The following is a 122987-nucleotide window of genomic DNA, read 5'->3' on the forward strand; positions in this document are numbered from 1 at the left end:
GGGAGCCGCCCCGAAGCCTCCGCCGCGGCCCCGGAAGGAAACAACCGCTCCCGGGCCCGGCCCCCGCCTCCCCCAGCGCAGGCCCGCCCTCGCCCTCGGCTCAACGCTCACCAGGGCTTCGGGGGCTCTAGCCCCGGGAAACGGAGCTTCCGGGGCCGGCACGCGAGGCCCGAGGGATTCCTGAACTAAACTAAGCCGGGGAGGCCCGGAGGGGACCAGCGGGCTCACTCCCGCAGAGCAGGCCCGACCGTCGGCGCCAGCGAGGCCTCCGCCGCCCGCAAGGCGCCTCGTCCTACAACTCCCAGCAAGCAGTGCGCTGAGCTCGGGGCCGACTGACAGCGCCCCCCGCCAATGGGAGGGCCCAGTCTGGGTCCGTGGGCCCAATCCGAGGGCGCTAAGGAGGTCGTCCCCATGGCCTATCAGCGCGGCTTTTTAAGGGGTCCCCTGGCTTCTCCGGTCGCCACAGCGATAGACAGTCCCCGTAAAAGGGTGACGCTGGCTGTACTATGCCGCTCGCCCCCGGCCCCTCTCTCTTCCGCCCCCCGGCCCCCGGCCCGCGTCCCCTGGCTTGGCCCCGCCCCTCGCCGTCGGAGTGGACCGAAGATGTGGGACTTCCAGACGTTATTGGAGGCCGCTGCTGTCACTCTGGCGGGAGGCGGGGCCCCCAGCGGCGAGGGCCGCCCCCGCCGGACGGTGATTGGACTCGCCCGAGCGGGGCCCGGCTGGGGTGGGCGCGGGAGGGGCCCGGGGGCAGGGGCGGCGGCGGCGCCGAGGAGCTGCGCTTGCCGCCGTGGGCCGCCCGCGGAGGGCCGGGTCGAGGGAGGGAGCGGGGGCGGGGGGCTGGTCGCGCGTCGGGCGCGGGGGGCCCGGGGTTGGCGGCGGGACCGGCTCGGGGCTTAGACCTGCGAGCGCTTCCGGGGAGGAGGCCGGGGCGGGGGTGCCGGAGGGCGTGCGCGCGCCTGGTACGGGATGCGGTGGAGAGGCGGCGGCCCTCCTCGGGACAGCCGCGGGTGGGTCCTCCGACGGATCTCCTACCGTTTTGCCCTTTGCATTGCCGGAGCGCGAGCCCCCATGGTCTCTGCTCGCATTCTGGGAGCCTCGTCTGTGGGCGCGCTCGAGCACCTGCTGCTCCCTTATAGGGCTGCCCAGCGCCTTTCCTGATACTGGGCGCGAGCGTGGGGAATATGTCAGAAAACAGGAAGCCGCAGCTGGGCTTCGTGGGCAAACCCCCCGGTGGGACCGCACCCGGGAACTCAGGCAAGACTCACTGCCCTTTGTGCATGGGGCTTTTCAAAGCCCCCAGGCTCTTGCCTTGTTTGCACACAGTGTGCACCACGTGTCTGGAGCAGCTGGAACCCTTCTCAGTGGTGGACATCAGAGGGGGAGACTCTGACACAAGCTCTGAGGGGTCAATATTCCAGGAACTCAAGCCACCCAGTCTGCAGCCCCAGATCGGCATCCTCTGTCCGGTATGTGACGCTCAGGTGGACCTGCCCATGGGTGGAGTGAAGGCTTTAACCATAGATCACCTGGCCATGAATGATGTGATGCTGGAGAGCCTTCGTGGGGAAGGTCAGGGCCTGGTGTGTGACCTGTGCAGCGACAGGAAAGTGGAGAAGAGGTGTCAGACCTGCAAAGCCAATCTCTGCCACTTCTGCTGCCAGGCTCATAGGTAAAGACGGGACACCCCACCTGGTGTAGCTTCAAAGCAGAATACAAAGAGGTGTTGAGCCAGAAATCCCTTGGTGAGCAGATGGGAAGGAAAGCCCTCTCGAATGCCATGTCAGGCCAAAGAGCAGTGAAGGCTCTGAGAAGTACTTGAGAATGGCAGGTAACTCCTGCAGCCTTACCTAACACCCCTAGTAATAATAGAAGCAAAGGCTTGCATAGTTCTTTTCAGTTTGCAAAGCACATTCACAGTTTCCTTGGATCATCAGTCATTTGTGTAGTGAATAATTGTAGTGGGTGCTGGATAAACAGAGAAGAATGAAAATAATAGCGTAGCCCCTGGCCTTGATCTCATTTGTTGCCTTGCAACTCTTATAGAAAAGCAGGCCCTGTTTTCGCTCCCATTTGTTATTTGAGGAAACCGAAGCTCAGCAATACGTGATTTGCCGAGGTCCCACAGCTGGTAGGTCGCATATAACAGAACCCAAGTTTAAATCCAGTTCTTCTGACCTTATTCTGTGCTTTCTACTAATCCATGCTGCCTCCCAGTATAAAGTGGTATTAGGGGCAGGGGGCACCGCAGCCTTTGCCTTGCACCCTAGAGTGGTGACTCTGGAGCTTGGTGAAGTTGGCCCATCGGTGCTTGTTGGGGTGCAGATTTATGTCTTTTATGGCATTCGGTGAATAGTCGGTCACATGAATCACTCTTGGTCCTTTCTCAAGCTCCTCCCCCATTCTAGGACATCAGAATATAAAATAGCCAAGGTTTTAGGATTAGCTTAAAATAGTTCTTAAAATTCTGCCTTCCATTTGTTTTCTGGTCTCACCAACAGAACACGTTAGTAGTCTTCAGTCTTCCTATTTTTAACTTGTAATTACCACTGTCATTCTGCCAGCTAGACAGCTGACCCTGTTTTCTCTACAGCCACTCTTCTGGTGCCAGAATAGGCGTGCAAGCTCCAAGTTGATACCATGCTAACGGGGGGATCTCTCCATAGTCCCTGTGTTTCCTGGGGGATTTCCTTGAGTCTCTAGAGGGCTACAGAAAAGGGAGCCATGGCTCTACCAGCCACTGATTTCACTCTTGCAAATAATGCCGATGACTCCTGGGGCAAGTTCTAGCTTGCTGCTTTGGGTGATGCAGGCGCTGGTCCAAGGAAATGCTTTACCAAAATCTCAAGTGAAAGTTGAAGGAGCCTTTCTGTGGGAGCCACCTAGACACTTTTTAATTGCAGGGGGTTTATTGCTGTGCCATGTGGCATAATTTCTGTCTCTTGGTGACTGGGGTCCCCCCCCCCCCCCCCCCCGCCGTGCTCTCACTTCTAGCTTGCTGAAGGAGTAGGCCGTGGCTCTTGTCTCAACTTGCCAAACTAACTCTTGAGAGAAAGTTCCAGGGCGTAGCCTTAGCATTGCCACCTTTGGCAGAGTCGCATCCCAGGCCAGGGAGCCCTAGTCTACTATCATTTTATTCGATGTGGTAGCCCTTCTGAGTAGGGAGTAGGTGTTACTCTGCCCCTGTCCCCCTTACAGATGAGGAACTGGGTCAGAGCAAGGGATTAAATCCAAGACTGGTTTGGCTTCAGAGCCCATGCTCTGAAGACGGCTGCACTGTTCCCCCACTGAATCGTGCCCCTAATTTCCTGCTCCTGACTCTGTTTGCCTGTAGGCGGCAGAAGAAAACGACTTACCATACGATGGTGGACCTAAAGGACTTGAAAGGCTACAGCAGGCTCGGGAAGCCCATTCTGTGTCCCGCACACCCGGCCGAGGAGCTGAGGCTGTTCTGTGAGCTCTGTGACCGGCCTGTGTGCCGGGACTGCGTGGTGGGGGAGCACCGGGGGCATCCCTATGACTTCACGAGCAATGTCATCCACAAGCACGGGGACTCCGTGCGGGAGCTCCTCAGGGGCACGCAGCCGCACGTGGAGGCGCTGGAGGAGGCCCTAGCGCAGATCAGAGGGACGAACACTGCCCTCCAGAAGCGAGTGGAGGCTGTGGCGGCCGACGTGCGAACGTTCTCCGAGGGCTACATCAAGGCCATCGAGGAGCATCGGGACAAGCTGCTGAAGCAGCTGGAAGACATCCGGGTCCAGAAGGAGAACTCCTTGCAGCTGCAGAAGGCGCAGCTAGAGCAGCTGCTGGCAGACATGCGGACTGGCGTGGAGTTCACGGAGCACCTGCTGACCAGCGGCTCAGACTTGGAGATCCTCATCACCAAGGGGGTGGTAGTAGAACGGCTCACAAAGCTGAACAAAGTCGAATATAGCACCCATCCTGGAGTAAACGATAAGATATGCTTCTCTCCTCAGCAGAAAGCAGGCCGCTGCCACGGCTATGAAGTTTATGGGGCCATCAACACCAAAGAGGTCGATCCGGCCAAGTGCGTCCTTCAAGGAGAAGGTAGGAAGGCATTTCCCACTGGCCTGGAGAGGGCAGTGGCCGGGGACATGCCGTTTAAAGACGTGTGGCATTTTCAGCCGGGGCCTTCATTAAGCTAGAAAGAGTTCCCTGCCGACCAGTTTACCAAGGGAGAGAGCCATACTGATCTAAAGGACAGTGACCCCTCCCTTGCCCTTGCTTTCTGTTTTGTTCTTGGCAGGGTCCAGTTAGTATTCCATACGGGGGTGAGGCCTGACCCTTTTCCAGTTGATCAAAGTCGTAACTAGCAAGGACCTCAAGGAGCATGCTCTTTCGATCAGATGATAGAGCAGAGACAGTGCCCAAAGATGATAACAGGAGAGGCCGGGGTGAAATCCTGGAGAGCAGGAGAGCAGGACCCAGAATGCTTGGGTCAAGTTCCAAAGAGTTTCAGAGGAGTGAGGAAGACAGGGTTAGAGCGTACTTCTGTGTCCTTGGTTTTCGGAAGCCACATCCTGGCATTTAAAAGTTGATGGTAGGCATTTCGTTTATTGGGGGGAAACAGTTTCCTTTGACCCTTCTATTCCTAAGGGAGGCAGTTATTCAACCATATGTATGTGAGAGGTCAGTCCCGATGGGAAGACTGTACCATAGACACAGCCTGACTCTGGCATAGGAATTTCTCATTGTTTGGAGGTCACGGATCTCTTTGAGAATGATCTCTCTCCAAGTAACATCCACTAATTTGGGCACATCACTTCAGGAGATTCTCAGACTCCCCATAAGACTTCCAGAGACCACAGGGCAGTCCATGAGCCCCAAGTCAAGAAGGCCCTTTGCATCTGCTGGACCAGAGGCTGTACCTATCAAATGTTCCCCCAGCAGCTTGGCACAGGTGCTGGAGTCCACGCTGATCAGCTGTACCCCCTTGCCTACTACAGCATGATCTGCAGCTCAGAGAGGGAAGCTTTGGGGGTTACGAGCTTCCCTCATGGGGTCTGGAGGTTTTCTACTCTGAACACGTAGGTCTATCCGGAGTATTTTCAAAGCTCCCTTGGGAGCTGCAGTTAAGGCTCATGATCCTGTGCGATCCAAGAACAGCACCTGGCTGAGAGGCACCAGGCTTGCCAGGAGGGACTCCCAAGGGGTATGCTCTGGGGGACAGAGCGGGAAGAGAAGAGAAAGGGAGCAGGGCGATTACAGTAAACAGGAAGCATGGGCTTTTGTTTTAAAGAGAAGTAGCAAGATGGTGGGTGTCCGTTCTGGGGATGCGGCTGGCCTTTGAGGTGAGGAGTGGGTGTTTATCTTCCGCAGATCTCCACCGAGCCCGGGAGAAACAGACAGCCTCTTTCACCCTGCTTTGTAAGGACTCAGCAGGAGAGAGCATGGGCAGGGGAGGAGACAGCGTGCAAGTCGCAGTAGTCCCTAAAGATAAGAAAGACAGGTGTGTACTACACAGTCAGGTGTCAAGGGTGATAAGCGATGATGAAACTGGACACTCGAGGCCCTTCGCGGTAGTGGAGGTGCACCTGCAGTAGTTACGTCCTACCCACCCCCTCTTCTGCCCTCCAGATGCTATTAAAAAAGGTGATATGGCCAGTCGGAGCAGAGGTGTTTTCCTTGTGCGGGTCTTATGCCACCACCCCATTCGCTCCCAGAGGTCTGCTCCCCCCATCAGATTGTCTGAAACAACACTCCACGTTAGATGGAATGGTCCCCTTTGCAAAATTCAGCCCCACTGCTACTGCGTTGTGCCGGGAGTATATTTAGATGTGTCTGGAATCAGAGGAGGGAGGAGAGAGGGAGGGTACAACAGAAGCCCATCAAAGAGAACAGCAGCATTTTTCAAAGCAATTCATCTGTACAACAGATTAAAATCAGCATTTATGTCACTTCCCTACATTGTAAAATTAATTTCCGAAACCAGTGGAAGAAGCGCTCTGCTTGGGGGACACTTCAAATTAATAATGGGTTGAATGGTGTAGAGTTTGCATCCTAGAGTGGTGGGCAGCTGCAGCCGGCCTGTGAGAGCGAGTGGTTTTTTGAACCCCGTCTATATTCAGTCCGGTCAGAACGCTGGTACAAGATAACAAGGATGGGTCGTACTACATCTCCTACACCCCCAAGGAGCCTGGTGTCTATACCGTGTTGGTCTGCATCAAAGAGCAGCATGTGCAGGTGAGTAGGACCTGTGTGCGCCTCCCTGGCCACCTCTCTCCCTGGTTCCTCTGGCCTCTCCCGTCTCGGGATGCAGAGACATGTCGCCCAGGATCAGCTGTATGGACGGATTGAGTAGGATTCTCTGTCTTCTCTCCATGTTAGAAATGACCCAGATTTTGCCGGTGACCATAAGAACTCTATCCCTGTTTCTCGTTTCTCCTGGCAGTGTCCCAGTTGGGAGCATGCTTCATTTGGGCAAGCACCTTAATCACAGGGGGGCAGTCTGCCAGGGGACAGGCACACACATTCAAGCAATATAATCTAGCTCAGAATTTTCCAGGCTTGGTTCAGAGCGTGAGCAGACGTCCTGGAACACAATTTGGGGGAGTTACACCCTCTCCCTGCAACTGACCAGTCATCTACCCGCCTGACCATCTGCCCTCGTAACCCTTTAGCCTGTTTACATGTGTGCGTTGCTGTTACCAGGGTTACTGCACCACCTCTACAGACAAGGATTACACTTTCTGGTTCAGAGATCACAAATTTTTAAAAACTGGGCAATAGTCAGCATGTCCAATGGAATCTCGAGTCGTCTCAGGTTTTCCTCGACCAGAGAGCAACACCGACAGAGATGATAAAAACACTGTGGTGTGATAGGTTGAGCCTGTGGTGTGGGCACCAGGAAGACTCCTGTTCTATAGCCACTTACTGCTTGTCTAATCACATATGCCGGAGTGGGTTAGGTCCCTTCAAGTACATTCTTACTCCTTTCTTCCAAGCCACTCAGGCATGGGAAGCATCGCCCACAGTACACAGTACCTATAACGCAAAACTAGAATTTCAGCTCCTTTCTTTGAACTCCAAGTTGTTTTTAAGGCGGATCATAAACTCTTGAAAGGAAGAGAGATTGAACATCTGAAAGGCGTCTCATGTGCCAGACTCTCTGTTTGGTGCTTTTGCAGACTGCGTACTTCTCGCTCAGGGATAGACACATAAGCTACGCTCTAATTTTTATTGTCTAACAAGGATGGAAAGTGGAGAACAGAAGTTGTCCTGGAAAGGAAGGGGCAGGGTAGGAGAGTTTCAAATTTGAGAATTATTAAACCACACACTCTTTACCTTTCTCCCTGGCCTCTATCCTCACAGACTGAGAATAATCGGGTGGGAAAATTGATTATGTCCAGGACGGAGGGGTGGAAGGAAGGGAGCGAGGCTCAGTATGTGAGGGGAGGAGGAAGGATCACAGGATGGCCTAGGCTTGTGGTTGCAGCGCTCTACTAGTGACCCCCGAGACTCCTCGAGAACGGAGAAGATAGTGACACTGGGGACACAAAACACAGCCTGGGGTCATTCGTGTATCAGGTGGGCCACATGATAGATGGGCAGCATAGGGTCCTTGACTCTCACTGTGGCTGGGGCCACCCAGCTGAGTACCCAGCTAGTCCCTGTCTCCTCGTCTGTCTCCCTCCTGCTGTCCTTGTCTCCCCGTGGCCAGGCCCTGTGACTTAGGCTGTGTTTAAGCACGGGTGATGCTCAGCACCGTCCCTGTTGACTCATAGGGTCGCCTGTTCTTTGCTCTTGTTCTGAACACTGAAGGGCTCACCGTTCACCGTGACCGTGAGGAAAAGGCATCGCCCACACCCAGGTGTGTTTCACTGCTGCACGTTCTGCTCCAGCGGAGGCCAGAAAACTGCTCGCTGTGCCTGTGGAGGCACCATGCCAGGTGAGGAGGAATGCTCTGGGAAGTCCTTACCCCCCAGCCCCCCGGGCCTGTCTCCCAGCGGTGGGGGTCCACGGCCACATGCCATAGGTTTAGGATACTCAGACTCAGGCTTTCTTTCTATAGCGATATAATCTGTGCATATAAATACACTACAGTTCTAAAAATTTCACTTAAAGCTTCTTTATTCTGAGAAGTCAAATAGTAAACTTAAAAGTTCTGAGTCCTTTTAGTTCGGATACAGTTCATGAATCTCAGGAGAGCCCTGTGCTTCTCCCTGGGTGGCTCGATTTGCTTCCTTACCCTTTCCAGCAACCTGGCCGTGTAAAAAATCCAAACCCGCTCTGTTGCTTTTAAAACCTTAAAGAAAGTCCAAGCACGTCAGGGATGGGGAAGTGGGTGATTAAATCAGTTGACCAGATCTGGCTCTTTTCTTGCAGGGAGGGGAGTTGACTCAAGCAAGAGATCTAAGTTGTTTTTTGTTTTGTTTTGTTTTGTTTTGTTTTTTAAATGGGCTCCATGCTGGACAGAGCTTGAACTCACGACCCTGAGATCAAGATCTGAGCTGAGATCAAGAGCTGGATGCTTGGGATGCCTGGGTGGCTCATCTGCCTTTGGCTCAGGTCCTGATCCCGGAGACACAGAGAGAGGCAGAGACACAGGCAGAGGGGGAAGCAGGCTCCATGCAGGGAGCCCAATGCGGGACTCGATCCTGGACCCTGGGATCACACCCTGAGCCGAAGGCAGACACTCAACCACTGAGCCACCCAGGTGCCCCAAGTTAGCAGAATGTTAAAACAACACTCTTCTCGGAACTTCAGCAAACCTTTGTTGATTTGCAGTCTTCAATCCTTGGCCAGCGTCCTCTTCCCGAGGCATCAAATAGCTTTTTTCTCGCCAGGTTTTTATTGAATATTTTCACATCCACGAGTCAACCTGTTGCCAGAAACTTTAGTTTCCACGGTCAGCCTGATAATGGTTGTCTTTTGTCTCCTCTTTGTACCACACAGGTGGGTACCTAGGCTGTGGCCACGGACACAAAGGCCACCCGGGTCGCCCGCACTGGTCGTGCTGTGGGAAGGTCACGGAGAAGTCGGAATGCACGTGGACAGGTGGGCAGAGCGCACCAAGGAGTCTGCTCAGGACTGTGGCCCTCTGACGCCTTCCTGGACAGGTGGCCAGCCTGCGAGAGCTGCAGCCAGAGCAACTTCATGGTACCGGAGGACCCCAGACCTTGACTAATGCTGAAGAAATGGATAGAATTAAAAACAAATTACCTTATCTTCTACTCTCTGAGTTTCAGTCCTTTTCTGGGAGTTATGTGCTAATTGGATGGATGGATGGTTGGTTGGGCACCAGAGACATCGCATTTCTCTTCGTGACAGGTGGCAGTGTCTGTTCTACACCTGAGGCTCCCTTCTCTCATGTTGGAACGGAGCGATCTGTGCTGTTGGGACTCAAGAGATCACAGGGGTAGTGGAGTTCTGGACTTTTGGGTCTGTAACTCTTGTATTTCTCTCGGTGCCACACGTTTGCTGTTTCCCTTAAAGAATTAAAACTTCCTTTCATCGTGTCTCCTTTTTTCCCTAGCACACTTCAAGTGGATTGTAATGTGATCTTGCTGTTTAGGGGCAGTTCCCCCAGTTTCACCCCTGTACCACTCCATCTCATCCTCGTAAGCCTAGATTACTATTTGGCCAAGGGTGTACAAGTAGTAAGTAAATAAAGGGGAGCAATACATCCCCCCCCCTTTATGGCATGAGTTCTCCTCATGCCAGGCACCTAGCTCCTTTCATCCTCCTCCCTCTCAACCCTTTGTTATTTAGAGAGGAGTCTCCACTTCTGTCTGTAAAGCTGGGAAGGTAGCTAGAAGCCCTAAGTCCTAGAACGTGCCTGCTTGGCTGTGAGAGCCTGAAGAGAATTCTTGGAAGAGGAAGCATGTAGGGCTGGTGCCTCATCTCTGCCAAGGGCTTCGCTGGATATACATGGTGTGTTCTTCTGGGACTCTGGATTTCTCCTATGGCAAAACTTGGCGTGTATTAGATCTGCATTGCAAGATCCGCTTAAGAAGCAGGTGACTCCTGAGCAGTGATGGGTCAGCCCAAGGAAGTGAAGTAAACACAGGTCATCGTGTAATACATTTATTTCCTCCTTAGGGCTGATCGATGGGAGCTACAGCATAGCTGTAAATCCTAAAATATTCACTGTACTCTCATCCTTTTCTGGGAAGAATCCCTTCGGGTGCTCTCTAACCCAAGTCTGCTCTTCTCAGAAGACAGTGATGGTCCTGTGACCCTCTCTTGGGGTCACAGAGTGTTAGCTACTTGCTTTTCCTCACTCCTTATAACCACTGGGCCCCGAGGTCAGGTAGGTGTCCTGTGGGCTCATCACTGCTACTTTAGGATCAATGCTTCTCAGCAAAGAGTGATCTCGCCCCACAGGGACATTTAACCAAGTCTTCGAGACATTTTTTCTTCATATGACTGGGTGCCGGTGCTACTAGCATCTATCGTGTAGAAGTCTGGAACGCCGCTCCGCTCAGGACAGCTTTCCACAACGAGGAATTACCCAATCCAAAATGTTAACTGTGTTGCTGTTGAGAAACCCTGTTCCAGACCATTACCTCTTTAAAAAAAAAAAAAATGGCCAGCCTTGAGGCTCATGCCTTTCTATAATTTGCTGCCCTCCCAGCCAACTCCACAGCCCTGCATCATTTCCCCTCATTCCTTGAAGACTTTAGCACTGTGCTTGCTGCCATGGCAGGAGCATGCCTCATGGTCTCAGAGTAATTCAATATCTGCACACACTTCCTAATTCCCTGGCTGATTCTCTGTTCTTTTTTCCCTACTTTAACCAGTCAGTCATCCCCTAGACCTGGGGGGATTCCAGATGCACCCTCTGCACAGTTTCAACTTCAAGCATCCTACAACCACCAGATTCTGTGTTTCCAGCTCACCCACTATCATAATCCAACTCTCCTCCTGAAACCCACGATGCAGCGATCCCACTACCTCATACCCACATGTGCTTTCCTTCATCTTCTCTCAGCTCAGATTCTACAGATCATTTTTTTAAAAAGATTTTATTTATTTATTCATGAGAGACACAGAGAGAGAGGCAGAGACACAGGCAGAGGGAGAAGCAGGCTCCATGCAGGGAGCCTGACGTGGGACTCGATCCCCAGTCTCCAGGATCACACCCTAGGCTGAAGGCAGCACTAAACCGCTGAGCCACCTGAGCTGCCCTACAGACCATCATTATAACCACTCTCTTGCATGTGGTCTCCCTGTCATTCGTGACAAAACCCCTGGTTGGATCTGAATCTTCATCTAATCCAACCAGATGATCCTGAAGAAAAACACAAGAGCATGAGGACTTAGCTTCACTTAAATCTATGACCACTAATTTCAGTGGGCTCTTGGCATTGCCTGACATCTCTCTCGTGTTTGCTCCCCCACTCTGCTAGACAATTATATCATACTTCTCAAACTCCACTTTCTACCCAACTCTCCCTCCCCACTTATGATCTTGCCTCCCCTATTCCACCAAAAAAATTAAAGGATTAAGAAACGAATTCTCCTACCCTCCCACCACAACTACAAATCCGCCTACATCCCTGTCAAAAGCAAACCTCTGGGGCGCCTGGGTGGCTCAGTTAAGCACCTGCTTTAGGCTCAGGTCATGATCCCAGGGTCCTGTGATGGAGCCCCACATCTGGCCCCTTGCTCTGTGGGGAGTCTGCTTCTCCCTTGGCCTTTCCCTCTGTTCATGCTCTCTCTCTCACTTGCTCTGTCAAAATCTAAAAAACAAAACAAAACAAACCTCTATATTTATATGCTAAACCCATTCCATCTCCATAACCCAGGAACATTGCTCCAGGAAATCCCCCCTCTACTGACTGCTCATTTCAGAAAATAAACATGATACAATATTACCCCCTCTTAAATAAAAATAAAAAAAAAAAGATTTCCCTTGATTTTTCTATTAGCTAGGGCTGCCATGACCAAATATCACAGACGGGGGTGAGGGAGGGAGCTTAAAACAACACAAGATTGTTTCAGTTCTGGAGGCTGGAAGTTCAAGAGGAAGGTTTCTCTCGAGGCTCCCTCTCCTTGGCTTCCAGATGGCCACTGGTTTCTGTATCCTCACGTGGCCTTTCCTTGGTGCAGACACAACATCCTGAATGTCTCTTTATCTCTTTTTTTTTTTTTAAGATTTTATTTATTTATTGGAGAGAGAGAGCACAAGTAGCGGGGAGTGGCAGGCTCCCCACTGAGCAGGGAACCCAACTAGGGACTCTATCCCAGGACTCCAGGATCATGATCTGAGCCAAAGGCAGACACTTAACCAACTGAGCCACCCAGGCACCCCTCTCGTCTTATAAAGATACCAGTCCTACTGCATTAGGGCCTGTATCTGTGACCTCATTTGACCTCAGGTATCTCCCTAAAGGCCCTGTCTCCAAACACTGTCACACTGGGGGTTAGGGCTTCAGCCTATGAATTTGGGGGGAACACATTCAGTCCATAACATTTTTCATCCCCCTCTGACAACAGCCACTCCATTTTTCTGTTTCCCTTTAAAAAAAAAAAATCTCAAAAACAATTCTTTGCTATTTCTACTTCTCCTCGCACCCCCTCTTAGATCTGACCCGATCAGTCTTTCTTCCTCATCTGGAACCGCTGCTCAGAGTCCCCAGTAATGCCCACATTATGGAACCCAATGATCAGTTCCTGATGTTTCTATCAACAGCATTTAACACAGCTGATCACTTTTCTCTCCTTGAAACATTCTCTTCACTTGGTTTGCACGGCATCACTCTCCTTAGTTTTGTCTCACTGATTTTTCCTGATTCCTTGTCTTTGCAGTTCCTTGTCATCTTCCCAGGTCCTACACACTGGATGGCCCTGCGATCCGTTCTTGCATTTCCACATCCTCCCCCTCCCTCGATGATCTTCTCCTCTCCTGACTCTACATACCATTTAGACACAGAAAACTCCTACATTTATCTCCTGCTCCAAATTCCAAAGCAGTATATCCCATGACTTAACACCTCCACTTTTTTTTTTCAGTTTTGCTACATTTTAATAGTAATTTTTATTTATTTATGATAGTCACAGAGAGAGAGAGAGAGAGAGAGAGAGAGAGGCAGAGCCACAGGCAGAGGGAGAAGCAGGCTCCATGCACCGGGAGCCCGACGTGGGATTCGATCCCGGGTCTCCAGGATCAGGCCCTGGGCCAAAGGCAGGCGCCAAACCGCTGCGCCACCCAGGGATCCCTTAACACCTCCACTTGAACGTATCCCAGGCACCTCACGTTTCAGATGTCCACAACAGAACTCCCAATCTCTGGTTCACTTCCCACCTGCCTCCACTACCAAACTGCTTCTCCTGCAGTCTGTTCCACCTCTTTAAAAGGAAAGTCTAGGGGTGCCTGGGTGGCTCCGTTGGTTGGGTGTCTGCCTTTGGCTCAGGTCATGATCCCAGGATCCTGCATCGGGCTCCCTGTTCAGTGGGAGTCTGCTTCTCCCTCTCCCACTCCTGCTAGTGTGCTCTCTCATGCTCTCTCTTTCTCTCTCTCTTGAATAAATTTTTTTTTAAAAAAGGAAAGTCCAAATTCATTCTTACAGGTGACAGAGTCAATGGCTTGGCAAACATGCTTGAGTCCCCCCTCACGTACCACATCCAATCCATGGGTGAGTCCATTCGGCTGTCCCTTCAAAATACACCTGCCGAGCACTGCTCTCTACCTCCACTGCTGCTTCCCTGCTGTAAGACCCCAAGATTTCTCCCCTGCTTCCACCCTTCCCCTCCTGCAGCCTGCTCTCCCCTTGGGAGTCAGAGAGGTCCTTCTGAAATACCTCAGATCATGTCACTCTTCTGCTTGACACCTGCCAATGGCTTCCCATCTTAGAACAAAGCCAGTGTTGACATCAGTGTGCAAGAGCCCGCACCCCAGCTCCCTGCTCTTCTCTCATTTCCTTTTTTTTTTTTAAAGATTTTATTTATTTATTCATGATAGTCACAGAGAGAGAGAGAGAGAGAGAGAGAGAGGCAGAGACACAGGCAGAGGGAGAAGCGGGCTCCATGCAGGGAGCCCGATGTGGGATTCGATCCCGGGTCTCCAGGATCGCGCCCTGGGCCAAAGGCAGGCGCCAAACCGCTGTGCCACTCTTCAGATCGTATAAATCTTTCGCCTTTCTTCTCTCATTTCCTATCCCTGACCCCGAGTCACTCTATTCCAGCCAAACCAGCTGACTTGGCACTCCTCAAACTTGCCACATACTCTCATTAGCAGCCTTTGGAATCACTGCCCTTCCATCTGGAATGCTCTTCTCACAATTATTTAATGATTCTTTCTCTTTCTCCTCAGGTTTCTGCTCCTATGTCAAACATCATCTTATTGAAGAGGTCCCTAACTATCTTGTATAAAATAGCAATGCCCCACCCCCAGGGCTCCATATCACCTTTACCCGGCTTCATCACCACCTCACATACATGTTCTATTTGTTTCATGTTCGTTCTCTCACATGAGACTGTCAGCTCTGTGGACATTTATTGACTACCTTGTCTCCATGTAGGACAGTTCCTGGCACATAGTAGAGGTTCAATCAACATTTTGTGGAATAAAAAAAGATATAATTTGGTACAAGTTTTAGTTTGGATCTCCTTGGTGTCTGTTTCTATAAGCCAGACTTCTTTTCCCCCAAATGCCAATATTTGTCATTTATCCAAATACCACTTGGGGAAAAAAAATAAAATAAAATCCTAGTCCTCTCAAACCTGCTGGATAAACTGTATGCACCTTAGGGACCAGCCTTGAATTTTCCAATTACCTCAGACATCCAGGGAATTGTTTTGCCATGAAGAAGCTTGTTGTATTACATCATTTCCCCCCCAAGTGTCCTTTAATGAATCAGATTTCGGAATAGAGGATATAAAGCTTCTCATTTACTTCAGTTGGAAAAAGGTTTGGGTAATTGTATAACTCTACTGTGGATGAAGTTATATTGCAAAAGAAAAGTTCTGTAAGACAGCCAAGTTCTGGCAAATGTCCTAGTCTTTTGGCAATACTTATAGTAACAATTCGGCTATAAACCTTAAGATAGCTTGTGAGGAGGGGGTTGGCCTGTTCATTGGCTTGCTATCCAATGGAGTCAAAATTCAATTCAACCAGGCAGTTAAGAGTGATCTATCTGCAGAGCCCCAGACTCCCAAGGTGAAGAAAAAGAGATCTGAGGACTTAGAATTGTCCCCAGGGTGACAAAGTGCTTCAGAAATCACCCTTGAGTCGGGAGCACTGAAGCATCAACAAGGTGCAGCATTATGATGTAAGTTTTCTCTCTGGTGTTACAGGCAAGAAAAAAAGAGCCAGATTACAGCCTCTGTCCTCTGGGATGCCGTAACAGGACACACACACACACACACACACACACACACACACACACACGAACATCCCCACCAGCCCACCGGCTCTAATTTCTACAATGCAATCATCACTCAACTTTTACTCTAGAGGATGTGCACCTGCTTAGTCAGCCTCAAGAGGTGGGTAGGTGAAGTGACTCTAACGGAGGCAGAATGCAGATAAAGATGCATTTCAGTCTGCCTTGTTAGCAATCTATGGATTGACTTCAACTCCTTCTATCACTTCCGAGCCTCCCCTAACTTGTTCTTGTTCTAGCTCCTTGTTCTAAGCCCTCCCAGCTACCACACCACTGTCCGCCCACAGCCACCTGTGATTTGTTTAATGTCCAGCTCCTGTAGGAGACTGTAAGCCTCAGGGAAGACAGGGATGGTCTGGGGGTTGGCTTGCCCTTTTGCCTTTAGTGCCCAGCAGTGCCTGACACATTTAATATGTATTATTTATTTATTTATTTATTTATGATAGTCACAGAGAGAGAGAGAGAGAGAGGCAGAGACACAGGCAGAGGGAGAAGCAGGCTCCATGCACCGGGAGCCCGACGTGGGATTCGATCCCGGGTCTCCAGGATCGCGCCCTGGGCCAAAGGCAGGCGCCAAACCGCTGCACCACCCAGGGATCCCTTAATATGTATTTTTGAACTGATGTATGAACAATTGAACAGTGGAAGTATCCACCCCCCCCACCCCATCCTACTTTTCATACACCATCTCTACCAACCCTTAGGTTAGCTAAGGATTCTGGGTTAAAAGGACTCCAGGCAAGAAAAAGGTTGTGTAGCTGCAGGTCAGGCTATTCCTCACTTCCATCTCCATCCCCACCTACTGACTCTCGTGGTACCTGGTGCTGGTACCATTTTTATTTCTGAAAAAGTTTTCATCTAAGTTACGTGCTTAGCAATTCTAAGCTCCTATTATAATTCTCTGTGCCTGCAGCTATGCTTTTTAAATTCTTTCTGCTTTTTCTTAGGACAAGATGCTAGATAACAAAGAGCAGTACAATAGCCCACTTTGTAAACCCAATTCTCTCAAGGCATCATGGTCCGCATCAAGACTCCAGATAATCACAGAGGTCACACTGAGTACTGGGGGGCCCATGATCATTCTACTAGTACAAAAGAACCTGGCTGAACCCTGCTGAAAGCCACTTCATTGGGCAACCAAGACAATCAGAATAAAGCCCAAGGTTCATAGGTAGCCGTTCTAAGTCACATACCCAGCTGATAGAGAACAGGGTCATATTCTACAAAGATGCATTCCTACCCATTGCTGTTCATGGTTGCGTAGCAACAGGGATCCTTGGAGGGATTTCTTTTTAATAAATTTATTTTTTATTGGTGTTCAATTTACCAACATACGGAGTAACACCCAGTGCTCATCCCGTCAAGTGCCCCCCTCAGTGCCCGTCACCCATTCACCCCCACCCCCCACTCTCCTCCCCTTCCACCACCCCTAGTTCGTTTCCCAGAGTTAGGAGTCTTTATGTTCTGTCTCCCTTTCTGATATTCCCCACACATTTCTTCTCCCTTCCCTTATATTCCCTTTCACTATTTATATTCCCCAAATGAATGAGAACATATAATGTTTGTCCTTCTCCGATTGAGTTACTTCACTCAGCATAATACCCTCCAGTTCCATCCACATGGAAGCAAATGGTGGGTATTCATCCTTTGTAATGGCTGAGTAATATTCCATTGTATACATAAACCACATCTTCTTTATCCATTCATCTTTTGATGGATACCGAGGCTCCTTCCACAGTTTGGCTATTGTGGACATTGCTGCTAGAAACATTGGGGTGCAGGTGTCCTGGTGTTTCATTGCATCTGTATCTTTGGGGTAAATCCCCAACAGTGCAATTGCTGGGTCGTAGGGCAGATCTATGTTTAACTCTTTGAGGAACCTCCACACAGTTTTCCAGAGTGGCTGCACCAGTTCACATTCCCACCAACAGTGTAAGAGGGTTCCCTTTTCTCCGCATCCTCTCCAACATTTGTGGTTTCCTGCCTTGTTAATTTTCCCCATTCTCACTGGTGTGAGGTGGGATCTCATTGTGGTTTTGATTTGAATTTCCCTGATGGCAAGTGATGCAGAGCATTTTCTCATGTGCGTGTTGGCCATGTCTATGTCTTCCTCTGTGAGATTTCTCTTCATGTCTTTTGCCCATTTCATGATTGGATTGTTTGTTTCTTTGGTGTTGAGTTTAAGAAGTTCTTTATAGATCTTGGAAACTAGCCCTTTATCTGATACATCATTTGCAAATATCTTCTCCCATTCTGTAGGTTGTCTTTTAGTTTTGTTGACTGTTTCTTTGCTGTGCAAAAGCTTCTTATCTTGATGAAGTCCCAATAGTTCATTTTTGCTTTTGTTTCTCTTGCCTTCGTGGATGTATCTTGCAAGAAGTTACTGTGGCCGAGTTCAAGAAGGGTGTTGCCTGTGTTCTTCTCTAGGATTTTGATGGAATCTTGTCTCACATTTAGATCTTTCATCCATTTTGAGTTTATCTTTGTGTATGGTGAAAGAGAGTGGTCTAGTTGCATTCTTCTGCATGTGGATGTCCAATTCTCCCAGCACCATTTATTGAAGAGACTGTCTTTCTTCCAATGGATAGTCTTTCCTCCTTTATCGAATATTAGTTCACCATAAAGTTCAGGGTCCACTTCTGGGTTCTCTATTCTGTTCCACTGATCTATGTGTCTGTTTTTGTGCCAGTACCACACTGTCTTGATGACCACAGCTTTGTAGTACAACCTGAAATCTGGCATTGTGATGCCCCCAGATATGGTTTTCTTTTTTAAAATTCCCCTGGCTATTCGGGGTCTTTTCTGATTCCACACTAATTTTAAAATAATTTGTTCTAACTCTCTGAAGAAAGTCCATGGTATTTTGATAGGGATTGCATTAAACGTGTAAATTGCCCTGGGTAACATTGACATTTTCACAATATTAATTCTGCCAATCCATGAGCATGGAATATTTTTCCATCTCTTTGTGTCTTTCTCAATTTCTTTCAGAAGTGTTCTATAGTTTTTAGGGTATAGATCTTTTACCTCTTTGGTTAGGTTTATTTCTAGGGATCTTATGCTTTTGGGTGCAATTGTAAATGGGGTTGACTCCTTAATTTCTCTTTCTTCAGTCTCATTGTTAGTATATAGAAATGCCACTGATTTCTGGGCATTGATTTTGTATCCTGCCACACTACCAAATTGCTGTATGAGTTCTAGCAATCTTGGGGTGGAGTCTTTTGGGTTTTCTATGTAGAGTATCATGTCATTGGCAAAGAGGGAGAGTTTGACTTCTTCTTTGCCAATTTGAATGCCTTTAATGTCTTTTTGTTGTCTGATTGCTGAGGCTAGGACTTCCAGTACTATGTTGAATAGCAGTGGTGAGAGTGGACATCCCTGTCTTGTTCCTGATCTTAGGGGAAAGGCTCCCCATTGAGAATGTATTTGCTGTGGGCTTTTCGTAAATGGCTTTTAAGATGTTGAGGAATGTTCCCTCTATCCCTACACTCTGAAGAGTTTTGATCAGGAATGGATGCTGTATTTTGTCAAATGCTTTCTCTGCCTTGGATGGATTTTTAAAGGGTACAGGATCCTGTCCAGCCAGGGCACTCACAGTGCCCTTTTTTGATCAACACTGCTAGAGAAGTCAAACTATAAGCGTGCCATGAAGGCAAATCTGTCATATGAGCAATCGCTTGTAAATTGGGTACTCCGTGGTATTGCGCTTCAGTGACAGATGCTCACCATCTGTCTTTCAGCTGCACCCATGCTGCTGTCTTACTCTCATATTCCCAGATCCAGTCCCACAGCAGTAACACTAACACTTGTACGCCACTTTACAGCTTATAAAAGCACTGATGACATCATTTTGTCCTTGCCCACGTCTGGTAAGGAAGGCAGTCAGCCATAAGAACATCCGGCAGTAGGTGGTTGGAAGGCTGGTTGGCAATGGCAGCACTTCCATTAGATCACTAGTGTGGGATACTGCTTGCTGCTAGCGGGTGCAGGGATGCACCCTGTCATGCCCAGCCTTAAGAAATGGACTAAGATAAATGAATATAAGCCTGAGACGCCAGAGTGCTACTTATATTAGTTCCTGAGAAATTTCCACTCAAGGACTAGGATTTAAGAATGCCATGGTTTGGTACATTCCATCCCATTGAGACAATGGTTCCAACTTTTTCTGTATCCACACCTCAATAGAATCTCACTGGTACAGGAACACTTACCCAAGACATAATCAGGTGGCTCTGCCAGTTTAAAATCCCAACAAGAACACCAGAGAAACTGTTTAAGGGACTAGAAAGAATCTTAGAGCAGATTACAGGTCAATGGGCTCTGAATACCTGAAGATTAGAGGTTATAAATCCCTGCATCCGTCTCCAAACTGAAGCAAAAATGCTTGAACCTCAAAGTTAACAGTGCTTCTCTCCTAAACAATGCTTGGAATGCACGGTGTTCATATAATTTGTCTCCTGACATGACTGACATCCACCTTGTCAAACAGGTTGTAGTGTTTACTGTTACTAGTTACTAAATTCCAGTGGAGCATGAGATATATGCTAATCCATACATCTTACAGATGAAAGAGCTGAGGTGCCCGGGGAATCTATAGCTAGCCTAGTTATTAATCAGCGGAGAACAGGGCCAGGGATTGTACATCCTTGCTGGCCTGGGAGGTACTGCTATTTGGGGACTGTATCTTTGCCCTAGTGTGATGATCTTATAACTTGCAATCTCATTTCCTGATCACATCAGGGACCTTGCTGTAGTTGCTGAGTTCTGCAAACAGTGCCCACTTTATAAATGGGGCAACCAGAGGGCAGAGAAGTTAACGATCTTTTTCAAGTCTATGCCCCCAGCAAAGAAAACCTTGGAACTCAATTGAAGACTGAATTCTACATGAGAACTCTTCTGATGGGGCCATGCTGTCACCTTCGTAGGTCTTTAGACCTTGTCTTGAGAGAGCACCTTTGTTTACCCAGCCTCTAGAGCCTCCACCCATACTGTGACTGGGTTAAAGGTTTCATCTCCCAACCCTGACTCAAGGATGGCATGAATAGTTCCATCTAGGAGAACTACAATGCCTTCTCACAGAAATTAGCAGATGTGTTTTAGAAATGCTTGCTAATGGGAAAAAGGAACTATGAAGTTTCCCAAAGTATGCAAGTCTCAAGAGTTTGTATTAAAGTACCAACTGCTATGTGAACAACCCCAAAATCTCAGTGGCTTAAAAAAAATATTATTTCTTGATCATGTGATAACGCCATGTGGGTGAGCAGGGGTGAGGAGGGCGACACACATGCAGGCTTTGTGCCTGTCATTCAGTAACCGAGGCTTATTAGTCCACCGAAAGGGTCTATGCCCCAAAAGTGGCTAAGAATCCATAATCTAGTGGCTTCTCTAGGGCCTCGTAGGCTTCCATCAGTTCCTTTGCACCCAGTGGGCCAATGAGGGAAGAGACAGTGATGAATCACTCACAGTTTGAGGGGAGGTAAGGAATGACTTACATCACCTCTCTCCTCATTCCATGGACTAGAACTCAGTTATATGGATCCATGTAACTGCAGTAACACTGGGAAATGTAGTCTCTCTGGGGACCCAAGAGAGGAAATGGGTTAGTGAACATACAGCATTCTCTCTGCTACACGGTCAAGCACACATTTGTTGGATTATAAAAACGCTAAATGATACAATACTAAATCAAAGAATGACCCTCTCTCATGCTCTAGGAATGCATCTTTGTAGAATATGACCCTGTTCTCTATCAGCTGGGTGTGTGACTTAGAACAGCTACCTGTGAACCCTGGCTTTATTCTGATGGTCTCAGTTGCCCAATGAAGTGGCTTTCAGCAGGGTTCAAAGGTGAAGCCAGATTCTTCTGTACTAGTAGGATGATCATGGGCCCGCCAATACTCACTGTGACTTCTGTGATGGTCTGGAATCTTGATGTGGACCATGATGCCTTGAGAGAATTTGACCTGAATTTGTATGTGCTACAAATACTGTCAATTTGTAAAGATGCAAACACAGGGCATACCTAAGATATTGCAGGTTTGTTTCCAGACCACATTACAGTGAATATCAAAGGAAAGGGAGTCAAATGAATTTCTTGGTTTCCCAGTGCATATAAAAATTATACTTACACTATACTACAGTCTATTAACTGTACAACACTAGTATGTCTAACAAATAATATATATATCTTAATTTAAAAATTTCCCATTTGCTGGGGCACCTGGGTGGGTCAGTTGGGTGGCCATCCGACTCTTGGTTTTGGCTTGGGTCGTGATCTCAGGTTGTGGGATGGAGCTCTGCATGGGGTCCCTGCTCAGTGCAGTCTGCTTGAGATTCTCTCCCTCTCTCTCTGCCCCTCCTCCGACTCGCCTGACCTCTCTCTAAATAAATAGAATTTTTGAAAAAAACCCTTTTATTGCTAAAAATGCTAACCATCATCTGAACTTTCAGGGGGTCAGTGAAGGCTCTTGCCTCAATGTTGATGGCTGCTGACTGATGAGGGTGGTGGTCACAGCAATTCTTAAAAATGACAGTGAAGGTTGTCACATCGATTGACCCTTCCTTTCATGAGGGATTTCTCTGTAGCACAGAACGCAGTTGGCTAACTTTATCCACAACAGAACTTCTTTCAAAATTACAGTCAATCTTCTCAAACTCTGCAGCTGCTTTATCAACAAAGTTTATATGATATTCTAAATCCTCTGTCATCATTTCAACAATCTTCAAAGTGTCTGCACCAGGAGTAGATTCCATCTCAAGAATCCACTGTCTTGGGACCTCTGGGTGGCTCAGTGGTTGGGCGTCTGCCTTCAGTTCAGGGCGTGATCCCAGGGTCCTGGGATCGAGTCCTGCATCGGGTTCCCCGCAGGGAGCCTGCTTCTCCCTCTGCCTATGTCTCTGCCTCTCTATGTGTTTATCATGAATAAATAAATAAAACCTTAAAAATGTCAGGTAGTAAATTTTATTTTACAAGCAGCACATGATACTCTAGCAACAGGAAACGCTGGAACAACACAAAGTGAAATGATAGCAGATACTGGCGGGTACAACGAAACCCTACCAGACATCTATTTATGGGTGAAGCACTTCCTTGCTATGGCGCTGGGGTGCCACAACGGTCTGGTCAGAGGCAGCGGCAGAGGCCTGGCCTTGGGGCTCACTCTCTGCCCTGCCCCAAGACGTGGCAAAAGGGGCAGCCTCCCTGGCAGCAAATAGGGAGAGACTGCATGGAGCCAGTGTTGGAAAGAGCAGTAACACTGGTTCCCACTGAGCTGACAAGAAAAAGGCAACAGAGGGCTTTGGAGCTTTTACTGAAGTTTTTTTAATGCTCCCCTGGTGTTGTTTTCCAAAATATTTAACTCTAAGCACGTCCCTTTTTCTGAAGTAATTTCTTGGCTTCTCAGTCGCCCTGAAATAAGTTGATTACAATGACTTATGAACCAAGTGATTAATGGGATAACTGGCGCCCAATTCCGGGGAAAGACGGTGCCCCCTTCCCTGGAAGGGCCTAGAGAGCCTGCCAGTGAAATGAGAAGCTGAGGAGGGCTCAGAGGGCCATATGCAGGTCACTATCCCAGACCCTACCACTAACCCTCAAAGCCATTACCCTGAGCCCTAGAAACAGGAAGTTAGATGCCAAAAAGGACTTTGAGGTCAGCCAAAGTGAGCTTCTTGACAGATGTGCCAGATCCTGATAGGACTTGTTTGGCCAAAGTTTTCTTTTTCTCTTGGAGGTGTAAGATCTTCTCTTCCACGGTTCCCTCACAAATAAATCTAAAAAAAAAAAAAAAAGAAACCACACACACACAAAACAAAAACAAAAACAAATAAGCAAATAATCAAAAAAATCAAAACAGCATGTTTAATAACATATTCAAATTTCTATTAATGCTTCAGATTTTACATGAGATTTCTTCCCTGACTTAAGTTTTCTTAGGTTTGGCTAAAAACTCCATGTTCACGAGACGCAAATAACCTTGATCTAAATACATGCCCATTTAAAATGACACAACTAAAATTATCTTTCATTTCTTTCTGAAGCTAAGGTAATTGAAAAATAGCAAAATAAGCAAACAATATCCCTCTCCAAAAAACGGGCAGAGATCCATCCAGTGTTCACCCAAAAATCTCAACCTTGATCAAGTCAGAAGGCCTTAAAGCTTATCAAATTTCTGCCAGGTGTATGTGTGCTGTTCTAAATACAGCATCTTATTTCTTAGCTAATTCACATTGAAAACAGGTTTTGCAACCTGAAGAAATGCCACTGTTTATCATTCACTCATGCAACAAGTATTGACTGAGCATTTATGATATGCCATGTGCTATGCTAGGTGTAGGGATGGAGAGATGCTCTCGAAGAGAACATGGGAAGAGAGGCATGCAAGTAAACAATAACATGAGCTTGAAAGTGCTGTAGAAATATGTCCGGTGTGTGCAGAGAGTAAAAGGAAACATCTACAGTGTGCTGGCAGGGCTCCATTGAAGACTTAACTTCTAATGTGTGACTTGTGGGATGAGCAAGAATTTGCCAGATAAAATGGAGGGTGTCCCAGGGAACGGGGATGTGGTAAAACCATGGCTGAGTTTAGAACATGGTTATGTTGGAGGAAGAGCAGGTTGTCCAGTCTGGCCAGGAAAAAAGTCCAAAGGACTCCACCATGTGGCAGAGCAATGGCAAAAGCTCAAGAGGATGGTGGGAGCCAGATCATGAGTGGCTTTGCATATCGTGCTAAAAAATTTATTATTATTATTTTTTAAGATTTTATTTATTTATTCATGAGAGACACATAGAGAAAGAGAGGCAGAGACACAGGCAGAGGGAGAAGCAGGCTATGCAGGAAGCCTGATGTGGGACTCGATCCCAGGTCTTCAGGATCACACCTCAGGGTGCAGGCGGCGCTAAGCCACTGCACCACCGGGGCCACCCTTGTGCTAAGAAATTTGGATTGAAAAAGGGAAGTGGTAGTGTGGATGGGAAGGAGGAGACGGTTTTAAGAGACACTTAGAAAATAAAAGTAATGGACTTGGTATATGAAAAGTGAGGAAAAGAGAGGAACCTAATCTGTACCTAATCTAGAGGATTAGTTACAGGGATACTATTCACATGTTCAGAAGCATCAAGAGATAGGAGGTGGTATCTCATTTCAGTCTGTGATATTTTGAGTTCCTGGAACATGCCATAGTATTTGCTACATAGTGAATACTCAATAGGTGTTAGTTTTAGGAGCTGGATGAGATGAAAGCATGAGTGAATGAATAATGGGCAAGTATGTGCACACTCAAGATAGCTAGCAGGGATTGGGTATCTAGGTCTGACGTGATGGAATGAAGGTTCAGACTTTGAACTTCCTGGAGTAGACAGGATTATTAAGGGAGCTGCATACAGGGTGAGGGGAGAGCTAACCACCAGGAAACTAGCACGGTTGCTGTATTTGGCAAACTGTGGCATTCACATATGGCCTGTAGTGGAACGACAGCCCTGAAAGGTAGAGGATCTGTAAAGGTTAAGGAACGAAGGAGAGGTAAGCAAGAAAAGACAATCAGTAATTTCTAATTCTTCAGGAAACCTGGCCTGAAAAGGAAGGAGAAAAAGAGGTCCATTGCTGGAACAGATTATAGCATTAAGGCTGATGGTTGCTTGTAAGGGAAGAAGGTCCCAAAGAGGGGGACATCCTACAAAATCACCTGCTTGTGCCTTACAAAAAGGTCAATGTCATAAAACACAAAGACAGACCAAGGTATTGTCCTAGATTAAAGGAGACAGAAGAGTCATGACAATTGAATGCTATGTAGGATCTAGGGTTTTCCTTTGCTGTAAGGGACATCACTGGGACAAGTGGCAAAATAGAATAAAGTCCAGAGCTCAGATGACAGTACTGTATCAGTGTGAACATTCTGATTTCAGGCATTTTCCTGTGCTTATTTAAGAGAATGTCCTTATTTTAAGGAAAGGTACCTTGAACTATTTAAGGGTAAAGGAACACAATGGCTGCAACTGACTCTCAGATGGTCCAGAAAAAAGTTTACATGTACATATATACGTGGTACAGGCACACGAGAATACTTTGGTATTATTTTTACAAACAAGGTTTTTGGGGATTTTATTCTTTTAAGAACTTACATTCTTTTTCTACATATCTGAAGTTACACCAAAATACAAGTTAAAAAGAAAGAAAATTAATAAGTAAAGGATGAGGAAGAGGGTACTTTCTGTAGCCCTAATACACGAGCTTGTTTTTCTCTTGCAGGAACCAACCCCTAGGGCACCCCCAAATTGCTTTGTGCTCTCTCTGGCCTGAGAGTCCCAAGGAGGCTAGGCCTCAGGAACATCATTAGTCAAGCGCTCACCAAATACTTGACATCCTATTAAAACACTACCCAAGAAAGGCTTTCACAAAAGTAAAGCTTGTGAAGGGGCCTAGGTCCCGGCAGGCTTTTACTCACTTGTGCACAACAACATCTTTCTGCTGCCCCACCCGGTAAATTCGGTCACAGGCTTGGTCCTCCAGTGATGGATTCCTGTTAGAAGAGAGGCAAAGCTCAAAGGTGCGGATGCCCTGGACCGGGTAGGCAAGTCCCCTGGGCAGAGTCAGCCTGCAATTGTTTCTGGATGGCTCTGGGGCTACAAATGGCAGTCACGGGTTTTCAAGGGTTGACAATGCAAACAAATGAAAAACCCACAATGGAGAATCCGGGACAGAGACCTTTGTGGCCTGCAAAGTCAGAAAGGTATCATCTGGCCTCAAATATTTAGAGTCTATAAATCCCTGTCTGTGGCTACGCTGACCTTGAAAGTCAGACACCTTCTTGCCCTCAAATGAAAGACACAGGTCAGTCTGCCAATGGAAACTCAGCACCACCATCAGCTGAACAACTCTGGGTAGCACAGGTGAAACAAATGTGCAAATTCACTCCCTAACTAGTTAGATGAATTCGAGCAAGTCACCTCACCTCATCCCTCTGCCAGGGCTGCCTAATGATGACAGGAAACACCCTTCTCAACTTTAATATTCTGAGATTCAACTAAAGAGACTTAATTTCTTTCCTTTTTTCTACATGCTATCAACTCCAAACTAGTTTCTCATCCTACCTCTTTAAGATCTTGGACAGCATTTCACCATTTCAGAAAACAGCACTGATTTATTTTTTTAAGATTTTATTTTTAAGTAATCTCCACACCCAACATGGGGCTCGAACTCACAACCCTGAGATAAAGAGTTGCACGCTCTGGGAGCCTGGGTGGCTCAGTGGTTGAGCATATGCCTTTGGCTCAGGTCCTGATCCCAGGGTCCTGGGATCAAGTCCCGCATCAGGCTCCCTGCAGAGAGCCTGCTTCTTTCCTGCCTGTGTCTCTGCCTCTCTGTGTCTCTCATGAATAAATATATCTTTAAGGAAAAAAAAAAAAAAAAAAAGAGTTGCATGCTCTACTGGCTGAGCCAGCCAGGCGCCCCCAGAAGTCAGCATTTAACTCCCACTCTGCTTTCCTCCCTTAAATCTGTCAGGGAGTCCTAAGACCCAAACACATTCTCCCAGAAGATGGTAACAGGTTGGCCTGTGTGTGTCAATCTGGGCTGCCTGGAGAATCAGACAAATGTGTGGCAATCTCTGCTTGGCATAATTGGAAAACCCCAAACTGAGACTAATTATGACATTCTTGTCCTCCTAACACACAAACTCAGTTATCTTATTTCCAGGAAATTTGCTGTTATGCTCCCAATGTTGATACTCAGTGCGTGGCCAAGGGTCTTGTGTTAAGTGTATTCCTACCATAACTAGAAAATTTCTTCTCCCTTTCCTCTTAGAGTAAAGCTTCTCCTTTTCCAGGGTTGAGATCTCCTTGAACATCCACAAATGGTGTGAAATACGGTATTCTGAAGAGGGAAAAAACTGAGCGATGGAGTTCTTAGCCCTGAGAAAAAGCCTTCTTCCTGGTTTCCATGGAAACAGATGTAAGATTAACAATAAGTGAGTGCTATTTTAAGCAGTCATTTGAAGCCTTGCTTGCTCAGGAATGCAGGCCTCCAACAGCCCCACACCTTGTTTAGACGGCACCTGTACACGTATACACAGCAGAGGCATCTGCCTAACATAAAAAGAGCACCCTCAACACAAGGATTTGGGCCCCACTACCCCATGCCCCCCAACCCCACGCTATGCTAGGACTATGCAACAGAAATCCAGAATCATTACCAGTGCATATCCAGAAGAAAAAGGTGGTTTCCTCCAGTCAGGTTCAGACCAACACCTCCAGCCGAGAGAGAGATTAGCATAACCTTCAAAAAGAAAACAGCATTCACTTATCAAGATTTGACTCATAATACAGCTCTCCCTCTGTCTCGAGTTGGAGCCCAAGACCAATACAGGTAAGTACCATGTTCCTATCCAGTTTCCCTCTGCTGTTAAAATACTCTTGAGATGCAGCGTCCCATGCCTCACCTTTAAGAAAACTCTCACTTCGTATTTTTTTGTGAGTTAACCTCAGAATGTGAATTCTATGCCTGCCAAAATACACAAATGCTACAATTTAGAGTACCTGGGGTGGCTGGCTGGACGAGCACTCCATTAACCAGATTCTATCCATTCCCTTGGTCTCTGCACCCCCACCCACTGCCCTGATTATCCCGCCCACTGTCCACCAGTGTTTTCTGCATTCTTGCCATCCCTCCACCTCTCCCCCCACACTTCCTCTTATCAAAATGCCACCTACCCTTCAAAGGCTGGCCTCCCCTACAAAGATAGCTTGAGCCAACCAGCTCTGCTCTTCCCCTGCTTTTAGCCCTCGTATTTTATTCTCTTTAAAGCATGTGCACACTTTGAATATGTACCCCAATAGATGTCTAATAAATTAAAAGCATGTGGAGGGACCAAGGCAACAAATGTTTTCATGCTGAGCTGCTACCCTAGAATTCTCGCTGTGTAACTGAGAACCATGAGCTCTCAATGACAGAGCTCTGAGGGGACCAGCTCCTACCTGGGGACTCCTGGAGCTGTTAAATGCCTCCACTAAGTCCATTCTCTGTTTGGGGCGGACAGAGCCATTGATGGTGGCATAAGTCAGGCCACGCTTCTTGAGGTGCCACGCTACAATCTGCAGCATGCTGGTCCACTGGGAGACAATGACACTGGAAGTAAGGATAAAACAAAACATCAACCCCCCTGAAGAGATGAAACACATTTCAGGGTCTTAATGCCCTGTCACTCTTAAGATTCGGCTATCAAATGTGGACCAGGAAAGGCCTTCTGTCCCCTGTGGGGCAAAGGCACACACTGAGGTCACATTTTAAGGTCAGAATGCTTCAACTGTTTCCAGATCCAGTGCGTAATTCATCTCATGCTAAATGAGGTCAGAATAAAGTGGTGGCCGGCCTAAAATAAGGACTGCAGCCTCTTGTTATTTGGTGACCTGGTGCTCCTCTAGAGATCTGTGGTCCTGCAGGAAAGGGATACAGGCTGCCCTCCCTTTGCCACCCACAGCAAGCTACTGGGAGGTCTCTACCCACACCCCCATGCCCCATGCTATGTTTTAATTAGGATTTTAAGTTATTAAATCAAAATAATTCACATACACAAATGCAGGTCCATAACACACAAGTAAGGATAACAGATGACAAATGGATCCAACATATCGTACAGGCTCAAGAACACTCCCAGCACTGCGGGGCTCCCTGTCTGATCACACACCTCCCCCTGCCTTTTGCACCTGTTATTCCCTTTTCTTTAGCTGCTTCTCTACTTTTAAACACTTGTCCAGATGCTTAGCTTACTCTAATCCTCTAGGGACTTCCTTCTCAATCGGTGCCACAAATATTTTAACAAATCACAGAGAATTTGTGCTATCACCTCAGTGCTTTCTGCTGAGGATGATTCAAGGTCCTTGATTTATAAAAAGTTGAGATTGAGAATTATCAGCAATATCAAGGTTTCCTGATTAATCACAAGCAATATTTGGATAACAAAGTAACACATTTACCTCTTTTGGGACCCTGAATTTCCTCGGATTGCCTCCAATTCCACCAACAGAGATGAAATCTGGGAAATGTTATTTGGTACACGTAAGTCGTAGCAAATTCGCTTTTCTCCGTCATCCCTCACTTGAACTACAGAAGTGGGCTCTCTGCCTCTGGTCTTGCCTCACTCTAGGCCACCCTCTTCTGTGTGGCCCAAGGGCTATTTCAAAGATGCCCAGGCTGTCACTTCCCTCCTCTGGCTGGAGTTCCTGAACCGCCTTCCCACCAAGGATGGAGCCCAAGCTTCTGACAATGACCTACCAGATCCGTGCTGCTCCGGCCTCAGCTTATGTCTCCAGTCTTGTATCTCACTACTCCCTCCCCAAACAATGCTCTCATTATACCAAAGTCCTTCCTCTGCTAAGCCATACTTTGTCTCATCTTTGTCCACTCTGTCCTCTCTGCCTAGAACACCCTTCCATGTCAGATCAACATCACTTCTTGGAGGTCCCCACAAACCCCAAAGTATGGGTTAGGTGCCCACTGCCCACCTGCTCCTATAGCTTGAGCACTCCTTCTGTTTCTATTGTCATGGTCTTTTTCACACTACACATTGTGTATTGATCATCTCTTGCTATCATGACTTGAGGTGCTCCAAGGAAACAGAGCCAACATATGACTGGTTCATCCCTGGTTCAAACCCCTAGCATCCAGCAGGTAGACAGACCAGAGAAGGTACTATCCAAACTTTTGCAGAAAGACAAAGTGAACGAGCTTTATCCAGTTTAAGGCCTGTCCTAAAGGCTGCTGAAGAAGAGGACCTGTCCAGTCTGAGCAACACTTGCTAAGGCTTCCCAAAAAGCTCTCTGGGTATTTACCAAACACCCTCAGAGCACATCTGAGTCCACATGGGAGCAGGTGGGTGGTAAGAACACATGAGCTGGATACATTCCTCCCAACTGCTAATGCAGATGACCTTTAGAAAGCCTCTAAGGGCCATGGAGTTAACCCCCAAGATGGTGGAGGAGGAAGAAAAATGGACTAGGAATTGAGAGATGACGGGAGCTCTTACGCTCTGCCATCAATCACATGGCTGTATCCCTTCATGACTTCTGGTTAAGAGCTCAGACACCTCATCACTGAAACAAGGAGCTGCCCTGGGTGAACTTTGAGGTGCCCTTGGCACTTATGTCCCCTGCTATCGTAGAGTGGTCACCTCTAGAGGCCTCCACCATCCATGAGGCTGCCACCCAGTCTCAACAGATGTGCTGGACAGAAAGTGAGAACAGTACTGGATCATTCTGAATTTGCAAGCAGAAAGAAAAGCAGGAAATGAAACACCTGGTGTCTTGGCGACTTGAGGTTCTGATAAACGCTCAGACTGCCACAAAAAAGTTGGCAGTAGGTATTTTGAGAAAACTTTAGCAGGAGAGGAGCTGGCCTCACAGTCTATGAGCTGGGGTCAAATTCCAGGAACTTCTACATGAGTTTAGGAGGGTGCTGCCAAAACTTCCTTCCCTGCGAGAAACAACCTTAAATGGTTTGAATCACTATTAACGGGCTGACGTTAAAAAGCCCTGTGAATAAACATTACCCAAGTATTAGGTGAGGCACACAGATTATGAGGACTCTTTTACCCAAGAGCTAACTCTGAAGGTGCTAGGACATCGAGTTTGTCCACGTGAGGTGTTCTTCCTATGTTTTTCTCAGTTCCTAGTGGTGAAGACCTCAGTAAATATTTGTAAAATTTAAACAATTCTTTTTTTTTTTAATTTATTTATTTATGATAGTCACATCACAGAGAGAGAGAGAGAGAGGCAGAGGGAGAAGCAGGCTCCATGCACCGGGAGCCTGACGTGGGATTCGATCCCGGGTCTCCAGGATTGTGCCCTGGGCCAAAGGCAGGCGCTAAACCGCTGCGCCACCCAGGGATCCCCCTTAAATAATTCTTAAGTAACACTGAGCTCTTGACAGTGACCTCATTTCTAGTTGCATTTTTGAAAAAAAAAAAAAAAAAAAAAGGCTTTGAAGAGAGGTTGGGCCTGGGAATGGCAGCTTCAGACAGCAGCTGAGAAAGAGACTAGCCCTCATCTCAGGCTACGTGGACTAATAGTATACACTCCAAGCAGCCAACAAAAAGGTAGGATTCAAATTACAGCACACCTCAGCCTTCCTGCACCACAATGCTTCAGCCTTAAAAAAGCTTTAATGAAAATAGAACGAAATGACTAATGAAGATAGAAGGCTATTTAGGAAATAATACTCACAGATGGATGACTTTCAACAAGTCCAAGCAATTGGTGCTCGGATGTATCAGACAGTCTCTGGGGTCAGCCTTTGTGGTTTTCCTTTAAAGCTTTCCTGAGACAAACTGCTCACTCACTGAGGCCCTGTCGTTGGTGTAAACCCGATCGGCAACTTTCCCAGTGACCCATGACAGAAAATCTGCCTTGCTGCTGGGGCTGGCCCAAATCACACTCTGAAAGCCCACTATGTAGTAAGACTAGTTTTATCTGTGAAATAAAATTAGAATTTAAGACTGGGAGGGGTATTGGACCAGCTCAAATCTAATAGTTCTAGCCCTGTCATGCAATGGCTGTGTGTGCTTGAACCAATGTGCCACTCCCACACATGAAAACGAATCCAAGTTTTTCTATCAGAACAGAGGTGACAAAAGTACCTTGCTGCTTGCTCTTGTGTTGTCAAAAAGCTCTGCCTTGAAACGTTCACCATTAAGGGAAATGATGGGAGACGGCTCCATATCACAGACTTCGGACAATGTCATGGCACTGAGCTGCTCTTCCAGAGAAAGGGCTAGGCCCTCGCTTTTCAGTTCTGCTGGGTCCAGGGCCTGAAAAGAATACAGGAAGGGGACAGAAGAACAGGTGGGCAGTTGAGGCAGCAAGCCATGTTATTTGCCAATGAAGTACTGATTGTTTAACATCTCACAAGGCAAAATGTCTTATAATTCATCAGTATCTCCTCAGAGACAATCTGATTCAAATGTAATCTTGCAAGGTTTTTTTTATATTTTATTTATTTATTCATGAGAGACAGGGAGAGAGAGAGGCAGAGACACAGGCAGAAGGAGAAGCAGGCTCCATGCAGGGAGCCTGACATGGGACTCGATCCCGGGTCTCCAGGATCACACCCTGGGCTGAAGGCAGCACTAAACCGCTAAGCCACCCAGGCTGCCCAATCTTGCAGGTTTTTTTTTTTTTTTTTTTTTTTATGATAGTTACAGAGAGAGAGAGAGAGAGAGAGGCAGAGACACAGGCAGAGGGAGAAGCAGGCTCCATGCGCCAGGAGCCCGATGTGGGATTCGATCCCGGGTCTCCAGGATCGCGCCCTGGGCCAAAGGCAGGCGCTAAACCGCTGCGCCACCCAGGGATCCCAGGTTTTTATAACAGATTAAAGATAAAGCAAACGATGGAATGAAGAGATTTGCCAGATTACATGATCATCCTGTTCTCCCCAGCTAAACAGTACAGTTAATTAAGCTATTGATAATCAAAACACATTACCACAGCTCTTCAAAAAGAGTAACAGATTCATCTTAATTACAGATGGATGTGCCTTTCTCCAATGTAAAGACAACTTTTCCAATTGTATAAATACTTGAGTTTTCATGACTAGCCTTAAAAGCCTCAATATTGCCTGAAGGCAGAAAAAACTAGTACCTAAATTGGCTTTCTGATACCCTAAAATACCAGAGTACTCATGAATGGTTTAACAAAATGACATTTTCCACTCTCAAATAAAGTTTATGTACAAAAGAACCCAACAAGAAGAAAAGCTGTTCTCAACACTATGGGAATTATCTTAAGATCAATAAAAACTAATACACGGGAAAATAAACAAGCTTCCTCTTCTCTGCCTACCAATAAACAGAAAGGCCCCAAGATGCCATTGCCCTTGATCCGGCAGGCTGGACCCCAGTTATGGAAGACTGAAACGATTTCTCTGGCAGCCACTCTGGAGGTGCACCCTGAGGGCTCTTCTTACCGACTTCAGCAGAGACAGGTGGCAGCAACATTGGCGGAGTCTCAGCAAGCGGGTCAACAGTAAGTGGGGGGTGCCGGGTCTCTGGGAGTCTGCTGCCACGCAGGGTCCAGGCCTACTGGACCCAAACTCCTGGGCCACTTCCACGAAGGGACACAAACCACGGCAAACAGTACAGGGTTTAGAACAGAAACACGAGGACAGATCGCAAACCGAAAGAGGCTGTTCTGAACTTCCTAGATCTGAGATTCAATAACATCATTGTAACTGACCTCTCTACCAAGTGAGCCACAAGAAATACTGGCTTTCTTTACAGACCAAGCTGCATTTTAATAATGTAGAGTTCAAAAGTAATCTAAAAGAAGTTTCTATCACCGGGTCTGGGTGAAGGCAGATGGGCTTATGTTACTTTGGTTTGAGGTTCCTAGCTAAGGCCAAATCTCTGATACCAAGAACTCATAATGGCCATATCTGTAATTTTACCTGATCTAAATCCACAGTTTCATAACTTGTATGTACTTAGGAGTGTCCCACTGCTTACCTTTACTGAATGGATTACCAGGGCTTCTTCCAGACAGGTTGCCCCCACCTTCACGCCCTGCTTTTAGATAGGACTGCAGAGCTGACCTATCTCAGATCAAAAGAGAAAATGCACATGTGATGTTTGTTAAGACAAAAGAGGTTTACCAATGGTCACTGCTTAACTGAGCTTGCAGGAGGAACTCGAATAAGACTTGTTAAAGTCAGGCTCATGGCAACCACTGACCAAAGGTAATTAAAATTATTTTAAAAGCCAAATCATTATTTATCTAAAGATTTTATTTATTTATTTGACAAAGAGAGAGCACAAGCAGGGGAGCAGCAGGCAGAAGGAGAGAGAGAAGCAGGCTGCCCACTGAGTAGGGAACTAGATATGGGGCTCCATCCTAGGACCCTGGGATTATGACCCGAGCTGAAGGCAGACGCTCACCCAACTGAGCCATCCAGGTACCTCCCAAATCATTTTTTAAATGTGTTAATAGAACATTAATATTATAAATATTATGTGATAACTTACTATTAATTTATAATATTAATGTAATATCAATATTAGTATTGGTTTATATTTAGTAATAAATATGATACTACATCAGGTTTACAAAGAGAAAAGAAACATATTCACATTGGAAGTGAGAGGTGGTACCAAGCGGGAGACTAAATCCGGAACTTAGGGAAGGATAAGAGTTTTAGAGAAAATACAAAGAACAGGTGACAAGGATCAGAGTTTTGTTTTTTAGGCTCCAAGGAGATGCTGAGTAACAGGTCAAAGGTCAAAGAAATGTTCTTTCCCAATATGGCCCCATAGGACCAGACAGACCTGATGCACTGTGACCACACTGTCTGGCTTCTATGCAAGGAAGCCAATGAAGAACAGGTTCAGTGTGTATACAAGATAGAGGTGAGCCAGAGTGCAGGTGAGGAGAGAGAGACAAAGAGGGAGATTTAAAAGCCAAAACAAACAGAGAAAGGAACATAGATACCCAACTCATCAATAAACACTGTCTGAAGAAACTTGACCCTTAATTCACTTCCAAGCAAGAACAGCAACAACACAACAATAAATGCGAGGTGCTTCCTCATCGCACACACCTTGATTTTGCCAAAAGGACACTGTAAACATTCTCCTCATCTTCAGAAAGCTTTAAGCGGTGCACGTGAAACTGACGCTGAGGCAGCATCACCTGGAGGAAAAGAAGAACTCAGCTTGGCAAAGTCAGACAAATGCCCTGGGCATTACAGAGTAAGTTCCCCACAGGTGACCCTGGAAACCTAGTCAAGCCCCAGACAGCACTTCCACCTGCCCTAAAAACAGGACTGCGGTGACACATGACGACCTGGGGCCCCCTCACAGGCAGATGGGACACTCGGAGGCTCCCCAGCAAAGCAGATGGCTGTTTGAGCCAAGGAGAGGGCATGCCACCCTCCTTCCTCAGCCTCCCTCAGGGACACGTATAAATGAGATGATTACCAAGGGCTTGCCTGTGGAGTCCAGCTGGTCTTTTGTTCTCCTCAGCAAAAGGCTCTTGGTTAAAATACTTAACCGCTCTCCTCCTTTCTTTGAACCATTGTCAACCTGGCTCTTCCATAGTTGGAAATCATCAAATGGAGAACAGCGAAGAAATCTTTTTTTGTTGTTGAGGAAGAGGACAGAGAGCAGGACAGAAGATAGAGAAATAACAGTGCAAGGAGAAAATAAATAAGGGTCCAAAGAAACACACAAGGTGAGAAGCAACTCATATTTTCTGTTACATCTGTCATTCAATCAGTTCTTAACAGTGAATTTCATAGCAAAGCCCTGAGAGACACATCAAAAGAATCTAACTCAATAACAAAACCACATTGTAAAATGTGAATTTTCCCATTAATGATGTCCATATCATCACAACAGGACATATGAACCAATAGCTGTAATTTAATCCTAAAGCTTCAAAGCCCGGCAAAGAAATTCCATTATCCTCTGATGGGCTGACTTGAATAAAAGCAAGGGCTTTAAAATCAGCATTCTTTTCTGTTTGCTTCCAATAAATAGTAGGCCTAACCTTGGGCCATATGCTTTAAAGCAGGAAAAAACCCCAAACATTCACTGGACTGAAGAAAGAGAACTTTTGTTTCCTTTCATTTTAATCCATCCTAAATCTTTCCATATAGTGGGGCTCGATGTGATCATAGTCCTGTATCTACCAATCAACTGATTACTTCCTCATAAACATGAATTCTTTTGCCCTTTAGAGGTTCAGAAGCTTGCCATCCGCTACATGAAATAATCTGGCACACTCTTGGAGCTTTCTCTTGAGATAGGAAATAATGATGAAGGGTTACTGACACGGTTCATATTTCCATGATCCTGAAGGTTTTTACTCACTTCAGCAGTGAATACATATCCAACAAAGTGTTCTGAATGGGGGTTCCAGTGACAGCCCAACGGGCATGGGCTTGTAGCTTGCATACAGCCATGGAAGTCTGTACTCGCGGATTCCTGACACAGTGGGCTTCATCTAATATGATTCGAGCCCAGACTATTCGAAGCAAAGGTGTTTTGGCAATATCCTGGAAGAAACCCAAGTAAAATCATCAACTGTATGGGAAAATGCCATGCCTTCAAAAAGATAAGGAGAAACAATGAACAAGTACTGAGATCCACTCTAACCATCAAGTTTTAGGGCTTAGGTCGGGCACAGTGAAATAAGAATTAAGCTGAAGAATCAAAAAGTGGAGATTCTCAGTGGGTAGAAATAAACAAGTTGACTTGAGAGTCCCAATCTCTGAGTTTAAGATGCTTAAGAGTAAAACATTGTACGTTGAGTCTTCAAGTTAAAACACAAAAGTGAGCAACGGCCATGGGTCAGGATGACACTATGTCTCAAGTCTAGAAATTCACTCGTTTCAATAAAAATATTTACTAAATTTACGAAAATTCACTACAAATTTACTGCAAGTCTACTTTTATTTTTTAAAAATATTTTATTTATTTATTCATGAGAGACACAGAGGGAGAGGCAGAGACATAAGAAGAGGGACTCCAGGATCACAACCTGAGCTGAAGGCAGACGCTAAACCACGGAGCCACCCAGGTGCCCCTAAGTCTACTTTTATACGTAAGATATGAAAGCAGACATGAAGCACAGTTCCCAGCCTCAAGGAGCTCAAAAGGGAGCAAAGAAGAAAAATAAGCAGAAAGATTAATTATGGCACGATGTTGATATATTAAGTACCACTGGATAATTCAACACATGCTGGAGGAGCCTAGCAAGGGTGGCTCACTGCCGTCTAATATCTGAAATAGCATCTGGCACATAGGAGATATTCAAGATGTGCTGAATATGTGGAGTGCTAGGACTTAAGTAAGTACAAGGTATAGGAGAGGCATTTAACCAAAGGATTAAAGGATTCTTAAAGCAGGTAAAACAAACAAACAAAAAACCCAAACTAAACTGGAAAGGGAACAGAGGCAAAGCATTCCACTGAGAGAGAGCAAAGGCACAGCAGTGTGACAGAGCAGGGCAGACATACATCTCTTGGGACTAAGAAGGGGAGAAGCCACAGGGAGGGCCAAGGCGTAGGAGATAAGAGCCCCGTCAAGTAGGACAAGGTCATAAAAAGCCTGATTCATCCTGGAAAGGGACTACGGTTTTATCCCGAAAGCAATGAGGAACCAGTGAGGAATCTGAAAAGTTCATCATCGACAGGAAATCAGAGTTGGTCTGACTGGAAAAGCATTCTAGAGATTTCCCCCAATATGGAGATCTGATGAAAAATAACACGCAAAAGATTAGCTCTTGGAACAGCACCACATTTTCAGGAGAAAAAGCCCCATGATAATGATGCCAGAAAGCCTCTATGCTATTTGATGGAGACGACCCTGGACACCCTAGCAAACAATCAGTCTTCCCTGGTTATCAGTTAGCCTCAGGCCCCTTGGTAGCCTGACTGCAACCTCTTTCCCTAGGAGGTGGAAGACAGGCAGGAGTAACAGCTTGATGCAAAAATGCCAGTATTAAAATGCTGCTCTTCACGTTAAATATAAAAAAATATCCTAAGAGGGGCGCCTGGGTGGCTCAATGGGTTGAGCCTTTGCCTCAGGTCGTGATCCTGGGGTCCCAGGATTGAGTTCTGCATTGGAGCCTGCTTCTTCTGCCTCTGACCCTCCTCCAGCTCATGCTCTCTCGGTCTCACTCTCACTCTCAAATAAATACATAAAATCTTACAAAAAAAAAAAAAAATACCCTAAGAGTATACCCAGAAGGCTCTAAAATAAAAACTGCAGGAAGTGGCACTTCCCATATTCATGTGACAGGCCCCACTACAACTTCTATGCAGTTACTGTTCACTCTACACAACAACTAAATACTGTGCCAGACCTCAACCTTCATCACTGATGATAAAGCTCTGGAATAAATAGGAACGAAGAGAGGAAGGCACTTTCCGTGTCCACAGGTGGAATGTCCAGGCCATTCCTGACCTCACAAGAATGTACCTTTGCTGCATGTGATGCTGTGGGAGGCCTCCAGTTAAATTATGAGGTGCTGCTCCATTTCCCTGGTGGCTCCCAGACTCACCTTCCCCATACTGGGGTTTGCACCGGGGATCGCTCCCTCTTCTTTCTGTGTGGGAATCTCCTTGGCCAGAAGGTTATAGGTAGTGATCACGATGTCATATGTAGAGAGGCTGTGCAGACAGAACAGGAAGCAAACAGTAAACTATCCCTCCACATTGTGACTGACAAGAGAGGGGGAGTTGATCCCTTTATAAAAATGCCTTTGACTAGAAGAAGGACAGTGGGTAGAATTCATTAATTCATGCCCTTAATCCACACATACATGGTAAATTTTACTTACTTGGCTTCCTTATGTCTTTCCTCTGATCATTTTTATAGCCTGTTTACTAGAGCTAAACGGCCTCCCTGTTCCCAGCACATGAGTCAGAAAAGAAAATCTCTGGCTGTAGTCATATTAAGCTGGATTTGATCTGGCAACAACAGAAGTAGGGCAGGGCTGGGAATTAACATGTAGGAATGATTTGAGCTAGATTGATGCTGAAGTCCCAGGGAAGTAAGAAACCCTCAAAGCGTTGTTCATCTAGATCTGATCTTTCGCCTTATCATTCTATAACAGATTTCTGAAAACACATGAACCTGGCCTTGATATTTGAGTATTAATATACACACGTAAGCTTTGAGTTTACCTTGCCTCTACTATTTATATGTAAAGACTCTTAATAAAAAAATCTTTTTTCCAATGAAACTTAATATCGTGCACCTGAGAGAATGCCCATAAATACTTTTGATAAAATGATACGTCTAATTCAGAGGGAACACTGTCTACATGCTGACTTAGCATCATACGAAGAAGAAGGATTACGAATGATTCCAATCAGCCAACTAGTAGTACATTCTGAATACCAAATCAGGTATGACTGAAGTGCAAATCAAGTAAGGTGCAATTTATTTCTAATAAATCTAACAAGGGCACCTGGGTGGCTCGGTCAGTTTAATTATCTGCCTTCAGCTCAGGCCCTGATCCCAGGATCCTGGGATCAAGCTCTTTGTTGGGCTCCCTGCTCAGCAAGAAGTCTGCCTTTCTCTCTCCCTCTGCTCCTCCCCCATCACTCCTCTCTCTCTCTCTCTCTCTCTCTCCCCTCTTCCCTCCCTCAAATATATAAAATCTCAAAAAAAAAAAAAAAAAAAAACTCCCTAGAACAAAGGCTAACCACTGATGGAGAAGGCACGCAGGTCTGTCACTGCTGCCCTAACACCTTTCATCTGCTAAAGTGACCCTCATTCATGAGAATGGGTGTATTGGAAGACTGATGGCCCCCAATTTTGCAACTCACCCCGAAAGACTACCACTCTGTTCTTTAGGAGATAAAATATCTAATATGAGAGATTGGGGAGATTGTTTAGAAGCAGAAACAACTCGGTTCCTTGACTAGGTCAGCAAGTATTCAACCTAGACCATCATATCACAATTAGGAACAAAAAACGATTCCTTCAGGGACGCCCAGCTGGCTCGGTAGATGGAGCATATGACTCTTGATCTTGGGCCCTACATTGGATATAGAGATTTCCTTAAAAAGAAAATCTTAAAAAACAAAAAAATCCTTTAAAACCAAAAGGCAAAGCTAGGACTAAAATTACCACCTGGGGAAACATTTTCCTTCCTGCTTCCTGATCCACTCCCTTCAGGAATTCAGTTAGGTCTAATCTAAACCCTTGATTTTAAAACTTCGTAGATGGTTCCTATGTGAAAAACATAGCCAGTCCATACCAACTAATCATTAATATTCTACCAAGATGCTCTATAAGACCAGGCTGGTTACAATTTACACGAACGGAAAAAGAATGTGAGTTTGGAATCAGAAATTCAGCAAGAATGAAATAACTGTGGCAGACCCTCTTGCGCCAAGAGAATGCTGCTGCTCCCTGACCAACAGCTCGGGCATCTCAGGCTACCTCCCATGACAGCTCTTGTTGACGATGGTAACGAGGATACAGCAAAAGAACACCATTCTCTTCAGAGAAGCATCTCCTAGGGATGCCTGGGTGGTTCAATGGTTGAGCATCTGCCTTTGGCTTAGGGTGTGATCCCGGGGTTCTGGGATCCAGTCCCACATCGGGCTTCCTGCAGAGAGCCTGCCTGCGTCTCTGCCTCTTTTTGTGTGTGTCTCTCACGGGTAAATAAATGAAATCTTTTTTACAAAAGTAAACAAACAAACAAACAAACAAAAAAGATGCATCTCCTAGGACAGGTGAAGGATGCTGGGTGGCGAAAGTGCCTTTAGTCTTCTCAAGTATCATTAGTCCTGACTACAGGAAAGCTCAAGGAAGGCCAATTATGACCCCTCAAGCCAAGATGCTAAGAGCTGGCACCGAATGCAGTGTTTCTGCACTTACACTTTTGCACGTTGATCCCGATTGGGCCCATGATAGAGACAGACTCTTAGTGTGTTGCTGCTCACACGTTTCATCACCTCGTTTTTCCAGTGATGGATCAGGGAAGCAGGACAGATGATCAGCGTGCCACGGGAAGTGAACTCACGGGAGTCTTGGGAAAAAAAGTCAACACCTCATTACTCTCATTAAACAGTCTTTAACCCTTAAAGTTATCTCCTCTTTTTCTGGACTATTCTTCCTTCAATCAATATTTTTAACAAACTGCTGCTCTTATTTCCACACACAGTATAGAACAGAATGGGAAATTAAAGGGGTGGTCTTTTAACTCACAACACTTATTTTCCCCCGTACAAAGGTCAGTCAGAGACAGTGGCTAAAGGAGGAAAGGAAAGGGCACAGTACGTGGTCTCCATCTAAAGAAACCAATGTGCTTCCAACAGTGGTCAGGAGGTAGAAGCAGGATCATTTCCTACCTCAGCCTGAGCTGGTTCGTTACAGGGGGGTACTATTACTTTTTTTTCTGAAAAGCGTCACCTAATTACACATCCACCTCACAACAGAAGTACAAAACTCCTAAAATAAGCAAAGATTACCCAGGAACCAGCTAGCGAGAGTGTTTGTACCACTGTCCCACCACCCCATCTCTGTGTGTGCATGCAGCATGTCACTACTGCACCCAGAGCCACGGGATCCAGCTGCCACCAGGAGAAGCCTTGAGAGTGGAGAGCCAGATCTGCACCAACCACCTGAGAAAGGTCCTTGCATACATGGCAACTCATGTGTGATGCAGTGTTGCCAACACGTGACACATCGGACCTTTAAGGCACACAGACAGCTATTTTATTTTAAAAACAGAGGTTGAAGTGAGAAATTGTTGAGAATTTGGAAAGCTGAAGAATTTCAGAAAACTTGGAAACAGCTTTTGCTATAGTGGCTAAAATCCAAAGGTGGACAAACCTTCCTTAAAAAAATAGTATTAATTAAAATCTTAAAAGAAAAAAAAAGGGATGCCTGGGTGGCTCAGCAGGGAGCCTGCTTCTCCCTCTGCCTGTGTCTCTCATGAATGAAGAAATAAAATATTAAAAAAAATATTATTAACTAATTTGGACCAGCCCCATAGTTGTGTCCTCAACATTAACAAAAATAGTAAGAGCCATTTCAAAGCCTTGGCTTTCTTTTTAAAATTTTCTTCTAATCACAGGTCAAGCTAAATTGATAGCAAAAGAGGCAATCATCACTTGTAATTAGCATATCCAGCATCAGAAATGATGCCAGAGGAAAGAGTCTAACACTGGTTCTCTAATAGACTAATGACACATGACCAAAAGTATTCTTTCGTAGTCTAAAAATGTCCACTCTCTGCTGGCTCAGATAATTTCGGAAATAACAGGCTATGAGGGCGTTTGGATACCATCTTTGGAAAGCCAAGTCAATGCCACGTTTTTGTCCTCTTCTTTGGTTTTCTCTCGGTTCTTCTGGGTCAGGATGAGGGCAATCATTGTTAGGGTTTTTCCTAATCCCATATCATCCGCTGGAAAAAGAAAATGGAAGTTAGATAGTTTATCACTTAGGGCAAAGAATCACCTCCACTTCAAGAGAAGAAATCACTGGCATACCTTGGCTCCTGCTGGTTCAGGCACTGTTCTTTCCTACCCTAACAAATCCTTCACCTTGTGTATGAAGATGAACCCTAGCTCTTGCTACTCATTATCCAGATCAAAGACATGTTACCATGACTTTTGCAAGACTTATAATTTAGACCTTACTCTGGTCTGCAGGCTGTATTGTTACTTACCTAATGCATTCACTGGTATCTGTCTCTCATTTGGTGATAGTGGCTAGTTTTTAAAAATTTTTACTCCCCCGAAACCAAAAAGATCCAATAGATGGAGTTAATTCAAAATAGTCCTCCATTCCCTAAACTTGTTCATCAAAGAGGGACATTAATTAACATTTCTCAGGTACTGTCATTGTGCTGGTCATTGGACTCCTCTAATTTAGTTTACTATTTTTTAGACCCTATAAAATATTCTCATCCTCACTGTAACAGTTTAAATAATCGCTGACATAAGCAGAAGTAAAATGTCACAGTGTGGATTCTGGTTCAAATTCAGGCCCTGCTACTTTGAGTAGACAAGGAGCTAACACAGCAGGCCTCACCATCATCCTAGGGAAGGCCTGGGGACAGGGTGCTGGGCCGGCCTTGGAAACTCGAATTCAAGCAGGGTTCCCACCATTCCCAGAACTTCTAAGAGTGGTTCACTGCGCCTAAACTGCACGCACAAACAATATGGTTTATTCTATATGTTGGCAAATTGAACACCAATAAAAAAATAAATTTAAAAAAAAACAACAACAATGTGGTTTTGCTTAACATCTGCCTTCCTTCTGGAAGCCTGGGATTCCAGGACCAACCAGGCCTGAAGCTGCCAGTGTGACCAACTTCCAGTAAACACTTTAGGCCTGAACTCCCCCACTCAGCAACATCTTAACAAGTGCCATCACAGCTCACCCTGGCCGACTTCACTGCCAAAGGCCTCTGGAAGCTTGTACCCAGTATCCTCTGAACTTTGCTCCATGTGCCTTTTCCCTTTGCAGATTGCGACTTATAACAAATCAAAATAATCTTACTTTTTTATTTTGTAATAAACCCTAGCCATGAGTAAGATACCATGCTGTGCATCTTCCTAGCAGAGCGTCTAACCTGGAGCTAGTCCTGGGGATCCTTATCATAGCCACTTACTAGCCATTGTGGCCATCTGTCATGTTTCCTAGAAGCTGAGCACCTTGGAAAATTTTATTTTGCTGAGTTTCCAAAGCAGAACACAGAAAACTTTCTTTCTAGGCTCCCCACACCTAAGGCCTGGCAGCGTGATCCGGCTCTGGAGAATACATATACTCACACAAGATTTTGAAGATGTGAGCAACTTGAGAAAAGAGGCTCCCTGTGAAATCCTTTTGGCAGGAAGGAGTGGAGACAGGGGTCTCTGACTTTGGGGTGGCTTCATGGAACAAAGTAGCCATGACAGTTCCCAGAAGACACTGAGGCTATTCCTTGGCTTTGGCCGTGCTCCTAGACGTCTGGCCTCCCATCTAGCTCTCCACATCTCTCACCATCTAGCTCTCCACATCTCTCAGACTGTCTGTCCTGTGCCACCAGAGAATGAACTGTCTCTCTGCTTAGTCAGTCAGCTTCTGCTTGTAGCCACGACTTGGCTGACCCTACAGCTATGTACTCTTGAGTATGCTGCTTTACCATCCCGCACTTCAGTTTCTTCATCTGGAAAAGGGGACAGCAAAGTGCTCACTCCAGCGCTGCTGACAGGACCAAATGAAACAATATATGTATGTTGGCTCCTATCATAACACCAGACTCACCCAGAATTCCACCATGTGGCTTCTGACTTTCCCGCCATAGCAACCAGGCCAATGCCTGCTTCTGGTGCAGGAGCAAGGGGACCTGGCAAAGGGAAGAACCAAAAGCTGAGTATAAATTCCTCATGAGTGCTGGATCCTGACTACTCAGACTCCACACTTTCCTCTCCTTTTCTAGAAGTGATCCTCCCAATATTCCAGCTGTCGTGGGGCCGCTCACTGCACCTCAGAGGTCCGTGACTCCACGTCTCACCTAGGGTGACCACACATCCTGGTCTGCCAGGGACAGACTTGCACCGGCTAGCCAGCATGTCTACCAAGAGCATCCCCCACCCCCTCAAGTGGGAGTCTTCCTTTGTCTGCTTGAATCAGCCAGGCAGCTTCTACTGCTTGCAAGCAAGACCTCTAACTGGCCACCTCCCTTTCACTCCTGAGCCACTCCGATGTTTTCTGCTCATTCTCTCTGTAGGCAGGGTCCCGAATCTGCACCGGGAGTCATAAATTTCAGCAGCTCTTTGACGGACACCCCCTTCCAGTCTTTTAATCCAGCTCATCTGGTACTCCATGACAAAAACAATCTTCAGGAAACACCCGGCTCAAGGTTCTATGGGATCTCGTCCCATCTCCTGAGTGAATCTATCTGAGCTGCTCCCCTGTGCCAGGTTGCATCGTGAGGCAGGCCCCCTGCTCAGTGATGTCACCTGCTGCTCCCCATCTTCACCTGTTAGTAATGCTGCCTGCATCTTCTCTCCAACCCAAGTGTTTGGTTTCTATCCTCCTTGCTATCTTCGGGCTTGCCACTTTGTTAAGGCACAGGGAGGCAGGCAATAAAGACTTCTTCACCTATGGTGACTTTCCCTTATTCTGAATTCCTTTTGTTTGCTGTATACTGTCTGCAGCCCATGATAGTGCACATTTTACCTTTGTTTTTGTGTACTTTTCTATGTTTCATATATGTTGCATATGCACTTGCCCCCAACTAGTTCATTAAGAGCAGCAAGTCCTTTGCATCCTCGTAGCACTCACTGAAGCTCAATAAACGAGTCTTTTATTGCTATTACACCTATAGAACGTTATGGCTTTAACAAAAAAAAGTGGGTTTTTGTATTTTTTTTCCTCCCTCTCTCCACACAGGAGAAAATACCACAAGGGAAGCCACTAAAGCATCATGTGTAGGAAAGATCCATCAGGATGGCACTCTGCTGGGCAGCTCCACAGGTTCTCCCCATCTGTGGTGCAGGGACACTCCTAGAGGAAACTCCGCACCAGGAGTCTCCCCTGGCTCACCTTCAGCCCAGCTGGATCCTCTGCCACAGCGGTCTCAACAGGCCGAGACTCAAGTGATTCATGCAGCTCATCAATGGCTTTACTTATGATTTTCCATGTGGCATGAGGCCCATCTTGTTGCATGGGGCCTGTGTACGAATAAAGGTGTTATCTAAATGTTATCTAAAGGTGTCACAAGTGTTCCACCCTGGCTAATGCTGTGAACCAGCAATCCACGATTTGCCAGATAACACATCTGCATGGCCTACAAATTCTTGCCCACAGAGTTTCCTTCCCCATAGACTCTTCTATCCCCATTTTCCGTTTGTTCATTTAACCACACACCTACTATAATAAAGGGCAAAATAATTAAAGTATAATAAAAAGATAACTTGTAGTATTTTGAGTACGCTTTTTAATTTTTCCCCAGTTTCGAAGCGGAAGCCAAGGAAAAGGTAATGTCATCATTATTTTAGGAAGAAAAGATCCTCAGGGTGAGATACAAAGAAGGGAAGTCAGCAACAGGGAAGGCTGAAATTGTGGAAGTCCGTGGACGTTTAGATAGATGGGGAGAGAGCCCCTGATGTGTGTGTCACACACTGACTGCACTGTGCCAGGAGATACTGTGGTGCTGTTAGCTCACTCATCCTATAGGGAACACTATTCACGCCCCTACACTGCTTCCAATTTCAGGCATGAAGTATCCTGAAGGAGGTTTCTAGGCAGATGCCAATTAACCATTTCAAATGTTAAAGTATTTTTAAATGAAAAATCGCTTTGATGAAATGCTTTCTAAACATATTACTTACTTTCTTACCTTAAGACTCTAATAAAATTTAGTTTTTGTCTAGTTGACTCAGTCACCACTATGATTACTGAATGATGCTGTAACAGCAATGTTCTCAGCCAGAACTGTCATGCTACTAAAGCACATTTTCTTTTCTTTTTAAAGGTGCTTTTAGGGATCCCTGGGTGGCGCAGCGGTTTAGCGCCTGCCTTTGGCTCAGGGCACGATCCTGGAGACCCGGGATCGAATCCCACATCGGGCTCCTGGTGCATGGAGCCTGCTTCTCCCTCTGCCTATGTCTCCGCCTCTCTCTCTCTCTCTCTGTGTGACTATCATAAATAAACTTAAAAAAAAAAAAAAAAGTAAAGGTGCTTTTAAAAAATTATTTATTATTTTTATTATCTATCTATTGTGCGCATGTGTGCATGTGCAAAGTGGGGGCAGACTAAGCTGATCATAGAGCCCAACACAGGGTTCAATCCCACAACCTTGAGATCATGACCTGAGCCAAAATCAAGAGTCAGATGCTTAATCTACTGACCCCCCCAGGTGCCCTGAAACAGGATTTTCTGTTCCTTTTTAGGCTAGCCTCAACTGCATCTGGCACCAAGTCCATTTCTTATCCCCTATTAATTACTGCTCTTTGACTTTCTCCCTTTCCTTCCTTTTTTGTTCCCTTGCTTCTCTCCTTTTCCCTTTCTATATCTCTAGCAGTCTTCAGCTGGGAGAAAACTGGCCTTAGTGCTTCCAGTCACTGCCAGCCAAGCTGACCAGTGAGCCCAGGTCCTGTCCCCTGATCAGCAAATCAGCCCATCCCAGCACATCTGTGAGGCTCTGCTGTGATCTTTATTTGCAGTTACTTCTGAACCATAGTTTTCTGTAAAGTTAAGGATGGAAACAGTCATTTAAATAGGGTGTCACAGTTCTCAGTGGGTCTTTGGTCATCAGCTTGACTCATGTCACTCCTCTGCTCTGCCTTAACACCTACACAGGGGTGCAAATGTGCCCGCTGGTCAGCCTACTTTATCGTGGTGTAAGCTTGAGCTTTCACTCATAAACATTTACACGATGACTGCTGTGTGCCAGCCATTGGTCTGATTGATGACAGCCTGTGAAAACGGTCAGTAAATGAGCCAAGCACAGAAATTGAAACACTGTGCAAAGCTCAGCTGGGCATTTTTATTATAATGGCAATTTACTACTCCAGAATGGCTTCTCCCTTCACATGGGCACAGAGACATCTCCTAGGCAGCATTTAACTTGTAGGTATAGCTATTCACACCAGGGCCAGGCCCTTGGATCTTACCTCCAGAGCACCAACTGGATCCCCCAGCAGCTACTGGGCAGGCAGCCTTCAGTCCTTGAGAAACCAGAGGCTGGAGATCCTCACCCTGCAGGGGTTTGGGAGGCACCAGGTGAGGGGGGTCAGTGGTAGCTTTGGTGATGTTTTTCTGTTGCAGTACTTGAGTGTTACTCTTCTCATTAGTGTCTGCCCCAAAACAAAACAAAACAAAAACAAGGAAAGAATAGGCTACAATTCAGGACAGCAAAGAAGTTCTATGTGAGAGAGGAGGTCAAGAGAGGGTGGGGTCATCACCATTCCAACAAGCTAGACACCTCAAGACCACAACACAGAACATTTCTTAAGTGATGGGGATAGAGTTGAGTCCACAGGAAATGAAGGAGGTTCTTAGAAATTACAAGTGCATTCTGAAAAGCTCGGAAGTGGATTATCAAATGGAAAGGTGGATGAATCAACAGATTCTTTATGGAAAGGGATTCTCGTACATCTCTTGTAAAGTTCCTGCAAACCCCGAGTTCTGGGGCATAACCCGTTTTACCTGGCTCTGGGGAGAGGGCAAGAGCACCAAGGGCTTCCTCCAACTCCTGAATTTGCTTGAGCAACTTCTGACCCTTGTCTGGAAGAGCCTGGATGTTCACCGATTTCAGAGTGCTCTGGAAAACAGATCCTGTAAGATGGTCTCTCGTCTCAAGTTCTTAGAAAGACAGTGTCAGATTAAAGTAGCCTACAATGTGAAAACTCTGAAATTAGGCTCCTTTAAGTATATGTGTGAAAAACAGGGTTTTTTTGTTATTTTTTTTTTCTTAAATCCAGCTGATTTTCTAACCCCAAAAATATAAACATAGGAAAAGACAGAAGCGAAACACCCACCTACAAAACTTTTCCCACGTTAACACACGTGACTAGCTTGTGGCCCATAGTTAACGATGTTCTGACCTTAAAAACAAAGCACATGGCAGGCCAGCAGTTACCTTCTTTTGCCTCAGTTGTGCTGTGAGGTACACACGTTGGGCTGCTTGGTCTGAAGGTTCTACCTTCCTGGAACCACCTGTGGCAGGAGGTGTTTTTCTCTGCATATCCTGACCAGGTAATGGCAGGCTCTCCTCCTTCTGTGAGTTCAGGGTCGAGCCAAAGAACAAAGGAGGCTTAGAGGAAGTGAAAACATGACTGGAGGCCACTTCCAGCCTCTGTCCCAGGGAGCACTCCTTGGCTGGTGGCGCACACTGTGCGGCTGGTCCCCCGGGAGCAGGCCCATCCCAAGGCTCTGACTGCTGGTTGGTCTGCGAGCTGGGGTCGTCGCTTGCCTTTATTTCTCTTGCCTCCCAGCTCTTGGAGTGTTCTTTGCTGACATGTTCCCCTTTTTGGGGCTTGCTTACTGGGTTTTGACTGTGAATAATTCTAGGCAAAGGCTTGGCTTCCTTCTCCCTCAGAGGCTCTGATTTCTTTTCAACGTGATGACTCTCAATGTTTGATTTTACCTGAAGAGACCCAGATGGTTTTCTCAGCTCCTCAACATGGCACTGCTTGGATTTCACCTCAGAAAGGTTTCTTTTGTGCATTCCTTTGTTCTCCTTCGCTTCATGCTGCAACTCTGTTTTCTCCCCTCGCTGCTGCTCTTGAGGTGCTGGTTGTTTTTTCTTTACCTCCAGGCCAGATGAGAGATTTTTCTTCATACAGCAGTTGGGTTCAGGCTTCCGTTCCTCCTTTTGATCCAGGAGTACGTCTCCCTTTTCCTTTTGCTTCTTATCCACCATCTTTTCCTCACCTTCACCTTTGGTGAACTGTTTCCAGAGAGATGGCTCTTGATTCTTGTCAAGTACCTTGAACGGGTTCCTCTGCTGGGTGGAAGAATAATGAAGTAGCTCAGAGGCACGCTGAGACTTGGTTACAGAACGTTCTTTGGAATGAGGCTCCTAAAAGACAAAAAAAATAATCTTAATATAATAAGATTAATGCGAGCATCATATCAGAATGCCTTTTATCAGAGGAAATGGAAACAGTAGTCCAATACTTCTGAACATTCCCAAAACTATTTCTGCCGCTCAGAAAGACTACATGCCTAACTCACACAGTATTAGTTTCTGAAGAGTACTTTCAATGCTTGGTTCCTTCTCTGCCCATGACCACTGCTTTCACAGGCCTCAAGGACAAGTAGTGATCAAATCAAGTGTGTATGCAGTTGTAAGAGCCACAATGGATACCTTTCACAAAAAACTAATGTCTCGAGAATTTATCCCCAAAATGTCCTATGCTTGCTTTGAGTTTTGCATTATGAAAGTTTCACTGTAGGAAACCAGAGTGACAAGTCTAAGCTCTGCCTCAACCAATGAAGGTCTTGCTGCTTCCCTGGCCCTAGCCCCCCATGTGCTGGGTATCTATCGGTCTCTTGCATTCTAGCTTATGAATGTCACCCCATTTGTAACAACATTGAGGAGACACCAGCGTCTAAAAAGATGCTGAGGTTGGTCAAGTAAACCCAAATTTCTTCCTAAATAGAGCAGTGACTACATTTAAGACCTTGAAAAATATTTAAATGAAATAGGAGACAAACAATTAAATCTTCACTATAACCAAATAGTCCTTTGAATTAAGAAACCCTATAGGGTCTACCTTGCTTAAAGAAAAGAACCATCTTTCAGAGACAGTATGATGAAGACCAACCAGTTTATACTGGACTTCAAGGTCTTTTCAGGCGACACCAAAGATTAAACAGTCTTTACATAGGTTTGAAGACAGGAATAATTCCTACCTGCCATGGTATACTTCCGCACCACTGCTTCCCTGCTGCCTTACTTCTAATGCACTGGAAGAACAATCTAATGAAGTATAAAACACAAATAATCAAGGCTGTGGAAATCCATTAAAATGAGATAAATTTCTTTTTCATCCAAGAACATATCTTGCAACTATCTGACACTGGTTTTGAAAGGTCACTCAAAACCAATTACTCTTATATTTCCATTTAAAAATTCTCTACTGCATGGGGTATTTATAAGGGCTAAGAAATGAAAGAAAAGAGGCATCATAGAAGCCAAGATGCACACAGGTTTATTCTTTTTGCTCTGCAAAGAATAACTAAAATAGAAACATGATCAGTAGTGGCTGCTGAAATCAGAAAAAGAGAGATAACCAGACATTATGTATTCCTGACAGGAAACCCCGATAGGACCTATACGGTAAAGCAAAACAAAACTAAGCCAAATCAAAACAAACAGAAACTAACCGGGATCAGGTCAAACCCCTAGATTCAATTACCAATTTATGGGAAATACAAACAACAGGAACAGACAGAGCTTGGCCACAGGGATGTGATCTGTAAAATCTTGACAGTGGGAAACGCTCTATGATGAACAACTGCCTTCCTTCAAAAAATAAATTACAAGGGAGGAAAAAAATGGAGAGAAAACTCAAGAGACTTCAAAGGCATTATCAATCAATTGCGACTGTGAATCTTAAAGATTTAAACAAATAAACAAAAACTATTAAAAATAAGCTACTTATGGTATTGATGAAGCTACTGGAAATCTATACTCCAACTGGTTAAAAAGAAAGAGAGAATCCCTATCTCTTAGAGTCATACACTGAAACATTTACAGAAGAAGTGATGTTATCTGGGATCTGTTCCAAAATAAGGGAAGAGCTGGGGGATGGAGTGTGTAGAGTATATAGGGAATAAGATTGGCATGAACTGGTAACTGATGAAGCTCATAGGTTGCATTATTCTATCTTGTCTACTTGTATTTATTTGCAATTTTCCATTAAAAAAAAAAAAAAGACTGCATTCAGACATATATCCCAATACAAGACTGCCTGTCACTGCACCAGTAAACACAGCTTATACATTCACTATAAAGAAATGGCTACACTGGTCCATTTGCAAACAAAAACACATATGTGCTCTCCAGCATCCCAGATTTTGCAAGTGTATCTTCCTTCATCCAAAGGATGTCCTCTTTATCCCTATTTGCCCACCACTTCCCCCATCACCAGTTGTCAAAATCCTACGTCTTTCAGCATCCAGTTCAAGCTATCCCTGCTTTGCAAGATTTTCAGACATTTCCTTCCCTGTTCATCCACTGCATTGTTTCTGTATTTCTGTTGTATTTGGCCGTATTATACTCGTATCTACCTGTCTGCTGACTATACTTTCAGCAACTAGAAGGCTATTACCATATATGGTCTCCTTATTCCCAACTATGCCTTGCCTTTTGTACATAATTAAGTATTGTGGAATTCAATAGAGCAAGCTGATTTCTTCCTTACCCAAAATGATTTCTCAAACACATTTAATAATCAAAGAAGAGCTTCCAATATCATTTTACTTGTTTCACTAGCTAATAAACTCAACCAAAAAGTATACAATGGCCATGAAAAGGACCCTCTCGTGGTACCCTATCTGCCCAATTCCCATCCCTTCCGATACTCATGCCTATTAGCTTCGTTTACCTTTCCAGAGATTTTAAACTGTATATTCCGATCAATATAATGAATCTTAATTTCCTTTTCCACATATATGGATAGCATAGTATACATACTACTAAATACTTTGCTTTTTAAAACAGTCTTCAAGATTTTTCTAGAAAAAGATATAAAGGGTCTACATATATAAATATATATACACACACACACACACACACACATATATATATACACACACACATATATATTTTTTTTCCTACAGCTGCAGTTTCCCACTATTTAGAGTTCTATTATTTATCCAGAACACTCTTGAGAGACAATCTGGTTGTTTCCAATTCTGTGCTACTAACAATGCCACAATGAATCTTAATATATCTGTAGGGTAACTCCCTACTCCTCATATCAGGTATTAGGGCCTTCTTTGTTTTTCTTGGTCAATTACCTTCTGGATTTTATTTATTGCTGTTTTTGAACTCATTAAATTCCATTTTTACCTAAATGAATCCCTTCTTTCTCCATTCTTTCAGTTTAATTTCTTGCTCTTTTTCTAACTTCTCAAATATATAACATAAATCATGACAGTCTGAGTCCTAATTCAAAATCCCCTGACATCATTACCTCACCTGAACATATAATCAAAGATAAGCCTCAAATGAACAAGTGTTCCATAAAAGTCAAACTAAAAACAAAATAGGTCCAGCTCCTCTCATATAAGCTCACAATTTCCCCCATTCTAGCTCACAATTAAAAAAAAAAAAATTACTGGTCTCTTTAGTTTGTCTCACTGCAAAAAGATATTAGATTGAACACGTGTTAATAAGATTTCTGAAAAGCTTCAAATGCGTAACAATTCAAAGTATTGGCAACTGTCAGGCAATACCATTACTTATCAAAGTGAATCAAGAATAAATTGCTGCTGTTGTTTCAAGTGTATCAAGTACTTAAAATCTTTACTGACAAGAACATTTCATAAATCATATCTATTAAAAAAGCCCAAGCCACTGCAGACTTTCCAAAGGGCAAGACCTGAAGACCAAGAAGGGAGAAAACAATATACCTACGATGCAACTACTAAGCATCTACTATGTTCTAGACATGGCGCTAAAAATGCTTTTACTTGCATTTTTATTGAAACCAACCTGGGTGGGCTTCTCTGTTTTTAGGATATAAAGTCTGTTATGTTTATTAAATTGCAAATCAACAAAGGAAGCAATGGAAATATACTCAGAGAAAGCAAATATCAGTTCCATTATGAAGAAGAGTGTAATTTCTGCACTATATTATTTTTCAGGACATAAGTAATAAACAATACTGATGAACATGGCTAGAGGAAGCTTGACCTCTTCAATGCTTCACCAGAAGGCATATCCTCCCTTCTTACTAAAGGCTGACTGTCCAATCCAGACTTAACAATGTCAGGCACATTCACATCAGCCAGGCTGGGATTCTCTGGGGTACTAGAGTCATCCTGCCTTAGTTTGAATCCCAATCTTACTATAGAATTAGCTCTGAATCCTCAGGTACCTCATCTGACTGTGCCAGTTTCTTTTTCTGTAGAATGGCAAAAAAAAAAAAAGTACCTACCTCCTATGATCACTGTGAAGACTACATGCATTAATACATGTAAAGAAGGTTCAGACTGAAGCATGATGCATATGAAAGGCTTGCTAAGCAATAGCAATCACTATTCCACTCTCTCTGACCATCCTTATTCCTATATCCACACTTTGGCTTACAGCCCCTAAATACTTCCTTACCTTTTATTGTATCCAAATTTTAAAGGTCATTCAAGGCCAAGCTCATGTCTCAATTCCTACACTTTCTCAGTAACTTGCACCAGCATTAACCCCTTACTGTAGGCCTTACTGTATCATAAAAACGCCTGCATTTGAACACATGCAATTTAGTGCTAATACATGCAGATCAAGCTGGGCACCAGCCTTTGTGTGCCTGACTCTGATGTCAGTGGTGTCAAAGGCCCTGAGGAGTGCAGGTTCACTTCTTGTTATATGCTCCAGCACTAGAAAAGCACAAGGCTGGATTTCTACCTCATTCTTTGTCGTTAAAACTCAAGATGGAACAAAAATGTAAATGTAAAAAAGGAAACTATAAATGTTCTGGGGAGAAAAGAGAGATGAATGGTTTTTTGTTTTGTTTTGTTACCCTAAAGGGAAGAAGGCTTTCCTATGTGTGACCTAAAGTCCTGCAGCTGAGAGGTAAAGGATTTAGTAAATCTGACCACATAAAGGTTGTAAACTTCCAGTTGTGGGAGACACCTACACCCCACGTGAGTGATGTGCCACGGCAGCTCCAGCCCGCAGCACAATGCGTGATACTCTATGGTATAAAAGCCCTACAAGATGTACTAGCTTTATTGGGAGGGTTCTTCATGGGGTAGTAGGACTTGGGGTGCTTCTGCACGGGCCTGGCTTATACCCAAATTCCTGTCGATCATCTGCCCAGAAAATCATCACTGAGCTATATCACACTGCACGCCAATTTTAGCCAAAAACCAACCACACAAGAAATCTGCTAGACATGCAAAGATTCCAGGGTTATTAAAAATAAAATATTTTGAACATCCCACAACCACCAGTTATATAAAGAACTAAAACTTGTTTTATCTAGTTACAAGATAAAAGAGTACTTCTATCCATTTTGATTCTACATCCTTGAAAGGTTGAAAAACAAAGGGGGGCGGGATAGGACAGGAGGGGAGGAAACAAGAACTCTTGCCTCATTTGAGTGGAGGAAAGAATTCTTCCTTAAGGTTGGTTTACTGAGTGGCTGTCTCTTTATTGTCCCTAAACAGAGAGCCAAGGCTGAAGGACCAAATGCTGGTGAGTGGTGCCATCTGGGGTTTAGGTTTGAGAACTGCACACAATGCGCCCACACACCAAGGTAGGAAAAATGGGCATCTTAGCCTCACCTGGGCTTACACTCCCCTCTCCCCCATTACTCTGCTGCACCTGGCTCCTAGTTGGGTTAAGCTTTAAACATACTGGAATTAAAAATCAAAGATGTAGAGTACTGGGCAGCCCCGGTGGCTCAGCGTTTGGCCCAGGGCGTGATCCTGGAGACCCGGGATCCAGTCCCACACTGGGTTCCCTGCATAGAGCCTGCTTCTCCCTCTGCCTGTGTCTCTGCCTCTCTGTCTCTCTGTGTGTCTCTCATGAATGAATAAATTAAAATCTTAAAAAAAAAAAAATGTAGAGTACTTTAAGTTCAGTTTACAGGAGGAAATGTTGTATTCCCTCCAGACAACAGGGGTTCTGGTTAAATGCCCTGTCTGCTAAGAAAGTCATCCACCAGCTTACCTAATTCTATTCAAATTTCCAGCCTGTGCTACCTATCAGGGTACTTGTTTTTAATTTATTGTGTGTTGTATAGCTGTATTTTATTTGTCTTAAAGCAACTTTTTAAATTTTTTACTTACTTTTTCATGAGAGAGAGAGAGAGAGAGAGAGAGAGAGAGAGAGAAGCAGAGACAGAGGGAGAAGCAGGCTCCAAGCAGGGAGCCCCCTACATGGGACTTGATCCTGGGTCTCCAGGATCACGCTCTGAGCTGAAGGCGGCGCTAAACTGCTGAGTCACCTGGGCTGCCCCTAAAGCAACTTTTAAAACTTCCAGTAAGTACCTCCTAGTGATAATGTTCTAGACTCAGGCTAAGAGAAAAACATTTGCATACTTTACTTTTCCATTTTATTTTTTTTAGAGGGGGACAGAAGAGAGGGAAAGAGAATCTTAAGTAGGCTCCATGTCTGGGAAAAGCTCAAGGTGGGGCTCAATCTCACAACCCTGAGATCACAACCTGAGCCAAAATCAAGTCAGATGCTTAACTGACCCAGCTACCCAGGCACCCCTTTACTTTTCTATTTTAAAATAATTATCAACTCTCAGCCTCATCTCCCTAGTATGAAGAATGTTCATGGTAAGTTCTCAAAATTCCATCTTCAGCTTAGACCTTTCTTTGGAGCTGCACTCCCTTTACTAGCTGGTTTCAAATACACGTAAGACATGATTGGTTCAAAGGTGTCTGTGCTGGCCACACATCCCAACCCTCTGACGATGTTACTTTTCCTTCCTTATCTTGCTTAATGGTAAAATCATCACCCATAAATCCCAACCTAACAACCATCTATGGAGCACTGACAGTGAGCCAAACACCAGACCACTGGCATCACACCCATGACCTCGCTGAATCCTCACAACCCAGGGAACACAGGACTACCAGGATCACTATTCTGACAAGAAAATGAGGGAGGAAGGTACATGCTTAAATGCCCTACCAAAAAACTGCCTTATTGATTTTTCCTTCCACACTCTAAATGCACCCAACTCCACTGTCAATGCCTCAATCCAAGCACACCTTTCACTTAGAGACTAAAATGGATGTATCTAGAATCGGCTAGACCGAGCAAGGTATGCATCCCAGCAATGTGACTCCACAACTGTGGGACCTGATTCCTCTCCTAACCTCTCAAAATGTCAGGTGCCTCATCTACCTATCACAGAAGAGTGATATGGCAGTGAGCAATACGGACTGTGCCATTTACTAGACATTTAATAGCACTTCTGTATTAGCAGTCTCCTTGCCTCTACCATCTTCCTAACTAATGCTCTTCAGAGCTCCTCTTTTATTAATGTAAATTGGACCAAAAATCCTTCAGTGGCTTCCTACAACCTAGAAGTCTTCCTGTATGGTAGAGAGCCCCCAGCAGTTTGTAAATGATTTTAGGTGTCAGGATATCCTATCTTCATGCTCTAGAGGCTTATCAGCCCCACTCACTAGCAAAAAAACAGTCAAAAAGTGAAAAACTTCAGGGTACCTGGGTTTCTCAGGTGGTTAAGCATCCAACTCTTGGTTTAGGCTCAGGTCATGATCTCAGGGTTGTGAGATTGAGCCCTGCATGGTGCTCTGTGCTCAGCAGAGTCTGCTTGAAGATTCTCTCACTCTGCCCCTACCTCCCTCAGATAAACAAATACATCTTTTTTAAAAAAAGTGAACAATTTAAAAATTCCATTTACAATAGCACCAAAAACGGTAACACTCTGTGAGGACTAAATTTAACCAAAAAGGTACAGTACTCTATAATGAAAACTATTCAACAATGCTGGAAAAGATTTTTAAAGCCATAAATACATCATGCTCATAGACTAGAAAATTAACATTAATGTCAGTTCTTCCCAAAAGGATCTATACAGACTCGGTATAATACTAACAAGGTTTTTCTAAGGGAATTTAGAAGTTGAAGCTACATTTTATATGCAGATGACTTAGAAGAGACAATCTTAAAAAAGAAGAATGTTGGAAGACTCACACTATCTTATCTGATTGTGTAAGGATAGGCAAGTAGACCAACAGAACAGGTTAGCAAGTTCAAAAATAGATTCATAACATGGCAGTAACTGATTTTTTACAAAGTGCCAAGCATTTCCATGGGGAAAGGAAAGTCTTCCAAAATGGTGGTAAGACAACTGAAAAATATTCATTCAGTAATAAAAGGAAAAATAAATGAACTATTCCTATCTCATAAGATAACCAAAATTAATCTGAAGTAGACCACAGACTAAAAAGCCACTAAGAAGGAAAAAAACAAACAAACAAACAAACAAAAAAAACAATCAAACTATAAAACCTCCAGAAGAAATCCTTGGAGAAATCTGTGATCTTGGAGCAGGCAGAGAGAAAAACATAAAGCTACAAAGGATAAAAAAAACAAACAAACAAACAAACAAAAAAACGATAAACTGGACTTTATAAAAATTAAAACTGCTTTTCAAAAGAGAGTTAAGAAATTGAAAAACAAAGACTTGGAGAAAATACACATTATATATGTATTTGCCAAAGAACTTGTATAGTGAATATATAAAGAACTCTTTCTATTCAATAATAAAAAGACAACACAATTTTTAAGATAGGCAAAAACCTACCAAAGTTACATTTTAGGATTCCATTTATGTCACATTTCTGAAATGGCAAATTTCAGAAATGGAGATCAGATCTCTGGTTGCCAGAGATGAGGTGGAGGGAGTGGGAAGCACGGTGGAAGAATCCAGTGATGGAACTGTTCCTTATCTTGATTGTGCTGGTGCATACAAAAAACTACACATGATGAACTGTATAGAACTAAATCCGTACACACACACACACACACACACACACAAATTAGTACAAGGAAAATTAATCTCACAAATAAGATCAGTGGACTGAATCAATATCCTAATTATAATATTATATACTTTTTATATACATTTTGCAAAATGTTACTGTTAGGTAAAGTCTACAGGAGTTCTGTTTGAACTATTTCTTATAAATGCATGAGAATCTACAATTACCTCAATAAAATGTTCAATTAAAAAAAAAGGGCAAAGGATTTAAACAGATTTAAACTTCACCAAAGAAGATAACACGGGTGACAAATAGGGACAAGAAACTGTGATATTCACAAAATGGAAGTCAACTCAGTGGTAAAGAATTACTGATACACACTATCATATGGATGAATTTCATGGATACTGTTACATAAAAGAAGCCAGATACAAAAGGATAAATAAAAATAGTGACTGCCTGTGGTAGAAGGGAAAGATTAACTAGAAAGGGGTCAAATGGCACTTAATGAGGTAATACTCTATATTTTGACTGAGGCTTGGTTATAAGAATGGTTATATCAATTTCTCAAACGTGACTGTTGAACACTTAAATTCTCTGCCATCTTACTGTATCCATACCTCAATTAAGAAAAATAGCAGTATGGGCAATATTCAGGTATGTAAAAATGGTGAAGATGATAGTTAAATGGCAATATTAGGGGAGAGGTAAGGGGATTGACCTAGAATATATATACTGAGCTGCATAGAATATCATATAACGACCATCAAAAATGGCCCCTGCCTTCCTAGCCAGCCTTAATCTTCTGAAATCTCTACTCAAACACACGCTAAATTATTACCAAACCAAAGGCTTGTGATTCCTGGTCACTTCATAACTCTAAACCCTATGCAGGGTATGGATCTGTTAAAAATGACCTCTTTCTTAACCCTAGTGAATTCCTTCTTATCTTTCAATACTCATGACAAATATCACCTGCTACCTACATAGATTTCCCTGCCTTACCTGAGTTTTCATAAAAAAAGGGAAACTAACATTTATTGAGTGCTTAACATACTTTAGACATTTTTAGACTTATTTCTTCATCCTATTACTAGAAAAATTGACAAGTCACTGCAAGTTAATGACTGCTGGTGGGCTGATGTTATTGGCTACTTAAGAGCTGGAGACTGAAGAAGGAAGAACAGTTGATCTGGAAATTAATCAGATTCTCAGATCAACCAGCTACTTAGCAGTGAGGGAGCAAGGGCTCAGATGACATTCAATACAGACAGAAATACTCTTTGTTAACAATGATTTTTTACAGAATACTCAATCCTAGGAAAACACACCTGGCTGTAACTCTTCCAGGTAAAGAAAGAAGTAAATACATTTAGATGTTCCTTTTGGACACTTACCTATACTCTTCTTTGCCCGGGGGTAGAAGCAAACCCTGAAGCCCTACCACACAGTCCTCATGCAACAAACAATGAGAAACAGGAATACTAGAGGGAGGGGAAAAAGAAATTTTGCTTTAGTAAACAACAGAAATTAACGTTCCAAAATTAAATCCAGACTCTGGGTTTTATTATTATTTTATTTATTTATTAAACTGTGAGAGAGAGAGCGCGCGCGCATGTGCACAAGTGGGGCGGGGGGCAGGGGGCACATAGTGGGAGGAAAAGAATCTCCAGCATATTCCACACCTAGTATGGAGCCTGACCCAGGGCTTGATCGTACCACCCTAAGATCATGACCTGAGCTGAAACTAAGAGTCCACCCAGGCATCCCTGAACTATGGGTTTTAAACATAATAGTGCATATATGACTTCCACTGGGTTTGTAAATCCCAAACATTGTTAGGTCTATGTACATTCCTCTGGGGAAAAGGTCTGGAGCTTTCATTTTTTTTCCCACTCCCCCAAAGACAGGATGACAGAGATACATCTTTTTCCTGATGACTCAAAAGCTCAAAACTGTCCTGTGTTCTACAAACTCTGTTGCAAACCCCCCCACCCAGGAACAGCTGAAATACGTAAGACTGGCTGCAAACTTTCCCTAGGTTTTTTCCATCATCCCTTTTCCTACAATCTGTTCAGAAGCAGGCTCTCCTAACCTGCCTCATGCCTGGCATGTTTTTTAACTCCTCATTTCCCAACTTATTATAAGAGAACGTATGTGTAACATTTGAGGATACAGAGTTTTGAGTGAAGGCCTAAAGTACTTTCATATGACCTATGGCACTTGTTTCTTCCTTTGTCTTGCTTATATTGACCAAATAGGTCAAGGTTATCAAATAACTGTCATCAAGTCAAATATTATGTTGTACTACTTTGGCAGCAGGGCCTTTGTATACATGGTACTATATATAAAAGTTTGTCTTTTTTTTTTTTTTTTAAAGATTTTATTTTTAATCTCTACACCCGAAGTGGGGCTCGAACTCACAACCCTGAGATCGAGAGCTGCATGTTCCACCAACTGAGCCAGCAAGGTGCCCCAAAGGTATGTTTCTTTTAACGTAAAACTGAGTCTTAAGCTACCATTAATGCTTAATTCCTACAAATATGAACATGCTTCCATGTTTCACGAAACTTGAGCTAGGTACAGAACCTAAGAAACTCAGTTTAGAAATTAGAAATAAACAGTAAACCCTGAGAACTTATCCAGCTTGTCCCTTCTATCTAAGATTTGACATTGCTTTTCTCAAAATTGTTTCGTATTTAACCAAGCTGGAGCCCGGTAATTTCTCTCGAATAAAACAACTTATTAGAAGGCTAAGAATGCGTTTTCTCTAAAAATTTATTTGCCAAAACTGAAAAAGCATACAAATTCCTTCACTTAGTTTCAAAGCAAATCATGTAACGGAAACACAATGTACATGTCAAAAAATACTTTATTTTCTAGTTTTCTAGTATTGGTATCTACTTTGTGCCTTACATCCGATGGAGAAAGCTTATGTTTCTCTACCCAATTCAGAGAGCAGGAAAAATGTTTCATGTGACAGTTTAAAAGTTCACCTTATTAACACTTTTATGAGAATAGTATTAACTATTCTAATAGTTAATATATATAATTAACTATTCTAATAGTATTAACTTTTCTCACTTTAAGAAGATGCTTAACATTTCTGGGTCTCCGCTTCCAGTTTTGTAAAACCAGAATGCTGAATCAGATACCTGATTGTCCTTGAGCAGTTAGCTTGTTTCTTTGGATTATCAATCTCACCCCTTAAATGAGAGAACCTTTTTTTTTTTTTTTCCTTGTTTTCCTGAGAGCGCGCGCACCTGAGGGCACACATGTGGGGAGCAGCGGGAGAGGAGAGAGAGAATCCCAAGCAGGCTGCATGCCCAGCACAAGCAGCATGCAGGGCAGGGCTCAATCTCACAACCCTGAGATCAAGAGCCGCATGCTTAACTGGCTGAGCCCCCAGGTGACCCCAGAGAATCCCATTCCAGAAGGCAGCTGATAATCTGACCTGGCCTGAAAGTAGCGCAAAACAGAGACCAATCCCTGTGTACTAGGCCTGCAAGCTGCCACTCGGCAGGGAGACGCAACACCCCAGCAGAGGCCTGACAAGTGCAAGGAAACCCAGAGCTGGAAAGGACCGCGAGGTTCCCGAGGCAGGCGACGCTCCCTCCGTTTCACAGGCGGGGGAATGGAGGCCAGAGACGGGGACAAGCTGCCCAGGGCCACACAGCAAGCAGGCAGGTGCGCCTCCCGAACGGACCACGCCGCCCTGGGATCCAACTACTTGGAGGCCCTGGCTGCACAGCCCAGGTCCCCACCTCTCCCAGGGCCTGCGGCGCCGGGCGGAGGGGCCGGGCGGGGGGGCGGGCGGGAGGCCCAGCCCGAGACTTACGCGGCCGCCAGCACGAAGCGGCAGGCGTCGGCCGGGCACACGTAGAAGCTCTTGCCTTTATTCGGGCCATCGCGGACGCCGGTCTTGAGAAGGCAGGCGACCCCTAAGGAGAGCAAGGCGACCACGGTTACGCCGCGCTAGGCTGGCACACCCCGGGGAGCCTCCGAGGACCCCGACCTCACCGTGCTCGGGGCACTCCACCGCTTCCATGCGCGCTTCGGCCTCCCCCGCCGCGGAGCCCCGCCCCAACGCCTGCTTCCGCCTTTGACTCCGCCCTCCCCGCGCAGGAGCCAATCAGCATCCGCCTTCTGCAGGCTCGACCCCCCCCCCCCCATAAGCCACCGCGCGGGCCTCGCTCCGCCGTCTCCGCGGGAAGCGCCGGGTTTAAACGCGGGGGCGTGGCTGAGGCCGGCGGGACCTCTCGGAGGGCGGCGGGGCTGCTCGGGAGGGGGGCCGGGGGAGGCCGGGTCTGTAGTGGAGCCCGAGGGGCGCCCCTAGAGGGAGCGCGCGTCCGGGAAGGCGCCCGGAGCTTGGCGGTGCTGTCGGAGCCGGAGCCGGAGCCGGAGCCGGAGCCGGGGCGTGAGCTGGGTCCCTGGGGAGGGGAGGGGAGGGGAGGGGAGGGGCTGTGCCGGTGCAGGGCGGGGGCTCCCGGGCGCGCCCCTGGGAGCTGCGCGGTGAGCCCAGAAGCCTGGGGGCGAGCAGGCAAGAAGAGTAATGCAGGGGACCCCCCGCCCCCCCCACCCCCCGCAGCTTTCGGCTCCGCAGAGTCCTCGCACATCCTCGTCTCTGGACTCCGCCTGCCGAGATGGGCAGCGTTACGGGGGTGGGGGGGCCCGAGGTCCGGAGAAATAGGAGTGACTCAGCCAAGGTCACGGAATTAGTGGGCGCCCCGTGGACCGACGGGTGCCCGGGGGGCCGCGCACCTGCTGCTTTGCGAGCGCCGACTGTTCCCCAGGCCCCCTTCGTGCAGCAGCCCTGGCTCACGCAGGCTGAAATTAAAAAGAAAGGGGGTCGTATTTGAAATGGCGATCAGAGCTATTCGCAAAAAGAGAGGAGCAGGAATCAGAGATGTATTGCAATAGAGATGGATTCATATCACAGCTCTTGAGGACCATATGCCCGGACATATGGTGTGGCACGTGCAGCGGTTCTTATGGGACAGTAGGACAGGAAATCTGTGATGCCTAGGAAAGCCGGGTTATATGATAAATGTGAAGGGGAGGATGGGAGGCAGGGGCTTCACAGCAGGGGAGACAAACGTGAGGTATCATTATTAATTAAAGAAGTTCTTAAACTTACTAAATAGCTTTTTGTTTGCCCAGTGTGAACGAGGCGCCAGAGAAATATAAAATCCATTGATTCACAGCACAAAGTTTGAAACAATTATTCTAACCACAAGGAACTTAGTATGCGAAGGAGGCTGGATTAGCACACGTTGAACACTTAAATAACAAACAGTATTTAAATGTCAAGATAAGTGGAGTTAGTCAACTCTGTAAGGGAGGCTAGATATAAAGATGTCTTTGGACCCAAAGTTTTGGACCCTAGTTTATGATGGGGGAACAGGGCTAGCTAGCTGAGGACAGAGCACAGCGGAAATCCCACAAACGCCCCCCCAACCCAGGATCGGATACCTGTGACATTCTTCTGAAGTTTCTAATTAATGTTGGTGCCTTGCGAGAGGGAAAAGCAATCTTTAACTTGACAATGGCAAGGCCTCCAGTATCTTGTAGGTCCTCCATAGTGTATGAAAATCCTTTTGGAATCTCCCTTTTGCTTACATCCCCCAACTCCTAGGTATATAATCAGCCACCCACCTCTCACAGGCCGGGGGCAGCAGCTCTTCCTGCCTACCCCCACCCCCCACCCACACACACACACCCACACCTCCCGCCCTGGGTCCTGTCCCCATGCTTTAATAAAACTACCACTTTGCACCAAAGACGTCTGAAGAATTCTTCCTTGGTTCTTGGCTCCAGACCTCACCTATACATAACCACCTGTCTGAAACACCTATAAACTTAGAGATAAGGCAAGAACAAAAAAAAAACAAATAGAGGCATTTTTATTATACCCAGATTATAATTCTTGCATTGAGAGATTTTTGTGTACATATCTAAGAGATGCTATATTGGGGAAAGTAGACTGAAGTACTGGATCTGCAGGATGAGGACCATGGTAATTTATTTCTTGAATAAATAAGCCTTTTGAAACAGATAAGGCAGCATCATGGCCTCTTAAATATCCTATTAAAGAAGAAGCTCTTCCTCTGCAGGATCTAAGGCAGTGTCTCAGGTCCAACCCCACTTAAGTGTGCAGCCAAATTACAGAAAGGGAGGATATTTCTTCCATAAATTTGGGATATGCCAGATCAAAATGTTCAAGCTCCAGGCGGTTTATCCCACCTACCCATATTTATAAGAGTGAGAAAACAAATAAGGGTGTCCTTGGGTGAAAGGTGGCCATAATATTGGCATAGACTGTAATGAATTACATAATATACACTTTCTGAAATATACAAATACGTTAGCGTATGTGTATTAACTTTTATTCTTAATTTATATGCTTAATTTATATTCTAATTAGTTTGCAGACCCCTGGAGAGAATGTGTTTCATTGACCTCTATTTTGAGTAAATTTGAGAGTTTTAGTTTGTTTCCTCTTAATGCTTGATTTATTCAAAAGGAATGCCTAGACCAGTTTCTAGAGCTAGACGGTTTAAATCCGCAGGTCAATGATCTAGTAAATTCTTTCCCTGTGGGGATGGTCAAATGCAAAGTACATGATGCAATTGTTCTAAAACTGAATTGTGTTAATGGCTGCATAACTGTGTACATTTACTGAGACTCAAGACAATTATATGTGTTAGGGAATTCTATGGTATCTAAATTATCCCTCAATAAAGCTGTTAAAAACAAACAAAAAGCTTAATGTATAAGTAATGCCAAAACATCTGTCTGGAAAATAAAAGCTAAGATCATTTCGATATTTTGATATCCTAAGGAAACATAAAGGGAGAAGAAGTAAAATAGTAGAAACTTGTTACTTTCAGATAGCGCGGCTTCTTATGCAGACTGGTTCTCTGATCTATGGAATAAAATTTCAAGTGATGCAAACACTCATCTGAATTCCTGGGAAAATTCCGTTTCCTCTCGTCAGCATTGTGCTGCCTGGCTGATGTTAAACACATCAGGGACCTGTGAGATGCTGGCAATGGGAGGCTCAGCCAGAACAGTCACCCCTTGACGTCCTTGTCACTCTCTGTAACGTTTAAAAATAATCAGTGAGGGGCGCCGGGGGGGGGGGGGGGGGGGGGGGCTCAGTGGCTTCCACTCAGGTTATAGATCTCAGGGTCCTGGGATGGAGTCCTGAATCCCATGTCCTCGGGCTCCCTGCTCAGCGGAGAATCTGCTTCTCCCTTTCCCTCTGCTTCCTCCCCTGCTCACACTCTGTCTCTCTCTCAAATAAATAGATACAATCTTAAATAATCAATGATTCCAAATTATTTGTTTTTTTTTTTATTCCAAGTTATTTGTAAAATTCTAGTTTCTGTGCAGTCTTTGGCTTTACTCATTATTTTAACAATTAAATTGTTCAGATGTGTTTTTCCAATTCTAAGAAACATATTTTATTTTCTAAACTTATATCTTTCTGGGTTTTTACTTATTGTTTTGGAGGTGGAGTGGGGAGAAGTAACTACTTTGAAATGTCAAAGGATTTTGACAAAGGATTTTGCCCAGGAGGCACATGATTACTGGAGGAAACTATCACAGCCTATGCTTTCTGAAGTGTATTCTGAGATAAGTGCTTTTACATGCATTTTCACACTTGGTTCTCGAACCCACCTTGGCAGTGGGTATTCCTTTATCCTCATTTTGAAGAGTAGGATACCAAAGTTGAGAGTAGTTAGGAACTTACCCCAATGCCATGCTCCTGCCATCTCACAGAGCCTCTACTTGAACTTTGGGACCAGATAGGGCCCACAGATTAATCTTGTTCGGGCTCAAAGTCACAAAGCTGACACCAGGCAGATTGGGGGCTGGAAGCTATTTTCTGAGATTCCCAATCCAGTTCTTGCCACTACAGTATTTTTATGAAGCAAAAATTATTCAGTGATTCATTCAGATATTTAACCTACACATAGCCAAGCATTCAGGTATTTGTGGTATGCAGACAAGGCTCAACAAATCCAAGATTAAAAAAAGCAAACCAAGTTGTGCCATTTTATAAATGATCACAAGGTGGCAGCACATGAACATGAAAAAACCAAACACGAGCCCGCAGTTTCATTCTTTTTGTTTCAGGATCCGTAATGGTAACAATTTCTTTTCATATTGTGCCTTTCAAAGATATGACCATTTTAAACTCATCCTTTGACAAAGACACAGTCAGGATGATATTATGTTAAGCCCAGAGACTTTACAAGTAGGTCCCAAATTTCCCTGGTCTTCAAATATTGTTCCCCACATGGTTCAAAGCACCCCTTCTTCATCTACCTTTTTTTTTTTTTTTTTTGGTAAGGGTACAATTCAGTATTTTTTAAATAAACGTATAAAGTTGTGCAATCATCACCATAATCTAGCTTTAGGACGTCTCTATCACCCCAGAACTTCTCTCAAACCTGTGTATAATAATACTAATATCCCCAGTGCCAAGCGACCACTTATCTGTCTTAATAAATTTGCCTTTTCTGGACATTTCATGTAAATGGAATAGACAGCATGTAATCTACAGCCTCTATCTTCATGTGGCAAGATGCTTTTGAGGTCCCTTCATTTTGTAGCATGTATCCATCTTTTATCCTTTTTATTGCACTAGAGGGGAGAGTATTCCAACGTATTCATTCATCAGCTGATAAACGTTTGAGTTGTTTTCCCTTTGGTGTTATGAGGAATGATGTTGTTATGAACATTAACAAGTGTTTGTATGGATATTTGTTTTCATTCCTCTCAGGTACACACCTATGAGTAGAATTTCTGGTTGTGTAGTAAATTTAGGTTTCACTTTTTAAGAAATTGCCAGACTGTTTTCCAAAGTGGCTGAACCATTTTATTTTTTTAGAAGCCAGGATCCGAAGGTTCCAGCCCCTGCACATCCTCACCAACACTTGTTATTGTCTGCTTTTTTTTTTTTTTTTTTTTTTTTTATGATAGTCACTCTCCTACTTGTGAAGTGGTTTCTCCTTTGGGTTTTAATTTGAATTTCCTAATGAATTTTGATGTTGAGCTCCTTTTCATGTGCTTATTAGCCATCACCTTCCTCTTTTTCGATTTTTTTTTAAGATTTTATTTATTTATTAATGAGAGACACAAAGAGAGGCAGAGACACAGGCAGAAGGAGAAGCAGGCTCCTTGCGGGGAGCCATATGTGGGACTCAATCCCAGGACCCTGGGATCAGGCCCTGAGTCGAAGGCAGACGCTCAAGGAGTGAGCCACCCAGGTGCCCCTTTTCAATGGTTTTGAAAGGCTTTTCCTTTGTTCCTTTCCTTTGAATGGAACTTCAACTAAAACTTAAGTAAAAATGACATCAATTGTTATTAATCCAAGGAGATCAAAGAAAGAGTAATGGTTTGTATAACGTTAAGTAACAAACTTGTATACATACTATGATCCGGGTCACGTGAAAAATATTTAACTACCAAAGTATTAACTTTTTTTTGAGAGAGAGGAGAACCCCTCAGTGTGTGGGATGCCTGGAGGGGCAGAGGGAGAGGGAGAGAGAGAATCTTAAGCAGGCTCCATGGGGCTAGCCCAGGATTACATGAGAGGCTCCATGCAGGGCTTGAAGTGGGGTGAGGGGGGCCAGTGCTGGATCTCGGGACCTTGAGATCATGACCTGAGCCAAAACCAAGGGTCAGATGCTTAACCGACTGAGCCACCCAGGTGCCCCACAAGAAACTATTAACTTCTAAGACTAATACACTGTTGAGTTCCATTCCTATGGCTCTGAGAGGTTGGGTTGGGAGATGGGTGCAATTCTTACTTTGTGCAACTCACATGTGTTACTCCTTTGATTGAAAAAAAAAATCCAGATGTCTTTACATTAAGAGCAGATGCATAAGAAAAAATAAGGAAGGAATGACCCAACAATAATCATGCTTATTTAAGATGGCAGGATTATTGGCAGCTCTTTTCTTTTTTTCCCCATTTTTCTGTACAGTGTGCAATGCTGCTAGCCTGTTGGTGGAAAAACAGCTGGAGAACCCATATCTCCACACCTCTACCACAGCACCTCTTAAACTCCTTCACTTCTTGGGGGATCTCTGGGTGGCTCAGTGGTTTAGCGCCTGCCTTCAGCCCAGGGCATGATCCTGGGATCCTAGGATCGAGTCCCATGTCAGGCTCCCTGCCTGGGGCCTGCTTCTCCCTCTGCTTGTGTCTCTGCCTCTCTCTCTCTCCGTGTCTCTCATGAATAAATAAATACAACCTTTAAAATAAAATAACATAAACTCCTTCGCTTCTCAATCCAGCTATTTAACCCTGATCTTCCTATCATTCATTCTTCCTTTTATTTTCTTTTTTCCTCCTGTCCACTTTTTGGTATGTCATTCCAAACCTTATAGCAAGAATACCTTTTCCCCTTTTTTCCTTAATTCTATACTAGTTATTTTGCTTAATTCTGACCTTATCGTCTACCCAAATTCCAAATATCATTGGAAAGCAAGGACCCTTCTCATTCATTCCCTAAAGCCCTTGCCTTTTTCGAGTTCCAGATGCCCTAGTCTCAGGACCTAGTCTCAGGACCTAGTCTCAGGACCTCATGCTGAATTGAATTTCCTCAGGAGTAACAAATGTCACTAGGGAAGATCCCAGGTTCTCAAGTGGAAAATGGAGAATCCACTCCAAAGACTTTTGCTGTGAGCCTCCCTAGGTGCTGGGATCTTTGGGCTTGGCTGAGCAAACTCCAGCAGATTTCAGGCTAGCTCCCCTTCCATTTCCTTGCTGAGTTAACCTAGGAGCTGGAGCAGAACAGCCTCTGTCTGTTAGAATGGTCTTCCAGAACTCACTAACCTTTTATTTTATTTTTTAAGTTTTTTTTTTAAGGCTTTATTTATTTATTCATAAGAGATACACAGAGAGAGGCAGAGATATAGCCAAAGGGAGAAGCTGATGCAGGACTCAATCCCAGGACCCTGGGATCACACCCTGAGCCAAAGGCAGATGCTCACCCACTGAGCCACCCAGGTGCCCCACTCACTAACCTTTTAAAAACATGAATCAGATTCTGCTACTCTTTGCTGACAATGCTTTGGTGGCTCTCCACTGAACTTCGAGAAACGTTGAAATCCTCATCCTGGCTCATGCTGGGGAGGTGGGGGGCGGGGGGAGGCTGCCCATGTGACCTTGACCCTGTCTGGTTCTCTCTCTCACCTTCTGCACTGTCCTCCCCGCCCCTGTGTGCCCTCCATCCTGACCTGCTCTCCTTGCCTCACTGTGCTGGGCTTGTCTTCCCCTTAAGTCTATTGTTCACCTTGTACTTTCTGCCTGCCGTGTTTTCCTAGTTCTTTAAAAAGCCTCGCCCCTAGCTCTTGGGGTCTCAGCTGAAGTATCCCCTCAGTGAGAGTTTCCATGACTACTTAAAGAGATCCTTCCCTGCTCTTCTCTGCCTCAGCACCCTGTTTGCTTTCTGCATAACATGTCATTTGCGTGTTGCTGTTTCCTTGTTGATGGTCTGTCTCGCCCTCATAGATTATATGTGTAAGTGTCAAGAAAGCAGGGACTACAGGACCTAGAAACTTGCTCACCACGGTACGTAGAAATTCAATACATATCTGGTAAGTGAAATAAATGAAACCGCAGAGTGGAAGGGACCTAAAGGTACCTAGGGTGCCCACCCAGTCCCCTCCACATCATCCCTAACAGATTCAGCATAGGACTTTGGAGTCACAGCAAATTCTTTATTAGAGTAGCTCAAAATGGCAATTAATTCTAACGTATATTGAGGAGGAATATGCCTTTCTGTCTGAAATTTCCACTTCCTCGTAATCTGGAGTTCCGCATCATCCATTGAATTTTCTCTTCAATGTCACTTTCACATTTTTGAATACGGCTCTCTCATCCTCCCCACACCTGCTCGAATTCCCAGTCCTCGGGGAGTCTGCTCCAGCTGCTGCAATCATTTCTGTCCCCTCTGGACCCCCTCACCAGCACTTTCCAGTGAATGTTTGCTTAATTTGAGGCATCTCAACTGGAACTCAATATGAAGAATCCTGTGGGATAATTCTCTCCTTTATTTCGTATATGACCACTATACCCATGCAATATAAAGCAGCAAAAAAACCACTTCTCTCTCCTTGCTAACGAATATGTCATGCTAGTCATTCATATCAAGTGTACAACCAACCAGAACCGCTGCATTCATCTTTCACGCATGAACCTGCCTCTCCTTTACCTGATGCATCTAATTGCCCGAACTTAACTCTGGATTCTATCTTTCATCCTGTTGGCAGAGATCCATCATTCTAACCTGTCTAGATCTCTTTGAATCTTGTTCCTGTCAGCTGACCTATTAATGCTGTCTCCTGACTTCGGTGTCAACCAAACACTTGACAAGGCCTCTCCCTTTGACTCCCTCCCAGTAGCCAGGAGAAATGCGAAGCATTTCAGCACAACCTGGAGAGGCCTCCTGTGGGTAAACGTGGTGCCCAAGGTGTCATGATTCAGGGACGGCCCTCCGGGTCAGCCCCGAGGGCCACGTCACTCCTGGTTCCAGAGCCTTGCTACGGCTCACGTGTGCTCTGTATGTGTCCCTTGGTTTACCAGCCTGCAAAGCTGAGCGGAAGAGGAAGTGAGGTTAACCTGGGCGATTTGTTCTTGGTGAGCAGCACAGGAAGTGGCCTGGACGCTGCAGGGGGATGTGGTTCCTCAGGGCAAAGGCCCTCGCCTGGCGCCAGGCTAGTGATTCATTCAGTCACACCATCTCCTGTCTTGTCCACTTGCCTGGCAATGCCTGTCACCTCTCACTTTTTATCTAATCGGCCACCTCCTGCCCACTTCTCTCTCCAGCTTTGCGTGCATTTGGATGAAGGCTGGCGGATTCTGGGTGAGGGATTTGCCAGGGTCGGACAATGAGAAGAAGCAGAGTTAATAACTCTTTTGATGAAGATCTGAGGCAGCCTTCCTGGGTAGCCCAGGGCATCCCCTTCAAAAGATGGAGCTCTTCCCAGCTCTTTACTTCTCCTTTAGAGCTTCCCCACCCTCTGTTTCCTGGACCACTTTCACCTCACTCAGCAGAAGTCCTCCACACAGCAGACAGAGCTTACCGTCCTCCATGGTAGCCGGGAGACAGAGAGGCCTGGCCTCAGGGCTCAGGGCCCGGCTGCCTCTCCCGGCATCTGGAAGTTCCTTTCCTCTAAGCAGGCAGCCTCTTCCTTCTCTGGGTCAGCAGGTTCCTTCAGACACTGCTGGTGCCTGGTGCTGGGGATAGGACTTCCGCACCTGAGCCCATGAGAAAAGCTTGGGTGGAGCCTGGGCTGTGAGGGTCTTCTTTCTGTGGTTTGTTGACTTTTATTTCTGCTTTCTCACTCATATGCTAATTGCCTGATTCTTCCCTCCCAGTTCCTCTTTTTCTCCCACTTTCCCCACTACCCCTCTCGCCAACCCTCAACATATCTCTGTCAGTCCAAGGGAGACCAAAACAGCGTTAAGGAGGGCTGTGGAAGAGGACTCACCCAGGTTCTTTTATGCCCTTTCCAGTCCCACACTTTTTTTCAGGGTGATACAATTCCTGCCACTTTCCTAATTTCCTCTGTCTGATAGAAGAAGAGCTGGAGCGTGGCTAAGTGGTAGGTAAAGAAATCCTGCCCACTTGAGTGGCTTTGCTGTTAAGCTGTATGCCCTGCCCGGGTGTGTGCATGCACAATAAGAAATATCAAATAACTTACTCCATCTGAACCATGCTAACAGGCATGAAGAACACAGGTAGGGAGCAAACCACAGTTCAAGTCATGAATTATGCTATGAATTCTTCTATGGACTGAATTGTGTCTCCCCAGATTCATGTGATGAAGCTCTACTTCCCAATGTGATGGTATCTGGAGGTGGGGGCCATTGGGAGATAATTAGGTTAAATAATGTCCTGAGGATGAAGCCCTCATGACAGGATTAGTGCCCTTATGATAGCAGAGAGACTCTCTTCCTCTGTATGAGTGTGTTTCTCTGTGTGTGTGTCATATGAGGACGTAGTGAGAAGTTGGCAGTCTACAAGCTGGGAAGAGGGCCCTTGCCAGTTGGCTGGCATCTGATTTGGGACTTTCAGTCTCCAGAACCGTGAGAAACTAAAGTTCTGTTGTTTGAACCACCCAGTTGATGTATTTTGTTATGGCAGCCTGTGCTGACTAAAACAAATTCCGAAGCTAATTATTTGCTATCTACCATAACATTTGTTTTCCAAATGTGCCATTTGCACTCGAATCTACATGCAAATTGAATTAGCTAATTAATACAGGTATAAAGTACCTCAGGATAGGAGTCTCTGGTGACTTCATTCCCCACTAATTCTCATATATTTATATATCTTCACTTGGAACTCCTGAATTAAAGTACCATGGCTCTTCATTTAACTATAAAGCACTTAGACAATTTTGTCCAAATGTTCCTCTGTCCACGTTGCCTTGGATGAGGACTCTTCCCTGCAACTTCATACTTACCCTTCTGTAAATTAGGCTTTTGGTCTGTGGACCCAAACAATGATCCCGTTTTGTAGCAAAGCCATTGCTGGTATTTCATGTCCATACTCTGTTCTGTCCACTATTAATGTTAAGAACTAGAACACAAAATGCAGGTGTCTGGTTTTCTTTCCAGAAGTAAAAAGGATTAAAATGTCCAGCTTATCAAGGATGATAATGACCACAACCTAACATTCATGAATTCTAACTCCTGTACGTGCATATCTCATTTAACCCTTCCAACAGACTCCAGGAAGTAATGGACATCGCTTCCTTTTTAGGGACGAGGGAGATGGGGCAAAAGGAGATTAACTGGCAAAGATGACACAGCCAGTGATGGATGTCAGGATTTGCATGCAGGCAAGTCTAAATCTGAAGCTCACCTTCCTGACTATTAAGAAACCAGATGTATTTGTTGGGCATGCCACCTAAAAGGAGCAAAAAGTTGAAGTGGAGAAACCTAAGAGGAGATAGTTTAATGGTCTTGATTTTATTTTGCTGCCTCTTACTTTCCACAAGGGCTCATGTGCTGACGATTTCTTTTGTATGAAAGGATTACTAAATATCACAGTCCCCATTTAGCCTGCTATTGCCAGTTGGGAAGTCTCTTGGTTTACTGTGTTTGAATGCCCTCTACTTAAGACTACATGGATGCCTTCCCTAGGTCAAGAAAAGTTTCAAGCGAGGAATTTGAACCCGAGACTTGGATTTAAAAAAAAAAAAAAGCATGTGTGTGTGTTAGGACCTGCCGTTGGACAGAGCCAGTAGCCCTTCTTCAGTATCAAGGCTAAGTCCAGCTACTTCAGACTCCTGTAACACTGCCTCAGTTTTGCTTTAATAGTGGTGTTTTTTTGCACAGCATCCCAATTTGTCAGGTCTAGGACTACAAGGGATTTGGCCCATATAGAGTAATAAAGGCCTTTCTGACATCAGCGCCATCTTAATGGGGCTGGTCACACCTTGGGTTATTAAGAACAGAAGATCCTCAATTTTCTGCCACCAGCAGGGTGGTACAAATAGCTGCCACCAGACCATTAAACAATACAGAGATTTCCTAAAGACAGAGTCAAGAACTTGTAGCAATCGCCTTCACTTATGAGAGCCCATGACAAACATGCTCTCATGTGCTTATTTGAATGGCCTCATAAGGTAGCACAGAGCGGCCAGGCAATCAACATGCATTGGGTTGAATGGGTGGGAATCAGGACACAGAGTGCAAAGGGGTCCCCTGTTGTCCACTCCAAATTCATCTCCCCTTTTTAGAGCAAACTGGCACTTAGCTTGTGACAAAACAAGCACCTATGATTATTTTTTCTCCATGGCCCTCCCGTTCCACCTTGTGTGAACAGATCTCTGCTCAAAATGAAATGGTAGAGTCTTTATAACTAGAGGAACAATACAATAGAAAGACCCTTGCTTTTGGAGTTAATGCACTTGGGGTTAGATACTAGCTCTGACACTTACTGATCACGATACTTAAGACATGATACTTACCTGCTTTTTCCTGGTTTATGGTTTAATTTCAGCTTCAGAAGTTTGTCATAAAGATCCAGTCCTCCTAACTCATGATGGCTGTTCAACATAGTGAACATTAACTCATTTCTCCTTTCCTTTTAGAGGGGATGGATGATGTCCATTATATTTCTGCATTCCTAGCTCCTAGCATTCGTCTTGGCACATGCAGAATATCAGAAAATGTTTATCAAATAAATAAATCTTATATCCCTCTACATTAAAATCCCTCACTCTGCGTTGGTCATCTAGTTGGTTCTCAAACACGGTTTGAAAAAGAGATGCTGTTTTTCAAAACTCAGGTTTAGGTTATTCATACACAATACGTTATTTAAGTTATATATTATTATATTTGTGTTGTACATTTATTAAGTTATATGTTATCTATAGAAATTGCTCAATCTTAAGAAAACAGCTTCGTCGATATTTGCATAGGTATACACCTACAGCACCAGCACCTAGATAAAGATAAAAAAAATTTCGGTTGCCCCAGAAGGTTCTTCGTACTACTTTCCAGCCAATACTCCCCCTGCCAGAGGAAATGATTATTCTGACTTTTGTCACCATAGATTCGTTTTGCTGGTTCTTGGACTTCAAAGAAACCAAATCATATAGAGCATACCCTTTCATGTCTGGCTTTTTTCATGAAAAAAATGTTATGCTATTCATCTATGGTGTCATGTATGTCAGTAGCTTGTTCATTTTTATTACTGTGTAGTATTTCACAGTATACATAAACTCTGTATCCATTCACCTACAAATGGACAATAGGGTTGTTTCCAGGATTTAACAATGATGGATAAGGCTGTAAGTATTCTGGTATGTGTCTTTTGGTGAATATAGGTATTCATTTCTCTTGGGTAAATGCAAGGAGGGGAATTGCTAGGTCATAGGGCAGGTATATGTTTAACTTTCTCAAAAATTACCAAACTAAGGGTGCCTGGATGGCTCAGTGGTTGAGTGTCTGCCTTTGGCTCAGGTCGTGATTCCTGGGGTCCCAGGATCGAATCCTGCATCAGGTTCCCTCTGGGGGGGGCTGCTTCTCCCTCTGCCTATGTCTCTGCCTCTCTCTCTCTGTGTCTCTCGTGAATAAATAAATAAAATCTTAAAAAGAACCTACCAAACTATTTTACAAAATAGTTGAACAGATTTAAACTGCCACCAATAATGTATTAAGTTGTGGTAACTCTACATTCTTATCTGCATTTGATATTTGATATTGTCTTTTACATTTTAATCATCATGATGATAGAGGGAGCTCATTGTTTTAATTTTCAGTTGGCCGACGAATGATCTTTTCAGAGCATCTTTTCAGATGCTGTGGCATAGAGCTGTGCTGTGAAATCTTGCTTCAAGAGAAACTTCTGCAGGAAACATAGCTGACTGACAGCTTCCAGCAGCTAGATCTTCATATCTGTCACCATGCTCATTGGTGTAGCTGAGGCTACACTACACTACACTACAATCACTAAATGTAGCTGAGGCTACATTTTCCCAGGGCTGTTTCCAGTCAAAGACTAAGCATGGCAGAGATCCTAGAGCTAGGCCATTTCTGCCCAGTGAGGAACTCCTCCCAACAGCCAAAATTTGTTCAAGAGACTCCCAACAGCTTGACCCAGATTATCTCAAAATTGCACTGACTTTAAAGTTCTTCCTATATAATCCTTCTTCCTTCCCAGTTTCCTTTTATAGATATCAAACCTGCACCACAGTCCAGGGCTCTCCCCCCACCTTCTCCTGCTCCATCCCCATTTCCTTCATAGGCATTTCCCTCTGGAGACCCCTTCATCTTGGCATATGCTTTATGAAGCCTGAACTGACACATAAGACTACTGACTGTTCCCATAATTCTCCTTTGTAAAATCTCTGTTCAAGTCTTTTACCTATTTTTAAATTGAGTTTCATGCTCCTTCTCTCTCTTTTTTTTTAATGGATTAATAGGAGTTTTGTATATATTCTGGATGTAAGTCTTTATTTGATATGTTTTGTGACTCTCTCCCCCACCATCTATGGCTTGTGTAATCACTTTATTAATGATGTCTTTGATGAACAGAAAGGTTTTATTTTAGTGATGTCCAATTAATTTTTTCTTTTGTAGTATAAAATGTGAGGTAGATGTCAAGGTCATTTTCTTCATACTATTATCCAGTTATATCAGCACCATTTATTGGAAGAGGAATGATTTCCCCACTGCAATGGCACCTATAATGGAAATTAGGTAAATGTACATATGCAGGTGTATTTCTGGACTCTATTCTCTTCCATTGGTTTCCTTGTTTATACTTGCACCTATAACACACTAGGGTTTTTTTTTTAATACTATCAGACTTTATTCATTTATTTTTGAAGTAATCTCCATGCCCAACATGGGCTCAAACTCACAACCTTGAGATCAAGAGTCACATGCTCCACCGACTGAGCCAGCCAGCTGCCCCTATTATAACACACTATTTTAATTATTATAGCCTTATACAAGGTCCCGGAACATAAGAGTGTGATTCCTCCAACTTTTTCTTTTTAAATATTGTCTTTCCTAGATTATTTATATTTTAATTTATTAGCATGAGCTAGTCAATTATTAAAATTGCCTGCAAATTTGATTTGGATTCAGTTAAATCAGAGTTTCTTATCCTCAACACCATTGAAATTTGGGGCCAGGCAATTCATGCCATGGGGAAAGGTGTCTGTCCTGTGCACTGGAGGATGTTTAGCAGCATCCCTGGCCTCTATCCACTAGGTGCCAGTCACAAATCCCCCTTCCCCAGGCCATGCCACACAAAACCATGCATCCATAAATTGCCAAATGTTCTTTGGAGAGCCCAACTACCATGCCCTCCCTCCCCCATGGATAACTACTGAATCAACTCTATAGAACAATTTGGAGAAAACTGACATCTTAACAGTATTGAGGCTTTCAATCCACGAAAATGGATTATCTCTCCATATAAAATTGAATTATACACTTTCAACATCTTGTACCATTGTGACCATAAAGGCATAATGAATTTGGGTTTTCATTTACTGGTTATTTCTGACATATGAACTTATTCACACCTCCTGTCCAAAGTAGTCTTCCATCTCAGCGAATGGTTTAATGTGATAATTATGCTTCTAGTCAACGTATCTCTATTGGAAGTCAGAGCTGATCCAGAAAGAGCTTCAGATTTAAAGATGACATGGTAGGAACTCCAAATATCTAACAAGTAAATTAAACACAAAAGCAAGCATAAAAAGATAAGGTAAGGGAGCCTGGATGGCTCAGTCAGTGGAGCAGGTGACTCTTGATCTTGGGGTTGTGAGTTCGCACCCCACACTGGGTGTAGAGATTACTTTAAAAAAAAAAGTCTTAAAAAAAAGGATAAGGCAAATGGAAAGCCAGCTAAGTGAAAAGACAGAACTCTCTCTCTCTCTCTTTTAAAGATTTTATTTATTTATAATAGACATAGAGAGAGAGAGAGAGGCAGAGACACAGGCAGAGGGAGAAGCCAGGAGCCTGATGCGGGACTTGATCCCAGGACTCCAGGATTGCGCCCTGGGCCAAAGGCAGGCACTAAACCACTGAGCCACCCAGGGATCCTGAAAAGACAGAACTCTCTTACCTCTACACTTACCAATAGAAAATTAGGTTAACAAATATTTATTAAACTGAAGAAAAAGAAAAACATGTGCCATTGTATTTAACAAATATACATCAGCTACCTCTATGAGCTTGATGTAATCCTTAAAACTTTTTGATAATTTGCTTCAGTCCTCAAACCTTGCTAAATTAGTTTTATCCCTGTTACACAAATTAGGAAAGTGGAGGTTGTTTCCTAAAGTTAGCTGCCCTGCTTTGCCTGGGTACTGCCTCAGCCCTCACTCAACCCCTACCCATCATCTATCCTGCTGCTTTGTCAACTGTCCTAAAGGAGAGCTGCTCCTTCCCTGCTAAATAGCATTCGATGGCTCACACCATTGTCCACCAAATAAAGTCCAAGTTTTTGTGCATGTTCAAGATCTAGTCTCTTGCCGCTCCTCATTCTAACCATTCCATATTTAATATCTCCCATCGCTTCCCTCTATAAATCTAACACTTATATCAAATCAAAGCTATTCTAAAAACTGCTTTTCATGGAACAACTTCTCTCCCAGCTTTTCCTGTGAAAATATTTCTTGACTTTGAAGCTTCGTTTACACGACATCTCTTCTATGAAGTGGTCTCTGATTTCTCAATTGCCATAGCACTTTACTGAATCGGGGTAAAAATTAATAGCCAATATGACAGGAAGTCCCAGCTGAACCTGCAGAGAATGCAAACTTCCCTGGACCTGTCTGATGAGTGGGTGGCCTCCCAGGAAGCACAATTTGCATGAGTCAACTGCAGGGCAGACAGGAGGCCTGGGATAAATACGTACAAGTTGTTGAGCATGGGGAAAGGCAAACAGCATGACATCTTTCTCCCAGACTGGGCCCAGATTGGCTGGTGCCCAGACCTTATGGAGCAAGGAAGTGTTCGGCAAAAGTTAAAGGACCTGTTTTCACAATTTTTGGAGATATGGGGGCACAAGCAATTTTGGATTTGTTTGCAATCCAGAGTACAATATGAGGGCAGAATGAGAGGTGTTTTTCCTTGCTTACCAGTGAACACTGTCCAGCTTTGACATATCATAGGATCCAGAATCCCAGTGGTTGTGGGAGCCCATAGATCTGAACAGAGCAGCAGGAAACCATATGGGAGCGGACTTGTTTATGAACTCATATTAATTCCCAGAATCCTATGGAATTTCCAGAAATACTTGAAGAATGCTTTATAGATGGCCCACACCCTGTGTAAGTAGCTTGGGGCGAAAGTCTATAGAATTTGATTATCATTGGGCACCTGGGTGGCTCAGTCAGTTAAGCGTCATGATCTAGGGGTCCTAGGATCAAGCCCCATATCAGGCTCCGTGCTCAGTGGGGAATCTGCTTCTCCCTCTGCCCCTCTCCCTGCTCTCATTCTCTCTCAAATAAATAAAATCTTTAAAGATTTTTGATTATGCTAATTTATGTGCATAGACAGGTGAGGCCTAAAAAAGACTTGGTTATGCCAACATTCACTTGTGACTTGAAATGGTTTAAAACTTATCTCCATATAAGTATCTGATTCCTTCCTCATAACAACCACATGAGGTGGATATTATCACTAGATGTTCCCATCGCTGTAAGTTTGAGCATAGTGTCTCCGGTGGGAAGACTCTAGGATTTGCTGTCAGAAGGCCTAAATCAGAGCTTTTACTCTTCTACATATGGCTGGATGATCCTGGATCAACCCAATCCCTCTAAGCATCCGTGTCTTACCTGCAGGACAGGAATAACAATCCCTTTGGCATGGGGGTGCCCTGAAATTCTGAGATGATGAACAATTTCTGTGCAATTGTCAGAGAGTATTATGGCACTTGACTTTCTACTATTGCATTCATGTTCTGTCATACATCAGTTGTTTTCCTATTCATGTCTCAAAAGGCTAAAAGAACTAAACCAGCCTATTCATGACTCATTCATCTGCATATCATCTCATCCTGCACAGAGTAGGAGTACCTCTGGAGTGATGACTTTTCCATCTTTAGTAGGAGTGTGGCAGAGGATTTGCACTTCACAGTTGCTTGGGCTAGACACCAATCTGGAGGACCTAAGATTATTCTTCAGTTAATCAGGTATATAACAGATACAGATATAATCGGTCAAATCAAGTTTCCCAGGAACACAGTGCATGGCTAAGACAAATAGAACATTAGCCACTGAAACAGAGCAGGGTTGGAAAACTTTTTCTGTAAAGGGCCAGATAGTAAATATTCCAGGCATACAGTCTCCATGGCAACCACTTGCCTCTGCTGTTTTATTATGACAGCAGCCAGAGGTAATATGCAGGCAAACGGGAATGGCTGTATTCCAGTGACTCATATTTTCAAAAACAGGTGATGGGCCACATTTGGCCTGTGGGCTAGAGGTAGCCAACTCCCGAGACAGGTTTGTTCTGTTGCCAAGGGGGTTTTAAAACACAAGACGCTGAAAGGAAAACCAGGTGCTGACATAGAATGGAAAAGTTTAAATCGAATAAAAGCCAAGTTCTCCACTAAGCTTTAGAAAGTGAAATGGAACAAGTACATACTTGGAAAGAGAAGAAGTTTCATGTAAAATGTCTACTGACTTAGGTGAAAACAAACTTTATTCAGTTCAAAAAAGAGAAAAGATGACTTTGGGGTTTAGTTGCCTAAAAATTTATAATGGGCCACATAGTGCAATGTAGCTTCTTAGAACATCTAACATGCTGTATGCAAGTATAGCATCCAGAAGAAACAAAGTCATGACCCCAGGGGACTGGAGCTGTGTCTGGTTGAATCATCACTGGACCCCTCACATCTGTCCTGGTTCTGGGCATGAGGAGGTGCTCACTGGGAAATAATCATTCCCATGTTCTGCTCTGGGTGAGGCACTTGGATATTTGAGTGTCTGCTCTGTGCAATGTCTATGCTGGACTCAAACACCAACAAGTAGCATGTGAGCTATGAGCTGAAAGGTAGGACCCAGGTGAGGAGAGAGGAAAGAGGTCGGGGAAAGAGTACCTCAGGCAGAGGGCAGCACTAGAATCTGCTCTGATTATCTGGCAGGGCTCAATTCTGCTCCCCTTCCCTTCAAATCCCAATTAAAACACAGGTTTCTGGAAAAAAAAAAAAAAGGCAGGGGACATAATTCTAAGAAGTCTTTTTTGTTTGTTTTTTAAAGATTTTATTTATTTATTCATGAGACACACACACACACACACAGAGAGAGAGAGAGAGAGAGAGAGGCAGAGACACAGGCAGAGGAAGAATCAGGCTCCATTCAGGGAGCCGGACCTGGGACTCGATCCTGGGTCTGCAGGATCAGGCCCTGGGCCGAAGGCGGCGCTAAACCGCTGAGCCACCAGGGCTGCCGAAGTCTTTGTTTTCTAAAAAATATGCCACCCTACCTGAAAGAGAAGAGACAAATGTGTTGACATATTTAAGGAAACACTTGGAGTATTTCAAATGAGCCTATAAAGGGAGATGAACATAAGGAACCTACAGGGTCTACGTGGGGAGTTCTCATAGCCACCAATGCTCGCCTTGCAAAGGAACTAATTATGTTTGAAGAAGACGTGTGTGCTTGATAAAATAATTAAAAATAAATTGCTCTCCTTGGATATGCAAACTACCAGGTTTAAAGCCACACTGTTGGTCACATAGATAATAAATAGATGCGTTTTCTCAAGTCTGTTAGGTGGCACTGATTTCTAATTCTGGCTACCACCAGGCCTGAGCAGCTTTTTAAACAAAGAGGAGGAGACCTCAGGCCCAGTGGGAACAGTTGTTATATCCTGGGGGACAATTGTTGAAAGCCTTAAGCCATGACACTCCACAACCTCAGACCCCCTGACCTCTCGTGGCTGAGAACAGGGGGCCCTGAGGAGCCAGACTTGACTCACTGCTTCTCCTGAGCTCCAAGCACCTGCTGGAGGAGGAGAGGGCAGGGGCACTGTTACACCTTCTCTCCCCAAGAACTACCACAAGGCCCTGTGCTACTACCTAATGCTGGTACATCAAAGAAAATAAGGCATTGGCTAAGAGCCAGGACCCAGATGGGTCTTTTGGTGTGGGGAGGAAGGGGAGGTAGGAGGTCTTGGGGGCTGATTAGAGCACTGTTGTAAAAAGTTTCTCCTTAACAATGACCTAATGATAGTGGAGAAAAGAGGAAAAAGAGAAGAAAGAAAGAAGAAAGAAAAGAAAGAGAAAGAAAGAAAGAAAGAAAGAAAGAGAGAAAGAAAGAAAGAAAGAAAGGATTCAGACTACAAAATGCTTTATAATTTCATCAAAGGACCAATATTGATTAGGCATCCTCTATGCAGAGTCTATTCCTTTTTTTTTTTTTAATATTCTAAAGCCAGGGTTCACCCTCAGAGATTCCAATTTATTTACTTATTTATTTACAATTTTTATTTATTTATTCATGAGAGACACAGAGAGGCAGAGACACAGGCAGAGGGAGAAGCAGGCTCCATGCAGGGAGCCCGATGTAGGACTCGACCCTCAGACTCCAGGATCACACCCTGGGCCTAAGGCAGACGCTCAACCACTGAGCCACCCAGGCGTCCCTGCAGAGCTTATTCTTGAGAAGCACTTATAGATGGGAGGAGGGAAAGGCAAGATTTCTGCTTTGAAGGAAGTCACACTCACGTTGGGAGAAAGATCTGATGTGAATGAAGGGCATATCTCCAATTCCTTTTTGCCTCGCTGACGTCAGGCCCCTTCCTGAGCCTCTTATTGGGGGGCAAAAGATGACCTAGAGCCAGTGTGACTGGACCACTCGGAGAGTTTTCCCAGGAATCAGTGACAGAAGAGAGGAGAGAGGAGAGAGCACCCTCACCCCAAGAGGCTGTGTGAGGGAGGTTGTCCCCCTACAGACAGGGAGCCAGAACCTCTGTGGGCAAATGAAAAACAGGATAAATCATCTTGCTCCTGGGACGATGCCAGGGGTAGATGAGGGTAACACACGAAGAAACAGTCAGGGGTGTGGGGCCCGGGTACTTGCCCAGTAAACATTCCCTCTGATTCCTAGGTAACTTGCCCAAGGCCACAGACACTCAGAAGAACCCAATCAGGATCCATTCACCTGCCACCGCTCAGTCCAATTCCAAAGCCCGCACCTTCCCCAGGGCTGCAGGCAGCTCTCCGGGTTCAATTGTCTTCCTCTTCCCTCCGGTTGGTTGTCCAGTCTCCAGGCCCTTTCAGGCTCACCCAGAGAGACTTCTCTTGCTGCGCTTTTAGGCTCAGCGCTGACAACTTCCGGGCCTTTTGGTGCACGCAGAGGAGGGAAATGAGCAGAAGAATGAACAGAACGCAGGGGCAGGCGCACAGGAAATAGAGTAAAGATGTTGACGAGCAGACCCTGGAAGGAAATGTGGGCTCTGCAAAGGAAAGGGGAACAAAGAAGATAATGAGTCTCCAGCTCACCTGCCCTGATCAACGGATAAACACCTTGCGGGGGGTGCAGGTGCGGGCGGGGTGGGGGGTGGGTACTGATACAGGCCGATACAGGTAACATCCTTGCGGGCCAGAGAGCAGAGCTGGAGGGGGGCGCTTTAAATCACACGTGGGCAGAAAGGGGGAAGCAGTGGGGCAAACAGAGGTCCCGCATGCCATGCCGCTGTTCCGGCCTCGGCTGCCCTCACCCAGCCCGTTCCAACCACCGGGGTTCCCGTGACCTACTTAAAACCAACAGCCAGGAGAGAAAAAAACAAAAAAAGCAAACCTCTCCTTTAATCTGCTCTCTTCAGAAAAGAGATCTAGAATTCAACCCTCGTTCTCAACTCGGCTGTGGGTCCTGAATTGTTAATGGGATGATTCCCACTGCTGCTTAAGTGCGCGTGCACGCATGCAACTCACACACACACACACACACACACACACACACACAGCGAGCAGCTCCATCCCCTCCTGACACTCCAGATGGGTCTCCTCCAGGGTACCCCCCACCTTTGGGCTCCTTTCCTGAGTTGCTCATACCATGGCCTCCAACAGGCACACTCTCTGTACCCTAATCCCCTGGGTCCCTCTGACCCGGCTCAGAAGACACTTCCTCCCCAAGGTCATCGTACCTGCCTCAGGCACAGTCTTCCCAGAGCCTCTCTTCACACGTCCCTGGGTGTAGACCTCTTCTGTTCCCCCTGACCCATCTCCTTCATTTCATCACAGGTGCCTGAGTATGCCTGACAGTGTCGTGTGTTTCCGTGGCCCCTGCAGTGCCCTGCACACGTGCGTGACAACTTCTGCCTATCTGAAGTGAATCGGACTGACTGCAACCACATGGGCAGAGGATACCATATAAAGGCAAGCTGGGGCACACGACCGTCAGGCAGCTGCAGCCCGTGGGGAAGCACCGTCAGCACACAGACATGCCAAGCACGCACCTGCGGCCCCAGAGCGGTTCCCCAGCATGGGGACAGGGAAGCAAAGGGACAGGACTGCCAACACCACAGCTAGGAAGCAGCACCCAGACTCACAAGTCAAAGGACCGGGTTTATAGACTCTTTGTGCATCTGAAAAATCAGATGCTAATAGGAGCTGTGATTTTATTGGAAAATTGTAATGCCATAAGCAATTTCTTCTTCAGAAGTTAAGCTATGGGCTTCATGAGATTATAGACTCTTAGAGATGTAAACAGCTTTAGAGGTCATTTCCACTAACCTCGGCTGCAAGAAGTCCATTTTGGGCATTGCTGATGCATCTTGCACCTTGAAGAATATATCTTTGCTGAAGTCAAGGAAGAATCTAAACATTTGTCCAACTCCCACATTGTGAACTCCTGAAGGACAATGCCTTACACATCTTTTTATCTCGTCTAGCACTTTGTCCATAGGTCATCAGTGGAAACTGATGAAGGAATTAGATGCGTGAGTGAAACCCACCCACAGGAACCCAGGGGTGGCTGCCATCATCACTGAGCAGAGTAAAGATCATCCCTGAGCGTTAGGCTGGCAGCTCTGAACAGGACTCACAAAGTGCTTCAGGGGTTTGTGGCCTGGATTTTCTCTGGTCTCATTTATATTCTCCAGCTGAAATTTGGTTTTTGTTTTTGAAATGGTGGGCAAAGGTAAAGCTAGACTTTAATTCTTTACCACCCTATCTCTCCATTTCCTACCCGACACCTCTTTCCAAGGCCTGCTTGACTACAATAGGTCTCCCAACTCTTATCTGAATATATTTGAAGGCATGTAGATAAGAAGGAGGTATAGATGGTGATGCGGAAAGAGAACGAAGCTGTAGGGAATGGTGGGTAAGAGTACTGGCTTTGACACTTCACACTCCTCATACGCACAATAGTGATTGACTACCATCTTGAAGAGAGCTGGGTTCACACTGGGCTCTTCAACTTACTGTTATTGACATTGGACCAGTCCTTATCCTCCTTAATGATTAGTTTCTTCATTAATAAATGAGGATAATAATTTCTAGAGTTGTGATGAGACAATGTATAATATTTAACATGCCCAGTGCATTTGTTGAGTCAGCAAGAAATGAATATTAGTTGGAATGCTAGCAAGCAAGTTAGGAAAATCCTAGGCAACTTTCTCTCAAGAGATGGGACAGACAACATGACTGAACAAGCTGATTCCCCACACAGGGGCCATATGCTTGGCCATGTTCTTCCACAAGCCAAGATTCCCCCTTAAATCTCTGGTCCCTCTGTTGCCACAACTGGGTGACAATCCACTGAGATCAGTCAAATGACTACTTAGTAGGAGACTCTGACTTCCCTTCCCAGTCATGGGTGGCAGAAAACTGGAAGGTGAGAGTCCACTTCAGTCTCACCATTGTTTGATGATGGTGTGATAATGAGGAGATGGGGCAGGCACACAGAAGGTGGAAAGTAATCTGGTACTTGGCTTTTTTTTGCCATTGAGACTCTTACCTTCAGCACAAAGGGACTGCCAGAGAGTTTGACTATCTTAATGGGGAGGAGGCAGCTCTGTTTGGAGTAATCTGCCATCAAAGGATGGCAAAGTGCACTCTTCACAGGCCTGAATTGGCCAACAGCTAGCAACTGTCAGCTCCAGTGCTTCTAAATTACCTCTCCTGGGAGGGCAGTGTTAGCTCTGGATCCCACGATCACCATTTCCCACCATCTGCCTCTCACCCATATCTGGATTAGAATTAGTGACATTCAAAACCATTAAGGTTTGGCATTTTGAATCAATCCGAGTAAGTGCCCAATGCTCAAAGTACAAGGTCTGCAAGACAGAGCCAAAAATGTAATGAGAACACTTCATCACAAGGTTTAGTTTATAACTTGCTTCCACCCACAGCCAAACACACCACGAGGAGCATTCCTTTTTTGATATTACCTCAGAAACACTGACCTCAGCAGAAGAAAGATACAGGATAATAAGGGGGCTACCGACTCCTCCTCCACCCCCACCAAAACTTTGGCAACAGACTATGCCAAGTGTGGCCATGTGAGAGACTTGGCTCCTGCCCAGAAATTTAAAGTAGGGGTAGGTAACCTGATAGGAGTACATCCCAGAATGAGTAATGCCTGTCAGCATCCTGTTTCAACTGAAGACTCTCTTACTCATTCTCTCATCAAGCATTTGTTATGTACTACTTGCCAGACTTTGTTGGAGGTACTAGGGTAGCAGAGATAAGTTCTATCGTCTCTCCAGAAACTTCAGTGATAGGGACACATATCTCCCTTGAAGGTTCACTTTCTAAGTACATCCTTACCCAAATAGAAGCTGGGGAATAGTAATAAGCACCATATTATTACAACTAATCCAGGCCCCAGGAAGCCTTATAGTTTTGCCTATTAATGAATCAGAGAATTCTCTAGAATAAGACATTTATGTCTGGGCTCTGAAGGTGAGGTAGAAGACTAAGGTATCTCTGGCCCCTACCTCGGCATAGTCACAGATAAGGAAGTAAGATGGAGAAGAAAATGCAAGGTCCAACCCCCACCCCCACCCCTGGGAAATTCCTCTTAACTTTTCTGCCTTCACTTGAGCCACATGCTCCACAGTTGTATTAGGTAGTCCTAAACTAGCCCAACCTGAAAGTGCCACATACAGGTGGTGGAAAACCACTGGAGAAGTGAGAATTGGTAGCATGTTATATTTGACCCAGACTTTATTAATACATGGAGCAGGTCCTTATGAGAAGTGCGACCATGCTGTGATTCAGTAAGTCCTTGAACATCTCTATGTGCCAGGCACGGTGCTGCGCTGGGAGTGAGACACTCAGTCTTTGCCTTCTCAGAATGTACAGTCTGGCTGTGCTGATGGATGTTAGGTGTGATGACTAAGAGAATAAGGTCAGTCACTGAGAAGGCGGTAGTTAATTTGGGAGGTGAAAGATTCATAGACATTGACCAGAGAAGGATGACATGAAGGAACTTTCCAGACAGGAGGTGATATATATTGATGCAAGGTGTTGAACTGCTGTTCTACCTTCCTCTAATCTTCCTCTTTGTCCTCTCCTCTGCCTCTCTCCCCTCCAGAATGTAACCATGCTCCAAACATATACCAGCTCCAAACCAAAAACAGAACAAAGCAAAACTTCACTGACACTTCTTGCCATTTATTTTCTCTCTTGTCTTTACCTCAAAGCTCTTGAAAGTGTAATCTGTATTTGATATGTCTACTTTCTCACTGCGGCCTGACTTTTCTCATTGCTTGTCTGCAATTGCCCTACAGTGTGAAATCCACTGGATATTTTCCCATTCTTATCCTGATTGACTTCTTTGTAATAGTTGAGCCTATTTGCTTCCCCTTCCCTTTTGATACCCTCTCTGCCTTTGGTCTCTATGATACTACTAAACGCTGGGTTTTCCTCCTCCCTCTTCCTCCTGGCTACTCCTTTCATTCCCCTTCACAGGCTCTTCTTCTGCACTCCCCTGATCAACAGTGGTATATCTCAGGAATCCCTCATTGGGCACCATTACTGCCTATAAGCTGATACCTTCTAATCTACAACTCTGGCAAAGATCTCACTTGGAAGTCTCCAGGTCTATTGAGTAGATCTCTCTGGATAATTCCCACATACTCCAAACTCAATTCCAGTCCAGCTTATTCAAATTTCAACCAATTTCCTCTTCAGACCTTTCCCCTATATTACCTCATTTAGTGAGTGCCCCACTATCCACCCATGCTAGAAATCTGATGTTCATCTTTGATTCCCCCCCTTCTGCTCCTGCACCCTCCACATACATCTAATCAGTGTCTAAATCTGGAGATGATGCCTCCTAACACTGAATGCCTCCTGTTCTCTCAGTCCTCACATGCATTGCCTTAATTCAGGTCTTCATCTTGTCTCACCTGGGTTCCTACTATCAATTTCAGATAGTTCTCCTTTCTCTGGCTCCCTACCAATTCATCATTAACAAGCTCCCAGTGGGAGCTTTCTAAATGCAGATCTCATGACGTCACTCCTCTGCTTGAACTTGTTTGCTGACACTCCATAACGTTCATGAATCAGATCGCCATCCTTAGCTACGCATGCAGGATACTTTTGACATCCGTACCCTCCGCATCTCACTAACTTCATCTCTCGTTCTTGCACCACAGCTTTTCTGATCATCTCAATAGTCTTTCCTTTTCCTGAAATATGTTCTTTTCCTTTTCATAGGCCCCATACTCTGGAGAACTTCCCAGATCTCCTCTCCACTCTGCCGTTTATCCCAGCCCGGTCTCTGCTCCTCCTGCTGCATCCTGAGGCTACTTCTTTGATGATACCTACTGTTTTGGACTTCCTGTCTCCCGTCAGAATCTGAGCTCTTTGAGAAAAGACTCTGTAATACATGTTTTTATGTTCTTAGATCCTCACATAGTTACTTGTTGAACAACATAAAGTATTTTGTCACATACATGGATTTTTCTATAAGTATACAAATATAGGTGTGCACACGCATGTTTGGAAGCTTAAGGGAGAAGAGAGTTCACATTTCTTGAGCACTTCTAATAGTCTAGGGACTATGCTAGATACTTTATACACATTTGTATTATGATCCTCATTTTAAGAGTAAGTTGAGGTTCACAGAAGTTAAGTGACCAGGGTATAATTTCAAAGCTTGTAAGGAGGTGGCAGGGCTGGAACTTGAGCCTAGGCTTGTCTGATTCCAAACCCTGGGATTTTTTTTCATCCCCCCACATTGCCTCCATAACTCCACAACTACCAGGAAGGAGTACCCAGGTAGAGGAAGTGAGATGCTACGATGGAGGATTTACCTGGGACCCCTTAACTGTGTTTATAATGAAAACCCTCAACTTATCATGGCACAGGCTTTTAAGCTTCTTCAACTGTAAAGAATACAAAGACCACCGAATTCTTAATGTTTTTGTTTCCAGAGTTTATCTTTTTTAAAACCTTTCACCTGGTTTATAAGGATTCCACAAAGATGAACAGTATAGATATGCTGTGAAGGATCCCACCTGTCTCAGAGGAGATGTGCTTTTTATTCACAGGATATATACTTTTTTAAACATGTATTATCTATTTATTCTACCACAAAAGCTGCTGATTCCACAGAGCCCAGGAATTCCAGTGAGAAAACATGCATAGAATATGTTCAGGTTTGTGGGATCTCACATTATTGTCAGAATAGAAGGAAAGCTGATATGAAGAAAAATTCTCTCTGGACACTTGGGAGAAACCTTCTGCTGAAGAATGGTCAGGGCCCTAGGGAAAAAATCCGATAACTCTGACTTTCACTCTAGAAGCCTGGCTGGGGTTGGGATGCAACTAACCCTACATCAGAGAAGTTGCCACCCATTCCTGGCAGCACCCTCCCCCTCACATCCACGAAGGAGTATCACCAAAGCTAGCTGGTGTTTTAGGAATGTTATCCTTCATTGATCCTTTTTCCCCTTCCTGGTGTGGGGCACCCAGACCACACCTCTGCGTCTCCAGCATCCCCTTCCAGTGTAAGTTCAGCTTATTGTGCACCTCTCATCCTCTCCTTCAATGCACCAGAAAGGAGCGACTCAGAGATGATCTGGATACAACATCAGTCAGCATAGCACACTGATCACCAGGGAAGATTTACTGGTCTGGCTAGAGAAATTTTTGCCTTCATTAACAAATGCTTAATGAATGCCTGGTACATGCTTGGCACTGTATTGGCTGGAAGGATGCTCTCCTTTCCTTCACAACCACTTGTTTCACATCCCTCCTGTAGCTGCGTACTCAGCTGAGCAGGATGGTTTTCCCACACAGGGAATGGCCACTCTTTAGCCAAGGTCTTTAAGTAGCTACCCTCCTTGCAGGACCCTGTAAACGAGTTCTACTGGGCACACTCCCTCCCTTTGATGCTTTGCAAGCTGCCAGTAGGAGAGGCACACCAAATGACTATCATGATCAAAGCTGATTTGCTGATTTGCTGAACATAATAGAGAGATAAGAAGCTTGGCACTTATTCATCGAGAAAGGTTTTGTTTTGTTTTTGAGATGGGGAACATTTAGGTGTAGTTGACTCTGGTTCAACCACATGGACCTTAAAGTCACCTGTCCCCCATCCCTCATTCTGAAGTATTCTGAGACTGGAGAATCAGCCCAGGGGTAAGGATGCTGCTTTGATATTATTTTGTTATTTAAAGGGACGCAATGTTGATGGCTTTTTTGCTTAGGAGGGGAAGGGCAGGGGAAGAAGGTCGGAAGCCCCTGACATTTAAATGTCTATGCCAAAATCTCACATAGACCTTGTCTGTCCTAATGAGAAATGGAAATTACTCTCAACAGAGTAATTTCTCTCTCTATTGAAAGAGAAAGAGAGAGAGAGAGAGAGAGAGAGAGAAATTTCTCTCAATAGAGAAACGGCAAAGTCACTTTCTTTAGGTTGTGAATTGTTTTCAGCAAAATATAGCTGAGAGGGAAAGCACAAGAGGAGAGACCAAGATTCTCCTGACCATGAGCCATGGCAGATTAACCCCTAGTTACCTGAAGGCAGTACCCTGAGTACCATGTGCTGCGACTCCTCTGATGCTTGGTTGACCCACTTGCTTGGGTTGCCATGTAGCTGCCATTCTGTCACCCTGCACCAGTATAGTCCAGCATCCTCCATCTCTACCCGATGAAGCTTCAGGACAAAGTCTGTAGGGGATGAACGGTAACAGTACAGATGCTGCCTGAGTCCCTCTTCACCATACTCCAGCAAGCCATCATGCTGCAGATGCACCAGCATCTTCCTTCCAGAATTTTCCCTGTTCCGGTACCACGTGACAGAGAACAGGGAAGCTAAACTGCCAAAACTCTCCATGCTGCAGTGGATGGCCACCTCTCCGTGCTCGGTAGCATTTCCCGGCCAGTACACTTTGGAGACACGGATCTTACTTCCTAGGAAATAAAATGGCAGTAAATTAGAGAAAAATCTAGATTTTAGATTGGATACCTCCTCCGAAAAATCTAGTCTTCACTGAGGAGATGCCATCTTAAAATCTTTAGATGTCAGGTCTTCCATCTTTAACATTTTTCCTTGACCCCTGTCCTTCTTCCACATTTGCTAGAATATTCTGTGCTATGAATCAAACAATCCATTTTCCTTCTTCAGCCTTACCTCTTGTCTCCCACAGACCTGCCCTCAAAACCACCCAGCTTCAGTGGGTGCTCTGCCCTGCTGCTTTACCTCTCCCTGGTCAACTCTTCCTTCAACTTCCCAGAGGGATCATTCAAAACTTCTGGTCTTCCCTCAAGTTGTGTATTAAACTATTGCCCCTCATTCTTAGCAAATTACCTTCCTCCCATATACCCAGATATCATCTCAGTTCAAGACACAGGGAAAGAGGAGGCTACTGAGAGACTGAACATTTTACACAAGTGTTAGGATACACTCAAGGAGAGACTATTTAAACTATGGGATTAGACTAAGTTTTAAACAGAGTTTTACATTTACTTTTTAAAAATATCCCCTCCTAACCAGCAGGTGAGAATTTTGAATGAAAGCCAGAGTTACTAACAAAATAAAGAAATTATAGTATACACTAAATTTTCAACTCTACTGCGAACACCTTTATTAATCTATCCTTAAGAGAATAACTTTGTCTGATCCTGGATTTTGTTCTTGTTGTTACCATTTTTACTCTCTCCTTCCCTTCATGGTAAATTATGTGTAAGATTAGTTTATATGATACTGTCTCTGTTTCCTCATCTCAAATTCCTCCCAACTCTACTGCAATCAGCCTTCCGATTCCATCCCCATGCTCTGGCCAAGATCCTCAGGATGGGCCCAATCCCCAGCTTGAGACTCTCTAGTTTTGTTGTCTTCTCTGCAGGTTTTATCACTAAAGTCCATTTTCTTCTTGAAATCCTCTTCATTTTTGATGTCAGAGAAAATGCCTCTCCTGCAATTCTGACCACTCCTTCTTGGTATCTCTCTCTGGGGCCTCTTCCTTAACTCACTCTCTACACTGGGGTGCACAGCTGACCACCTCCAGACAGCCATACCCCACCCACAGATCTATTTTGTTTGAAACCCTCAGAATTTGAAAAGAAGATGGATTATTTGCATACGTTCTCAAATTACATGATGTCACAAAAAAAGATTTTAAGCACTTCTTGGTAGACTAAAAGTTCAGACATCACTGAGCTCACATTTCTGGGTGGGAAGTACTTGCTAGGTTGAGCTAAGGAGTGGCTGCTTCCTTACAGGGGTCTGCATATACTGTCAAGTTTTGGCTTGGCCAACTGGGAGAAAAGGCTGCCAGCCACAGACAGAGAGTGCAAAAGTATGCAGGGGTCTTGGGGGATAACAAGGACGATAATGCAATTTGGGACATGCTGAGTCTGAGGGTCTTGGGGGGGCATCCAAACAGAAATGTACAACAGGCAGTTGGGAAGAAAGACCTGGAGCTCAGGAGACAGGGGTGAAGTATAAAGAACTATTTCATTGAAGGTGGTAGTTGAAACCAAGGTGGTGTGAAATTCTGAAGAGAGCAGAGAATAACAAGACAAAGGGACCCACAATCTGCCCCTGAGGAACATCCATGTTTAGCAGGGAGAAAGGCCTGAAGAATGTGGAGAAGGGGAACCAGAGCAGCAGAAAGAGAGACCTATGCTAAACTATTGTTTTGCTCTGCTGCCCCCAACAGATTGTAAGCTCCTTAAGGCAAGAACTGTGCCTTATTTCTCTTTGTATCTCTAATTGTCTAATACATAGCAATGTTCATTATAATAATCTTATTTTCGCATGCTACATTGAAAATAAAATTTTAAGCACTAAACTAGATTAACTTATTTGCATTGTACTGTTGGATCTCAGCCAGTTCCCCAACCTTAGCTGTGACATTCACTTAATTTTCATCAACATTGGAGGTGACCTAATACAGAGAGATCTAATCAACCCTGCCCACATTGAGACCACAGTACACCTAGACCAATGCAAATGGATGGAACTTCTATTACATTTTTAAAGATCTCCTGAGGAAGTAGAGACTCCCTCAGTAAGCCATTCCAACAGTTAACTACTCTTATTCGCCTTATGTTTAGGAAGCCAAATGTTGAAAAGCAATTTCTCCACACATCCCTATAGAGTTGTACAGTTTCTGTTCACAGTGGGAGAAATATGCTTCGTATTACTCTTTCTTTGCCAAATTACAGTAGAGCCCCACTGGAATGACATAGCTTGTTATTACAGAGATCTAGAGATACGACACCCTGGGTAGCTCCATAGACCAGGCTGCCAGGCTGAAAAGCAAACCAATCAAAGAGATCTTGTTCCCATCCAAGCTCCTTAAAGCCTCAGATTGATTCACCTTAAGTGACTCCCGCCTCTTCTGCTGACCAACCAGGTCCTGCATTCTTTGGGTAGGTGGACACCATTCCTATGACCTTGGGTCATAGTTATACCTTCACATAACCACGGCAGAGAAGACCTGCCTAAGAGAAGATGGCCATGGCGATCTTATAGAAAGATGTGTGAGAATATACTCGCCAGGTTTACCTGTGGGCCTGAGTTTCAGTTCTGTCAGACCAGACTTCTTTTCTCCAAGCTTGTGCCAAGTTCCATTTGTAGACAAGAGCCACTCCTCCACAGCACAGAGGTATTTGCCTTGATCGCTGTCTTCCATGTTCAAAATGTGTAGCTGAAACAAGTCTTGGGAAACTTTCTCAGGGTAGAATTTTTGTTTTCTCCCTGGGGTGTGAAATTCATCCCCATATTTTACAACACTGGTCTGGTCCATCTGCAGGATCCTCAGCCAGGTTGTGTTAGCGGAACTGGGAGAGAAGTACCAAACGATGGCTAACTGAAGGTCTCCAGCGGACCGGGACAAGATGCCACATTCTATGACAGTGTTGGAGGTAATGGAGATCTCTTGGACTTGACTACTTGAGTTCACTTGTAGCTTGCTCTCTAAATTAAAAGAATGGTAAAATATATATATATATATATATATATGAATGGTGACAGTGACTTTTGTTACTTCATTAGAAAATAGAATTTTAAGGTAGAAGGGACATTAGAGGTCAATGAGGCCAATGCCTCCTACGTCCATTGGATGTGGAAATTCCCTCCCCAGCAACCCACTATCTGCCCATTGAGCTTCTGAACAGCTCACCAACTGACAAAGCAGCCCATTTCATCTTTGGACATCACTGCCACTAGAGATTCTTTCTGACATCAAGTTGAATTTTACCACTCCATATCTTCCAGGCACTGGTCCTGGTTCTACCCTTACCCATAGGAGTGGGATAGGGAATGTGGGGTAGGATGGAGTGCCATTCAGAAAACTAGTCTCTTCCACATGATATGCCTCACTCTTGAAGCACAGACATCTTCTCTTCTGTTGCATTTCATAAATCAAAGTGAGAAAAAGTGCCCTGTTAATGCTTTGTCGTGTGCTCACTCTCTAGAACACTCCTTGATTCACAATTCTTTGACATGTCCTTGTTTGTATCTGCCTTCAAACACAGGTAAACAAAAGGAAGCTGTATGTGGGCTATTAAAGTTGTATGTCTCTTTGCAGCCAGTCAATAGTGGGAATCTCGTACAGGTATAGAGTCAACCCTCCTTTTACTCCAGCAGGAGGATGAATGTTATAACCTGCCTTCTAAAGCTTATTCTAACTTCTTGCTGACATCCCTGATTCTACTTTTGTAGACGCTTCTTAAAGTTGCCAGTGGGTCTCTTTCCTCTTCTTCCAACAAATAGTTAACAAGCACACACTGTGTTATGTGCTAGAGCATTCCCTGCCCTGTGGATACCTTCAACAGTGGGTTCACAGTCTAGAGGGGGAGACTAGTACAGGCACAGAGGCTTACTGATTCCAAGTTTGACAGAGGTATGCAGAAGTGGCCGTCCAAGCACAGAGCAGGACTGCCTAACTCAAAGATGGGGATGAGGAGGCTTCCTAGAGTAGAAATCTCTAAGCTAAGTCTTAAGGGTTAATAAGAATTAGTCTGGTGGAGGAGAGGTTAAAGAGTTCCACACAAAACATATGACTTGAACTGAAGACTGAAAGTGAGAGAGAACATAGAGTGTTTGAAGGCCTGCAAGTATAGGTCAGTGTGGATGGAGTGCAAATTCAAGATGGAAAGTAGAAGATGATGCTGGAAAGACACAAATATACCAGGTTATAAAGGATCTTGCAGATCATGCTATGAGAGTGTGGATGAGCTGGATATGCAGGCCTTGTGGTTTCTCACCTAGGCCACTGGTGATTGTGAGGATGTGGAGAACACTGTAGGTGGAGGAGCTTTGGAAGGATAAGAATGGGGATGCCTGGGTGGCTCAGCAGTTGAGCATCTGCCTTCAGCCCAGGGCGTGATCCTGGAGACCCAGGATCGAGTTCCACATCGGGCTCCCTGCATGGAGCCTGCTTCTCCCTCTACCTATGTCTCTGCTTGCCCCTCTCTCTCTGTGCCTCTCATAAACAAATAAATAAAATCTTTAAAAAAAAAAAAAAAAGGAAGGATAAGAATGGTGCATTTACACCCAGACTTAGTGAGTGTAGCTCTGCCTTGGAGGCAATTCCATAGCGAGTCTGGAGATCAGAAGAGAAGCCTTTCAGGATAATGAATTTAAGAGTGGTCAGTATATAGGCTGAACCAGGAGGAGGAATAAGCCCACTTCAGGAGACTGTACAGAATTAGGAGAGAGCAAGCTGAGCCTGAAACACAAAGGAATGGATCTGTGAAGGAGGAGAATTCTGCAGAAGGGAATGAGAAGGGGCAGTTAGAGTGTTAGGAAGGAAACCAATATAATCTTGTGTCCTGAGGCCAAGGAAAAGGGAAGTTTTAAGAAGAAAAGATTGGGCCACCAATTTCAAATACTACGAGAAGGACAAGGCAATGAGGGCATAAGTTAATCAACATGGACATCATTACTTTTACCAAAAGTGTCGCTCAGCAGCAGAGAGAATAATGGCTGCTACCATGGCTGAGCATCCGCTGGATGCATCAGGTACTGTCCTAGGCACATTACATATGTCACCACCTTTACAGTGCCAGTGGCAGTTTAGGGAGAAGTACCTAGAGTTGACCAGATTGAGTGACTTGCCCAAAGCTAAGCTGCTCGCTGGTGCCTGTCAGGTGGAAATGACTTCAAAGGCTCTTGAACACTGTGTCTTAAGAGAATGGAAGTGATAAAAGAAGATACATGAGCCAGCAGGACTTTGACCAGGTTGTGTCTTGGTTTTTTGGGTTTTTTTTTTTTTCCCCTCTGCTCTTTCACCAACCGATGAGGTAAACTATATTTGACTATGATCCTGTACTCTCTTATACATTAACACATTAAACCAAGAGGATAAATGTATTTTAATGGAATTTACATTATCCATACCACTAGGGGAGTTGTTCCAAACATTTAATGACTGGTAAGGCAGTAAGGCACAGGCAGTGACCAATCCAAAAGAATGCCTCCCTCCCCACCAAAACTGGCCTGAGAAGCCCCCTGTTGTGCCAAATGGTACCTTTCAGTTGCTGGATGGTGGGACTTATGGGGACTAGGGGGAAGGGGCATGGAGCAAGTTACTAGTAGTCGGTGTGGAAGGAGATCAGTGTTTTAATAACCAGGATGGCCCTCCCAAGCACAGTAACTTCATGTCAGCCTGGATAGTGGTTTTACATGTACACAGTATAAAACATGGTGATGGTGGGGGGAGATATTTTCTGTTTTAATTCTATAACAATTCTATAACTGACCCAAAGAGACATGGGTTTGTTTTCGAAAGCAGCTATTAATTTCAAGTGGTGTTTACCTGGTAAACTGACGGCTATCATCAGTGAGTGAGAGATAGCAGAAGCCCTTGCGGGGCTGCCTGTGCAGAGGGAATTTCTGACGTAGACTTCTACTTGACACTGATAAACTCCTGCTTCCTCCTCGGTGGCATCATGGACTAGGAGTTGGGAATGAAATGATGACTGTAGAACCTTTGTCTTCTTTTGGAACTGAGATAGGAAATCCTCCCACTCAATAGTGCCATTATGGGTGATTCGAACTAGTGGATGAAAGACTTGAGATGTCGCAGGCTGGAACTGCCACGTCACAGTGAGGAGCATCCCGAGGTTGGGGTAGTCAGCCTCCACTATGCAGGACAGGCCAAAGGTGTGGGCTAATTCCACTTGGGGTTGACGGCTCATCAGCTTAACACGTAAACTCGACTCTGGGGGCAGAAAAAAGTGGGAAAGACAATTTCCAATATGTTTATCGGGTCTAAGTTTTCCTACTCACCCCCTCTTCAACATTGAACGATGCATTGGGAACATCAGATATTTGGGGGGTATAAGTTGACTCACGGTCCAATCTGTCCTGAATTCTGTCTCTAATTTTTCTTTTTTTAAAAAAAAAAAAAAGATTTTACTTATTTATTCATGAGAGACACAAAGAGAGGCAGAGACACAGGCAGAGGGAGAAGCAGACTCCCTGCGGGGAGCCCGATGTGAGACTTGATTCCAGGACCCTGGGATCACGCCCTGAGCCAAAGGCAGACACTCAACTGCTGAACCACCCAGGCATCCCGGCCCTCAATGTTTCAAAGGTGATCCTCTTCTAAGAGCATCCTCAGCAATGACAACAAACAGGCTCTGTTTCCCCAGCCTGCTGCTTAGGCAGCTACTACTGAGTGGGTGGGGCACTCGCCACCTCTGTGGCTGCCCCCCCCACCCCCCAATTCTACTCATGGGCTCAGTGTCACTCTTTTGCATAGGCTCAAAGAGACTTTGCAATCTCAGGGCTGCAGCTACAGAAGCCCGGATGTAAGAGGCTCAGGGGCACTGGGCACAGGTCCTCTCTAAATCTACTTCAAGTCAGAGGCTTTTGTGTTCAGCTTTGAATATCACCTACAAGTGGCACCCTACAGATGATCCTTATCAAGGTAAGTAAACTTTAGAGATTAGTTGACAGATGCAGCAGCCAGAGACTGTGCCCTGTGTCCTGGGGTGTACATGCCACAATTCGGGGTTTCATGATGACACACAATCAAATTCCACTGCATCCCACTGCAAAGGAAGGTACCAATGATATGCAAGTTTAGAATAGGATTTCTTTGACACCTACCCAGAGATTTGACAGTGACTGCCAACTTCTGAGTCCAGCTCCAATCTCTGGCCAGGTTCTGGGTGCTCTCAGACACCCTGCACTCATACACACCACTGTCTGTGATGGTGGTGGAGCTGATCTCTAGCTGGAATGTGGCCCAGTCTATTTTCTCCAGCCTTGCGTGGCCCTTGGAGGAGGGACCCAGCTGCACGGTGCCATCCTGCCGCATGCCAGCCACAAACTCTTGCTGCGTCCGGCCTTGTGGGAAGTGCCACCATTCCACGGACAAGAGACTCTCAGCTCCATCTGCCTTGCAGAGAAGGGTTAATGCCTCTCCTTCCCACACTGCTTGCAGCTTGCTCTTGGTAAATAAGACCACATTCCTTGCTGTGGATTACATTTGAGAGGAGAAAAAAAGTATTTCAAGTAAATGAACATTTTTCTAAAACACGGTGATATCTCTTTAATTAGGACTTGACTAGTTTGTGATAAATCAGATCAGGCTGTTTTACTGCTGGACCACCCCCAGAAAAGAGATTTGCTTAACACTTACCTAGTGGAAACAGAGAAGCAGAAGGATATCAGAAGAACTTATTTACACCTAAACAATTTATAATTTGGCCTATTTTTAGTGATTTGTTAAATCAGCCTTTCATTATGAACATCTAGTTGGGACATCTGGTAATATTTTGTTAGATGAGTTAGGGTGGGTGTACAAGCCTGAGAGTAAGGAAGCAGCATTTATTTAAATTTTTAGTTTTTTGGAATTTTGTCTTTCACAGTTTGAATTGATGTTCCTCTCCCTACTTATCTTTCCTTAACTAGTAAGTGCTTTGAACAGGGAGGAGTATTGGTAATTAGATTTTTGTTCAAAACTACCAATTGCGCCTGGCTGGCTCAGTCCTTAGAGCATCTTGATCTCAGAGTCATGAGTTTGAGCTCCATGTTGGTTGTAGAGTTTATTTAAAACAACAATAACAACAACATCAAATAAAATACTACCATTAAAAACAATTACTTGGTGGAAAATATTACCTATAGACAGATAGATAGTAATATATAGATATATTACTCTTTCAAATCACATATTCATATATATAAAATACATATTTATAAACATATATATATGGACAGCCCAGGTGGCAGCAGTTTAGTGCCGCCTTCAGCCTGGGGTGTGATGCTGGAGACCTGAGATTAAGTCCCACGTTGGGCTCCCTGCGTCCAGCCTGCTTCTCCCTCTGCCTGTGTCTCTGCCTCTCTCTCTCTCTCTCTCTCTCTGTGCATGTCTCTCATAAATAAATAAAATCTTTAAAAAATATATGTGTGTGTGTGTGTGTGTGTGTGTGTGTGTGTGTTTGGTTGATGGGAGATCCTTCTTATATCTGAACTATAATGTTAAGCTACAAAATAAAAATCTGGCTCCCAGATGGGAAATGCAAGACACATAGAAGTGCAAATATTCATTTAACAGATACTTCCTGTGTAAGCCTTTGTCCTGGGTGCTCTGTGGGCAAAGCAAAGACACCTCAGTAACTCATGCATCTTAGGTTTAAGGCCAAGGTCCTGGGTGTCAGAATTTATTTTGGGCAATACTGTTGCCCTCCATGACCCTTGATTTTCTTTCCTGAATATTATGAAGGTAATAACAGCACCCGCTTTATTGCATTGTTGGGACAACTAAAAGTAGTACATGCAAAAGGGCTTAGCTTGGCTGGAAAGGGAAAGAACCAGTAAAGGGTGGCTATTAGTACTGGTTGTAATGATAGGCACTTAGTGAAAGTGAAGTAGTTCAAAGACAAAAGAGAGAAAACAAAATCGAATTGGGATGAGAAATCTAAATAGGATCTAAATGAATTTGCAAATTGTTCTCCCCTGCTGAGGAAGGAGTCCTGTCTTCTGCTTTATGTGTATATGTATATAAGTTACAAAGGCAGAATGAAGGTCAATGTCCAGAAATAAGTTTAACGTATGTATTTAATATTTTAAAATATTTAATAACACTATTAAATAATTAAATAATAATTCTTTAAATAATACTTAATATATATTTTATATATGCTATGTATATGTATATGCAAAACTGCTTCCAAATTTTGGGTATTGGAGGCAGGATTATACTTAAGTTTTTTTTTCTTTTTTTTTGTTTAATATTTATTTATTTATTTATTTATTTATTTATTTATTTATTTATTTATGATAGTCACAGAGAGAGAGAGAGAGGCAGAGACACAGGCAGAGGGAGAAGCAGGCTCCATGCACCGGGAGCCCAATGTGGGATTCGATCCTGGGTCTCCAGGGTCGCACCCTGGGCCAAAGGCAGGCGCCAAACTGCTGCGCCACCCAGGGATCCCAGTTTTTTTCAAGTTAAAAATAGACTCATAACTGAAGTTTAGAAAATAAAGAGGAAATTATTACTCATAATCTCACTACTTGAATATAAACCATTATGGTTAGTTTCAACTAACATCAATCTTTTTTTTTTAAGAAAAAAAATGAGGTTTCCTTAGTTCATTACAGTCATTACTGCCTCTTGATAAGAAGTAATACACTTATCAAGTATGTATAAGTTACACACTCACAGTGGTAGTGAGTACCCCCTTCTGTTTAAAATATTCATAAAATATGAATTTCATGATAAAACTCTGCTCATACTTTGGTTTGACTTTCAAAACTGAATGCTCACAAGAATCCTTAATAAATTTGCTAATAACTTTCTCTGTTTCTACATATTAGTCCCAGTTTGGACTCCAGCCTATGCAAAGAACTATTTTTAGGTTTGGAAGACCACACTACTGATAGGCTTACGATCTGTGCAACACAAAAAACACTTTTACATCCGTTTGGCACAAATTCCCATATGCTGAATTTAAGAAAGTTTTACAGATATGTTTCAGCAGAGATTGAGATGAATGAAGCAGAGATTTAGCTCTGTGTAAATATGTAAACCCACCCACATAGTTCTTCCTGGATCCTAGAAAGTTAGACCAAATGTTTAGTGTGAAAACGAACACCAACACACTTCCTGGCTTGTGTGTCTTCATTGCTAGCAAATGAGGTGACAGAGAAGAACATGAAAGGGAAATTTATCCATCTTTGAAGATGCCTCCAATGGGCAAGTGAAACAAGGATATCTATATTTTTTTTTTTTTTTTTTTTTTTTTTTTTTTTTTTTTTTTTTTTTTTTTTGGATATCTATATTTTTAGTTGGGTTTTGTTTTGTGCTTTTGGGCAATTAATCTTTCTAGACTTGAATATAATACCTAGCCCAGAGCATCCTAATATTAGTTGTAGATTTGTTTGTTTTCTCTTCACACCAAAAGCACTGAGTGTTCAAACATATTTAAGATCATTCAACCTTCACAAACTTGAAATGAGAGCCCAGTGGCCTTCCACTTTCATGCCTACAGTTACACAGACCCATTTGGAGAGGCATATCACATTACAGCAAAATGCAGGGAATAGAGTCTGCTTGCTTTCATTTGCCTCTTCATTTCTTGTTTTGAGTCATGCTTTGATACAGAATTAAGACATACTATCATCCCCTGTATCAGGTTAAGATAATAGAGGATGGAAAAAGGCATCTGAGAGATGTTTGGGGGGCAGTGAGGCATAATGTAGGTGTCTAATCCCCAGGAAGGAGGCAAAGTGTCATTCTCACGTACTCATATCACATGGACAACAAAGAGAAGACAGAGGGTTTCATTAATACATGTGTTTCCTGCTTGAAGAAAAACCCAACGTACAAAAATGAGGACTAATCGCAAATAAGAATGAGATAGCAAGAAGGGATTTAAGGACAATCTAACTGTACATCATTATTTCATATTTGAGGCAGCTGAGATTTAAAGAAGTTAAGTATTGGGCCTGCGGTCACAGCCCACTTAAGGACCCAGGAATAAGACTCAGGTCTTCAGCTAGTTTGGTCGCTTTTCTCTATCCCACCTCAAAGTGATCCAGCTGACACCTGACTCTTCAGGAGAAGTCCACTGTGTCCATGGAGGCATCCTGTACTCACAAAGGAGGGAAGCTGAGAGCAGTCCGGTCATATCTTGTTCTGACTTCACGTACCTGCTGGCTTCCTCAGATGCACACGGGTATCTGGTGACTGCTTGCTCTGAAGCACCTGCCAGGAACCCATCTGAGCTCTTGCCATCTCTGCCACAGTACATCTGTAGGCGCCTTCATCCTCCGGGCCCACAGAGAAGATCTTGAGAGAGAAAGCCTTGGGGCTTAACTTTGAAACCTGGAGTTGTCCTTGAATTGCTCTCTCTTTGTAGCCTCTCTTCAGGTCCAGAACACCCCCAGCATCCATGCGGGCCACCTCTTTACCATTGAAGAACCAAACGCCCTGAAGCTGTGGGTCCCAGCCACCACCTACTACCAGGCAGACCAGTTCTAAGGATTTCCCTGCAGTAAACGTGCTCTCAGCGGAAATGTTGACTTGAAAATCTTTCACTAGGAAACAAAAGCAACACAGGTATTTAGAGAAGCCACAGCATCTGTCCTTTCAGAACCACAGAGAGATAATACAGTAAGGCCCATCAGTAAGGATGGTAAGGACAGTAGAGGGATTGAATTTCATGCGGGAGTTTAGCTCTGAGGAGTAGCTCAACCAAAGAAATACCTAGAATCAAAAATGTCCTTGATTATTCTTTAAATCATTCAGAAAGAACAGCGTATAGCTTTCTGAATGCAATCCTTTAAGCAAGATGTATACATAGAAGTCTGAAGTATAATGTATCTTTTTTTAATAAAAAATATAAAATATTTTATAATATGTTGAATTGCTATAAATTATTATTTCTTTGCTCTCTTTTCTTGGCTAAGACTATCTAGTGGAATTTTCCTAAGTGAAAGTAGATGTGATGTATAACAAGTCCTCAGCTAACATAACACTTCACAATAAAAAGCTGGAAGCTTTTCCTCTAAGATCAGGAAAAGACAAAGATGTCCTCTCTTACCACTTCTATCTGACATAGTACTGGAAGCCGTAACCAGAGCAATTAGTTAGGGGAAAAAAATAAAGGGCATTCAAGTCAGAAAAATGAAGTAAAATTATCTGCTTGCAGATGATGTGATCTTATATATAGAAATCCCGAAAGACTTCACCAAAAAACTCTTAAAACTAATGATACTAGTAAAGTTGCAGAACACAAAGTCAACATACAAAAAAAAAAAAAAAAAAAAAAAAGTCAGCTGCATTTCTATATACTAGCAACAAAATATGGGAATAAGACATTATGAAAACAATCTATACAGATGGCCAACAGACACATGAAAAGATGTTCAACACCCCTCATCTTCAGGGAAATGTAAGTCAAAACCATAATCAGATATCACCTCACACCTGTCAGAATGGCTATTCTCCAAAAGACAAGAAATAAAAAGTGTTGGAGAGGATGTGGCAACAAGGGAACACTTTTACACTGCTACTAAGAATGTAAATTGGTGCAGTCAATATTGAAAACAGTATAGAGATTTCTCAAAATAAATAAATAAATAACTAAATAAAAATAGGGTACCTGAATGGCTCAGTATGTTAAGTGGCCAACTCTTGGTTTCTGCTCAGGGTTGTGAGACAGAGTCCCATATTGGAGTCTGCTTGTCCCTTTCTCTCCCCACTCTGTTCCTCTTCCTATATGTGTGCATGCTCTCTCTCTCTCCTAAATAAATAAAATCTTTAAAAAAATTAAAAATAGAACTACCATATGATCCAGCTATTCCATTTCTGGGTATTTATCCAAAGAACACAAAACACCAAGAAGATATATGCACCCCTATGCTCACTGCAGCATTATTTATAATAGTCAACATATGGAAATAATGTAAGTGCCCATCAAAGGATGAATGGAGAAAGAAAATGTGGTATATATATAGATATGTGTATATATATACACACACACACAAACACACACATAAAGGAATACTACTTGGCCATAAAAAAGAAGGAAATCTTGCCATTTGCAACAACATGGATGGGCCTCGAGGGTATTATTCTAAGTGAAATAAATCAAAGAAAGACAAATACCATATGATTTCACTTATATGTGGACTCTAAAAACCAAAACAAATGAACAAACAAAACAAAAATAAATTCATAGAGACATAGAACAGACTGGTGGTTCCCAGAGGGGAAGGTGGCTAGGGAATGGGCAAAATGGGTGAAGGGGCTCAACTGTATGGTGATGGGTTGTAATTAGACTTATGGTGGTGATCACTTGTAGTGTATCAAATATCGAATTCTAATGTTGCACACCTGAAACTTGTATAATGTCATAAACTAATTTTATCTCAATAAAAAAACTCATTTGCAATAATGTCCAAAAGAAGAAAATACTTAGAAATAAATTTAACCAAGGAGGTGAAAGACACTGAAAACTGTAAAATATTGATGAAAGAAATTAAAGAAGATACAAATAAATGGAAAGATATCCCATGTTCATGGGTTAGAAGAATTAATAACGTGTTGGTGAGAACGTGGAGGATGTGCACAGTTTACTATACAAACTGTGTGGTGTTTCCTCAAGAATTAAAAATAGAACTACCATATAATCCAGCAATCCCACTTCCGGGTAGATACCTAAAGGAAGTGAAATGAGGATCTCAAAGAGATATCTGCATTCCCATGTTTATTATTCATGATAGCAAAGATATGAAAACAACCTAAGGGTCCACTGATGAATAGGTGAATGTAGAAAATGTGGTATTATATGCACACTGAAATATTATTCAGCTATGAGAGAAAAGAAATCCTGCCATTTCAACATCATGGATCACCCTGAAGGACATTAGGCTAAGTGAAATAAGCCAGACACAGAAAGACAAATACTGTAGGAACTCACTTATATGTGGCATCTAAGACTGCTGAACTCATAAAAGTAGAGTGTAGAATTGTGGTTGCCAGGATTAGGGGGAGGGGGGAGGGGGAGATATTGATCAGAGGGTACAGAGTTTCCATTACGCAAGGTGAGTTCTATAGATCTAACGTATACCATGGTGACTACAGTTAATAATACTGTGTTTCATTCTTGAAATTTGCTGAGAATAGAAATCTTAACTGTTCTCGCCATACGTACAAGCACACACCCACTACACACAAAAAATAACTATGTGAAAAAAATAACTATGTGAGATGATGGATATGTTCATTAGCTTGATTGTGGTAATCATTGCAAAATGCCTATGTATATCAAAACATTATGTGCACCTTAAATATATAGAATTTTTGTGAAATAAATAAGTAAGAATAAATGAAGACTGTTTTAAATAAAAATTGTTCTCATGATCCCAGAGTCCTGGGATCAAGCTCCAGATCAGGCTCCCTGCTCAGTGGGGAGCTCTCCCTCTGCCTGCCACTCCCCCTGCTTGTGCTCTCTGTCAAATAAATAAAATAGGAAAGAAGAAAGAAAGAAAGAAAGAGAAAGAAAGAAAGAAAGAAAGAAAGAAAGAAAGAAAGAAAGAAAGAAAGAAAGAAAGAAAGAAAGAAAGAATCTTCAATGATCTATCAATGGATCACTGCTTTTAGCATGGAAATATATGGTTTTTGCAACCTCTTCCTATTGGACCATAGCCCGTGTAGAGAAACCAGGAATGGCAGCTGAGGCTTCCCACTTGCTTTGATGAAAATGCCAATGGATCATGAAAAGTAACACCATCCCAAGCAGGAAATGGGGTCAGGTGGAAGGAAATCCCGGCAGTAAGACAAAGTTCCACATTAGCAACTGGAGCTACTCTGAGGCCTGGGTGTCTGTGGTGTGGGCGCTTTGGAGAGACACACCTGCTTGGAGCAGCAGCTCTACCTCTCACCAGCATTTTTGCATGTCTGAGGCTCAGGTTCCTTGTTTTAAAAATGGGGAGTTGACCACTTGCCCTATGGAGCAAGGACTTAAAATTAGGTAATATAGATAAAGTAGATAAAGCAGATAAAGTGCTTACACAGGGCTCAGCAAGGAGGATAACAAAACATTTTCATGCATGACTTGTGGAATCTCTAACCATTCAGAAGATCTTATCCCATAGGAAACCTGCTGTGGACAGGCCTGAAACCAAATGTCCCTCTTCTTACTTATGCTTCCCAGATGCCAAAACCAAAATGTATTCAAACTTCCTAAATGTCTTTTTTAGACACAACAAAAGATTAGAAAAAACCCAAAAGATATCCCATAAACACCCACCATCAATATAGTATGAATTGCTTGAGAAGATCCTTACCTGTGGGTTGGATTCTCAGAGCTGTTTGAGCTGTCTGCTTTCTCGTGATTAAAGTCCAGGTTTCATCTGGATCCTGAATCCACTCAGTTGCCTCACAGAACAGCTGACCTTGATCTGAGGGCTGGAGCCTCCCTATGGAGAGCCTGAAGGTAGTGACTCCAAGCTGGTTGAGCAGTACATCACCAGCCGCAAACCTCTCTGTATATGAGGGCCCAGGGATCAACGTGAAATCTTTGGAGAGGGAAATAATCTTGGTAGTTTGGCTTCTTTCTCCATCCTGCATCAGGTACCAGGTGATAGAGAGGTGAGTGTGCTGAGCTGTGGCTTTGGATGCTTCACAGGTAAGTTCCAATGATTCACCCTCCTCCTTATTAAAAGTCTGGGAACTCATGGTGGCAGAGAGGGTATCTGGAATAACTGGAAACAAAGGAATGATAACTGACTGTCCCAATAACCTGTCAGATAAGCCTCCTTGGATAAGGATGGCGCCCTGACCCACCGTCCGTAAAGCACATACTTTTAGTTGCTTTTCAACCAGCCATATGCTTTCCCTACCACCAAGAGGAATGTTGGCATCTGTATACATAGTCCATGGGACTTGGCAAAACTAATGGCTCAGTGGTGTATTGACCCTGACTTTACATTTTTAGCATAGGTTGTGACCAATTTAGCTGTTCAGACACAGAGTATTTAAAAGGGAAGAGCACTGGGAGCTAGAAGACCTAGATTCTGATCCTAAATCTGTCCCTACTTGACTACAGGAATTGGAGCAAGTCACTTCACTTCCTTACACCTTAACCTGATTCTTTGTAAAATTCTGCAATAATCCCTTACAATCTGCCATTCAGAGCCAAAATGCAGCCCTCACCAAAGTTTTGACAACCATCCTACTACCATCTCATTGTGTTCTTCCTCCAAGCCCAAGCTTATGGGAAGGCAGCACTTAGATTCAATCAGTAAGTATTTATTAAGCAGCTACTCAGGGCTAGCCACTGTGCTTGGGGCTGAGATAACTGTTCTCATGTTCTCCTAACTGTTCTCCTTGGGGTGAAGTAGGAGTCATGTAAGTAGCCAAATACCATATCAACCGGGTGAGCGCTAATAATAGCAATGTGAATAGAGGATCAAGAGGAAACAAAGAGGGGGAATATGCACTGAGACCATCTGGACAGATTTCACAGAAGTAAAACCTAAACTGGGTGCAAGTATAGGTAGGAGTTGGCTAGACTGAGAAAGAGGTGCTAAGATATTCTAGGCAAGGGGACAAAATGCTAACTACAAAGATTATGACCCTCTCTCTCCATGTAAATATGTTGGACATTACTAGTTTGTGGATAATCATTTCCAAGCGAGTGACTTACCACTGATCATATTACCAAGTTCACGTTCTGCCTCCAGAAGAGATGACATGGGGAGAACTCCCAGAGTTTTGTCTGATGTTGCTACGATCACCCCGTGGCTAGCTGTGGACAGGCCTAGACCACACACACCATCTAAATTCCCAGGGCAAAGGTGACTGGAAAGATGAACATTTAGAGAATGGGAGATACCGATTTGTGCCCCATCTGCAACATATCCAGAGGGCGATGAGGGCTCTCTTGCCAAAGCAAGGACACGACGGAAAGCCACGTCACACTGCAAGGTGTTGGGGTGGGGGGGACACTGGCAAGAACAGGGGGGCAGGCAGCTTACCAATTAGCCTTGTCTTGGCGCTGTAATTGCCGTAGTATCTTTCATCTGTGTTTGGCGTGTGACACTCATACTCGCCAGAATCCTTCAACTGGAGCTTTGCGATGTGCAAGAAGACCGAGTTGCCCCGGACCCTCTCCACATAGATCCCCTTGCTTCTCACCCGCTGCGCATACACTGCATAAGAGAAGGTGGCATCCACGGTGCTCACGATCTGGACTTCTTGGGTCGGGGCTTTGGGCAGGTAAACAGACCACTGGAAATGCTGCTCAGAAGGGCCCTGGTAGCCAGTTACGTTGCAGCCAATGCTGATGGGGTAGCCCTCAGCCCGGTACAGCGGTCCTCTCTGGATGGTTACCTCTCTCTGGCCAAGGCTGAGCTTAGCTTGCAAAGAGGAAAGAGAGAAAGGGGAATCAAAAGAGATTTGCGTTCCAGTCCCCAGTGTGCCCCCCTTCTGCAGCTCCCTGTATTAAGAGTTCTAGTAAATGAGATCACAGGTTATTAGCTATGATTGACTCGAATGTTCGATGTCTCCTTCAGGCTGAGGCACGGTGGGATCGCTTGATGAATTCACTGCTCTTTTAGGACTTGAACTTCTGTAATAATTCCTAGCCTCTTAGGTTAGCTTCAACAGTATTAGAGCTATTACACCTGCTAATACTTAGCGCCCGGTGTTGTCTAAGGGCACTTATTTGAAAGTCAATACTACATAAGGAAATTCACCTTTTATGTTATTTTCTAGGACAATTCAGCAAATTCCTGGGTACCTGTCAGACAGTTCTCTCAGAGATTGCGGAGAAGACAAATCTACCCACTGCCTCTGATGCTGCGCTTTCTTTGTCTTGCTAGTTGGCTGGAACTATTTGTAGCTCCTGGCCAGGTCTAAATGCAGGACTAGCTAAAATTAGCATCCAGAGAGACAGCAGCACTTCCTTTCTATACCATGGAGGGTTTTTTGTTTTGTCATTTTTCTTCAAGAGCCACCACAGCTTTATCGAAAAGCTTTGTAAAAGCCAGCCAGTCAAGTCCACCAGGATCTGGCCTCAGAGTCCCTTTCAGTTCTTCTCTGACTGAAAGTTTTCAGTTGGGATTGCTCTGGACTGTCTCCTGTTGAGACAAATCTCAAGCATCAGGCTTAAAGGAGAAAACATGATCAAATTGGCAACATTTTCTTTGAAGTGTATGTGTTCAAAATCAAGCAGCTTGCAGAAATGGAAAGGCATGTGTTTATGGATCCGGCTGATATAAGAGACTAGTTTGTGCCACAGAAAGAACAAAGAGCAAATAACAGAGATGCCAAAGAGAGTGAGCCCAATCTCTCACTAGGGGCCTGGGGCCCAGTGGAAGGGGAAGAGGACGAGAAAGACATCAGAAGAGTCCTCCCCCCACTCCCCAGCCCCGCCAGGGAGCAACTGCTGGTATTGTGGAATGAACAGAATAGAACTCATAAGAAGGTAGGGAAGAAGCAGGGTATCTGCTGACTTTTGCAAACCCACAAGAACAGCAAGTAAAGGAGAGTAGAGGGGGACAAAAAAGGGAGAAAAAGGAAAAATGATGTTATAGAGACCATAAGGTGGGGGATGGGAATTTTGGAATGGAAAAAATTCTGATAGAAGGGGGGCCTACAACATATGGGGAGAAAGGGTGAGTGGTCATCTGAGGCAACCCACTAAAACTGGCCTATTGAATGTTTAATGCAAAACTGAAAAACATCCCACCAACCACACACATTTCCAATAATAATTCAAATACGCCAACTGATTCATACATCCCAGTTAATGTGATGTAATTATATTATGCTCTTCTAATACTGAGGCACATATAGGAAAAATGTATAGGAAATGTATAGGAAAAATGTAACTTATTACTTACCAAACAATTATCCAACAGAGGCAACTGAAAACATTTTCGGCAACGCTGGTTAGACTCAGATATATATCTTAGAGAACTGTGTGCACTGTGCACCAAGCTATGTATGAAAGAATACCCACAACAGCACCGTTCATCATATCCCCCATCTTGAGACTGCTTGTATGTCCATCAGCAGAACAAACTGTGGCACATCCATAAAATGAAATATTACACAGAAATGAAAGTGGATCACAACTGTTTGTAACGTGGATGACTGTGTTGAAAGCAGTATACGGAGAATCTTTTTGACGATATGTAGAATGATTCCAGTCCTTTATAAATATTTAAATACAGGCACAACCACACTGCATTATTTAATAAATACAAACATAAAATCACTTAAAAAAGAAGAAAAGCTAGGAAGTGGTTATCATGGGAGTCAGAACAGTGATTGTGCATCAGGGGGGAGGGTTGTAATCTGGATGGGGCACACAGCACAGTGGGTGGGTGCTTCTAGGGTCCTAGCAATGTTCTATTTCTTGACCTGGATAGTGACTACATGGTTCTTACTTTTTTTACTTATTTGCTAATCTCCATGTTTATGTTTTATTACCTTTTCCTTTGTGTTATATTCCACAATAAAAATGTTTATAGAAATATGGTTTCTGAGGTACCACTAACCTATTTCTAAGGGTATGTGACCACAATGCTATTTTGGTGGCTAGGCAACACTTGTTCAACATCTTACATAACTTTAAAAGATAGGTACCACATGTGAAACATTTTATTGTGAAAACTAGCACTCCATTTTCTACTGCTTTATTTGCCAATTTGATAAATATTTATTCAACAACTTGTATTTCTGATGCTTCAGAAACTAAGACGTGAAAATGAGCTTCGGATAGTCTTTGACTTCATGATTTTAAAATTTTAGTAAGGCAGGATGATGGTCATATCTCCATGTCAGGGAGATTATAAAAGTGCTTTAAGGAATCTGAGGGAAGGAGAGATTGCACTTTTAGGGGAGGGAAACACAAAAGGTTTATGGAAGAGACAGGCAGGATGAGAAGTGGAATTTGGAGCATCAGAAAAATTATGATGATTTAAGTGGGGTGACTTCATGACATGATTATATGGCTAGGAATCAAAAGACCTGTTTAGCAATTAGGGAGTGATAAACTGGATTAGGGGAAGGGTTACATGAAGATGAATAGAAGGAGGTAAGGCTGGATAGGAATTTGGGGCCCAAACCATGAAGTCATGTTTAAAAGTTTGGACTTGACTAATTGGGCGATGGGGAATCCACTGTAAGTGTTGGAAAAGTCTTAGGAAAATTAATGTGACAGAAAACCATTGTAGCCCAGGAGAGAAATGATGACCATAATCGGAATGCAAAGAGCCACCATCGAGATAAAATCTAGAGAGTTTTTCAGGGTCTCAGATGCTTGGAAGTAGTAGAAGGGGTGGATGGAGAAAGGGAAGGCGGGAAGAAATAAAAAATGATGGCAGGTTTTGTGAGGCTGACTGAGAGAATAATGATATTGTTAACAGAAATAAGGATATTATGGGGCACCTGGGGGGCTCAATCAGGTAAGTGGCCAACTCTTGCTTTCAGTTCAGGTCATGATCTCAGAGTCGAGAGATGGAGTCTGCATTGGGCTTGGAGTCTGCTTGGGATTCTCTCCCTCTCCCTCTACCCTCCACCCTCGCACTCACTCTCTAAATAAATAAATATATAAATAAATACAATCTCATTAAAAAAAAAAAAAGAAAGAAGGGTATCAGGAAGAGACTGCTGTGTTCAAGGGTGAGGGAGAAGATACTGCATTTGCTTTTGAAAATACTAAATTTGAATACCATAAACAGGAAAGACAGCCAGCAAACACTGGGAAATAATATTTTTTAAAAAGTATATATATAGGGCAGCCCCGGTGGCGCAGTGGTTTAGTGCCGCCTACAGCCCGGGGTGTGATCCTGGAGACCCAGGATCGAGTCCCACATCGGGCTTCCTGCATGGAGCCTTCTTCTCCCTCTGCCTGTGTCTCTGCCTCTCTTCGCTCTCTCTGAATGAATAAATAAATAAATCTTTTTTTAAAAAGTATATATATATATATATATATATATATATATATATATACTTTCAAGTCTAGTCAACCCTTTGAAAATCTCTATGGCCTAATCCTTTTTAAGAATTCTGTGATAGTCCCACATTTAGCAATGTCAAACTTGTAATTGGTTGAGCTGGTCTTGAACCTAAATCTGCAAATGTGAAATCCCTGGCTGTCTCCATTGTTTCTCACTGCTTCCTCTGAGCACCTTTTTATAACCACAGAGGGTTCTGGGCCATGGGTGTGGATTAGGTCAGTTCCAGTGCTGGGCAGTGTTAGGGAATACAAGGGGGAAGGCTAAAGAGAGATTATGAGAGGGTCTCTGTATTTAGGGGCTAGGATAAGGAACACCCAGAAAGAAGAGCAAGGGAGATAGGAGAGTGGCCAGGACACAGGTGCGTAGAAGCCAAAGGAGGAAAAATGTTCCACAGAAGGGCTTGTCTGTTTGCTGGACGCTGCTATGAGGGTAAGGACCCAAAGGCAGGGGGGACGGTTCTTTCAGCTTGATGAGGAGGATATCGGAGGAGATCTTTGAAAAGAGGTTTCAAAAGACCAGAAGCAGAGGATTTCAAGGATAAGAAGTGACTGTAGGAGGGGTGAACGACTCCAAGAAGTTTTGTGGAAATGGGAAACAGAATAGGGTGGCAGATGGCAAGAGGAGCTGAGAGGGGAGATGTGGATGACAACAGGATAAAGAACGGAGGAAAGTCCTAGTAGAGGCATGAGGTCAAGAACAGGATGGGGAAGGTACTGCTTCCTCAGAGAAGTAAAGCAACAGTGTGGAAGTTTCATAGGTATTTTTGGTGTGGAAAGGAATGGTTGACAGAGATCAATTCAAAAGGCTATGCATTGGGACTATATGCTGAAGCATCTTTTGTCAAGATATTCCCTATGGGATATGTTGTACCTATCTCTCCTCCTCCTAAGAAGTAAAATAATTCAGAGGACTGTTCTGTTGCTTTTCTTGCAGTGGACAGAGGGTTAGAGATCTCTGCACAGCAGCTCAAATTCTCACTGACTGATGGACACAATGCTGGGCACCTACACACCATACCAGGGCCACACTTTTCTCGGGTGGTACTGGCTTTTTTTCTTTTCTTTTTTTTTTTTCTTTAAAGATTTTATTTATTTATTCATGAGAGACACAGAGAGAGGCAGAGACATAGGCTGAGGGAGAAGCAGGCTCTGTGCAGAGAGCCCAATGCAGGACTCGATCCTAGGACCCCGGGAACACGAGCTGAACCGAAGGCAGATGCTTAACCACTGAGCCACCCAAGCATCTCAATAGTTGCCAAATTTACTGTTATATTATTTAAATGGAAGCTGTTAAGGTTGGATGATATAAAATGGCCCATAACTGACCTTTCTTGATCCACAAAAATAGCAACTTCGGATCATTCCATCTCATACAAAACCTACCTGGAGAACTACAGACATAACAAGCAACATCCTTTTCTTTACACTTACAAAATCCCTATGCCCTTGAAGGCTGAGAAAGCTTCTAACCAAAAACATTTTCTTCTACGAATACAGTCATGGTAAAATTAAAAAAAAAAAAATCGGTCCCCCCTAGCACCCTCTCACATTAGTGGTTTTTACATATAGGGCAGCTAGTCAGGGTGAGGGGTGACAGATCCAGATCAGGAAGGCAAAGCTGAGTCCTAAGTCCAAGAGCTCATTTACCCATAATATTAACCTCTTCCAGCACCATGTCCTAGCAAAATTAATCAGTCTTTATGTTTATTTAAAAAAATTGGGATCCCTGGGTGGCGCAGCAGTTTGGCGCCTGCCTTTGGCCCAGGGCACAATCCTGGAGACCCGGGATCGAATCCTACGTCGGGCTTCTGGTGCATGGAGCCTGCTTCTCCCTCTGCCTGTGTCTCTGCCTCTCTCTCTCTCCCTGTGTGATTATCATAAATAAATAAAAATTTAAAAAAAATTAACAAAGTACACCTTTGCTAAACAATGTAACCCATCAATTGATCAGCATTTAAGTTCCTCCCTTATTTATAATTTCCCTCCATGTTTGTAAGGAAAGACAGCAGGCTTCCAAAGTCCTTTCAAGTCACTTCCTGATTTATGAGCTCTTCACATAAAAACTGTGGTTCTATACAAAATTAGTGCTTTAGGGTGAGTCAGAACCTAGAAGAAATAAATACATGCCTCAGTTTGGATAATTGTTTATGTGGGTTAAGGAAAAGCTTCCAGCTTTCTTTTTTTGAACCTGGTTACAACTTGCCTTCACCCAAGCCTTCTAGCCTGCTCACCAGAATTAAAAAAAAAGAGAGAGAGAGAGAGAGACTTTGCAGTGTCTGATTTATTGCACAATACACCCTGCTTTCCCCTATACACAAGCCAAACACACAGTCCAAATACACAAAACACGTGCACTTAAGAATCATATTCAAAGAAAAAAAGAAAGACAGGAAGAAAGAAAGAGGAAGAAAGAAAGAGAAAGAGAGAAAGAAAGAGAGAGACAGACAGACTCACACTCAATAGTGAACAGGACAAATAGGAATGTACCAGCCAGTGAAGATCCCACCAATCCTCCAGGCCATCAGTGCTTGCCAAGCCAGTCTGGTGGGCATCCCTCACCCAGCAACTAACCAGTCCTCCTAACTAACCCTGCAGGCCACTTCTCACCCTATCAGGCCCTAGATCGGATCCTTATCTCACATGATCTAATGTCTGCTGAGACACAAGCCCAGTTCAATTCGAGCCAATGTTGGGCTGGAGGCTGTCGCCTCTTTAGCGTTAGCCACAGCTCTGGCCACGCTGATGATAAATTCATTTAGTTCCCCTACCTTTCCAGTCACTTGAGTCCCCACACCGATTCAATTTAGTCTTGACAGAAGTTCTTTTTTTTTTTTTTTTTTAAGATTTTTTATTTATTTATTCAGAGAGAGAGAGGCAGAGACACAGGCAGAGGGAGAAACAGGCTCCATGCAGGGAGCCCGACATGGGACTCGATCTCGGGTCTCCAGGATGACACCCTGGGCTGCAGGCGGTGCTAAACCGCTGCGCCACCGGGGCTGCCCTTGACAGAAGTTCTTAACCTGAGCCACACACGGGATTAAAAGGCCCATAAATTCGAGGGGAATTTATGGCTCATAAATGTAGAGGGGAAACCCCCCCCACATCTTTATTTTTCATTAGTCTTAATGAAAATTTAGTATTTCCTTCAGTCCTGATTGTGGACAAAAAGCCATAGGTATTTTCACATCACACTATAGTTGTTGCAGATATCTTGAAATATGATTCATATCCCTTATTCCCTGGAAGTTTGGTGGTTAACAGACCACGTCTAGATCTTGTTATGGAATTTGTAAAGAAGCAAATAAATGACTACATCACTATTTAAAACTATTTTGATGATTGCATTCCAGTATGATGGATTTCCCCTATAATCCCATGCATTTTATTTTAGGCATTTAAAAAATTATTCTAAGGTGGGATCCATAGTCCTCACCAGATGCTAAGGCGTGCACAGCACCAAAACAGTACCTGCTACTTGCTCTGGAACAATTCCATTTCTAGCCCAGGCCATGTGTTCTCCTGTCTACCTCCACCCTGCTCCTGGGCCAGCTAAGACCCCTCTGGATGCCCTTTAGCAGAGTCCGGCAAATCTTCTTGGCCCTTCTCAATCCCTCAAGCTGATTCGCAATTCAGCTCCCAGGGAGATCCAGAACCTTCTGTTAGCTTAACCTAAAACTACTAAGGGCTCTCAGAACTTTCCCTTCCATCCAGCCACATCCTCAAGGCAAACACATCAGACAAAACACAAGGTCACCTCTCAGGCTGGGGAGCTGAGCCCTCACTGGTGCCAGGGATGGGTTAGCCCAGGGAGATAAGGTTGAGGCAGGGCCAGCAAAACTGGCAGATCTAGCAACACACATCTGTAAAAATCCATGGGTTCACAGACTCAACCAAGCATTGCACCACCCTAGAACTCAAGGATGCCGAGGTAAACCATGCAACTTCTATCAGAAAGTCAAAAATTATTGCCGACACCAGAGATGAGTGGCATAGTTTTTCCTGTAAATACCAAATTGTCCTGCTCTGCCACCCAACAGCCTCCTGTTGACTAGCTCCTGGGATAAGAGACAGGCAGAATGATGACACTTACTCAGAAAAAGAAAGAAAGATGCCACACGTGGGATGTGTGCCATTTGGGCCAGGACAGACCTTTCCTTGTGGTGTCACTGAAGTTGCTCAGACACTGAGCGGCAAAAGCTGTGTTCTTGCTACAAATGCAAAGAGGAAGCAGTAGTGTGGTTTTCAGTGCACTGGGAAACACAGACAGCTTGCAAAGAGAAAAACCATTTGCATCATATGGTTCTTGGCTAATCACTTGAATGTGAGTGAGAAAAGTGAGTGATCTTCATGGGTAAGTGTGTACAGACAAATAAGAAAAGATGGGCCTTGTCTAGGCTAAGTATGTATCATTAGATAATCATGAGGAAATGAAGGTAAACCAAATAAATAGAAAATCAAGCAGTAACATTCTCTTCTTAGCCCTTACCTCTCCTTCCCTCTTGGGAGAGAGAACTATGAAATGTAAGAAGGGCCCCTGGAAAACACAAAACGTGGCAGACACGAGGAGATGGTAATGGTGACTGTCTCTGGAGCCAGGCTGCCTGGGTTTGCATGCAGATCCTATTTTTAATTGCTGCGTGATCTTAGAAAAGTTATTAACCCTCATCTGTAAAATGGAGATACTAAGAGGATGCATCCCCATCAGACTGCTGTGTGAGTTGAATGAATGAATGAATGCAAAGCACTTAGAACAGTACCTGGTGGGACACCTGGGTGGCTCAGCACTTAAATATCTGCCTTCGGCTCAGGGCGTGATCCTGGAGTCCCAGGATTGAGTCCCACATTGGGCTCCCTCCATGGAGCCTGCTTCTCCCTCTGTGTCTCTGCCTCTCTCTGTCTTTCATTAATAAATAAAATCTTTAAAAAAAAAAAAAAAGAATGGTACCTGGTACATAGTAAGTGCTCAGTGAATGTCAGCTGCCATCATGTGACATTTAAGTGAGTCTTCACCTGTCCAAGATGGGCCTGGCACCATGAATGGCGAGTAGATGCCTAAATATAACAGTTGGGACTGAACCCCAGCCAACTTAATCCTATCTAATCCTGGAAGACAAGATCATACCAGGAGGGGTTCAATGAAGACATTGGTTCCCTAGGTCAAGGCTACATCTAGATAGGTCAGTAATAAACTGGTGTGCTTCAGGCCACCGTTTCAGGCCGATTCCTGCTCCATCCATCCATTCACCAATTTTTTAGTACTTCTATATGCTGGGTGCTTGGGTAAGTTCTGCACATATGAAGATGTCAGCAACCCAGTCCTTGTTCTCAGGAAACTTCCACTTAATCAGCGAATCACAATGCAATGTTGCAAAGACAGTCATCAAGGCAGTCCCTGAAGGAAGTGGGAAAAAGTGGGTGGGCAAGAGGGAAGACCAGGCTGGGCTGGTCTAGGCCAAATGAGACAACTAGGGAAGAAGGGGGTGGGGAAGTACAGCTGAGGAAGAAGCAGCCTAGCATGGATAATGATGCACTAGCCATGCTCTCCTGTTGGAATACAGTTTGGGGCTGGTACGAAAGGAGCAGGGTCCATAGAGGTAGGCTGGGGCAGATCTTACTAGGCCATGCATGCCAGACCTAGGACCTTGGCCTTTATTTCATAGATGAGGGGAGCTTTTGAGGTCCTCCCCCCTTCTTCTTTAGGAGGAGAATGCCTGATTGGGTTTTCCCTTTGAATTGAATTCCATGTTGTGTATTGCTAACTGGTTGAAAGATGAGGGAGAGAGAGACAAGGCTAGAAGCAGGAAGGCTGGTTATAAGATTTTGTAGTCCTCCATATAAGTGATAAGGTCCTGAATTAGGGCATTTAAAATACTGTGGAGGGATAGCTAGAGATTTGGAATTAGAGGGTAGCCTCTGATCTTAGCATCTTCTGTCTGGAATGGTGGAGCATTTTGGGTGGGGGGACAAGCAGGAGCATGGCTGGCTATCACACAAGGTAAGTCGGGTGAGGTCATCCAGACAAATACAGATAAAGAGGTATGGACATTTGAAGGAGGGAGAGAGCATAGCTGATCTGGGAATGGGACATCAGGCCAATCTTAACACAGGGCTTATTTTCCCAGTGGCCATTATAGTAGAGTAGGGTAACCTTCAATACATTCAGGTCTGGAAGCCTCTAACTTCTAACTTTCTTCCCCTCTGGATTTATTATTAGTGATGATACCTAACAATTAGCCCTCCAAGGTCAGTCAAACTATGAATATTAATGTCTTTAGTGAAAAGCTCTGTAACTACCCTTTTCAAGGTATAATGCAAGGCTTGGGGATAAGAGAAATGGAAGATGAGTCAGTCTCTCCAGAAACTTGAATCTAGCTTAATATACAACCATAGATAAGAAACAGGAGTCAGTTGGCATGAGCTCCTAACAACGGGGGCCTCTCCACAGCAACACTTGAGTGTCCTCACAACATGGCAGCTGGCTTCCCCCAGATTGAGTGATCCAAGAGACAGAGACCAAGATGGAAGATGCAGTGCCTTCTGTGGTCTAGTCTACACACTATCATTTCCACCCTATTCTATTTGTTAAAAATGAATCACTAAGTCCAGCTCACACTCAAGAGGAAGGAAATCAGGCTGTGCTTTTTGTTTTGCTTTTAAAGAGTTTATTTATTGAGACAGAGAGGTACAGAGAGCAAGCAAGCAAGCTCAGGAGAGGCAGAGGGAGAAGGAGAAGCAGACTCCCCACTGGACCCAGAACCTGACATGGGGCTCGATCTCAGGACTGGAGATCATGAGCCAAGCCAAAAGCAGATGCTCAATCATCTGAGCCACCCAGGTGCCCTAAGGCTATGCTTTTTGGAAGGACTGTCAAGAATCCATGGAGGTATTTTAAAACCACCACAAACCTATACCTATATTCAAACAATTTTTAACTTTTTTCCATATGTGCTTTATCACATGCGTGCGTGAATGTGTATGTATTTGTTAGAGAAACAGAAAGAGAAAGGAAGGAAGGAAGGGACAAAGATGGGGGGGGAGAGGAAGAAGAAAGAAAGAAAGAGTAACCAAATAAGGCAGTGTATGTTGAGTATCCAATTTGTGGCTCAGAGAAAAAATATCCTAAGAGTTAATAGGCCGAAGAGGCTTCTGTAGGCAGAGAGCAGCCATAGGTCATTCAGAAAAAGCTGGTTTTAAGTAGGTGTTTGGGGGATCTGGTATGATTCAAATAGGCAGAGGAGGGAGGGAAGGATATTCCAGGAGGGAGAAATGCAACGTACAAAGATACAAAGGCAGGGATGCACAGGTTATATTCAGGGAACAATTAAAGGGTAGTTTATCTTGAATGGGGATTTCAAACGACCTTTCCAGGCTGTTGACTATTATATCAGTGGGGCTTGAACTACAGTAATTTGTCCATCATTTCAGTTGGAGAAAGCATGGGTCATCCCCAAGCACTGAAATTTTAGGCAAACACACTATATCAGTTAGTTATTGCTGTAGAACAAACCACAACACTTTGATGGCTTGCAACAGTCAACATCTATTTTTGTTCACAGACTTGTGAGTCACCTATCCCAGCTGGATGGTCTAGAACAGCCTTGGCTGTCCCTTCTAATGGGCTAGCCCAAGCTGGTTTTCATGATGAGGTTAGGAGTCCAAAAGAACTAGTAGAAACACAACAGCACTTTTTAAAGCTTCTACTTTTATCATGGTGCTAACATCCCATAGATCAAAGCAAGTCACATGACCAAGTCCAAATGCAAGAGACGGGTTAAGAGGCTCCATCTTTTTAGTGAGGGGAACAGCAAAGTTACAGGGCAAAAAGGACTAGAGCTACCGATGAAGCCAATGTGCTGCTGCATGCACTGAAAAGAGAATTATTTTAGAAATGAGCATTGACCACGGAGATGATCATTGCCAATAATTCATAGTATCGGTATTCCTGAAATACATTCCACCAAATAAATGCTATACAACTTCTCATTTCTAGCTATTGCCAATTTTTCCCCTCTTTCTATTTTAGTGGCTCCATTTCTGCAGAATTAACATTGACAGAGTGATGTCGCTTCTTTTCTGGAGGGAAGGAAAAAAAAGCAGCTTTCTGTTGTCAAGGGGGAAAAAAGAAGAAAGATAAAGCCAGAGAGAGTGTTGTTCTATTACCTTGGGAATCACTGCACTGTAATTGTATCAGCCGAAAAGAATGTAAAAACGCACTTCCTGAGTCAGACGGAGAGAGAGAGCCAGGAACGGACAAAGCAACACAGGAATGTACTAACGAAAAAAAATTATTTTCCAGTTCCTGGAAGATTAATAAAAAGAAGTGGTTTTTGTTGTTGTTGTTGTTTTCAGATTTGACATGCACAAATATTCCACAAAATCACAGAAATCTTGGGTACTGTGGCCTCCTGTCTGAAGCATGCAGGCCCCAAACTATTTCATCAGGGACTTTTTACCTGTCAGGCTCCATACAAGACACTTTCACATACATGGTTTTATGGAAGGGCTCACATCACCATGTGACAGGTATTACGAATCCCATTTTACAGATGAGGAAACAGGCTCAGAGGAATCAACTGACCTGGCCAAGGCGGTATGGCTAGGAAATGGCTGCCTTCTTCCTCTTGGTTCAGTGTCTTTTGTTTTGTTTTGTTTTTAATTCTAAATTCCAGTATAGTTAACATACAAGTGTTAATATTAATTTCAGGTATATAATATAGCAATTCAGTAATTCTATACATCACCCAGTGCTTACCATGACAAGCGCACTCCTTAATCTCCATCATCACCTATTTAATCCAATCCCCCAACCACCTCCCCTTTGGTGATCATCATTGTCATATGATTTGAATCATACCAGATCCCCCAAACACCTACTTAAGAGTTAAGGATCTGTTTCTTGGTTTGTCTCTTTTCCCTCCTTTATTTTGTTTCTTAAATTCCACACAAGTGCAATCTTATGGTATTTGTCTTCCTCTGATTTATTTTGCTGAGGATTATACCCTCTAAAGCCATCCATGCGGTTGCAAATGGCAAGACTTTTCTTTATGGCTGAGTAATATTGTGTGGTGCGTGTGTATATATATATATATACCCATTCATCTGTCGATGGATAGATGGGCACTTGGGCTGCTTCCATAATCTGGCTATTGTAAATAATGCTGCAATAAACAGGAGTGCATAGATCTTTTTGAACTAGTGTTTTCATATTCTTGGGGTAAATACCCAGTAGTAGAATTACTAGACTGTGTTGCAAATTCTGTTTTTACCTTTTTGAGGAACCTCTATACTGTTCTCCACAGCAACTGCACCAGTTTGCATTCCCACCAACAGTGCAAGAGGGTTCCCCTTTCTCCACATCTTCACCAACATCTGTTGTTTCTTGTGTTGTTGGTTTAGCCATTGTAACAGGTGTGAGATGATCATACTCTTTCCATTGTATCTTCTAGCTTGCCATTCATGATTTCAGAAGGCAGAATGTGTGTGGGATAGTGTGTGTGACTGGAGGATGGAAAAGAAAAACCCCAAGGGATCAGCAGGAAGCTAGTCATGATTCTGTTTGAGCTCTTACAATTCAGGTTAAATTGAGGGTCACTCCACCCTCACCTTGGCAAGTGTTAAACTGGCCAAGATATAAGAAACCCGGGAACTGACCTACATTCTTGGAACATCATGTAGTGACCCCACAGGAAGGGATCACAGTGACCTCAGTCAACACCCTCGTGAAACAGAGGAAGAAACCGGTCCTGAGCAGGCCCAGCTGCGACCTGGCCCCAAGCTGGAGAATGATACCTAGGTCTCTTCCCACTTGCCCGGTTCCACTGGAAGCTGCCAATTAATCTAGGCTGAAGAGCTTTTCAAGGTGCATGGCACCTCCTATCTGCGGGGAAAAGCCTCAACTGGGCTTCTGTGGGCAGAGGCAAAAGCCAGCGTGTTGGGTGGGGGCGGGCTTGGGGGAAGAAGATGGGGAAATAGGGGGTGGTAGCAGAAGAGAAAAAGCAACAGAAAGTAAGGGATTCCTAGGCCATCTGCTTAGCTACTCCCTTGGCAAGGGCTAGTCCTTAAATTTCCTATCAGGGATTAAGTGAGAGTCAGCTCTGACTTTTAAAAAAAGGAGTGGGGGGCACCTGGCTGACTCAGTTGAAAGAGCATGTGACTCTTGATCTCAGGGTTTTGAGGTCAAGCCCCATGTTGCAGGTAGAGATTAAGTCCCAAGGAGAGGAAAAAGGGAGGAGGAGAGACAGGAGGCTGGCTTTGCCTGGGTCTTGGGTTCCTCCTATTCCCTTAGATACAGATGCCCATAGAGAAGCTCAGGTGCCTCCCACCCTACTAAATGGCCACATTTTCACCCTAGTTCCCAACTACCTTGTCTTTGCTCCTCTCTTCAAATTTCTGGTGGTTTCCCAGTGTCCTGTGTTCTGTTTAATTTCCTAACTCACTATCACTTCAGCCCACTGCAACCTGGCTTGGCTGCACACAAACATCCCCCCCAGATGTCACAATAGTAGACACTGCTCAGTTCTTCCCTCCGCTTGGTCTTTTGTGGCACCAGGTATGTGCACCCACTGGCAAACCTGCTTAGAACTCTTTCCCTCCTCCTCTGATTGCACTCTGTCCAGGATCTTCCCTCAGCACCCTGGGCCCCTTCTTACTGGATCCTCCTTTCAGCCCATCACTGACCTCTGGTCTTTTCCTGGGCTCTCATCAGCCCTTTGCTCTTCATGCTGCTCTCATGCCCCACCTGTATGCTGACAATCACAGATATACTACAACCCCACCTTCTCCCTTAAGTGCCACACTAACCACCTAGTGGGTGTAGAGCATCTGCACTTGAAAGTCCTCCGGGAAATGCAAATTGGAGTCCGATGCTGAAATCCTTGTCTTCTCTTTCATTGGTGGTGTCCATCGTGGTGGGATGCACCAATGACCACCCAGACCCATGCTTGACCTCCACACTCCACATCCACTTATAAAGTCCCATCAGTTCTTCCTCAAATCTTCTATGGACTCATCCTACCTTTTGCTGTTACTACTGAGGGCCTCAATTCTTCTGCTGGCCTAACGTGGTTCAATTCCTCTTCCGGCCTTGCCTGCA

The 122987-nt window shown here is 44.2% G+C and overlaps 3 protein-coding genes and 1 long non-coding RNA gene across 13 annotated transcripts; 1 reads left to right on the forward strand and 3 right to left on the reverse strand.

Moving 5' to 3' along the window:
* Positions 1-878: 878 nt before the first annotated feature.
* Positions 879-9194, forward strand: TRIM45 (tripartite motif containing 45). Of its 4 annotated transcripts, none has more exons than XR_012004145.1 (6): positions 879-1672; positions 3335-4068; positions 5341-5470; positions 6026-6204; positions 7783-7909; positions 8917-9194. XR_012004145.1 is itself a non-coding variant. In XM_072769616.1 (6 exons), the coding sequence occupies exons 1-6, from the start codon at positions 1185-1187 to the stop codon at positions 9146-9148; spliced, it is 1863 nt and encodes a 620-aa protein (XP_072625717.1). In that variant the 5' UTR covers positions 881-1184; the 3' UTR covers positions 9149-9194. The 4 variants fall into 4 exon arrangements, 2 of the variants coding, with proteins under 2 accessions (XP_072625717.1, XP_072625718.1); XM_072769616.1 differs by having other exon boundaries at positions 881-1672; positions 6090-6204; positions 7746-7909; XM_072769617.1 differs by having other exon boundaries at positions 884-1672; positions 6090-6204.
* Positions 9195-22297: 13103 nt separating this feature from the next.
* TTF2 (transcription termination factor 2) lies at positions 22298-62090 on the reverse strand. 4 transcript variants are annotated; one of them, XM_072769624.1, is made up of 23 exons: positions 62010-62090; positions 61828-61930; positions 59387-59473; positions 50208-50274; positions 48430-49371; positions 47997-48111; positions 47462-47644; positions 45390-45517; positions 44106-44187; positions 42139-42258; positions 40728-40878; positions 38395-38503; positions 36201-36385; positions 35307-35460; positions 34928-35019; positions 33840-33925; positions 33302-33438; positions 31977-32147; positions 29320-29378; positions 28321-28471; positions 27540-27622; positions 25794-25868; positions 22298-23123 (listed from the first exon to the last, which is right to left on the reverse strand). In XM_072769624.1, exons 1-23 carry the CDS (start codon positions 62035-62037, stop codon positions 22979-22981), a joined length of 3453 nt encoding a protein of 1150 aa, XP_072625725.1. In that variant the 5' UTR covers positions 62038-62090; the 3' UTR covers positions 22298-22978. The 4 variants fall into 4 exon arrangements, 3 of the variants coding, with proteins under 3 accessions (XP_072625725.1, XP_072625726.1, XP_072625727.1); XR_012004147.1 differs by lacking the exon at positions 29320-29378; XM_072769625.1 differs by lacking the exon at positions 59387-59473.
* A 7631-nt stretch (positions 62091-69721) lies between these two features.
* Positions 69722-79556, reverse strand: LOC140601095 (uncharacterized). Its single transcript, XR_012004149.1, has 3 exons — positions 79323-79556; positions 71091-74464; positions 69722-70037 (listed from the first exon to the last, which is right to left on the reverse strand). It is a non-coding gene; the product is annotated as an uncharacterized lncRNA (long non-coding RNA).
* A 1180-nt stretch (positions 79557-80736) lies between these two features.
* On the reverse strand, positions 80737-116759 carry CD101 (CD101 molecule). Of its 4 annotated transcripts, none has more exons than XM_072769629.1 (10): positions 115986-116759; positions 107904-108284; positions 106212-106628; positions 102069-102455; positions 98019-98387; positions 96721-97125; positions 93465-93875; positions 90467-90862; positions 82687-82947; positions 80737-80973 (listed from the first exon to the last, which is right to left on the reverse strand). In XM_072769629.1, exons 1-9 carry the CDS (start codon positions 116026-116028, stop codon positions 82718-82720), a joined length of 3039 nt encoding a protein of 1012 aa, XP_072625730.1. In that variant the 5' UTR covers positions 116029-116759; the 3' UTR covers positions 80737-80973; positions 82687-82717. The 4 variants fall into 4 exon arrangements, 3 of the variants coding, with proteins under 3 accessions (XP_072625730.1, XP_072625728.1, XP_072625731.1); XR_012004148.1 differs by having other exon boundaries at positions 80738-80973; positions 82653-82947; XM_072769627.1 differs by lacking the exon at positions 80737-80973 and having other exon boundaries at positions 81944-82947.
* Between the last annotated feature and the right edge of the window lie 6228 nt (positions 116760-122987).

Source organism: Canis lupus, chromosome 12 (genome assembly GCF_048164855.1).
Source record: "Canis lupus baileyi chromosome 12, mCanLup2.hap1, whole genome shotgun sequence".
NCBI classification, from domain to species: Eukaryota; Metazoa; Chordata; class Mammalia; order Carnivora; family Canidae; genus Canis; species Canis lupus.

Excerpts from the sequence above, each read along its gene's own strand:
- TRIM45 (XM_072769616.1), top strand. The coding sequence starts at position 1,185 with ATGTCAGAAAACAGGAAGCCGCAGCTGGGCTTCGTGGGCAAACCCCCC. Across the intron at positions 5,471-6,089 it reads CCTAAAGATAAGAAAGACAG|TCCGGTCAGAACGCTGGTAC; the intron begins GTGTGTACTACA and ends GTCTATATTCAG. Across the intron at positions 7,910-8,916 it reads CTGTGGAGGCACCATGCCAG|GTGGGTACCTAGGCTGTGGC; the intron begins GTGAGGAGGAAT and ends TGTACCACACAG.
- TTF2 (XM_072769624.1), bottom strand. The coding sequence starts at position 62,037 with ATGGAAGCGGTGGAGTGCCCCGAGCACG. Across the intron at positions 59,474-61,827 it reads CGCTTCGTGCTGGCGGCCGC|TATTCCTGTTTCTCATTGTT; the intron begins GTAAGTCTCGGG and ends CCCTCCCTCTAG. Across the intron at positions 33,926-34,927 it reads GTCCTTTTGGCAAAATCAAG|GTCAGCTCTGCAGTCCTATC; the intron begins GTGTGTGCGATG and ends GATCTGAGATAG.
- CD101 (XM_072769629.1), bottom strand. The coding sequence starts at position 116,028 with ATGGCACACATCCCACGTGTGGCATCTTTCTTTCTTTTTCTGA. Across the intron at positions 98,388-102,068 it reads GCATCTGAGGAAGCCAGCAG|CAAGGAATGTGGTCTTATTT; the intron begins GTACGTGAAGTC and ends TGTAATCCACAG. Across the intron at positions 93,876-96,720 it reads GATAGCCGTCAGTTTACCAG|AGAGCAAGCTACAAGTGAAC; the intron begins GTAAACACCACT and ends CTTTTAATTTAG.